The sequence below is a fragment of the Eptesicus fuscus genome, chromosome 1 (genome assembly GCF_027574615.1).
Source record: "Eptesicus fuscus isolate TK198812 chromosome 1, DD_ASM_mEF_20220401, whole genome shotgun sequence".
Lineage (NCBI taxonomy): Eukaryota > Metazoa > Chordata > Mammalia > Chiroptera > Vespertilionidae > Eptesicus > Eptesicus fuscus.
This window is the reverse complement of record NC_072473.1, coordinates 129853294-129991052: the sequence shown is the minus strand read 5'-3', so window position 1 is coordinate 129991052 and position 137759 is coordinate 129853294. Positions and strand designations below refer to the sequence as shown.

The window sequence follows — 137759 nt, the reverse complement described above, 5'->3', positions numbered from 1 at the left end:
TGGGGAGGGGCTGCCCTTGGAACCTTTGGGGCCATGGGAGGGCTTAGGACCCTGAGCCTGGTAGGGTTGGGGGCTCAAAAACCGGGGAAGGGCAGGTCCCCTGGAGAGTCGAGAGGCAGTTGGGTCCTGGACTTGAGGACGCTTTGAAGGCACCTTGGTGGGAGGGGACACCAGCCAATGAGAGGGGAGAAATGAAGCTCTTTCCGGATTTGAAAAGGTGTGGGATGTCTGGGGACAGAGGCCCGAGAGGGGGAGCAATTGGGCGCAGAGCTACTGTAGTGGAAGGAGAAATGGGGACAGTGAGAGACAGCCTGTGACTACCACTTCATGGAGGAAGAAGCAGGGCTGCAGGGGCTTGGGCACCTGCCCAGGGCCCAGCAGCCAGGTGACAACAGCACCAGCTTCAGGCAACTCATCCCCAGCATTCACTTGGTCCCTGACTGTTTCACTATAGGCTGTGGATGCACGGTGTCCTGATGTCCATTCTGGCTGGCTGGGCAACCTCTCTCATCCACCTTTCTTGGTCCCAGTGCTGTCATAGGTGACCGGGGCTGCATGGTCTCTGCTTTCATTCCTCCTGTGGTCCCCTGCCTCCCCCACCTCTGACCTGACCAGATACCCTAGCCCAGTGGTCGGCAAACTCATTAGTCAACACAGCCAAATATCAACAGGACAACGATTGACATTTCTTTTGAGAGCCAAATTTTTTAAACTTAAACTTCTTCTAACACCACTTCTTCAAAATAGACTCGCCCAGGCCGTGGTGTTTTGTGGAAGAGCCACACTCAAGGGGCCAAAGAGCCGCATGTGGCTCGAGAGCCGCGGTTTCCCAACCACGGCTCTAGGGCCTAGGCAATCCTCAAGACCCAAGCCATGGCCCCAGATTGCTCAAGGGGCCTCAAGCTCAGCCCCCGAGTGGAGTGGGGACACACTGAACCTCCTTCACTGCTCTACCCCACTCTCAATATTCCCAGCTCTAAAGGTGCAGAGGGCAGCTTCCATTCCTGTGCTGGGGGTTTCCTGAACTGGTGGATAGGGTAGGGAGGTCCTTACAGGTTGGGGAACGGGAGATTGAGGCTCTGTAGATCCCTCAGTGGGATAGACTTGCAAACTGGGGCATTATTGAAAGGCCAGAATGCATGGATGATGAGGGCAGGCTGCCAAGCACGGGAAGCCTCAATGCTTCAGAAATGGGACGGGGAGCCCTGACCGGTGTGGCTCAGTGGATAGAGCGTCGGCCTGCAGACTTAAGGGTCCCAGGTTCGATTCCAGTCAAGGGCATGTACCTTGGTTGTGGGCACATCCCCGGTAGGGAGTGTGGGCAGCTGATGGATGTTTCTAACTCTCTAACCCACTCCCTTCCTCTCTGTAAAAAATCAATAAAATATATTTTTAAAAAAAGAAGAAAAAAAAAAGAGATGGGACGGGGAGCTTGCCAATTGGGTGGGTGCTCAAGGGTCTGCAGGTGGGGAATTTCTTCAACGAAGATGGTTAGTCCTGGGGATTTTGTGAAGGAATGGGGTGTACAAGGACAGTCTCAGGGATGAATTGTAGGGGCAGGGGCCCTGGAGATGGGCAAGGGTTCTCAGAGAGGCATGCCACCAGGGCTGCAAACCTGGGGAAAGGAACAAGGATTAGGGCTGAGCGAGCGGTGCTCGGGTCCCAGAGAATGCTGGCAAGGTTGGGTTCAGACAGAAGGCAGAGCGAGGCCAAGCGCTGGCGCCCACAGCCAGGCCTCCTTGCCTGCCGCCAGGTAGGTCACCCCGCCGGCTGGGGCGCTAGGCACGGAACAGGCCGGCCTCACCTCGGCCAGGCCGGGCGGGCAGCCAGGTGAGTGCGCGCGGGCGCTCCGAACGCGTCGCGGGAGGCTGTGTGGCCACCGGGGCGACTCTGGGTCATGGAGGCGCGCACGAGGGGCGCCACGGACCCTAGGGGGAGCAGAGGAGGTACGGCGGTGGCAGGGGGGGGAGGGGGGAGGGTAGGCGCGTCTCCCGCACACCCCGCCCCGCCTGTGCGCTCCTTGCCGTGCCTTCTGACAGGTGGTAAACAGCAGCCTGGTACCCGGGCGGCGGCGGCAGGCAGGGGCCCAGCGACCCGGGCTGAGCTCGAGGCCCCCTACCCCCTGCCTGCCACGGGGCTGCGCGCCAGCTTAGGAGTTGGGGGGCTCTCAGGAGCCTCTGGGGGGGGGGATTGCGGGAGGGGCCTGCCCAGGGTCACTGGGTCTTTGATGAATTTCGGGGGCGTAGATGCGGGCCCGTGGGGATAAGCTGAGGGGCAATCCGGGGCCAGGACGTGGGCCTGGGGCATTGCCCAGGGCATCTGGAGGGGGAGTCGGGAGTCCCGGGCCCCGGGGGGGTGGGGAACGGGAGAGACCGTGTTCTCGTGGGACATCTGGGGAAGTCGGGGTCCCTCTCGTATTGGGGGGTAAGAGTTTGGAATGAGGGTGAGGAAGGGGCATTCGGAGAGTTGCAGAGACAGCCACGGGGCCTTCGGAGGGTGCAGGAACACTGGGCCAAACAGCTGTCCCCAGGGATGTCGTGGAGGCCGGGGGGGGGGGGGGAGAGGAGGGTGTCCACACGCGTACCCGCGAAGGCTGGGATTCACAGAGGATGAGAGGGACAGTCAGCGACCTCCGGAACTCCCGCGGGAGTGGGAGGGGCTCCGGAGATCCTGAGGGGCCTTCTAGGTCTTTGGACGTCGGGGAGTGTGGGGGTTCGCCGAGGTCGGGGTTTCGCTGAACCATTCTCCCCCATCCGTCCGGAACAGGCCGCCGCGCTCCCCAGCCAGTGGGCCCCAGCGCTAGGCAGCTTCTGGCGCGGCTGGACGCGCGCCCCCTGGCGGCCAGAGCCGCGGCCGATGTGGCGGCGCTGGTACGCAGGGCGGGGGCCACATTGGGTCTACGCCCCAAAGATGGTGAGTGCGGGGGCGTGGGGGGTGAGCGGGAGCGGGGGCGGACTGGAGCTGGGCTCCCAGGGTGTGAGTTAGGAGGACAGGGCTTGGAGGGAGATTCGAGGGCGGGGGGCCTTGGGTTATCCTAGAATATTCCTAGGAGGTGACACCTGGAGGGTTATGGCAGTAGGTGAGTGTTGGAAGATTGGTTGAGGGTGCGAGGATCCCCAGCAGGGAGGCTTTGAATGTCACTCCTGAGGAAGCCGGGCCTGGAAAATGTGCAGAGCGAGCACTGAGTTAAGGGCGGGCCTGGAGGGTGGAGCCTATAAATGCATTGTGGCTGGGATCTCAAAATGTCAGGAATTGGTTGAGATTTATAGGCTATTAGAGGGTGGGGCCTGGAATGTTCCGGAGTCAAATCCTGGAGTTGCACTCTCCAAGGTGGGCCTGTGGTTTATTTGAGGTGCAAGGTCCCAGTGTAATTAGAAGGAGGTAGGAAGGTGTGGGGAATGATTCAAAGAGCCAGGGCTGGGATTATTAAATCGGGATCAGGACCGTCATTTGAGTGTGTGGAGACTAGTTCAACGGGCAGGCAATTCTGTCTGTGCAGTCTAGAGGCAAGTCCATGAGATGAGGCTAGAATGGCAACTCACGGGGCAGGACCTAGGCAGTTTACATGGAGGTCAACCCTGGATTCCCTCCACTCATCCCCCAGCCATTAGCGAGCTGCATTCTGCGGACATAGAGGTCACGGACAGTCGCCTGCCTAATCCCACTTTCGTGGAACACCGGCCCCAGGTACCACCTAGTCCTCCTAATCCAGGGCACCTGCCTCGAGACTGGCAATGTATGTACACTCCTGTCCTTACTCTAGCATCGTCGGTCAGAGACCTTGGGGACACGCACTGTGCCGCCCCAAGTGACTCAGATGAAGCCACGTTATGCTTCAAAGCCACCTCAGGCCTCTGGTCCGTTCTGTGTGGAGCTGGTGCGAGGGTCTGCAGGCTTTGGCCTCACACTGAGTGGAGGCCGAGATGAGGCCAGGGACACCCCCCTGGCGGTGCGGGGGCTGCTGAAGGACGGGCCAGCACAGCGCAGCGGTTGCTTGCAGGTGAGCCTGCCCTCTTCCTCGGTCAGGGTGCTCTCCACCTGCCCTTCCTACAACACCCCTCGCCTTGTACTCCCACAGGCTGGTGACCTGGTGCTTCAAGTCAATGGAGAGTCAACTCAGGGTCTCACCCACGCCCAGGTCGTGGAGCGGATTCGCAGGGGTGGCCCCCGGCTGCACCTGGTGCTGAGCAGGCCTCTTGAGACCCACCCCAGCAAGCCTGAGAGGGGGGGCGGACCCCAGAAAGGAGATGGTGGGTTTCCCCGGGGGAGAAGGATCTGGGATCTGTAAAGGGAAGGAGAGGGTCACAGAATAGAGAGGCTGGGGTACTGGGTGAGAAGGGTTTGGTGGTCTCAGTGGGGAAGGTTGGGAGTTTGGTATCTGTGAGGGGGTCATGGCATCCTCAAAAGTGGGGGTGAGGTGGGGAGGGTCTCAGCATGAGAAGGTACTGAGAGGGGGGAAGAAGGAAGGGGTCTGGGTGAAAACGGGTGTTGGGAAGGAAGCGTGGCCCTTGGAGGGGAAGGCTGAGTGGGGTGAGTGGGAAGGGGGTGGGAAGGCGATGCAGAGGGTAGGGGACCTAGTTCCTAAAGACAAGGGCTCATAAGGGGAAGGGTTGGGAGTAGAGGGAGGTGGCTTGTGCAATGGGAGACTTTAGGGACTTAGATGGGAGGGGTTTGATTTCCTTTGGGGGTTGTGGGAAATGATTTCTGAGGGTTGAGCGGTTCTGGATCCAGGAGGGGCAGGGTCTCTGGAAAGGAGGTGCTGGGTGTTCTGAGGGGTAGTGTCTGTTCCTGAAGGACCTGTCCAGGCCTTGATGGAAGGTTTCTACAAAGGGCGGAGTCTCTGTCTCAGCACTTGGCGTCTTCTGGCCACCTTTGGACAAGGGGCCAGCTCTCTATACAACTCCCCCAATCTAACCTGCGTTCCTACCATTCCCAGATCGCAGCCCAGATCCTGGGGGACCAGAGGCAACGAGGTCTCCTAGCGCCAGCGCTTCCCCACTTCATCCCCCTCAATCCCGTACGACGCCCAAGACCCGGCCCAGCCTGGAGCCCACCCCAGAGGGGGCAGCAGACGGCCTTGGGGTTCCTCCGGAGCGCCGCACGCAGGACCCAGACGACCGATCCCCGGGTTCCCCGGGGCCCTGGCTGGTGCCCAGCGAGGAACGGCTCTCGCGGGCCCTAGGTGTCCCGGCGACCACGCAGCTGGCCCTGGAGATGGCAGCTGGAAGGCGGAGGCACTGAGCATATCTGACGGCTGGGTGCTCACTTGTACTGCCCCACCTGGACCCCGCGGGCTCCGTGCGCCTCGCATTAGCCTCGCCAGCAGAACTGCCACTTGGCCTGGTCCCCCCTCCCGCTGCTGTTCAGTCGGCCAGCCTGAGTTCCCCTCGCGGTGTCAGTGGTATGGCCCTCTCTCCCGCCCGCCTGCGCTTCTTGTTTCGGGCGGGGGAGGTAATAAATCGGTCCGCTCCGTCTTGACTTGCCAGGTGCTCTAGGCGGGGTGGGGCTCCCCAGTCCACCCGGTAAAGGAGGGGGAGGGACAATCCGGATGTGAGAAGGGCCTCTTCTTGCAACCACTGACAAGTACTGTTCCTTTCATGCTTCTAGAGAAGTCTCTGCCCAGCCCGGCTGGGTTCTCCCCACTCCATTTCCCTTCGCCAACTCCTGCTTCTTAAGCCACTCATTGATGTCACCTTCTTGGAGGTGTTCAGGGCTCCGATAATTATTGCGCGTGGCGTGGGGAATGCAGAGGTGGGCCTGTTGCGGCGAGAGTACACCAGTCTAGCCACAGCCCTGGCTCTGAATCCTCTCCAAGGCGGGCTGGATAGCAGGGCTAGGAGCCGGGTGGCTCCCTTCACTGGGACCTGCGGTCTCTCACTTCCGGCCTGACACTTTCAGAGCAAGGGCTGGGCCCTGGGCCCCTTTGGGGCGGGGCGGGGCAGGGAAGGTGTGAGTCAGCGGGCCCAGCTAAAAAAAGCTGTTAGAACCCTTGCGCCGCGCCCCCCTCTTCCCTAGATGGCGACGAGCTGCAGCCGGGCTTGTGTGCACATGCCACACATTGGGCGTTCCCGGGCCTGGGAGAGGCCAGTTGCTCCATCCTGGGAACAGAGCCCTCAAGCCCAGGCTTACATGGCCAGCGGGACTCGTGGCTGGGTAGCCCGGAAGCCGGCGCTCGTTGAGGCCAGAAATGGCCAGTCACCTTCGCTGTTACCACATCCTGAACACGTGGCCCCATCTCCCCAACAAAGAGGGAAGCTGGGGAGGAGGGAAGGACCCGCAAAGCCAGGCTGGGAGTTGGGGTATAAAGCGGTGAAGATGCAAACCCTTGAATGGTGAGCACTGTAGACATTGTGGGGGCGTGGGCCGCCCCTGACTCAGAGCTTGGGTAGGTATGGCTCTACAGAAGTAAGGAAAGGCTTCCTGAGACTAATAATAGTAACCCTGCTACTGGCTTCACCTGCGCTGTATCCATCAGGTTACACATCTATATGATACGCCCATTTCATAGAGGAGGGAAGTGAGGCCCAAAGACTATATACCTAGTCTAGCTGGGGGAGGGGTTGTCGAAACTAGATCTAATCCAGGCCTGATTCCCAAGCCTTAATTTCACCTGTATTTGACAACTGCTAATTGACGCCAACTGTTTACCTTGTCCTGTGTGTGATAGGCGCTGGTGAGATGCTGGGGGAAAAACAAAAACTTCTATCCCTGTGTAGTTGTTGTGCTGGGGGTAGACATGTCAGAACAGACAGGAAAATGAATAATATCAGAAGTGAGACTGTGGTACATCTACACAATGGAATACTACGCTGCAGGAAAAAGGGAGTTCTTACCATTTGCAACAACATGGATGGAGATGGAGAACATTATGCTAAGTGAAATAAGCCAGGCAGAGAAAGATAAATATCACATGATCTCACTCATTTGTGGGATATAATGAACAACATAAACTGATGAACAAAAATAGATCCAGAAACAGAGAAACATCAATCAGAATGTCAAACCTCAGAGGGAAGGTAGGGGAGGATGGGCGTAAGGGAGAGAGATCAACCAAAGGACTTATATGCATGCATATGAGCCTAATCAATGGACACAGACAACAGGGGGGTGGGGGCATGAATGGGAGGTGGGCGGTAATGGGGGAATAAGGACACATGTAATACCTTAATCAATAAATAAATTTAAAAAAGTGAGAGTTATAAAGACAGCAAAAGGAGGTTATATTGGGGAAGGTAATTATGGTGGGTTGCTGGCCTCTTTGAAGACATAACACTTGAGCTGAGACCTGAATGACCAGAAGCGAGATGTATAAAGAACTGGGAGAAGTACATTGACAGCAGCAGGAAAATCAGGTGCAAAGGCCCCGATGAAGAGCAGAGTATGTTATGCTCTAGAAACGCAAGCACGTTTTCAGTCTTCACACAGTTGGAAAGCACACACTGAGCCCTAGGAAAGTAGGCTTCATCCCTTCCACTATCCAATCACTCTTTCACTGGGCTGAAAGAGGGGAGTCCCCTCTTTGGTTTTGAGGGGCCAGAGCCTAAGGGATGGAGAGCGTGAAAGCCCTTCGGTTGAACTATCCTGGCCTTCCAGCCACAACTCTCTCCTCAAATGAGCTGAGAATAAAACCAATGTCCAATCTAGAGAGTGTGCTCCCAGCACACCTAACCAGGTGCCTGTCTCACATGCAGAAATCCAGCCCGAGTCAGGAGAAATTACTTGCTCAGGGCAACACACTCTCCAAATGCTGTCAGCCTTGTCACCCAGCCTGGCACCCCAAGAAGCTTCCCCCCATCTTGCCAAGCTCCCAGCAATAAAACTCCTGTTCCTTTTCCATTCCTCATGGAGGGCCGGGCTGACAGCCCCTTGCCTCAGAACCAGAAAAGCGGACTTCCCTAGGATTGCAGAACAGAGTATCAGATACACCCTGAGCTCGAACACTATTCATAGTGTTTGCCCCCGTTTACTGAGCAGATGCTCACCAGGCCCTGTTCTCTCTCGGCCTGTGCGCCACTGCAGTCCGATTCCCATCACTGCCAAGAGGTTTTTTCCACGTCCGAGATCCTTTATCCGAAATTCCCAAGTCCCCACAGCTCTGGAAACTGAGAGTTTCCCCACAATTTGGAACCATTTGTTGCAAAACCTGATCTGGCTCAATGAGGCACAATTTTCTGTCCTACTTTATTCCACTTATAGTGAACATCCACGCCTTTGCTTGAGGAAATATTTTAACATGCTTAACACACACACACACACACACACACACACACACACACACACAAAATGGGCAGTCTCACCCACCACTGAATGTTAAGTAATACACCATCTATGCACTGGGAAAATTTTAAAAAATATATTGATTTCAGAGAGGAAGGGAGAGGGAGAGAGAAAGAGAGAGAGGGAGAGAGAGAGAGAGAGAGAGAGAGAGAGAGAGAGAGAGAGAAATATCAATGATGAGAGAGAATCACTGATTGGCTGCTTCCTGCATGCCCCTACTAGGGATCAAGCCCGCAATAGGGTCACCTGCCCTTGATGGGAATTGAACCTGGGACCCTTCAGTCCACAGGCTGACACTCTATCCACTGAGCCAATCCAGCTAGGGCTGCACTGGGAAAATTTTCCAAAATTTGAAATATTCCGAATTCTGGCAATATACCTAGGTTTCACCAGGGCCTCCACCGTTTGTTTGTTTGTTTGTTTGTTTGTTTACAGCTCAGGAAACCCAGTCAGTCCTTCCCAAAGGCAAGCTCTCCTGGGCTCTGAGTTGAGGCAGCCCTGGCAATATTTGCATTCTAAAAGGGCAAAGGGTTTGGCCATTACCGTTCCAGGTACCCCGAAGTGCCAAGTCTCAAAGGCTGGCACCTCTGGAGATGGGGCGCCCCGGGTGGCTGCGTTCCGGGTGGGGACGATCCTGGGCGGGCGGGGCCAGGGGGCTTCCGGGGCGGCAGCCACCTGGCCCGGCCCCCTCAGGCCCCGCCCGCTGCTGCTGGGCTTGGTGATTCACTCCCTCCTTCGCCCCAGGGCCCCCTTCCCGGCCACACGGAGGGCAAGACGGCTGGGTGTGCAGTGTCCACGAGCCCACGAGAAACCGAGCAGATCGTCCGCGCCCCCGGGGACTCCGGCCCACGCCATGGCGGACTCCGATCGCTTCTCGGCCCCCGGCTGCTGGGCCGCCTGCACCAACTTCGCGCGCACCCTCAAGGGGATTCTGCTGTTTGCTGAGATTGTGAGCGTCCCGGGGCTGGCGGGTGGGCAAGGGCGGGGTGGAGTGGCTGGATCGCACGCACACACACACACACACACACACACACGCACGCCGAGGAAGGCGCGTGGCCGCGGGTGCTGGGCAGAGGGACGGGGGAAGTGGGTTCGTGGCCGAGGCCCGAAACCAGGGGCGCAGGGCGAGTCGACGGGGTTTGGAGAGGGTGGTCGGGAGTTGCTGGGCCAAGGGGTGAGGCCAGGGGTCCATGGGGCATCTGGGGAACGCACTGGACGGAGACCGCGTGGACTCATCCGTGGGCTCAAGGATGGGGTTCCAGGGGGCTGGGAGGTGGGGGACCTCCCGTGGCAGGGCGTGGCGCGGCCTGAGCGCTGTCGGGCGGGCTGGCGGGGCGCCCAGGGGCGGGGCCTGTTGGGGTGGAGCCCCGTGCTAGTCCTCCGGGTTGGGCGCCCAGCCGTTCCCTGGTTCTTTCTGGCCCTTCGGTGGTGGGGCGGGAGGTCCTTCGCTGTTTTGGAGCCTCCGTTTCCCGCCCCCTCCCCTCAAAGTGGACGCCGCCTTTGAGTCACTTGTAAAAGGGGTGCGGTGCCTTTAACCAGAGCCCTGCCCCTCTGGTGACACTCTCACTGCTTCCCAAAGGGGTTGCCTGGGGAACTGCACGTCCCGCCCGCCCCAAGCTGGCTCCAGCACTGCTCACAAAACACCTGGCAGGGCCACTCCCAGCAGGCCGCCCCTATCTTAGAAGGGAAAGAGGGAAACTGAGGCACCCAACTCTACCCTTCCTAGCTGGGTGACCCTGGGCAAGTCACTTAATGTCTCTGTGTCTCACGTTTCTTATCTATAAAATAAAGATACTAATAACAGTACCCAGTTTATTGGGTTGCAGGGATGATTAAGTGAGTTAATACTTGTACAGCTCGTAGAACAATGTTGGGAACACAATGAGAGCACAATAAGTGTTTAGCTATGATTATTTGTCATCTTCCCAGTCCTGGTAGGCACCTGAGTTTGAGACCCCTGATTTAAAATATATATATATTTGTACTGATTTCAGAGTAGAAAGGAGAGGGAGAAAGAGAGAAACATCAATGATGAGAGAGAATCATTGATCGGCTGCCTCCAGCACGCCCCACACTGGGCATTGAGCCTGCAACTGGGGCATGTGCCCTGAATGGGAATCAAACTGTGACCTCCTCCTGGTTCATAGGTCGATGCTCAATCACTGAGCCATGCCAGTTGGGCCAAGAGACCCCTGATTTTAACCCATCCCCTCAGCCCAGGGAGTTGATGGAGGTCCCCTTCCTCATGTCATCCTTCCAGATACTGTGCCTGGTGATTCTGATCTGCTTCATCGCTTCCACATCAGCATACTTCTCTCTGTCAGTGGTTGAGATGATCCTTGCTGCTGTCTTCTTTGTCATCTACATGTGTGACCTGAACACCAGGATAAGGATCATCAACTGGCCTTGGAGTGTGAGAAAGGGGACAGAAGTGGCTAGACTAGGGAGGGGCCTCAGCAGTTGGGATTGTCCTGGGAACTCTGGATGCTGACTTCCCTCCTCTCTCTACTCCTTACAGGATTTCTTCCGAACCCTCATAGCATCCATCCTCTACCTGATCATCTCCATCATTGTGCTCGTGGAGAAAGGAAACAGCTCCAAAATCATCGCCGGGGTAAAGACTTCAGAGGCAGCTCCAAAGCAGAGAGAGATAGAGATAGATAGATAGATAGATAGATAGATAGAGAGAGAGAGAGAGGAAGAGTTGAGGATCTAGGGGCCATTTCTGTCTCTGCTTCTGGCAGAAAGTGTATAATCCACAACAGGCCACCCTTGTCCTCAGGGTCTGCAGGCAAGTCTGGCCAGAGCCTTGATTCCTCCCAAGATCATCATTTGCTGTAAAGGGCCATCCCTGGCCTGACCCAGGATCTTTGTCAACACACTAGACTGCCATCTGCTAGAACTTGGTTTCACATGTACACTGGGAATGGTGCCACTTAGACGGGGGGCCACCACGTGGCTCTCCTGAGTCGAGCAGTACTAGGAGAAGGGAGAGTTCGGGTGGAGTCCAGTTTCCTGACCTTTTCCTGGAGCTCTCTGGCTTCCCAACCTGGGGCTTTAGTCGCCATCCCTTCATGGGGCAGTCACTGGAGGTAGTAGATACAAGAAGGTAAGAGGCTGAGTAGGCTGACCAGCCTAATCCAAAGCCCCTCACTCTCATCCCCACTTCCAGGTGATGGGCCTAATCGCCGCATGCCTCTTTGGCTTTGATGCCTATTTCACTTTCCCCTTGAGGCAGCAAAGACACACAGCAGCCCCTACGGGTAAGTAAGTGTGTGTGTGTGTGTGTGTGTGTGTGTAGGGGGGTGTTGTTGAGGAGGTTGAGGAGAGAAGGAAAGGGCATGAATGCCAGCTCTGTCCTTTATTGCTACTTACGGCTTTAGTATCAACAAGTACCATAAGCTTCAGTATTCTTGTTTGTAAAGTGGGCATATGGATCCAAACTGCTTTCTCTCTTTTCCTCACTTGCAGACCCTACAGATGGCCCGGTGTAGGTGAACTACCTTGATTTCTCTCTGCAACCTGCAAATAACTTCCATCGAAATCACTGCTCCCCACCCCTACAAACACTCCTAGCCAACTCCCAGCCTCCTATTGAGGTAAAAGTGCCTTTATCTGAAGAATGTGTCTTCCAGCCTGCCAATCAACCCTCCTGGGTGTGGCCACCTCTATGGGTGTGCCTCGGTTCCCCTTCTGAAGCATCTAGAAGCAGACACCAGTTCTGCCCGAGCTATGCCCCCACCTAAGCCGCAAAATGAGGGAGAGGGTGCCTCAGTTTCAGACTCCCCAGGTTGTGACACACTGCAAATCACCTCAGTGTGGGAGGTGGTTCTGTGGAGGGATACATATGAATAAATAATAAACAGATGGTTAGAATATATGGTAATGAATAAGTTAATCCTTTGATCAAATGGGGATATCTCAAGCATCAGGAGGGGCAAAATAGGGAAGGGAGGCAGCTGAGCAAAGAGGCGAAGAAGCCAGGCCTGTTTTACACCAACTATTAAGACACTTCAATGGTACAAACAGAGGTAGAAAGGGAGGGGATTTATTCTCAAGTCTTGAGTGTGGAGAAATGGAGCCCTCCAGGACAGCCTCGCCTTCAAGCCACTATGCAGTTCTTGTCTCTGGCCTGGCGAGGCGTCCCTGGGCCCGAGTTCTCGGGGGCCACTGGAGATGGAGAGTTGGGGGTCTTTGTTGCAGTGTCCTGAGCAGACAGGGGCCTGGTCAGGTGCGGGGGCAGGGGGATGCGTTCTCCCAGGAAGAAGCCATCATCCTCCGAGGACTCTGAACTGGAGCTGGAGGGGGAGCTGGAGCAAGATTCGGAGTCCGATCCCAAGTTACATTGGTGGTGAAGTCTGCCAGACCGGCGTCTGCGGTGTTGGTGATGGTGGCGGCGACGTGTGGGGGCCCTGGGAGGGGGACTGCGAGGCCTGCGGCGCTGGGCTGGAGGCGCACTCAGGGTCCGCCGAGGGCCTCCGTCAGACACCAGAGGGTCCCGGAAGCTGACTCGAGGGGCACTTTGGCGATTGAAAGAATCATCTTCAGGGTCCAAATGGCCGGGGGTCCCTGGGGGTGGCTCGGGGGCGCTGCGGAGCCCCAGCTCAGGCATGGAGTGGCGGTGAGGGGCCCCTCTCCGAAAGCGGGTGGGCTCCTCGGGGCCTGCAGCTGGAAGGAGAGATGGAGGGAGTCCCTGTATGCATCTTCCTTCTCCCAGAGGAGCCCTGAGGAAGGCCCTTCTCCTTTCCTCTTTCCATCAGGACTGGGAAAGGCGGAGGGGGGGCGGGACGGGGACAGGGGACAGGGGTCGGAGAGGGCAGCGAAGTGGGGAGTCCGGGAAATAGGAGGCCTGGGACCGGCTCTGGGTGGAGCGGAGGGAGGTTGGAATGCAGAAGGAGCAGGACTGGATAGGTGAGAGGGGGCGTGGCTTCTGGTGGAAGGGGCGTGGCACAGGCTGGAGGTGATTAGGTTTTCCGTAGGGTGGAGGGTCCAGGGTTCGGAGAAAAGGAGGAGGAACTTGGGCTGAGGCAGGTACCAGTTGAGGTAGGGGAGGGCCTTGTCTAGAAGGGAGCGGACAGGGTTCACGAGGAGGTGTAGTTTGGGTGCAGCCCAGGCCTGGGATGATTTGGGGGTGGGGCCAGGTGTACAGCAGGTGAAGGGACGGGGCGAGTCACCCCAGGGACCAGGGGTTGGCGGGGGAGGGCCTCGGAGGGGCTGGGCAGGACTCCAGGGTTGACTCACCAGGCTCTGCCGCAGTGCTGGTGCCTTTGGTGGCGGTCTCGGATGGCCCCTCCACAGGAGAGAAAGGGGCTGTGGGGGCTGTGAGCGGTGTGGAGACGGTGCTCGCGCTCCAGCTGCGGCGGCCAGGCCCCGAGGCCGTGGGCTCGGACCCCAGGCTGCAGGCTCGAGAGCAGAAGATTAGGCCCCGGCGTGGCAGAAAGGGGCGACCCAGCAGGGCTCGCCCGCAGCGACTACAGCAGAAGCAGCGGTCTGAGGCGTGCCAATGCTGGCCCTCATAAGCCATCTGGCCCTGGTCCAGGCCTGGGGGGACATCGGGAGGGGAGGAAACTAAGGCAGAGGCCCCCGCCCCCCCCGGCATGTCCCACCCTGCTCAAATGGGGCCCTTCTGAAGAGAGCAGTAATCTGAAGCAGGGTACCCCAAGACTCCTACCCCCTCCACCTCTCCAAAATGGCGCCCTTCTTTGGAGAAAGCAGGAAATCCGAGGTTTGGTCCTCACCACAGGGTACCTCAAACTGGCTGATTAACATCTTCTTCCCTACTCTTTCTTTCCCAGGATCCTCCCTCCCAGAGTGGGGGCTGGGCACTGGACTCTAAGATGTGGGTCAGGCTTAGACAGTAAGGTGGCTTCAGATGGAAGGACAGTGGATTTAAAGAGGCCTGGGTGGTGTGGACAGGGCGTGGTAGGGCGTGGCCTTGGTGGGAAAGAAGTGAATCTTAGAGAGCAGGGTGTGGTAGAAAGTATGATGTACCTAGGCCAGCGATTTTCAACCTTTTTCATCTCATGGCACTCATAAACTAATGACTAAACTTCCGCAGCACACCACAAATATATGCTTTGCTGATCTGACAACAAAATAGGTATAATTTTGATTCATTCACACCAGACGGCTATTGCTGTGTTGGCTGTTGTCCTTTTTTACTTGACAATCTAAGGGAAAAGAGGTCAGTGCCCCTGACTAATTAGTCAGGCATTGCATGTTTTAAAAATTCTTGCAGCACACGAGTTGAAAATCACTCAGCTAGGTTTATGGAGAGTCTTCGAGAATAGGGTACAGCTTAGGAGCATAGGAGCTAGGCTGACAGGGTAGCCATGGGGTACTGGGAATTAGAGGGCACTCTGGAAGTGGGCCCAGATGTGTAGTGGTGCCTCGTATTGTGTAGGAAGATTTAGAAAGTATGGCTGGATGAGGGATATCGGTGATGGGACCTGCAGTGAAAGGTATAGGGCAGTGGTTGGCAAACTCATTAGTCAACAGAGCCAAATATCGACAGTACAATGATTGAAATTTCTTTTGAGAGCCAAATTTTTTAAACTTAAACTTCTTCTTATGCCACTTCTTCAAAATAGACTCGCCCAGGCCATGGTATTTTGTGGAAGAGCCACACTCAAGGGGCCAAAGAGCTGCATGTGGATCGCGAGCCGCGGTTTGCCGACCACTGGTATAGGGTTATGGTGCTTGGACTAGATTGAAAGTACGGGGATAATGGTGGGCGGGGCCTGGAGGACAGAAAGAATGGAGGGGGCAGGGGGTTGTGGCCTAGATGTTCATCCATCCCCCTTTCCAATGCCATGTTCACCCACCGATGTGCTCCCCACAGCCGTCACAGTACTCCGCATGGCGGGCCTCGTAGCAGGCGCAGCAGTGGGGACGGCTCTGACGCATGACGTAGCGCTGCCCTCCTAGGGATGCTTCACACTCGAAGCAGCAGAAGTGACCCATATGCCAGTGCCGGCCCTCGGCCTCCGTGCACTCAGGGGAGAAGATGATCTGGGGGGGGGGGGACGCAGGCCATCTGTGGCCGTCAGCAGGGCCTTCCCTGGCCCTGCCCGCCCTCCACTCCCTCCCCTGGGCAGTAAGGCATCACCTCGTCGCAGGCTTGGCAGCGCGGACGCAGGCGTTCCGCATGGTGGCGACCACAGTAGACCTTGCCAGCATGGTAGAAGTAGATGAGGTCCACCAGCAGCTCCCGGCACGTGGAGCACACAAAGCACTGAGGGTGCCAGCAGGCACCCAGGCCTGCTCGGCTGGCAAACACTGCGATGTCTCCACCTCCGATCTGCTTCCCGCACTGCCAGGTGACAGATAGGCACTGTCACCCTCACCAACATGGTTAGATGGGGGATCAGCCAAGGTGTGTATCATACTTGGGCCTTCCCCATGCTCGACCTTTGTGACTCGCTTTACCTATGGGGTAACTTTGAGAAAGGCCCTGCCTACATGGGAGGAGGAAAGTGCCTTAGAAACTGACCCTGTGTCTGTGGGAAACCTTAGAGACAGACCCTACTCATTGTGGGTGGCCTTAAAGGAGGTCTTGATTTTGCAGGGCTGGTGAAACCATAGAGCCAGGCCAGACCCAGGGGGAGCCTTAGCAACAGACCTCACCTAACAGTAGGATGTGAGGTCAGGCTCCAACCACTGAGGGGAGGGTGCTTTAGAGAGAAATTCCACCCACCACCTGGCTCTAGAGACAGGCCCTACCACTGTGGGTGGGTTCTTAAGGACAAGTCTCCACCACAAGAGGACCAGAGAGGTGTGTGGAGGGCAGCAAACGAATAGAGAAGGTCCATTGGGGTCTCCTTAGAGACAGACCCAACCCAACAGAGGGATCTGAGGAACAAGTCCCATCCACCAGGGAGCCCTACACACAGACATCGCTGGCCAGGAAGGCCTTAGAGGCGGCCCCTGCCTAACAGTGGGATAGGGATATGGGTCCTGCAAGCCAGGGCTTGGAGCAAAGGCACCACTCACTCCCTGAGGCCTTCCATGGCTCACCTCCTCACAGATGGCCCCAGTGATGGTCACTGGGAAGATGCGCACAGTGCCACGCCCCAGGTTCTCCCGTTTCCGCTGCTGGCTGAAGGCTCTGAGCTCTTTCTTCTCTTCCTCTACCAGTGCCGTGCAGTACTGTGCCTGAGGTAGTGAGGGTCAAACAGGCTCCTCCCCTGTTATCTGCCCCCACCCACCCTCTTTCAAATTTCTGCCATGCTCAAAAAGTTGACTTCAATGCCTCTGTATAGATGGTGCTTCCTGATGAAAGAACCATCCCTGACCTCCTCTCCCAAGTCCCACGTGTGGTTTTGCCAAGGAATGTCCCCTGCCCTTCAGACCTTTCACCTCAGATCAGCTCACCTCTGATCCTGCCCATTTCTTTCCAGCTGTGAGGCATTTGCCCAGGCTGTGCCCCCTACCTGACATGCCCTTCCTGTCTTCTCTCTCCTCACCTCACTGTCGTGTGGGGGAAGCTGGTGCAGCAGCTGCTTGATCCTGTATTTTTCCCCGGGGCTGTTGACGTAGGGGACCTTGTCCTCTGGGAGGCAGCTGAAAAATTGGTATACCTGGGAGGACATGGGGGATGGAAGAAAACAACTGCGGTGAGGGGTGATTGGAATGCAGTGGGATGGTGATCCCTACTTCTCTGAGAAAATTAAAATCATCAGAAGGAAATGTTTACTGACTCCCTCCATCTCTTCTTCCTATGGGCTGGATCATTTCTGTCACCTCCCAAACATGCCAAGAATTCACTCTTGTCTTGACCCCACTTTTCCTTCCTGCTACTGAGTCTACTTTTCTCCTTCCCTTACAGCAAAATTCCTCAAAAGAGCTGTGTGCACTCATTGTTTCCACTTCCCCTCCTCCCAGTCTCTCTAGACCCCACTCCAGTCAGCCTTCCCTGCCCTTCCTCTAAAGCTGCTCCTGTCAGGGTCATTGATGACGTTCACACTGTTAAAGTAATTGTTCAGGTCTCAGTTCTCATCCAACTTGACCCATCAGTAACACTTGACATAGTTAATGACTTCCTGGAAACACTGTGTTCCCTTGGCTTCCAGGACATCACACCGTCCTGGGTTTCCTCTTACCAAAAGGAAACCTATTGGCCACTCCTCTGTTCTTCTTTTGGTTCTTCAACTAACTGACCCTTAAATGTGGGAGGGTCCTCAGTCTCAATCCTTGGTCCTCTTGCCTCTGTCTCCCTTCACTCCCTTGGGACCTCATGACTACCATAAGTCCACCTCATGGCTAAGGCCTCACGAATGCATGCCTCCGGCTCTATATCTCTCCCTTGAGTTCCAAACAAAGTGGCCATTCAGATGTCTAATGGGTACCTCAAATTCCAGATGCCCAAACTTAACGTATGCTCTTAGACCTCCAACATGCTCCTGCCTTGGTCTGATCCACCCACCTTTAAGGTCATCTTTGACTCCTTTCTCTCTCACACCCACAAACAAATCTCTCAGCTTTACTTTCAAATTATAACTGGAATCTGACCAACACTTACTCCTTCTACTGCCAGCACCATCATCAGCCACCTATGCTATTGAAGTGCTCTCACTTTCATTGGTACCCTGCTTCCACCCTCACTCCTACAGTCTGTTCTACACCCAGTAGCCAGAGGGATCCCGTTAAATCCTAAGACAAATCATATCCCTTCTCTGTTCACAAATCTCTTGTGGCTTCTCCCTCATTCAGAGTAGAAGTCCAAGTCCTCTCCATGTCCCCGCCACCTCTCTGACCCCACCTCCACCTCATCACTCGCCTTGTTGCTCACTTTGCTCCAGTGTACTGATATTCTCACTGTTCCTCACACATGCCAAGAACACTCCTGCCTCAGGACCTTTGCATTAGCTATTCCATTTTCCTAGATCTCTCTAACCTAGTATTTCTGCATGGTTCACTCTCATGTCCTTCAGGAAGCTCAAACATCATATTCTCACAAAGGCTTACCTGGACACCCTATTTACAATCCTAACATCTCTCTCCACCCCCCAACTTACTTCCCTGCTTTTCTTTAACCCACAGACCTTACACCATATGACATTATTGGCTCCCTTCAGGAGCCAATAACCTCTATATGGATATATATATATATATATATATATATATATATATATATATATTGAGTGGCCAGATTATTATGATCTCTGAACGCATAATAATCTGGCCACTCAGTGTATATCCTATATAATAAAAGGCTAATGTGCAAATTGTCCCTTCGACCAGGAATTCGACTAGTAGGCAGGCTGGCCAACCACCCATGTCCCCTCCCCCTGGCCAGGCTGGCTGGACCCCACCCATGCAAAAATTCATGCACCGGGCCTCTAATCATATCTAATAAAATAGTAATATGCAAATTGACCATCACACCAACACACAAGATGGCTGCCCCCATGTGGTCAAAGATGGATGCCCCCATGTGGACACAAGATGACCACCACAAGATGGCCAGCAGGGGAGGGCAGTTGGGAGGGACCAGGCCTGCAGAGGAGGGAAGTTGGGGAGGACTAGGCCTGCAGGGGAGGGCAGTTAGGGGTGACCAGGCCTGCAGGGGAGGGCAGTTAGGGGTGACCAGGCCTGCAGGGGAGGGCAGTTAGGGGTGACAAGGTCTTTAGGGGAGGGCAGTTAGGGGTGAAAAGGTCTTTAGGGGAGGGCAGTTAGGGGTGACCAGGCCTGCAGGGGAGGGCAGTTAGAGGCAAACAGGCTGGCAGGGGAGCAGTTAGGCATCAATCAGGCTGGCAGGGGAGTGGTTAGGTGGTGATCAGGCTGGCAGGCAGAAGTGGTTAGGGGCAATCAAGAAGGCAGGCAGGCAAGCAGTTCGGAGCCAGGATCGAGCCTAAACGGGCAGTCGGACATCCCTCGAAGGGTCCCAGATTGGAGAGGGTGCAGGCTGGGCTGAGGGACACACACTCCTGTGCATGAATTTCGTGCACCGAGCCTCTAGTATATACATATACACTGAGTGGCCAGATTATTATGCGTTCAGAGATCATAATAATCTGGCCACTCAGTGTATATGGTGTATTTTGTTCACTGCTGTGTCCTCACAGCACCTAGAATAGTGTCTGACATGCAGTCGGTGCTCAATAACTGTTGAATGGGTTAATCAATGGAATGTGAATGAAGTGCTAGGATAAGCCCTGAGGTAAGGGGTAGAACAGGAATGGGTGAACAGGCCCAAGGAACTGGCCCAGTGATCGCTCAGAGTTCCCTTCAAGTTTTAGGGGGCTGATCACCTCTAGATCTCAGAGGGGTCAGAAAGACAGGCACAGTCTGACCACACACCCTAGTGTTGCCCCAGAAATAGGTTTCTACTTGAGTGTGTGTGCACCCACTGGAGAGCAACAGTGGATGGTGCCTTCTGGTCACCTGCTCCGGCTTGAGACCAGGGGGCACCCAGGCATACTCCTCTGAGGCACATCCCGAGTCATCATCGGAGATGGAGTGGCGCTGGAAGTCTGAGATTAGCCGACACATGATGCGTTCCAGGTCCACAGGCACTGCGTGCACGGCATGCTCCTCCCGAGGGCATTTGCAGTGCTGGCAGATCTTTCTGAGGAGGCCAGGATGGGGGTCAATTACTAAGGGTAGCCCACTTGGATCCCTTGACAGCCCAAGAAAGTCCAACTGAGGGGCAGGGACATGCAGATGATCACCACCAAAGGACTCTGGACCTGGGGGTGGGGCTGTGAGCCTGGGTGGAGGAGGTGAAGAGATGGAGCTGTGGGGTCTCAAGGCCAGCCCTGACTTTCAGCTCTGGGACTTGGGCCTGAGTAGGGCTGGGGTTCTGAGTCTGAGATTGGAGTTATACATCTAGGGGCTTCCCATCAGGAGAGGCTCTGGACATTTTGGGGGAACTTTCCCTGGAGGTGGGCTCTAGCCTGTATTGAGCCGCAGAACTTTCGGATAGGGCTCTCTGTCTGTAGTACGTTATGGATTGTTTTAGGTATCGAGCTCCAGGAGATAGGGCACAGGGGTCTGGGAGAGGAGTTCCTGACTCAAGAAAGAGGTGTGGAGGACCAAAGATCTCCTTAGGGATAGAGTCAGGCTTGAGGAAGGACACTTCTGGGGCGGGGTCTGTCTCGTGGGTGGAGCTCTCCTGGGAACTAGACAATAGGGAATGAGTCAGGGGGCGGGGCTGTGAATCAGAGCGTGAGGCTTTTTCCGTGATTGAGCTTCCTCTGTGGACAGTGGTCAAGCCAAGGGCGTGGCTTAAGTCTCTGAGGATTTCCCTCCTGAGGGTGGAGCCCTGACAAAGGCAAGGCCCTGGGATGGTCACCTACCTCCAGCCATGCAGCAGAAAGCCAGGGCACTGCTCCCTGCAGGAGTTGCAGGGCTGGCCACGGTCTGGGTCCTCTGCCTCGGGAGGCTGTAGTGGGCGGGGGCAGACGCGGGACCCCGCCGGGCGCGGGGGCGGGGAGGGAGAAGTTAGGGCCCGCCTTTCCACTCCAAGGCTGGAGACCGCACGCTGGGGCCTGTCCTACCTGGGTAGCGCTGGGCAGGCTGGGACAGCACCCGGAGCTCGGGGGAGGAGGACACAACAGAGACAGAGGCGGGACAGCTGAGGCCACCTCCCTCTATGCCTCCTTTTCAGGGAATTCCCCTCCCCAGGCCAGCCTCCAACTCCTCACACCCAGCCGGGACACCTCCCCCGCAGCCTCTGACTCCTCCAGGCCTTAAACACCTCCTCCAGAACTCAGCGTACTCGCCCCACTCAGGGCAGAGTCCCTAACCTGGGTGTCTACCCCAGGCTTCATCTAGGCCCTTTCTCCACCCACGAGGCCAGCAGCACTCCAGTTCCATAGGGTAGAAGTCTGAGACATCATCCTTACCTGGGATCTACACAGGAACCCCCCCCCTCCCCAAACCCTGGTTTCACCCAAGGACCTGGAGACCCTCCTGCAATGGAACAGGAGGCACCCCCCCGATCCATTCAGAAACCCTCAAGAAGCCTTGGCTCTTACCCCTCATATCCTAGGGCTATTCTCTCCTCTGGACCACCAAATCCAGGCCCCACCTAGAGACACCCCCCCTCCCCCCGCCAAAGGAAGAGAGGGACCCTCCTATCTAGGAAGTCAAAGGCTCTCTGCTCAAGTGGAAGCCTGTAAGCCTTCTTACCCCAAATCCCAATCCCTGGACTCTCAGTATCCGGCACCCCTGGAGTGCAGGACCTCCCTCTTCAGTTCACCTTCCGCCAAGGTACAGGGCGAGGTTCCTTTCCTCAGAAGCTCAAAAGGTCCCTGCTCGATCCAGGAACGCAAGACCCAGTCTTTTGGCCCTCAGAGACCCCTCCCATAATTCACGCGACAGGGAAACACACCAGGTCTTAAAGGTGTGCGGGGAGGTGATTGGGGAGCGTGGGCCACCAGATTTCCATCTTCCTTCAGCCCCTCCGGTCTGGGAATTCTGGGGATGGGGATTCCCAAACCCTCCATGGAGCGCCTCCTCGCTACCCCTATCCCCTGCCCCCTCTCCTGGGCCTCAGTTTACCCCTGACCCCCCCCCCCCCCCGCCGCTGCCCTGAGTCTCGCTCACCGCGCGCCCAGAGCGGCGCCTCCGGGACCCACGCGCGAACATGGCGCGCCCGGGCAGGGTCAGGACGGGCCGGGTCAGGCGAAAGGAATTCTCGCGTCCGTCAGGCCACCGCGCGTCCTGCCTGGAAGCTCTGTTCCGTAAACCTGACACCGGCCAGGGGAGGAGCGCGCCCCGCAGCGCCCGCCCCTGGGCCTGCTGTCTCTCCCGGGCCCAGGCGCCCCCTGCCTAGAGGTGAAGGGCACGCATCCCAGGAACGCTGTGCGGGAGAGCTCCCCTGCCCTGTTGCCACGCGCCCCAGAAACCCGAGGTGCCACGTGGCCTCTCACAGGATATTTTAGGGCTTGAAAGCTCTGTAGTGGAGGAGGGAGACTTGGTAGTGGCGATCTGACTGTAAGGAGTGGGGCAATAGGGTTTGTATTGGCCCTTCGTGTCCATTTGTCTTCGATCCTTATTTGGAGGAGGGGTTAAAGCCACCTCTTGGCCTCTTCCCCACTAGTGATGTTCCGAAGGACTCTTTCCCTTGTATGAATGCTGCAAGAATGGTCCCCAGCTCCATCGCAGCCCTAGCTAGATCTTATACACCCCCCACACATCCCTGCTCTCATCCCTTCAGAACCAGGATTATTTGAGATTTATGAGGAGGAGGTTAAAGTTACTGGCCAGGTTCCCATGCCCTGCCCCCCCCCCCATTCTTACAGGCCCAGCTGTCATGCCCCCTAAATCCTGGGAAGGTCTAATAGCCTTTCCTCCCCTGCTCCCATTTTTCTCTCTCCAGTTAGATATCCTTTTCCTTGAGCTCAGTCGCAGAGCTGGGAGTCTCTTCTTCATGTTCTACAGCTTTGCGGTGCCTCGGGGCTGGGAGGAGGGGGTCCGCAGCCAGCAATCAGAACTTGGGCGCCCGGCTGGGCTGGGGTCTCTAATTAGGCCTGGCGGAGGCGGCGGTCAGCTGGGCCTTTCATCTTCATCGCAGGCTCCAGGGATTTCCAGGCCCCATCCCGCCCCATTCCGCACATCTCTGTCACTTCCCGCCTCTTCTGGCTCCAGGGAGGGGTTAAAGGGGATGAATGAATGGCTCCCCGCCCCCCCTGTCTTGCAGCCTACCTGGTCTCCCGGTTTTCCAGCTGCGGGGTAGGGGAGGCAAGGAAATGAAGGGACAGCAGGTTCTGAAAAATTCGAGGATATGAGTAGAGGGAAGTCTCCCTGTGAAGTATGGGGTTCTATTGGAGCCTCTTGAGGATTTGAGAACAAGGTGGGGAAGGCACGTGGCTAAGGGACCAGAGATATAACTGAGCCCTTGAAAGACAACTTTCTGTGGCCAGTAGTGGGGCATTGCACAGGGCCACTCCGAGCATGACCTAGAATGATCTGCAGGCGAGGCATCCCTTGGCCAAATGCTGTTAGGGGGGCCTAAAATGGTGAGGTGACTTGAACCTCATCCAGCAGGTCAGTAGTGGTGAAGCTTCCTCTCACCTCCTTTCCATCTCTTCCTTTGTGTCCTCCTAAAAAGACACACTGAGGCCCGGTGGGCGTGGTTGAGCATTGTCCCATGTACCAGGAGGTGGCATGTTTGATTCCTAATCAGCATATGCCTGGGTTGTGAGCTCAATCCCCAGTGGGGAGCGTGCAGGGGGCAGCTGATCAAGCTTCCTCTCTTATCAATGTTTCTATCTGTCTCCCCCTCTCCCTTTCTCTCTCTAAACTCAAAACATATTTTTAAAAAAGACACACACTGAGAAGTCTGAGCCAGGAGTACTAGGTGGTTGAGGAGTTTATTTCGGAAGGATGATGAATCATATGTGTTCTTCCTCTGGGAGGGAGTCTTCAAACAATACCGAAGGGCAAGGGAAAGGGTGGAGGTTCGAAGGGGAGGGAGAAGGGCCACAGCCAGACAAAATGGCAACACACGGTCACAGGCACTACCGACATCACAGACACAGCAGAAGGTGTAGGATAGGGGCTCCAGACCGGATCTCCAACCATCCCAGGACGGGTGGGGTGTGGAGGGAGGGAGGAGGTAGGAGAAAGGGGGAGAGGGGTAGGCTGGCCCCACAAGCCCATTAGCTCTGTCCTCTGATTACCTAACTGTGCTGTCGTGGAGGTGGGCAAGGAAGGGTATGTGTGGGTGCCTCTCTCTGGATCCCACCCCTTACCCTTCAAGCCATACCTCTCAGCTCTCCCTAGGCCCCCTCAGGCCTAGCCTTAGCGAGGGATATTGCCCCCCACCCCTAACAAAACACATCCCTTAGGCCCTAGCCACTACCAAACCTGCCCAACTTTAAAACATATATTCTTTACTGTTCCATTGTGGGGTGATGGGGCAGGCTGTCCCCTCTGAAACCACCATGCGTGCCCCATTCTAAGCCCCACCCTATCTAGAACCCTGGCCACGCCCCTCACCCCAAGGGTGGCCCATTACTAAATCACCCTTTCAGCCTTCCTGCTTTAGAGTCGAACTCAGTCTCCTGAATGCTCCAAGCCACACTCCTTCCGTAGACTCTGGTCCCAATCCAAGACCCACCCACTCTGGAGCTTCACCCACTGCCTGGTTCAAGCCACACCCCCTCTAGAACTCTCAGCATTCTTCCAAACCCTGTCCCCAGGCCCCCAAGTCACACCCCTTCCATAGAACCAAGTCCTACTACAAGCCCTGACCACACAGGGGCCCACCCACTGCTTCACTCAATGCTGCGATCTTTGTAGAAACTCACCCTCAGCCTCCTTCCAAGCTCCTTACCAGAATGCTCTAGGGCACCCCTCTCCTATGGACTCCACTTCTAGTATGTCTGGAACCCAACCTCCCTGCTTACTAGTCCCCTCCATCCCAGAGCTCCTCTCCAAGACTACCTTGAGTCCCAAGCCCTCCAATATCTTCCTTCTCCCCCAAATCAGGGTTGAATTTTCTGTAATGGCCGTTGTTCAAACATTGCTGGAGAAATCAAGGCCAGAGTTGGGAGGAGGGGAGGGAGAGAAGGGAGACACTCTGAAGTCAAGCCCACCCTACCCATACAGCCAAGGTCTGTCTCTTCCCTGTCCCTCTTTCAGAATCCTCCTCAACCTCAGGGCACAGGGCCAGGGCACAGAGAGGGGTCAAGAGATGCAAGGAAAGGGCTAAGGATAAGAGAGGGGCCCACTAAAGATTGGGGCCCTAATGTATAAGGGGAGCAGAGTGGGGGCAGAGCTCAGACAGACAAATAGATATCTATATGTTTCATATATATATATATATATATATATATATATATATAGACAATTAAGGGTCTCCTGGCTTGAGGGGCAGAGACCTGGGATATAGGGGTGAGCAGGGAGGGCAGGCCTTCTCCTGAGCTCTTGCCCACCCATGGGGTCCTCCTGGGCTGCACTGACCTGTAGAGACAAAAGACACAGAAAGGAGAAGGGGTCCAGACACAGGTGGTGCCCTTCAGGAGGGGCTGGGCTGGTATGCCTTCGCCCTGGCTTTACCATCTGTCTGACATGCCTTTTCTTCCTTTTTCTCTCACTCAGAGTCCTGTAGTCAGTTTCATCCCAGCTGCTCCTACTGGGAAGGTATATTTTTCCCTACTAGGTAAGGCACCAAAGAAATTATGGTCCTCATTCCCCTAACCCAAAGATGTTCATTAACGGGAACTGTTATCATCTATATTGGTTATAATCTATATTGAGCCAAACCAAGATTCTCATCTTTGTGGAGCTTACATTGTAGCAGGGGAGACAGACTTTAAGCAATAAACATCCTATATAATAAAAGGCTAGTATGCAAATAGACCAAAATGCAGAACTACCGGTCACTATGATGCTCACTGCCCACCCAGGGGGCAGACACTCAATGTAGGAGCTGCCCCCTGGTGGTCAGTGTGCTCCCACAGGGGGAGCGCCACTCAGCCAGAAGCTGGGTTCATGGCTGGTGAATGCAGCGGCGGTGGTGGAAGCCTCTCCTGCCTCAGTGGCAGCACTAAGGATGTCCGACTGCCAGCTTAGGCCCGCTCCCGTGGGGCCTAGGCCATCAGTTGGACATCCCCCGAGGGCTCTGGGGCTGCGAGAGGGCGCAGGCTGGGCTGAGGGAGCCCCCCCCCCCCCAGTGCACGAATTTCGTGCACTAGGCCTCTAGTAATGTATCAAGTTATCTAGTATAGCCCTAGCTGGTTTGGCTCAGTGGATAGGGTGTTGGCCTGCGGACTGAAGGGTCCTGGGTTTGATTCCAGTCAAGGGCACATGCTTGGGTTTCGGGTTTGATCCCCAGTAGAGGGCTTACAGGAAGCACCTGATCAATGATTCTCTTTCATCATTGATGTTTCTAGCTCTCCCTCCCTCTCCCTTCCCCTCTGAAATCAATAAAAATATATTTAAAATAAAATAGTTATCTAGTATAACATAAGGTGATAAGTGAAATGGAAAAACAAAATGTAGACCAGGCTGAGGGGTTTAGGAGTGCCAGTAAGGGAAGGAAGGTTGCTGTAGTAAGTAGGGTAGTCAGAGAAGACCACAGAAGTAACATTGGAATAAGAAGTTAAGGAGGTGAAGGAATGAGCCATGCAGATAACTAGGGGGTGGGAGAGCATTCCCAAGCAGCGGGTACTGGGAGTGGAAAGGTCCTGGGGTGGGGCTACATTTAGTGTTTTTGAGGTACAGCAAGGAAGTCAATGGGGCCTGACTGAAATGAGCAAGGGAGAGTGGTGGGAGGTGATGTCAGAGAGGTAGGTAATGGGGTCTCATAGGACTAGGTTGTGAGGACATCAGCTTTAACTCTGGATGAGGTGTAAGTCATGGGAAGATTCTGAACAGAGAAGAATAAAAAGACATTCTATGTTGTTGCTATTATTTTCTCAATAAATGTGTCTTAACATTAGTAGTGCTGTAAGTGGTATGTGCACAGCATGAATATGTCTTGGTTACATTCCCTAGTCCAGTGGAAGAGACAGCCAAAAAAGGTATAAACTAAGCCCTGGTTGGGGAGCTCAGTTGGTTAGAATGTCATCCTGATATGCCAAGGTTTCAGGTTTGATCCCAGATCAGGGCATATACAAGAGTCAACCAATGAATGCATAAATGAGTGGAACAACAAATGGATGTCTCTCTCTCTTTTTCTCCCTCCCTCCCTCCCTCTCTCTCTCTTTCAAATTAATAAAATATATACAAACTAATAATTACAAACTGTGGTAAAGAAAAGCACAGGGTCCTATGAGAGAGGTAAGAAATGGGACTTGTAAGGACCTGGCCAGGTGAGGTTATCAGTGTGTGTGGTTGTGAAACTCCAATAGGAAAGCAAGTACCAAGGTAAGGCCCTGAAGTTGGGTTGTGCCTGGAACATGGAGGTGACCAGTGTGGCTGGAACAGTGTGTGTGTGTGTGTGTGGGGGGGGGGGGGGGGATGGGGGGTAAGAGGTGAGAGGTCAGAGAAATGAGGGGAGGGGCTAGATTGTGTAGGTCCCTGTGAAGCCTTTGGCTTTCAATCTGAGTGATATTGGAGCCCGGGTAGAGCTCTGAGCACAGGAGGAAGGTGGCCTGACTTTTTAAAAAATATTTTTATTGATTTCAGAGAGGAAGGGAGAGGGAGAGAGAGATGGAAATATCTCTATGAGGAGAGAGAATCATTGATTGGCTGCCTCCTACATGCGCTCCACCAGGGATCGAGCCCGTAACCAGGGCATGTGCCCTTGACCAGAATTGAACCTGGGACCCTTCCGTCTACAGGGTGATGCTCTATCCACTGAGCCAAATCAGCTAGGGCTTGACTTAAGATTTAATGGGATCTCTCCCAATGCTGTGAATAGAACAGAACGGGAATGGGGGTGGAAACGTAAGATGTCTGGGGGCGATGACAGTGAGTAGTGGGAAGATTATAGATTATATTTTGAAGGTAGAGCCAACAGGATTTTTTTGATGAAATTAAATGTGGGATGCGTAAGAAACTGCTTCCTGCCCTTTCCATTCTGGACAAGTGCCAGAAGCTACCTCCTCCACGTGTTGCCACCTCCTTGCCTTTCCCCTCTCATGACATCCACCCTGCCTCTTCTCCCCTTCTTCCCCTCCTCATGTATGAGGGAAATCTCACTTTTCTTTTCAGGTTGGGCAAGAAGGCCAGCAAACCTTTCCAATGACCCCACTCCATCCCCTTTTTCCTTTTTTGGAATTCCTCACCACCTCCCCCACCTGAAGAGTTGGGGAGAGGTGGCAGATGAATCACCTCCTCCCGTCATGATTCAAGCCAGTTTACTCTCACCATCTATTGGCCTTATCAATAATTTCTAAGACAATTTCCTTTTCTCTGATCGGCTCCTATGCTCCGCTAATTCTCCACTATGCTAATCCCTCTGCTATTCCCTACTTTCTTTGGTTGCTATGCCTGTTTCTCTGTCCCCTCCCTTCCCTCGGAGCTGCACTTCTACCTCTCCCATTGGCTCTTCATTCTTCCCATCTTCAAACATCACTCTCCTCCTTTCCATTCATTGGATAGGTTTTCCGCTCTTCGCTTGTAACTCCCACCCTCACTGGTCTGGCCTGCGTCTCACGTACCATTTACTACGGACTCTTATTGGTTCCCTGACCCGCCCATCTCCTTTCAGGTACCCTCCTTGGTCGCACCGCCCGCCCGTCACTCACCAGACTACATTTGATTGGAGAAGGAGGTGGGCGCACCCTGAGGGCCATAGCCTTGCTGCCCGTAGTCGCCCTGAGGCCCATAGCCACCAACGGTGCCCCCGGCGGGCTGCCCGTAGTCGGGCTGGTAGCCGCCCTGAGGCCCGTAGGAATCCTGGGGCCCGTACCCGCCAGGGCCCTGCCCATAGCCGGCCTCGCCATAGGCGTCCCCGGGCGCCGGTTGCTTCTCGGGGGCACCAGGAGGTGCGCGTAGGAATGGGGCGGACCAGCCTGTCTCCTTGAACACAAACCATAGGTTGCCGAACCAGAGCACCAGGTTCAGGAAGCCGAACACCTGCGGGGAGATAAAGCCAGGTTGTCGTCACACTCCCGTTGCCTTGGCGGCCCCAGGTAACTTCGAGGCAGCGTGCTTCAGGCATGGATCCTCGGGCTTCTGAAGGGTGGTGGTTTCAGAAACCCAGACCACCGAGTCCCAGTGCATGGACGTCAATGTGCAGAAAAACCACCTTGGGGGTCGGGGAGAGTAGGGCGTGTTAGAATTCAGATTCCTGGGCCCACCAGCATGGCTCAGTGGTTGGGCATCGACCTAGGAACCAGAAGATCACGGTTCAATTCCCAGTCAGGGCACATGCCCGGTTACGGGCTGGATCCCCAGTGGGGGGTGTGCAGGAGGAAGCCAATCAATGAATCTCTCTCATTGATGTTTCTCTCTCTTTCTCCCTCTCCCTTCCTATCTGCAATCAATAAAAACATATTTAAAAAAGAATTCAGATTCCTGGGATTTTGAGATCTAGTAATATTGCATACATTTGTTTATATATTTGCATATTTACCTGTTACACATGCACGTTTATCTATAATTATAATAATAAAAGCGTAATATGCTAATTAGGCTGGACAACCTTCTGGACGAAGCCGGGGCTGTGACGGAAGCCCTGTCCAGGTGCCAGCAGCTGGGGGAAGGAAGGCCTACTCTTGCACGAATTTTGTGCATCAGGCCTCTAGTATATGTATAAAATATAGTAAAATCTAAATTTGTGATATAGTAAAATATTAAGCATAAACTTCAATTAAATATGTAAATGTACCACTAATAAATGGGTAAGTGCGCATATATATGTATACACAAATATATGTATAACTGCACATTTATAAAGTATGTAAACATACTTTTATGTTAAAACAAATACATGTTGCCCAGCCAGCATGACTCAGTGGTTAAGCGTGGACCTATGAACCAGGAGGTCATGGTTGGATTCCTTGTCAGGGCACATGCTCAGGTTGCGGGCTCAACCTCTAGTGTGGGACGTGTAGGTGTAGGAGGCAGCCAATCAATGATTCTCATCATTGATGTTTCTATCTCTCTCTCCCTCTGCCTTCCTCTCTGAAATCAATAAAAAAATTTTTCTTAAAAAAGAAAAAAGGTTCCAGAAGGTACTGAGTTGCTGGAGATTTTACATGATGAGGCTGGGGCTGAGATCCAGGTCTCCCAAACTTAATTGTACAGAAGATCTCATGTTCCCCTCTTGAGGACAGTTTGTGGTGTCACAGTAGTTACAGTTGCTATCTAATCCTTCAAGGCTCTGTTGTTGGTATGCCTTCTCTGGGTATCTGAATTCTCTTATTCTCTCTCTCCACCACATCCCATGCCAGACTATAAGTGACCTAGCCTCCCTCCCCAGCCAACTTAGCCAGCTTCCCAGGGCTCACCACGGAGGTGTTGAGGCCAGAGGTCACAGGGTCTCTTATCTCCTTGCATATATTCTCCTTCTGGCGGCAGCTAGGTATCTCCTTGATAATGGTCTCTGGGTCCGTGGCCATCTTCACATCCGACAGCCCCTTGGCCCATGCCGATGAGCAAACCAGCCACATGAAGGCAAACACTGCCGTGGCCAGGAAGTCCTAGGATGGGCAGGGGAGAGGAAGATGGCACATGTGAGTGGGCTGCTTCATGCTGGGTTGTGGGGCCTCCTCAGATCACAGACTTTCTTGGGGGGGGGTCCCCCAGAAGAGGTCTGTCTCTCCTCTGCCTTTTCCCCAGCACAAACTTGAAGGTGGCCCTCCTAGCTTGGGCTTGTGGGTGACACAGAGGATGTGGGAGTGTGATTGCTGATATGTGGGTATGGGTGTGGGGGAATTCTGGAGGATGGTTGTCGAATCTGTGAAAAGTACTGTGTCCACTTTCGTCTGAATGTGGGAATATGTGTCATTTTGTGTCTGGGATGAGGGTATATGAGTACGGCTGTGTAGGAATCAGTGTGTCTGTGTGGCATGACAAGCACGACTGTCACAGTGAGCCTCTGTGTGCTCCTTCCTTTGATCTAGACTGTGTGGTTGTGTGAGAGGTAGCAGGTTTCAGGTGTAGGCCTGTCTGGGATGCTGTGTGGGCTGTGAGTGTGTCTCTGTCACTCTGTGATTTAGTGTTCAGCACCAGCAGCAGTCGCATGTGTGGCTGTTATGGTGGCTGCTTGCATGTGGGCCTGTCTGGGATTTGGTGTGACCCATGAACACGACTGGCTCCCCGAGGCTCTGTGTCCCCTGGCTCCTGCATACAAGTGGGTGTGGGGGCTCACCAGCACGGGCCCTTTGTTGTTCTCTCGGTACTTGTTCTGCAGAAAGATGTAGGTGGCCAGAGCCCCCATGGAGTAGAGGAAGGCAAACACGGCCACGGTGACAAAGAATTCCGCTGATGAAGAGTAGTCCCCTAGTAGGAAGACTTTGGAGGTGCCCCCTCTGCAGTCGGGTGCATCAAAGTACACTTGGTGCAGCCTGCAGAGAAAGGTAGCAGGTGTGGCCCAGACTTTAAGAATTCTCTCCCCACTGCCTAGTCATGAGTCCCCACTATTGACAAGGTCCCCGGAAGAGGAGGATATAAGCATTCACAGAGCACCTACTGTGTACCAGTCACATTTCATTGGTTGCTCATAGCATCCCGTGAAATAAGCTTTATGCATCTCTCATTTTAACAGAGACACCTTGGCCACTTGGTTACTCAGAGAACATTCAAGGCACCCTCCCGTTCCAGGATCTTTGCACTGGAATGCTCTTCTAGATAGCTTTATGTCTTACTCCCTTCATCTCCTTCAAGCTTTGCTCAGTTGTTCCCTTTCAGTGAATCCTTCCCTCATCTTACAATTTAAAATTAAATTCAACTCTTCCCTCCCAGCACTCCTTAGCCCCCTTCTTTGCTCCATTTTTTTTCACTGTAGCAGTGATACCCCAACTGACATACCATTTTTCTCTTTTTTTTTTTCTGTAATTACAAGAAGGCTGGGATTTTCCCTTTGTTTTGTTCACTGCTGTGTCTCCAGGGCCTGAAACTGTCACATACTAGGTGTTCAATCAGTGGCTATTTAATGAAATGTACAGAGGCTCAGTGTAGTACATTAACTTAACTAAAGGCACACAGCTGGCGAGGGAATAGCAGAGTTGTGATCTGAACCATTTATTTTCCCCCTACATCATATTGATTCTTCTCTCCATCCTACTTCAGGTCCCCAAGAGAAAGAAATGTATGCATTACATTTCTTCAGAGACTGCAAAATAGGAAGAGACAGACTGACAGGAGGGTAGAAGGGATCCTGGAACATGATGTGTGTATTTGAGGGAGGGAGGGGCTGATTGGGAGGGTATGAGGCTAAGGCCTTTCTTGTGGTGTGATGGAGGAGGGGGTCATAGGGAGACATGTGTGTGGTGGTGAGGTCACAGAGCTCTCACTTCAGCTGGGATGCAGGATCCTGAGACTGAGCCAATTGTGCCAGTGTCCTTGTGTAGCACAGGTCCCAAGGCTTACACTTATTGATCCCCTACTATTTTGCATAAATGCCTCATCTGATGGTCCTCCTCCTGCAGTTCGCTAAAGCAGGCATTATTATACCCATTTTACAGATGAACAAACAGAGGTTCAGCAAGGTTAAGTCACTTGCTCAAGATTGTGCAGCTGCTAGATGTTGGGAACTAGGAGTTAAATCTGGGTTTGGGTTGCTGGGTTTCTAGTATGCTGGGTTGGGAGTGGGCATGTCCAAGGGGGAATGAAAGGCCCTTGGGGGGGTATTGGGATGGTGGTGAGCTGGTCAGGGGGACCCATGGCACAGAATTTTTCCTGGGAGACTTGTGGGTAAAGGGCAGATCCTCAGGACCTGAGGTCCTAGGCATGGGAGGTGTTGGGGGAGTGACTGCAGATTTTTGTGGTCTTCTGACTTCTCAAAGGGCCTGCGCTCAGCACTATCCATGCTGCCAAGTCCCCCTCCTTTCCCAAAATTTCTTCCTTGGCTTCTGTGGACTGTTGGATCCTTGGTTGCTCCCCAGACTCTCAGGCCACACCTCCCTGGCACCTCCTTTTCTTTCCACCATTGCGCAGGGCCTTTGCTAGGCTTTCCTGTCCTCTCACCCTGGGTGATCTCCTGAGCCTCCGTTTGAGTGCTCACCCCCCTCCAATTTCCAACTCAATGAATGACCTCTTTCCTGAGTCCCTTGAACGTATTTATTTTCCTTCTGTTAGCAAATACATATGGAGTGCTGATTGTGTGCCTGGCACTGTGCTAATCACTCTATAAGTATTAATTCATTTAATGTTCATCATAATCCTGTGATTATTATCCCATTTTAGAGATGAGGACATTGAGATCCAGAGCAGTTATGTGATTTGTCCAAGTAGTGGAGGAAAGCCTCTGAAGCCTCTATTGAAATTGTGTCTCTGGGTCTCTGTCTCCCTGCCAGTCAGGAGGTAAACATTTCCTTGAGCTCAATAAATATCAGAATTGTTTAATGGAGTTGAATCATTCCCTGGAGCTAAACAGCACCCCCTCATTATTCTCTATCCTAAAACCCTGCATGCGGATCCTTTGCTTGAATTTCTCGCAATCTGCAATTATTCTCTTTATTAATTAATTTGTTCTACTCTTGGCTCCATGAGGGTAGGGAGCTTTGTCTGTTTTGTTCACTGTTATGTCCCCAGCACTTTGATCAGTACCTGGCATAGATCAGATTCTCGGAAACATGTGTATGAGATGAAGGGATGGGAATGAATGGCAGCTAACATTAGTTGAGTACGTACTGTGTTAAGGCTATGGATACTTTTGCTTTTGAACCTTTTTTATTGCCCGTCTCCTGCTCCCTTTCACTAGAGCAGAGTCAGAGGGCAACAGCCTATGCCTGTCTTTTGTTTTTTAAGTGACAGTGGGACGGAGAGGAGGCTACTCTACAGGCAGAGAAGCCTATGTCTGCCTTGCTCACCACATGTCATAGAGGCCTAGAGCAGTGCCTGGCACAAGGTAGGTGCTCAGTGCATGTGTAGTGACCTGACCGGGTACAGTGTCCTGAGGTAGGGTCTGGGTAGGAGCCACTGGGGAGGAGATGTTGGCAGGTCCCACCCCACCCCCACCCTCTCCCAGGTCTGTTGGGGTCCCAGGGAGGGGCTAGGGTGGGGGCACACCTGAAGGGGTACTCGAATTCAACCTCGATGTTGAGGAGACTGTGGGTCTTGTTGGCACAATCCACGCTCAGCTGGAGCTCCCCACTGTAACTGCCGCATGTGGCAAAGGCGAAGATGGCAAAGACCTTGGGCAGCAGGGATGGGGATAGCCATGGTGAGCCTGTGTGCACCTGGGATGGGGGTGCCCTCGTCTGGACAGATCAGGGCCCAGCACAGGCAACAGCAGATGGACCGGTCCCCGCCCCCACCCCCTAATCAGGGCTCATCAGACCCAAGGACAAGCTGATTAGAGGGGTGTGGTTGTCTCTTCCTGTCTTTCCCCTGATGTCTCTGTCTGTCTGTACCTCTCAATGCTATGACCCCCTCCTTCTTTCTCTCTTCTGTCTCAGTCTCTCTATTTCTATGTCTCTCTCTGTATTTCTATCTGTCTCTGTTCTCTTCGTCTCTATTTCTCTCCGTCTCTATTTCTCTCGGTATCTCTCTCTCTCTTTATGTGTTTTTGTCTTTCTCAGATGTCTTTTTGTATCTCTGTTTCTCTGCCGCTCCAGTATCTCTGTCTCTGTCTTCCCCCTTCTCTGTGCGTGAATGCATGTCTCTCTATACGTCTTTCTGTTTCTCAGTCTGTCTATATCTCCCTGCTGTCTCTCTCTCAGTCTCTGTATAGTGTTCTCTCTGTCTCCCTTGTGCCTCTCTTTCTCTATGTATTAACCTCTCTTTTTCTCCTTTCTCTATCTCTTTTTCTGTCTCTTTCTCTCCCCCACCCCATTTTCAGTCTCCGCCTCTCTTCTTGTGTCTATTTCTCTTTGCATCTCTGTTCTCTGTGCATCTTTCTGTCTCTCTTTTCTGTCTCTTTCTGTTTGTCTCCTCTCTCTGTATCTCTTTTTTCTCAGAATTTCAGTCTCTATCTCCATCACTCCCTATCTCTCATTCTCTAGCTTTTTCACTGTCTCGGGTTTTCTCCTGGCTTTGCATCTTTCCCACAGCAACCGGCTTCAAGCTCCACCTCCCCCTGCCTCTCTCTCACCTCAGGAGAGGAGATAGGACGTCACAGTCTTCCACTTCACAACGGGGGTACCCTTGGCCTTGTGTGACATCACTTCACAGCCCATCCATTCTCTGGCCTCAAGCCCCAGGGACTTTACCCTGGAGTCCAATACCACTATCCCCTTCTACCCCCAATCCAACCATCCATTTGTTGCTCCCCACCCCAACTGCACCCCTGCTCTTCCATATCCCACTACCTGCCTCCCTCTCTCTCCCCATGGCCCAGACCACACTCACCCATTGCAGCACTTTCACAAAGCCAAGGGGCTCCTTGACCACCTGGAACTGGCCCCCAGCCACCAGCTGAGGAGAGAAACGGTGGGGAGGGGATGGGGTTGTTGGGGATGGAGAGGGAGGTGAGGGGTGCCACCAGGTGGTGACCCCTGGGGATAGGGCATGTGACCTCCAAGAGGGATTGAGGACATTTGTTTGGAGAGGGGGTGAGAAGGAGAAAGTGACACTTCAGGGAAAGTGTGGGCACACCTTCTCTGAGAGAAGACCCTGGGGAGATGGGGAGATAGATGGCAGAGGGGGTTGGGTAAGGAAGATGGGGTAAAGTCAGGATGAGTTAGTGAAGGGGAGAAGGTCTGAAATGGTAAAGGTGAGTCAGATGGAGAAAGGGATAGGGTGGAGTGAGTGAGGAAAGAGTCGGGGTTCGTTAGAGTGGGGGAGGGGGTCCTGAGTGGTGAAGGTGAGTCATAACAGAGAGAGAGAGTCAGGTTGGCTAGGGTGGGGGAGGGGTCTGCTGCGGTAAACATGAGTCAGATGGTGGTAATGGGGGGTCTGAGGTGATGAGGATGGGGAGGGGTTGGTACTGGTTAGAGAGGGGCGAGGTTCTAATGTGTTGAAGAAGAGTGAGATGGCAAAGGGTCTAGGCTGGTTAAGATGGGGGGGCTGGGACATGGCTTCACTGGATATATTCGGGGGGCGCGGGGGCGGGAGACTAGGGTTTTTGGACAGGCAAAACGAGATTGACCTCCTTGGTCTGGTCTGGGGGAAGGAGTGGTTCTCTACCGGGGTAACGTCTCTGTTTGGGAGGGGCAGCTGTCAGCCCTCCCCCCAACCCCCCGCCCTCACGCCTTCTGTCGCTCTATTCCCTGGCTCATCCGCAGCACCCCCATCTTCCTTCTATTCTCCCCTCCCCTCCCCCTTGTTGTACCCTAGCCCCAAGACGCCGTTTTCCTCCTGCAAGGAACCTAGTGGAGGCCCCCCGCTGCGGCAGTGAGGACAGCCCTCACTGCGGCAAAGGGCGCACTCTTTTTCTCCACCTCCCTCTTCCTCCCCTCGTCTGCTGCAGACCCCAGTCCCAGCATCGGGGGCTGGGTGTCTGCTGCCAGGACCCTGGTCACCACCTCTCAAAGTCGGTGGATCCTCTGCAACCCAGGCGGGGGAGGCCCGGCTGCAGCGGGCTCTGTCCGCGGTGCTGGAACGCGTACCTGATTCACCACGTCCATGTCGGCCAGCAGCAGCTTCAGCAATGCAGGGGGCGGGAGGAGCCTGCTAGCAAGGGCGGGTGCAGCGGGGGAGGGGGTACGCGCAATCGTCAGAACAGCCCAGACAGCCACAGCTCCTCCCCTCATGCCCCCACGTCATTGGCCACCTGCGCATGTGCATATCAGCCAAGCTGAAGTAGTTGGCGACCATTCCAGCCCCGAGGCTGGAACCTTGTGAATGCTTAAGGAAGATCTATCTATGTCTGAAAACACAGGTAGAGGTCTGGGGAGAGGAGGACCGTTAGGTCCTGCAGTATCACATTTTACCAGGCCTTTTATTGAGTTTGTTAAATGTGTTCACTCATTTAATCCTTACAACAGCCCTATGTATGTGGTAGGGACTATTAGCTCCATTTTTACAGATGAGAACGAGCCCCCAGAGAGGTTCAGTGACTTGCACAAGGTTGTCCAGCTAGTAATTGGCAGTGCCCAAAGTCCCTGAAATTTAAACATAGTTCAAGGTCTTGAGGGTTTCTTCTCATCTGCATTTTAAGCACATCTTAAAACCCTTCCCCCTTCCAACCATCTTCCCTATTTCTCTCTTCCTCTTAAAATTCTTGCCTACTCTAATTCTACACTTCACATCCTGTTTATTCCCCAGCCCACTCTTAATTGGAATACCCCTCCTTTGTGCTACTAACACTAGGCCCACCAAAGGCAATGGTGATTGCCATGTAACAACATCCAATGGACAAATACAGTTGGAATTTAAGATGCTCAACCTCACTCATACAAAAGAAATACCTATAAAAACTCCTAAGATACTGTTTTTCATCTTTGAGGGTGGTGAATATAAACAAGTTCAATAATGCTCAATATTGGCAGGTTGCCCAGAAACAGACATTCTCATCAGTTGATAGTGGAAGTTAAGTTGGCATAACCTCTGAAGGGGGAGGGTAATTTGGCAAAATCTATCAAACTGACAAATCCTTATACTGCTTGGCTCAGCATTTATACTTATAGGAATTTACACAGATAGATTCATATATGTGCTAAAAGATGTATGTATAAGATGATATATTGCAGCATGTTTATAATAAGAGTGGACACTCCCAAAGTGCTCATTACTGGTGGCCCATTCAAATAAACCCTGATACAACGACAAAATGGAGTACTATACAACTATCATTAACAGTATAGAGATATGGGCCCTGGCTGGGTAGCTCAGTTGGTTAGAGCATCATCCCTATGCCAAGATTGCTAGTTCCATCCCTGGTCAGGGCACATACAAGAATTAACCAATGAAGGCATAAGTGAGTGGAACAACAAATCAGTGTTTCTCTCACTCCCCCCCGCTTCTCTCTCTCTCTCTCTCTCTCTCATCAATAAAAAACAACAATATGGAGCCCTCTCTGGTTTGGCTCAGTGGATAGAGTGTTGGCCTGTGGAATGAGAGTCCTAGGTTCGATTCTGGTCAAGTCTCCTCCCCAACCCGGCCCTGGTTGGGGCACGTGTAGGAGGCAACCAATCGATGTGTTTCTCTCACATCAATATTTCTCTCTATCTTTCCCTATCTCTTCCACTCTCTCTAAAAATCAGTGGAAAATATCCTTGGTAAGGATTAAATAATAATAATAACAACAATAATAATAATACAAAACAAAACAAAAAACCCTCAATGTGGTGATATAGGATGGTCGCCGAGATAATTAGTTGAGGCATGCAACATGCCAAACTGTGTGGAGATTGTGTACAAAGAGAAGGGAAGGATTATATCATAATTATAAAGAGAACAACTGCCTGGCCGGCGTTGCTCAGTGGTTGAACATCGACCTATGAACCAGGAGGTCATGGTTTGGTTCCTGGTCAGGGCACATGCCAAGGTTGCAGGCTTGATCCCCAGTGTAGGAAGTGCAGGAGGCAGCTGATCAATGATTCTCTCTCATTATTGATGTTTCTATTGCTCTCCTCCTCTCTCTCCCTCTCTGAAATAAATATTTGTTTTAAAAAAGAGAATAACTAACATTTTAAATTGTGTCTATTCTGTGTCAAGCACTGTTCTGAGAGCTTTAGTTATATCACTCATTTAAATCCTCACAGCAACCCTATGAGGCAGGTGCTACTACTATATTCATTTTACAGGTGAATAAACTAAAGTGCAGAGAGGTGAAAGAATTTTCCTAAGGTCACACAGCTGGTAAATGGTAAAACTAGGATTTGAACCCAGGAAGTCTGGCCCTAGTATCTGTTTCTCTTAGCCACTAACTTATAGATACAGAATCCTACACATGTATAAAAGATACCTGATAATCAATAAAGTAATTACAAAAATAAATAAAAGAATGCTGGTTGCCTCCAGAGGGAAGAGGGATTTTTCATTGTATATTCTTTTGTACCTTTTGAATTTTGAATCGTCTGAATGTATACCTATTTTTTAAACACACACACACACACACACACACACACACAAATTCACACAAATATGTAATGGATACTTCTCAATTATTGTCTTACAGGGGTGGCGGGGAGAAGAGCATGGGTCTTGACATTCAGTTGCTTGAATTTAAATCCAAGCTCTAATATTCTGTATGACTTTGGACATGTAAGATGTTTAAAATTATACTTATAAGGTCGTTGCACTGGTTAAACAAGATAATCATTGTAATGCGTTTTGCACAGGGCCAAATAAATGCTTCATTTTACCTCCTACACATCTCTGGAATCCACTTACTTCTCACCATCTCCTCTGCCACCTTCCCTGGCTAAGACAACCATTGTTCCTGCCAATTTAGCATCTTTGGTCTTATTTCCTTCCCTTCTGTTTTCAGCACAGTCATCCGAGCATCTATTTAAAATGCAAAGTTAACTATGTCACTATCCAGCTCAAATCCCTTCCATGGCTCCCCACTGCTTTTAGGAAAAGTCCCAGGGTTTGGGGCCTGGCATTGAAAGGCTCTGCCTCATCTGGCCTCAGGTGGCCTTCCCTACCTCATCCTTTAACAGCTTTTCACTCTCTACTTCCTGCCTATGACTTACTGTTCCCACAATACACCAGCCCAACCACTCTACACTGAGTGGCCAGATTATTATGATCTCTGAACGCATAATAATCTGGCCACTCAGTATATACATATACATATATATTAGAGGCCTGGTGCATGAATTCGTGCATGGGTGGGGTCCGGCCAGCCTGGCCAGGGGGAGGGGACATGGGCAGTTGGGCAGCCTGCCTGCTGGTCGAACTCCTGGTCGAGGGGACAATTTGCATATTAGCCTTTTATTATATAGGATATACACTGAGTGGCCAGATTATTATGCGTTCAGAGATCATAATAATCTGGCCACTAAGTGTATATTCTGAGTCCCAGTCTCCAATTTTGGCTTTCATCAAATTTCAGTACTGGCTCAATTGACACAAATTTTACAAATGAGAAACCCCTGCTCTGAGAGCTGGGAGGAGATCCTAGGGGCCTAGTGGTGACCCCATCCCATGCCACTCCCAGCACTGCCTTCAGTTCCTTTGGAGTGGGGCTGACTACCACTTTGGACAAGTCATGTGACATGTCTAAGCCAGCTCAGTTTCCTCTGAGGGAAACCCAGAACAGTGCCTGATACAAAATAAATGCTTGGTAAACTTTCACTGAATGAATGAGATCCCAGAGGTTGGGCAATGACTAAAGGTAGGGCAAAAAGCAGAAAGGGGAGCTCTGGGATCTGTGTGAGAGGAGAGTGGGTTACTCTTAGCTGGTCTCAGAAAAGCTTGTTGGGCCCTGAGTGGGACTTCCTGGGAATGGAGTCCCATCCTTTGCTGTCGCCCATCTCTTCTGGCAATGGAATTAGGTTTTCTTTTTTCTCAGGCAGAAGGTGGAATGTGGGAGACAGGGTGATAACAATTTAGCCCCCCTGAAATCCCTGAAGCCGTCAGAGGACCTCTCTGCCTGACATAACACATACCGGGCTAATTCTTTTTTAAATATATTTTTAATTTATTTTTATTGATTTCAGAGAGGAAGGGAGAGGGAGAGATAGAAACATGAATGATGAGAGAATCATTGATCGGCTGCCTCCTGCACACCCCCTACTATGGGTTGAGCCCACAACCCATGTATGTGCCCTGACTGGGAATTGAACCGTGACCTCCTGGTTCATAGGTTGATGCTCAACCACTGAGCCATGCCAACTAGGCCATACTAGGCTAATTCTAACCTCTAGGCCTTTCTACAGGCAGGACTCTCCTCTGGTTTTCTTATCCTTTTCTTCTCATCTATGTGTCCTTCCTCAGTCTGACCTGATTGACCCTGGGGGGGTCTCTGACTTTACCACACGCTTCACCTAGTGGCCTCTCCTTTCCTCCATTTCTGTCCAATTCTGACCCCTCCCCCACCACCTCCACTCTGCCTCCAGCTTTTTTTGGCTGCTGTCTCTTCCTCCTCCTCCTCCTCCCTCCTTCACTGACGCTGAGTAATCAGACCTGGCTGTCCTGGTTTCCGGAAATACCCATGTGTGGGCAGTGGCTCAGCACTGAACCAGGATGGATGGATGGGTGGATGGATGGATGGGGGCTTCCAGGCAGCCCTAGTCTCCAAGTGCAGAGACATTAAACTCCAAGAGTGTGGTCTATGCCTGTCTCCCTCTGGGGAAGGGAGGGCAGGAGGTTTATTGAGCAGTGGGGTAGGGGTGGGAATTTAGAGGGCATGGACACAGGCCATCTCATCTCCCAGGTCCTCTTCATCGAAGCGAGAGAGGATGGACTCCTCGTCACTATAAAGTGAGCTGGTTCTCTGTGCCAGCAGGTCACTGGCAGCACTGTCCATCTCATCCAGTGTCAGGCGACATGCATCTGCGATCTCCTGCTTGGCCAGGGCCACAAAGCGCGGGTCTCGGGCAAAGAGGTCCAGGCCCTCAGAGATGAGCACCTGGGGCCACAGATAGGATCAGAGTTGACAGAAGGCACAGCATGGAGTTGAAGCAGCATGCACAGAGAGGTCAGCGTGGATAAGTGATGCACCCTTGAGGATATGCAGGGAAGTCAACGGGGGACAGCGGTACACACATCATGCTGAGTAGAAGTCGCAGAGCAAAGGGAAAGCTACATGCACAGCACAGAGACTGGGGACCCTTCTTCCCAAGCTCCCTCCTCCTCTTGTTCTCCCCCATCCCTCTTGCCCATGCCCCTTATGAACTCACAGCCTCCACCAGGCTGTCAGCACTGCCCCTCTTGCCATGACTGGGGACTGAGTGGGTTCCAGGCACTTGCAGACAAGTGAAGGTGCAAAGCGGACCGCTGGATTTGCCGAGGTATCTCTCGCCTGCTGCACCCTCCTCCACCAAGAACAGTGGGGCATACAGGAGCCGACCCCTCTGAGGAGGGGTTGCCCAGGAACCCTGGACCAGAATAAACATCAGAGGGACAGTGATTGATGGGTAGAGTGTGAGGGTATAGGACTCATTTCTGTGCCTACCTCTTACCCCTAAGCACAACTGTAGTCAAACTGAATGTGTGTAAATTACACGTGAGTTTATTTAAGAGCACAGAAGACCTTAGTTTAAATCTCAGCTCTGACACTTACTAGCTGTGTGATCTTGGGTAAGCCTCTCTGGGCCTCAGTTTCCTCATCTGTAAACTGGGGCTAATAACAGTACCCACCTTACAGGTACAGTGAGAATATTTGAGTTCATACAGTATGTGCCCTGTTCTTCAGAAGGTCTTGACATGTAATGTGTCTGATAAATTCAACCTAGGCTGCCCAGCTGGTGTGGCTCAGTGGTTGAGTGTTGACCCATGAACCAGGAGGTCAGGGCACGTGCCCAGGTTGCAGGCTCAGTCCCCAGTAGAGGGTGTGGAGGAGACAGCTGATCAATGTTTCTCATCGATGTTTCTCTTTCTCTCTCCCTTCCTCTCTATCTAAACTAAATAAAAACACATTAACAAATTTTAACCTAGGCTGCCCCCACCTCACCTCACCTGTGCCCTGCTGGGCCCTGAGTTTCGCCCACGATGATAGGTGCCTGGGATGGGTAAATCTTCACAACTTCCCTGGCGCCGCAGACACTGGATGGTGAAGGAGGGCTTCCGACCTGGGGGTGAGGATGGTAGGTGGTACTAGGGGGGGAATGTCAGTGCTTCCCCACCCTTCTGCCCTGCTGGCCCTCGGGGGCCCTATGACCCACGCACACTCTCACACTCTCACCTGCAGGTGTTGGGGGCAGCAGACGGCGGCGTGGTGCGTAGTGGCCATCCACGTATCTCTGGGGTCTGTGAGGTGGCAAAAGGATGGGGCACGAGGGAGTCCTGGCCTGCTCATCTAAGTAGGAGCCCCTGAATGGGAAGGAGGGCAGGCTGGGGGTGAGCTCAGGCCTGGGCATGGGTGATGGGGTGCTATCAGTCCTTCCCCCCCTAACATGGGCTCATCCTACTTGTTGTGGCCAGAATACTGGCCCGGGACTTCCTCTTCCTCATACTGTTTCTCCTGCCCTTCAGTTCCCTTGGGCTGAAAACTTCCTTCTTCCGGAATGGTGAAAATGAGAGCCCCAGAGCTTCTCCTGGGGAAAGTGAGACAAGTTCGGCAGATCAGATCCCCAAATACCGGTATGTGGTCCTGGGCCCCTGGTTCCCTCTCCCTTACAGAAACACTGTGCTTCTAAATTTCTTTTTTAATGGGGGGAAAATAAAATTAACATAACATAAAATTAACCTGTTATTTAAAAGTAAACATGGGCTTTCTTTTAAGAGACATTTTTCTCATTGGAAAGACTCAACATTTAAAAAAAAAATTAAAGTTGGCCTGTTAAAGAGACAACTTCAAATAAGAATTGGGGGTGTGCTGGGGTGTAAAAGCTAGGAGTGACCTTATTTCATCCTTCCACTATCTTTTTTTTAATATATTTTATTGATTTTTTACAGAGAGGAAGGGAGAGGGATAGAGAGTTAGAAACATTGTTGAGAGAGAAACATCGATCAGCTGCCTCCTGCACAACCCCCTACTGGGGATGTGCCCGCAACCAAAGTACATGCCCTTGACCGGAATCGAACCTGGGACCCTTCAGTCCGCAGACTGACGCTCCATCCACTGAGCCAAACCGGCTAGGGCTATTTCATCCTTCCACTGTCTTTATGAAGTAAGGTGCTATTATTATCCCCCTTTTACAGGTGAGGAAATTGAGGACCATGAAAACTAAGTGAGTAGCCCAAGGTCACTTAGCAAATGGCAGATACAGGATTTGAACTTAAACCCATTTAGTCCCACATCATGTGCTTTTTGCATTAAACCTTTGCATTGCCTTTCTCACATGAATCTTATTATCCTTTATTCCCACCTGAGCCCTTGAATCCCTCTCATCTTTCCAAAATTTCCATTAGAAGGCCTTACTCCTATGCCCCCTGAGTTATCCCCATACAGTGGCTAGTCCCTGCCTTCCCTCACAATCTTCCCCCCAGACTCCTGACCATACCTGTGAGCATGGGATCCAGCCTGGGGCACAATGGACTGTCTGGAGTTGGGAGCCCCCATATCATCATCACTGGGCCCAAGGGAGAGTGAATCTGGCAGTTTGTCCCCAGTCGGCAGAGACACAGAAATCAGGGAGCTCTTACGGGATGGGGGCAGGGAGCCCATTGGAGCCTGTGGGAGTCACAAGACAGTGTTGCATCCATGTTATGTCTAAGTCACTTGGTCATATGGTGTGTCTCTAGTGAGCACCCCAGGGACTGGCTGTATCTGGGTCTTGGCCTCCAACAGTGGATGGTAGGTACCAAATAAACACTTGTCTATTGCCACGGTGGGTGGGTGGGCTTCTCCTTAGAGGCAGTGTGGAAGTTACTCAGGGGATTGAGGGATACTTTACAATCCTGGGGGAGTGGAACTTGTGGTCCTCACTTGGTATGTTTCTGGGTCCTTTTCATCTTCCTCCTCCTCTCTACCCTGCCCCTCTTCCTCTTCCTCTTCATCTATGTCACAGGTGAGGGCCTGTCGGATCTCAGGAACCAAGTCCTGTAGGCTCCTCAGACCAGCCTGTGAGGGTGGAAAAATGGGGAAGTGGGATAGCTCAGGGTCTAAACTCCCCTTTCATTAAGCCTGCTTCCCATGCAGGAGTGTGGGGTGGGGGAAGGAGTCCCCTCAACCACCTCTGACCCTCTGTGGGTCCTAGGACCTCAGTTTCCAAATCTGTGACATGGGCTCCATGAAATCAAGAGGGCAGTTAACCTCTGCCACAGTGCTCCCACATGACCCCACCCACCCAGGCTCCACTCTGAAGACCTGAAGGACATAGAAGGTGCTTGGGGGGGCCTCAGTCCCTAGTAGCCCCTTTTCTTTCCTTCGCCGGAATTTGCGGAAATAGTCCTGGATCAGAAATGTAGCATAGAATTTGCCCACGGTGACCTCTTCCTCTGGGGGCAAGGGAGAGGAGGCAAGGTCACATAGGGGTCCTCTGTGCCTCCCACCCTGCCCACAGCATAAATTCCCCCTCCCCCAGCCAGTACTGGTGAGCAATCATCTGACATTCAGAGGCTGGATCAAGAATTGGGGTGAGGATAGCTCACCGTCAGCAGGGGGGATGACTTCATCTAGCAGCTTCTGCTTCATCCGCTTCCAGATCTTTTTGATGACAATCCGAAGCTCCTGATTGGCTTGCTCCAGGTTCCCTGCTCCAGGAGAGGATGGGGGAGGGGGGCGGGCATGAGCCAATAGGAAGAATCCTTCACAGCCACTCCCTCACTGTTGGAGGGGCTTCACAAGCTTCCACTGCAGTCATGCATCACCGCCCCTATTGGACAGGTGGGGAAATGGGCCTGGAGAAAACAGTCACCTATTTTGAGGTTCAGAACTAAGAGTGGGACCCAGCACTCAGTTTGCTCCCTGCAACCTCCCCAGGGATCTTCCACTCCTGTCCCCCACCCCCCACACACCTTCTGTCTTGATCTTCAGGGATGTCCGAACCAGGGCAAACAGCGTGGCATTGAATGTCACTGTCCCATCTGAGTTGAGGGGCATGTTCATCGCCACAAGTCTCTGCACACCAGGGACACAAAACCCACTTTGGGCAAATGCCTGAGATGCAGGCCTGAATGTCCAGGGACAGAAACCTTTGAAGATGCAACCAAACACCCCCTCCTCACCCAAGGCAAAGTTTCTGCCCACCCCTGCCAAATGGTGGACAGCTCTCTCAGAGGCAAGGCGGGGGTGGGCAGGTGCACAGACCTTGCAGGCCACTCGGTGTGGGCACAGCTTCCCAAATCCCAGTGGTGGCTGGATTCGTCTCAGCAGGGCAACCACATCCAGGTGCTTGATGCGGCCCCTTGGGCAGGTGGGGGTGGGTGGGAGGCACCACTGGATTGGAGATACCCCCTCTAATCCTTTCTCAAGGACCCACCAGCTCATCACTACCTCTCCCCAACAACACCCCAGGGTCTGCCAGGGCAGAATTGAAGGGCAGTCATTGTGGGGGGGCGGGTGAGGGTGGGGGGCAGAAGACAGGGTCAGGGGACCCTGGGGCATCTACTGACCGGGTAACGGGAGGAGTAGGTTAGAGGTTCTGGGGCTGGGAGAGTGTGGGGCAGTGCACTGTCCCCTGGGATACCAGGTATGGGGTTAGAGGTTAGAGGGCATACTTGGCCCCAGGATCATATTCAGACCAGATCCTCTTGAATTCATCCAGGTGATGGGGGCCCAGGATGGACCAATCTCTGGTTAAGTAATCAAAGTTGTCCATTATCACAGCCACAAAGAGATTTATAATCTGTGGACCAGTGAGCGGGGCGGTTAGGTTAAGGGCAGAGTAGGAAGTAGGGGGTTGGTGGGAGGCTGAGGTAAGATTATATGGTCGCTGGGTTACAAATTCCTGAACCAGGCCAGCCCTTTCACCTACTCTGAAGATCTGGGCTCCCCACCTCATTTGACATCCCCAGACCCTTCAGGGCCAGCCCCTATGGCAGTGATGGTGGTTATGAGGAAAAGGTACTCACCAGGAAGGCACAGAGCATGAAGAAGCTAATAAAATAGGCGATGGCAAAATTGCTACCACAGGTAAACTCCTCGCCAGGGCCGAAGTCAGACTCAGGGTCACATCGATTCCCGGGAAGGGTGGCAAGCATTATCTCCTGCCATGCCTCACCAGTGGCACACCTGGGGATCACATGGGGGTGTCATCCTAGAGGGAAGGCTATGAAGTCATGGCAAATGGTATTATGGGGACTGGAAAGGTTAGGGGATGACCCACTTCCTGCCAGGGGCTACATCTGGCACAAATAGCATTTCTGCATTTAAAAAGCTGACATGCCATGTTTATGATGGTCATATTCACATTTTACAGATAGGACACTGAGGCCAAAGAAGGGGATACATCTTACAGCCAGAAAAAGGATGGCTGAGGCTAGAATATTCTCAAATACTCAGGTCACAGCCAGGAAAGGTCCCAGGCAACATGGAACCCCATGCTGCCCTGTTATTTCCACAGCTCAGACAGTCTGGGACCCAAAAGGGTATGCTGGGGACTGATGTGGCAGAGAGAGGAGTAGATGTCACCTGAACAGAAGCAGTACAGCCTGTGGAAAAGTCTGAAAGTTGTTGTTTCGGTTGATCTGTGTGCCATCCTGAAGGGCCACCTTGCCGAACATCTGTGAGCACACAGGGGCTGTGTCAGAGGGGTGAACCCATGCCCCCATAGGCTGCCACCCATTTCACAACTCCTAATACCCAAAGGGTCCTTACAACCCTGACAAGCAGGCACCGCTGATTCCATTTCACAGACATGTGGACTGTCTCAGGGTCATCCAGTGTGTCTGTCTTTCCACCCACAAATCCCAATTTCAGGCTCTTCCTAACCAACCTCCCTCAGCAGAGAAGTGCCTGAGGGATGTTCCCTAGGATCCCCACTCACCTGCATTCCAATGACTGCATAAATGAAGAATATCATTGCGATGAGAAGAGCAACATAGGGCAAGGCCTATGGGGTGGAGAGGAAGATAGATACTCAGGTCCAGGCAGAGAACTATAATCCGTAGAATGCACTGCTCCCTCAAGCCTGGACCTGATGAGAGATGTGGTCCATCCCCCAAGTGCCCATGTGATGACTACCAGTATATCCCAAATGTGGACACAGTATTAAATACAATAGACTAAAGTCAGTGAAGCCAAGACATGCTGGGAATTGAGAGCCTAGAAAAGAGAGAAAACTGAAAATGGTAAGTTGCAGGTGGGTGTGGCACCCTAGGAGATATAGTTCTGAGGGTGGTAAAACAGCAGGCTGAGAGGTAAGGTGGGGGTAAGGGGTGATCAAAGGGATGGGGGGTTACCTGGAAGGACTTGATGAATGTCCAGAGCAGTGTGCGGATCCCTTCACCCTTACTGAGAAGCTTGACCAGTCGCATGACTCGGAAGAGGCGAAAGAAGGTGATGGAAATGCGGGAACTGTCCTCAGAGCTCTGGGGTTGGGGGTATGGTGGGTATGCTCAGCCCACATTTCCCCCAGCCACCTCCCTGCTTCAATCTTTGGCCCTCCCAGCCCCTAAATCTGTCAGAATTCAGGTCCCAGGGTGGTCAGGGAGCATTTATAAGGTCTCTTAAGGTAAAAAGGAAGAGAGGGTGGGTGGGGGGAAAAACAGAGAGTCCCTGTTGATGATAGGGGGCTACCTCGCCAAGATGGCCACCATTCTGGAGGGAGATATGGTCAAGACAGAGGAGATAAAGGAGATGATGTGATCACAGGTCCAAGTGAACAAGGGGAGAAATGATTGAACAGTTATAGGGGATAATGGATGGTACAATCATTATGCAAGGTCCAATGGGGAAGGTTATATGGTAGTGGATCAAGATGGTTGTGGGAAAAGTTGGTAATGGGGGTGAAGGAGAGGAGAGGGTACAGGAGATTATGGAGGAGAGATATTGGAGCCAATGGAGGAAATGATGGAGCCAGTTGTTTTATGGAGATGATGGATATGAGAGAACCCATGGGGAGACCCATTGGAGAAGCCAAGCCAGTGATGGAGGTATGGAAGCAGCAGCATTGTCAATAGATGTCACAGTACCATACAATACCGAATGGAGGAGATTATGGAGCCAACCATGCAGTCAGCGGTAATGACAGAGACGTGAAAGACCCAGCGTTGGAGAGTCAGTGGAGGGAATGGAGTCAATGAAGAAACCAGAAGAGATGATGGAGCCAATGGAGGTGGATGTAGAAACAATGAAGGAAATAATAGAAATAACAAAGTCATGTTAGGTGATGGTGGGTCCAGACTCCAGAGGATGGGCTGCAAATGGAATGAGGGAGATGGTGGAGGGGGATTTTGGCTGAATCCAACAGGGACTCAGAAGGGATAGAGCTAGAATGAGGAGCACTGAGTCTCCATGAGTGGGGTGGATGGGAGTGTATCATCTCCTCTACCCATTTGAAAGAAAGCCCTGGGGTTGAGGTGAGGAAAGATTAGCAGGGGGAGAGTGGGTTAGTGGAGAGGCCAGTACTCACGTTGACTTCAGTGACAGCAATGTCCACTACGCTGCCCACCACAATAAGAGCATCAAATGTGTTCCAGGCGTCGGCAAAGTAATGCTGGAGGCAGGAGGAAAGCAGAACCCTGTCTTCTCATATCTAGGAAGCTAGGGTAGGGGGCCAGTACGGTGGGGAAATTGGGGAGACAGAGCCCAGCTTAGACCACACGATGGCCCTGCATCTGGATCCCTCTCATTCCCTAGTCTCATGACTCCCTGGTTGCTGACCTCCTGAGAGCACTGCAATGAGCTCCACCCCAAGGAATTCACCCACTGCAGGTGGGGCACACCTTAGGTTTGAAGGCGATGATTTTGAGCACCATCTCAACAGTAAAGAGGCCAGTGAAGACCATGTTGAGGATGTCCATGGCATAGTTGAAGGGAGCAGTCTGCTCATAGTGCTGGAGGAGAAAATCAGGTGTGAGGACAGCACCTGAAGCAGAGAATCCCCCACCCCTAGGAGTTCTCTGGCTAGGAGTGAGGGGAGTCTGAGGATGTGGTATAGCACAATGGGTTGGCCTAACCCCTCACATTATCTCCCTCCATTATGGATATTGGGGGAGACCAACTCTTTCTTTTACTTGTCAACTACAGTTGACATTCAATATTTTTAAATTAGTTTCAGGTGTATAATATAGTGGTTAGACATTTATATAATTTACAAAGTGATCACCTCAGTAAGTCTAGTACCCACCTGGAACCATGCATAGTTATTACAATATTATTGACTGTATTCTCTATGGTGTACTTTATAGCCCTGTGACTATTTTATAACTATCAATTTGTACTTCTTAATCCTTTCACCTATCCCCCTGACTCCCCTCCCATCTGGCAACTGTCAGTTTGTTCTCAGTATTTATGAGTCTGTTTCTGTTTTGTTTGTTCATTAGATCCTACATATAAGTGAAATCATATGGAATTTGTATTTCTTTGTCTTATTTCACTTAGCATAATACCCTGTAGGTTCATCTGTGTTGCAGCAAATGGTAAGATTTCATTTCTTTGCAGCTAGTTCTGACTGACATAGAAACATAAGTCTGCTTCTGGTTGGGTAGCTTCTGTGAAAAATATTTTTGCCTTTTTTTTTTGAGAGAGAGAATGGAAGAGAGAGGGAAAGACAGAGAAATATTTATGTGAGAGAAACACATTGGTTGCCTCCTGCATGGACCCTGGTCAGGGCCCGGGCCCGGGAGGAGCCTACAACTGAGGTACATGCCCTTGACTGGAATCACACCTGGGCCCCTTCTGTCCACAGACTGACGCTCTATCCACTGAGCAAAACCAGCTAGGGTTATTTTTGCTTTCTAATAAAAGGCTCAAATAAGGAGCGTCCCCTGGTGCAACCTTCTCTCCCTTTTTCTGCCCTGAATGTAGTGTTGATGCCTGGAGCTGTGGCAGACATTTTGTGACTATGAAGCAACAATCATGAGAATGAAAACCAATTCACTAAAAAGAGCAGAGCAGCACGGCTCAGTGGTTGAGCATCGACCTATGAACCAGGAGGTTGCGGTTAGATTCCCAGTCAGGGCACATGCCTGAGTTGCAGGCTGGATCCCCAGTGTGGGGCTTGTGGGAGGCAGCCGATCAATTATTCTCTTTCGTGATTGATGTTCCTATCTCTCTCTCCCTCTCCCTTCCTCTCTGAAGTCAATAAAAACATATTAAGAAAAATAGTGGAGTAAGAAGACAGAGCCTGGGTCTTTTATGAGCAATGAGCAAACAGCCTACCTCTACATTTCTTGTTATGTACATTTTTTCACATTTTAGAATCTCTGAAATTGGGGTGTGTTTTATAATCAATGGCAACTTACAATTGCTATCTGCCATTTCTTTTTCACATTCTTCGATTTCTGAAATCAGGATGCAACTTATAATTATTAGCCTTAGATGTGAAGAGATGTGGCAAATATCTTTATAGCTTAAATCTCTGTCAGTTGGGGGTTTTGTTACTTGCAGCCTAAAGCATGCCTAATGGTTCCCAAGGGATTGTGTAGACAGGATAGGGTATCTGGCAGGGGTCAGGGTGGGGAGCTCAGACCTGCATGGCTAGAGCAACCGTGTTGAGCAGGATGAGCAGAAACATGAGGTACTCAAAGGCAGCAGAGTTCACAGTGGCCCACACACGATACTGATGCGGGTTCTTGGGGATGTAGCGGCGGAGTGGCTGGGCCTTGAGGGCGTACTCCACACACTGGCGCTGCATATGGGTGCAGGGCATGAGTGAGCAGTGAGGTCCCAAGGCAAAGAGATGTATATGGGGGGTTGATGGTCATGTATCAGGGGTCAGAGGTCACCTGGTTCTTGTCCAGCTCACAGTTTTGGTATTCCTGCTCCCCTTGGGCACGGAAGGTGATGATGACGAAGCCCACAAAGATGTTCATCATGAAGAATGCGATGATGATGATATAGACAATAAAGAACACTGAAATCTCCACATGGTAATTATAGATGGGTCCCTGGTCCTCTGCATGTGCATCAATGGCCTTATATAGCAGCCTGTGGAGCCAGTGGAGGCAGGTGAGGTGATATCCCAGTCCCCTCAGACCTTCCCCCAGACCACTTATCATAGACACCTCGGAATCTCCTGCTTGGTACCCCAAAGACCCCTAGATCCCTTGACCTAATCACCTGGGACCTCCATACATACTCCAAGAGACATCCACTAGGCCCTGAAAGACTCCCAAATCCCTTAAGCTCCCACAGACACCCCAAATCCCCTTCTCCATCCACCTGTAATCCCCATGCAGTTACCCAGAACTCCCCCACCAATCCCCAAATATTGCTAAATACCATCAACTTGAATTCCCTTCTCCACTCCCTAGTGATCTCCAACTACTACCCTGAAGACTTGCACAACTCTCTGGAAACCCTTGAATCCCCCATTCCATCTCCTCTGAGACCCCCAACCAGTCTCTCCAGGCATCTACCTGGTCCCCCCTAAATCCTACCCAGTCCTCTCTAGACTTCTACCTTATCCCTCAGAGATCTCTACCCAATTCCTGGATACCCCAACCACCTGGGTCCCCAAAGCACCCCAGCCAGCTACTGGGAGACACCCCCACCCAGTCTTATTATATGCCCACCAGTCCCCAGAAAACCCTATCCAGTTTCGAGACTTTGATCACACTTCAAGATACCCTCCCACCCATCCTTCAGTAGATTCCAAGCCAGTCCCCTAGATGCTCCTTCCCTGTCCCTTGCTCATCCCCGGGGCCCTTCTCCTCACGCAGGCCAGCCTTCGAAGGTGGAGACAGTGAACAGAGCCATCATGGCTGAAAGGACATTGTCAAAGTTGAAATCGCTGTTGACCCAGAGCCTCTCCCGGACCAGGGGCCGTGACACATCTCCATCAGGATAGACCAGGAAGGAGCCCCTGTAGATGTTGTAGACAGTCTGAGTGGGTGAGGAGGGGTGGAGAGCTGTGGAAAGGGGACTGAGGTTTCCAGCATGGAGGCAGCAGGGCGTCATGGTGGAGCTGGATAGCCTGGGTTCAAATCCTGCCCCTCCATTTACTGGCTGGGTGACCTTGGGCATTTAACCTCTCTGTGCTTCAGTTTTCCCTATCCATGAAATAAAAATAAGAATAATGTATTTACTTTCTTGTCACATGTATAATTAAGTCAATAATGAGAATAGTGTGTGGCACATAGTTGGCACCACATACAGGGTGGAGCAAAAGTAGGTTTAGAGTTGTGAGTGCATGAGATACAGAGTTTATTCTTGTAGTATTATTTGTATTACAACTGTAAACCTACTTTTACCAATCCCTGTATGTTAGCTCTCATCACCGTTATCATCATTATCATTACCACCCAGAAAAAGGTAATACAAATAATAGTCAACCTGTTCAGCACTAAGTTTATGCCAGGCATGGTGCTAGGCTTTATACCTAGTAACTTTACATTGTAGTACACTCCATGTAATAACTCATTTACTCCTCACAAAAAATCGGTGAGAGTCACATTTTTAAAAAATCCCCATTCTTCAGTTAAAGAAAATGGGATTCAGCAAGGTTAAGAAATGTAAGAAATTACAAGGTTAAGGAAAGTCTCATGGGATGATTTGAACCAGGAATTTTTGATTTCAAAGTCCATGCTTCTAACCTCTACCCTCTACAGGATGGAAGTTGAGTATTGAGTGGTGCATGGGTGTCATGGTGTTTGGGGATGGCTGGGAAGTCCATAATAAAATATAGGTAATTCTGGGAGGTGGAGAGGGGTTTGGGGAGGTACTGAGGAGCCTCTTAGAGTTTGGTGAGATCTGAGGGCCTTTGCAGTTCTTGGGAGAATTCTGGTGGTGTATCTTGGAGGCTTGGGGAGTTCTGGGAGCCTTGATAAAATCTGCAGGGTCTCTGAAATTCTTGGGAGGAAACTCTAAGGGTTTCAGGGGCCTTGGTGAGCTCTAGGGGCCTCTGTGGCTTTTGGGAAGGGTCCTGGGCCCAGTGAGGGCAGGGTCTTGGCTACTTACTTGCATTCTTTGGGGGTGTGTTTGGCCTCATCAGTGCAACTGTAGAATTTCCCCTGTAGGGAAGATATTTGTCAAGCAGGTGCACCCTTCAACCCCACCTTGACTCATGCCTGGGCCTCCCTCTAGTGTTTCTTCTCACCTTGAAGAGCTGCACACCGATGCAAGCAAACATGAATTGCAGAAGTGTGGTTACGATCATGATATTCCCGATGGTCCGGATGGCCACGAAGACACACTGCACCACGTGCTGCAGGTACCCACAAATATGACTAATGGACAGTGCAGGCCAGAGCAGCCATGGGGCGGGGATTCTGGGCATGGATGGAGCTCAGGGACTTGGGTCAGGGACATGTTATTGTGAGTCAAGGATGTGTGGTCAGGAACACGTGGTTAAGGGACAGTGATGTGGGCCAGGGATGTGTGGGCACCAACCAGGAATAAGTGTTTACCAGACAGGATATGTGGCCACATGCCAGGGACTCAGATCAGAAAAATGTGGTCATTGGTTAAGGAATATGGGTCTGGCCACATGGCCAATGGTCAGGCATGAGTAGTTACATGTGGTCATGCATCATGCAAACGGTCAATCTGATAAGTGACTTTGGCCCCTGGGGCAAGGCTTGGTTCCTGTGGACTTGGGTGGGGTGGGGTTACCTTGAGTCCCTTGGCCCGGTTGATGGCTCTAAGGGGCCGAAGTACTCGGAGTACTCGCAGAATCTTTACTACCGAGATTGCGCTGGAGCTGCGGAGGGGGCAGTCCTCAGGCCCTGGCTCAGGCCTTGCCTCAGCTCTGGAGGAATGGGGTGGGTGAAGGGTCACTTACTGGATGCCAAAAGAGATGAGGGACACACTGACCACCAGCAGATCCAACAAATTGAACCAACTGCGGCAGAAGGAGCCTTGGTGCAAGAAGGCCCCAAACACCGTCATCTGGGGTGGGGGATAGAGGTCATCAGGTTAGACCCCAGATTTGGGAATAGAAGGGGTAGAAGGGGATGGAAACAGGAGAGGTGGGTTGTGGGGGTGGGTTGGGGCAACTGGGTGTATGATTGGGGACCCATTAGTTACCTTTAGTAGAATCTCCACAGTGAAAATGGAGGTGAAGGCATAATCAAAGTACCCCAGAATCTGGGGGATGAGAAAGAGGGAAAGTCACTGAATCATGGCTGTGGGATATCCTAGGTGTGTGTGTGTGTGTGTGTGTGTGTGTGTGTGTGCGCGCGCGTGCGCACACGCACTTGTACCTCTCTATGTAAGCATTGCTATCTCTCCCTCCTCCCCTCTCTTTCTTATGATCATTAAGAACTTCTCTACAAGGCAAAAGGCTTGGCCATCAGAAAGACTAGGGTTCAAATTTGGGCTTCTCTACCTCTACCCAGCTACATGGGTGTCCTTGGCCTGTTCAACCTCTTTGAGCACAGCTTCTTCTTCAGCTGTATACTGATCTCCTCCCTGGAGCTTCCATAGTGCGCTACACACATAGTAAGGCTGCCATTCTTGCCCTTCTCTTTCTGCCCTTATAGGGGTCTTCTCCCTGTCTGCACACTGGCCTGGATAGTGCCCAGTAGGACATTCCTGGGAGTGCCCCCCAAAGGCTCACGTGGTTGCGGAAGGAGTGGACTCGGATGGGGTCTTCAGCGGCCAAGGACACACTGCTGAGGATGATGAATACCAGAATAAGATTGGTGAAGACATGATGGTGGATGAGGGTGTGGCAAGCCTTCCTCATTCTGGTGAATGGGGAATGGGCTGTGGTCAGAACCCAGAGTTGATTGGGAGAGCCCAAGGGATGCAGCTCAGGCCTGTTGTATCAGGCTGTGTACACTGCCCCACTGAGCCTTGGCTGCCCCCTGGCCCTCCGACTGCCCCAGTCCCTCCTGCCACACTATCGCTCTCTACCCCAGCACTCACGGGTTGGTTTGGCTGAGGCAGAAGAAGGCGCTGCCCTCAGGGATGGGCATCACCTTCTCCTTGGGAACAACTTCCTGTAGGAGTTCCACACGTCCTGCACCCTCTTCTTCCTCCTCCTCTTCTTCCTCCTCCTCCTCTTCCTCCATGCCTGGCATCACAAGATCAGAAGAGAGGAAATTAATTGAGAAAATGTATGTAAAGCACCTAGAACAGTGCTTGTCACATGGTAAATTCTCATTTTTTTTTTGCTAGAATGTCAGCTCCTCAGAGAAGGGATTTTAGTTTGTTTTGTTTACTGTTGTGTCCCCAGCACTTAGAACAGTGTCTGGGACACAGTAAGAGCTCAGTAAATGTGTGTTGAATGAACACTGCCATCCTTGCAGTCATATACATGCTATCCTATATAACAAAGCCTAATATGCAAATTGTCCCCTGAACCGGGACCTTGACCGCTCGCTATGACATGTGCTGACCACCAGGGGGTGGCTTGGAACATGGTGGGTGCCAGTGATGTGGCGCTGGCAGCAGGTGGCAGTGGAGGCACTGCTGGCCCCGATGGGCCCCGATAAAAGCGGTACCGAAGCAGGATGGTGGAGTAGGTGAGTGGGCAGTGCTAGGCCAAGGTGGGTGTTAACAGGGCCTGATCACCCTGCTGATTACCCTGTAGATGGCAACCAGCAGTGGTGGCAGGGGGTGGGGCCGCTGCCCAGCTCCCAGGCACTGAGGGAGCTGGGCAAGGCCTGATGCCTCAGGCAGAAGGGGGCATGTGGGAGCCCAGGGGCCCAGGTGCTGCCCAGGGCCTAGAGGTCAGCTGGGACCTGCCCTTCCAGGCAGACACTCATGCTTTAATCTCTGGCCACATCCATGCACGAATTTTGTGCACCAGGCCTCTAGTTATAAAATAAAGGCTCTGAGAAGTTCATCAGTAAAACAAAACATCTGTTAATCTTCTTTAATCTCAATGTCCCAAATGTTGATGGCCAAAAACCATGCCCATTATTTTCAAGATGATCTTGGAAAAGGCTGCTCCCTAAACAGGAGGGTCTCAGGGGTCAAGAGCTCTGCCTGGGTGCTGTCCCTAGGTTCCCACACCTCCTCCACCTGGCTCTGGTCACTTGCCTGCTCCTTCATTCTTTGCACCCTCCTCTTTCTCATTCTCCCCACCAGGCACCTGGAGATAGTAAGATAGGGGTCATCAGTGGTGGGGGAGACATCAGGAAATGGACATAGGGAGGCACAGAAGGGATGCAGTAATGAAGGATTGAAGAGGCAGAGGTTGGTGGTTAAAAACACAAACACATAGATAGGCGTTGATGGTAGTATGAGGTGTAGACAGTGCCCAGGTTTCTAACTCACTAACGCTCCATTCTCCTGTGGGTGTTTCCCTTCAGTGCTCTTCTCCCTGTGTGAGAAAATGGGGGTGTGTGTGATTGCTAAGGATTGCAGCAGACGGGTGAGGATGCGGGGGGAACATTGCAGTCAGAACAGACCTTTCTTAGACCCCACAGAACTTGCCTCCTTCCGCCCTCATCCCCACAGTCTGTTCTTCCCACAGTAGCCAGAAGGATCCTGTTAAATCCTAAGTCTGGCACATCGCTCCTCTGCTCACACCCCTCCCATGGTTCCCACTCAGAGCAAAAACCAAAGTCTTCACTGTGGCCCAGAACACCCTAAATCTGGCCTTGCTATTTCCCCATTTGAGCTCACCTCCTACCACTCTCTCCTTTGCTCACTGGTCTCCTTGGTGTTTTTTTGTTGTTTTTTTTTGAATGTGCTAAGACTATCATCACCTCAGGACCTTTGATTTGCTGTCCCTTGCCTTGAACATTCTTCCCCCAGATATTTGAATGGCTCACTCCCTCGGTTTTTTCAATTCTCTGTTCAACTGTCACCTCCATATAGAGACCTTCCTTGACTACTCTAACCAAAATAGCAATCTTTATTTCTATCTATTCTTTTATTTCACTTTCTTTTTCTTTGTTACATATTAACATATATTTAAAGTATATTATATATTCATTTTTAATGTATTTTTCTTGCTTCCCCAACTCAAATGTCAGCTCCTTGAAGAAGAGGATTCTGTTTACCTTGACCCTGGTATTTCCTCAGTATCTAGAACAGGACCTGGCACAAAGTAGGTGCTCAATAAATGCGTGTTGAATGAATGAGAACTGGCAGGTTGGATGTGGGGATGGGGATTGCCAGAGTGACTGAGGCATTTGTGAGTTGTGGGATGTGTGTGTGGATTCCCAGGCAGGGATCCAGGGGGAGAATGTGGTAGGGCTGGAGCCAGACATCACCTGCCCTTGTTCTTGGCAGTGCCTGTATCTCCGCTGGCTAGGTTGTCCACAGCAATGGCAAGAAACACATTCAACAGGATGTCTGGGGTGAGCTCAGGCTACAAAGGATGGAGAAGCAGCCTGCTTGTGGACCACCCAGACCCCTCTATCCACCCCACCTGCCACCATCCAGCCCCCCCAAGGTTTTGAGGATACAGTTGCCGCAGATGAAGAGAATGATGAAATAGATGCACACCAGCATCCCTGGGAAGAAGGGGCCACCGTAAGCCATGATACCATCATACATGACCACGTTCCAGTCCTCACCTGTCAGGATCTGGGGGGGGGGGGTGCGGGAATTCACCATGAATCTCTTGGGACCTTCCCTGCACCCTAGGGTGCCCCTGACCCACCCATCCCATCATCTCCGGGCCCCACCTGAAAGACAGTGAGGAGGGCCTGGGGGAAGGTGTCGAAGGTGCTTCGCTTGGTGTGTGTCTGGTCAAAGTTGAACTTGCCCCCAAACAGCTGCATGCCAAGTAGGGAGAAGATGATGATAAAGAGGAAGAGGAGAAGCAGCAAGGATGCAATGGATTTCATTGAATTGAGCAGGGATGCCACCAAATTGCTTAGAGATGCCCAGTGCCTGCAGCAGAGATGGAGGGGGCAGGGTTGACATGTCCAGTTGTGAGTCAGGAATTCCAGCTTGAGGTTCATTGGGGCGGGCTGGGTTAAAATGGCCTTTGGTATCAGGGTCAGAAGTGATTTTGGAGCTGGGGTGAGGCAAGGATAAGAAGTGAGGGGAAGGTTGAGATTGGGGTTAAGCGTTAGGGGAATAATGGGAGATGAGGTTAGGATGGAGGGTAAATGGAAAATGATGGAACTAGAATTGGGTTTCAGGTTGGGACCAGGACTAGGGTTGGAGTTTGAAATTGCATACTGGGGTCAATGTTGAGGTTAGGGATTGGGGAGTATTTGGAGTTGTAGATGACTGAGTTGGGGATAAGATTGGGGCTGGGAATAGGGTTGTGGTTGGAGATTAACTGATGGTTAGGAGCTAGGAATGGGGGTGTTGTGGTTAGTGATGGGGATGAGGCTGTGAGTTAGGAACGATGTTGGAGATGGGGTTGGATTGGATGTTGGGGTTGTAAATGGGCTTATGGATGATGAGTGGTTGGGGGTTGTGCTAGAGATGGTGTTGTAGTTGAGGGTTGGGATGGGGTTTGGGTTGGACATGAGTGTGTAGTTGAGCTCAGAGGCAGGGTTGAGGTTGAGGAAGAAGATGGAAATGGAGTAGACACTCTTCCCACAGAATTTGAATCTCCACGAAGGCAGGAACTTGTGTCTGCTTTGATTCCTGGTATTTCCCTAAGGCCTGGAATGGTGCCTGGTACACAGCAGGCACTCAATGGATATTTGCAAATTAGATGGTGAAATATATATATATTATCATTGGGACTGGGGTGGGGGCTGTTGGGGCTGTGTTTATGGCTTCAGTCCCCTCTTCCCCCGCCCCACACACATACCTGGTGACTTTAAAGATCCTGAGGAGGCGCACACATCGGAGCACTGAGATGCCCAGGGACTGCATGGCGCCCACTTCCACCAGTGTGGTCTCCAGGATGCCCCCACAGACCACAAAGCAGTCAAAACGGTTGAAGAAGGAGGAAACGTAGGCAGAGGGGCCCAGACCATACAACTTGAGAAGCATCTCCACCGTGAACAGACAGAGCAACACTTTGTTGGCATACTCTGTGGGGAAAGGGGGAGGGCTGGCCAGTTTCCATGGTGACATGTGAGGAGGTAGGGCCATGGGATGATCCTGGGTAGCTGCTATCAGGCCAGGCACAGGCTGGGGGTGGGATTAAGGTTAGGAATTGGGATGAATTTGTAGGTCAGAGTGGATGAGGGGCTTAGAGTTGGGGTGAAGGGCAGAGTTGGGGTGGGGCATCAATCAGCCTCTATGAGTCCAGAAAAGCTCCAATTCAAGGGTAGAGTTAGAGTCTGGGTTTTAGTTAGGACTGGGGCTGGTTTGAAGTTTGGGGTTAGAAGAGTGCTCAGTATTAAGGTTGGGGTTGAGATGAAAATGAATTCTTGTAAAAGCTATCACTTATAACGTGTTAGCTTTATGTGGGCCAGGCAATGTGCTAAGCACTTTTCACTTTAATTTAATCCTCCTACCCACCCCATAAAGTGAATACTATAACTATCTCATTTTGTAGATGGGGAAATTGAAGCACAGAGGGGTTAACTTGTCCAGTGTGGTGTTAAGAGCCTGGACTCTGCCCTAGCCGGTTGCTCAGTGGTTAGAGCGTTGGCCTGAAGACTGAAGGGTCCCAGGTTCAATTCCGGCCAAGGGCACATGCCTGTTGCAGGCTCAATCCCCAGTAGGGGGTGTGCAGTGTGCAGGAGGCAGCCAATCAATGATTCTCATCATTGATGTTTCTATCTCTCTCTCCCTCTCCCTTCCTCTCTGAAATCAATAATAATAATAAAAAAGATGATGAACAAGAATAGATCCAGAGACAAATGGTAGGGGACGGGGCGGGGGGGGGGGTTAGAGAGCAACCAAAGGACTTGTATGCATGGATATTAGCATAACCAATGGACACAGATGCTGGGGTGGTGGGGGGGGGGTGGGAATGGCTTGTGGGGGAGTGTCAATTGGGATAAAAGAAGACATATGTAAGACTTTAGACAATAATAATAATAATAATAATAATAATAATAATAATAATGAGCTACAGAAGTGTAGGCTACAAGTGGGATGGAACAGGCTAAGATTTCTGCATTTACTTGTGGGGAAGGCAGTGTTTGGGGGTCTGAGACACCTGAGGGATCCTGAATTGGAGCTTCTGGGATGAAGGGAATTGGAGGCTGGGGGAGAGGGCCGGCAGGCTGGGAGGCACACCCTGGGTCTGAGTGAGCCACACGGGCTGCCCGTGGTGCTCTGAAGCGATGGTGAGCGTGTTGAGGAAGACAAGCAGCAGCACAGCCCAGTAGCAGGCGTTGGACTTCACAGCTCGCCGGCAGCATGCCCGGAGACCCTGGTTGGCTCGACGGAGGCGGCGGCTGGGCAGAAAGGAGAACCCATTGGCTGAGATCACCTACCTCAGCCTGCCCTGTGGGACTCAGGTGAGGATCACAGAGTCATGGGGTCCAGGAGTCACATAACTTCCTCAACTTACCAGACCCTGGTTGTCATGATCTTGTTTCTGCAAAAGAGGTTGATGGGAGGTGAGTGTCATAAAGGGCTGAGGGGCAGTCAGTGGCTAGGATCAGAAGGCAGGGGCTGAGGTCAAGGTTGGAAACTAAAGTAAGCACTGGGGTCAGGGTCTGGACTGAGTTCTGGGCTGGGTCAGGGGTCAAGGGGTTGGGGCCCTCACAGGCAGCGTGTACAACTGGCCAGAGCCCCCTCCTCCTCTTCCTCATCGCCTGGAGTCTCTGCCATGGAACCAGTGTCACTGGCTGGCAGGCTGGCTATGGGCAGGGTGGGAACAGAGGTCAGCACATAAAGACCCCAAGTTTCCATCCTTGGCTTTCTCCTCCATCTACCCATCCTGCCCCCTCCCCAACCAGGATGGACGCCCACCATGGCTGCTGGTGGAGTGTGTGGAGCGGGTGGAGTGACTGAACCAGCGCAGATGTCCACGTCTCCTATTGGTCAGCTCTGCCAGTTGTGGTCCTGCAGGGGTAGGGAGGACAGTTGAGGACCATGGCCTGAGGCAGGGTAAGGGCTGTGTGTGGGGGAGGTGGGTTATTTGGAATTTGTTCTGGGTGCAGTTGGGAGGTGGATCTGAATCTGGATCTAGGTTCTGTTTCCTAGGTCACATATGAGGGCTGGGCCTAGAGTTGTTGCAGGTGAGATCTGGGCCTCAGGAGGGCAGCCCACATGGAGCAGGGAATGGGCCAGATTGGGGTTGCCTACGGTGGCCAGCCCTGCCCTCTTCGGCCACAGAACCAAAGTTGCCATCAGCTGAGGGGTCTTCCATGTCCAGCTCCTCTGCCTGCATGATCCAGTCCAGGTAGCCCCGCAGGTCCTCCTCCAACTGCTGCTTCTCCCGCAGCTTCTGGAAGTCCCCTCGTGCTTTTGCCTTCTCCCTCTCCTTGGAGAATTCCCTGAGGGTGGAGGATAGAGGGTGAGGTGGAGGAACCACCTTGGCCCCCTCGCCTTCCCCATTCCAGCCACACTGGCATCCTTGCTGTTCTTTGAATATGCCAAGCACATTCGTGCTTTGCAGCCTTTGCACAGAGTGTTCCCTTTGCTTGGGACACTTTCCTCAGAGCCACATGAGTCATTCCCTCATCGCTTTCACATTTTTACTCAGTAATACCTTCTCAAGGAGGCCTGTCCTGACTGTCCCTATTTATAACTGCAAGATAGCCCATTCCTATTTTTTTTTTTGGCCTTGCAAACATGTCTTCATTATCCACAATAATACATACTTTAAAAAAGGCATGAGACCAATTAATGTACCTTCAAGTGCAATTTTTGCAAATGTGACAAATCCAAACTGTACTGTAGATTTGATCAAAATTGATAGGCAAGTGTTTTTCCCTATTCTTCCAAATTGGCCAGAAGCCTTCCTATTCCTATTTTTAGTCTTCTTTTCTTTTCATAGGACATATTCCATATAAAACACTACATATATGTTATTTATTGTATGTGTTGCTATAGTCTATCTTCCCCCTAACTCCCAAATGAATTATTTGGAAAGGCAGGGATTTTCGTCTCTTGTTCCATTCCTCAAATGGTGCTTTGCATTTTAGATGCTCAGTATTGACTGAATGAATGGTGGGGTATTTCAGATGGGTTTTGAAGGTTGCCTAGGAGTTTACCAGGAAGAAAAAAAGAGACAGAGTCTGAGGGGCAGGATGAGGGGAGTGTCTAGGCTCCTCACCCACTCAGGACGCCAAGTACAAGGTTGAGGACGAAGAAGGACCCAAAGATGACGAGACTCACGAAATACACCCAGGGCAGCTCATACCCCATGGCATCCTGCATCTGGGGAGAGAGAGGACATGCATCCCTCAGGGCATGCAGACATTCCTGCCTCTGAGCTCACGGAGAAAAGGCAGGCACAGCCTCTGAACTGTGTGCCCTCCTTCCACCTCACCCAGTAGAGCACATCCGTCCATCCTTCCATGGTGACACACTGGAAGACCGTCAGCATGGCGAAGAAGAAGTTGTCGAAGTTAGTGATGCCTCCGTTGGGCCCTGCCCAGCGCCCGCGGCACTCGGTCTGGTTCAGCGTGCACACACGCCCAGAGCCTCCGGAGCCTGAAGACGCACAGGGCGACGGGTCCTCCTCCGCTTCCATCTCTGCTGGGACACAGGGTCTGGGCTCTGGGCTCTGAACCACACCCACCCGCACTCTCTGCCACCCTGTATCTCCGCCCACCTAGGAAGTTCAACTCAGGGTCCTAGATTTTTCTAAATCAAGGACAACCCTTAGATCCTGACACTGCCAGGTCAGGATTCTGAACCGCTGGGAAGCTGAGTCCCAACCACAGGGATCTGGGGAGTGGGACTGTAAATCTTGGGGTAGAATTTTATAAATAAAAGTGAGGTAATCAATCTGGGGGCGGAGTCTTGTGAATTTTGGAGGGTTTCTTAAAAGAAGGGTGGAGGCAAGGCTTGGGTTGGGGTCCGGATGAAGGGCCTGAATATCTGAGACTAGTTGTGCAGGATGGAGTCTTGAGTGGCTAGAGGATGGAGTCTTGTGATAGGGCAGAGCTATTAGCAAGTGGGCGATTGTAGTCTGAGATTGAGGGCGGAGTCTCGCATGTATGGGTAAGGCTTGTCTATCGCGGTTGGAGCCTGAGTCTGGGGGCGGAGTCTTGTGAATTAGGGTTTCCTTGAGAACGGGGTCTGGCCTAGGAGGCAGTGGAGGGACGCGTCCTGTCCCTGGAGGGGCAGGCTGGCTGACCAGATCCCAGGAAGTAGCACGTTTTGTGCATGCGTCCGAGGAACAGCTCGAGTCCGATGATGGCATAAATAATGATGACGAAGAGCACGAGCAGAGCGATGTGCAGCAGCGGCACCAGCGCCTTCATGATGGAATTGAGCACTATGTGCAGGCCTGCGGGAAGCGAGGGCTGGGTGAAGTAGGGGCGGGGTCCGTTCAGTCCTCCTCCCGCTCCCCTTCCCTACCTTCAACCCCGGGAGGCGTTACACTCACTCGGGACCCCAGACACGAGCCTCAGTGGCCTCAACACCCGAAATGCCCGCAACGCCTTCACATCGAAGCCCCCCGGCTTCCCTCCAGTATGCGGAGCATCTCCAGGCCGTCCGGGGCCCTGCTCCAGCAGCACGCTGAACAACCTGATGGGTGAGCAAGGTATGAGGCGAGGGCGGGTGTCAGGCTTTGGCACCCCTTCCCATCCCTCTCCTCTCCGGAGAAAAGCACAAGTCTCTGTAATCGGAAATGCAAATGGGCTTAAATTATTCCTGATTCTGGCTGCCAAATGGGAGCAACTTAAAGTAGTTGCTTCCCTGAGCCCTGAATTCGGGGAGGGGGGGGCGGGGTTTGGGATGGAAAGTTGAACTAGGGTGGGGGTGTGCCCCGCAGACGCGCACCCAACCACAACGATGATGAAGTCCAGTAGGTTCCAGCCATTGCGGATGTAGGCGCTGGGATGGAGCACCAGCCCATAGGCCACGATCTTGAGCACCGTCTCCACAGTGAAAATCACCAGAAATACGTACTCCACCTGCTCCTGAGGATGGAGCCGGAGATCCGGGAGTTATTTGGGTTGGGGGTTGATGGGGGCAGGGGAAAAGGGCGTAGCCAGGACGGAGGGCTGGGCAGAGGTGAGTGATATGGATCAGAGAGGGGAGGGCCTGGCTGGAAGGCTTGAGGTGTAGTTCTACTGGGGCTGTATCTGACAGGGCGGGCATGGTGAAGCAAAACTCACTAGGTTGTGGTTGGCAGTGTTGGAGTCGTCTTCTGGGAAGGGAATGTAGACCCCCAGGGCCACGCAGTTGGCAAAGATGGTCAGCAGGATGAGGATGTCAAATGGCCTCAGGTGGACACAGTCAAGGACCCAGGCAAAGCAGCCTTAGAACCCCAACATTCCCTTGGGATCCTCCCCACCCAATGCTCACCCTTGACCCCAAGGTGACCAGCCCTCACATTCCCAGCCCCTACCCTGACCAAGGCCTTGACTCTGATTCCCCTGGATAGCCATCTGAAACTCTTGCTGTGGTTTAGTCCTTGACTCTTGACTCCCTGGTAAATGACCTTCACTTTTCTCAAATTCCCCCTGAAGCCAGTGCTTGACCCTTGAGCCGTGCTAATCCTGACCCAAATCCTTCACTCTTGGAACTCTAGTGACCTCACCCCCTGAAGCCTGCCCCTGGACTTCCAGGATGCTTCCATTCCACGATGCTGATGCAGGACTGCCGCAGAGGGTTGGCCAGGGTGAGGCAGAAGAGCGCCCGGGGTGACCGCTGAATGCTGGCCACTGCCACCGTCTTGTGCTTACTGTGCTGAGTCCTTCGCTTAGGGGTCCCCAGGCCTGATGCCCCACTGATTTCACCTCCTGATTCTGGGGGCCCAGGGCACAGCCCCCATTCAGGACCAGGGCCTGCCCCATTGGCTGGACTGGGCTCTGGGGTGATGTCTGTGTGGAGAAATCAAGTCAGGAGTGACAGGATATTGGGGGCAATCATAGCTGCCACCTACCTGATTCCATCCCTCTGTCTGAGGGAAGGAAAAAAAAATGTAAAATTAGGAAAAGTTAGGGGTACCTGAGTTAAGGATTGGGGTGGTAAGAGTTGGTTTTGGAATTGATTGGGGATAGAGGGGGAGTTTATAGAGGAGTGAAGGTGAGGTTACGTTTCCAAGTGAAGTAGGGTTTGGTGTTAGACTTGGGGTAGAGTTTAAATTGCCATGGGGTACCATTAAGTTTATAGCTGGAGGCAGATTTAGGGTAAATTCAAGTGGTGGATGTTTGAGTTGGGTTTAAATACAGGTGGGAGCGGAGTGTGCTTGAGTTATGATTTAGGGTTAGGACTGGGTATTTGAGTGAGCTGGGATTAGAATTAGGATCAAGGTTGGAGCTGAAGTTAAGGATGGGATCTGAGTTTTGCATTGGGGTTTTCAGCTAAGGTCATTCCCAATCCCCATGGCCTTGTTTCAGCCTCTGAGGGGCAGTAGATTGACCTGGTTAAGAGCCCCAGCTTTGGAGGAAAGAAGCTGAGTTTCAATCCTGACTTTGCCACCTGATAGCAGCATGTGGCCTTGAGCAACTTACATAACCCCTCTGAGACTCAATTTCCTTATCTGTATAATGGGATGATAGTAAGAGAACCTACATTATAGGGTTGTTGTGAGGATTAAATTAGTTCAACATTTAGAAGATTGTCTGGCACATAATATTGTTCCCATTTTTCAGGTGAGGAAATTGATGCAAAAAGAGGGGTTAAGTGATTTGATGAAGTGGTTGAATTGGGAGTCAAATCCAGGTAGACTCTGACAGCAAGCTCTCACAACTTACTACCATCATTGTGTGTATTCTCTATTTCTATTTTTCCCCTTAAAAATGGATCTGCGCTCTTTCTGGAAAGCCAGAGAACCACTTGCTAACAGTATTGACATCCAGGGGCTGGGGTTGAGGTTAGGTGACTTTAGAGCTTGTGGTAAGGTCTGTATCTGTGTTGGGGTTTGGACTCGAACAGGGATTTGATCTCTGGTTGGTATGGTTTGTGTTAGGGTTAACCCTGGGGCTGGCCGTGGAGTTGAAGATGGGTGGGCACTAGGATAGGGGTCAAAGCCAGGATTGGGGTTGGGTTTCAGCTGGTAACTATGGCTGTGGATGGGGAAGGGAGGTCGTAGAGAGCAGTGTCTGGGTCACGCTGAGCTTCATGGCTTAGTTGGAGGTAAGGCTGTGTTTAGGGTTGGCTGGGATGGGAACGGGATGATTCTGGTCACCTGGTGATTCACCAGGGGTGGGGTCCTGGTGGGCAGTGGGTGAGTCAGAGGGGCCAGGGGTAGAGCAGAGCCTAGGGTTGCTCAAAGGGTCTGCAGGGGTGGAAGGCTGCTCTCACCTTTCCCGCCTTCAGATGCCGACATCCTCCTTTCAAGGTTGAAGAGCCATCTGCAAACAGCCCCCCTCTCTTCCCCCAGCTTTGGAGAGATTAAGGTCACTGGGCGGGGCCATAACAGGGTTGGATTGGAGGGTGAGCAGGGTCGAAGATGGGACATTTGTGGGCCAGAGCCTGGTAACAGAAAAGGCACTGACTAAAAAAATATTTAAAAAACATTTTTATTGATTTCAGAGAAGAAGGGAGAGGGAGAGAGAGATAGAAACATCAGTGATGAGAGAGAATCATTGATTGGCTGCCTCCTGCGGGCCCCACACGGGGGATGGAGCTGGCAACCCAGGCATGTGCCCTGACCAAGAATTGAACCTTGACCTCCAGGTTCATAGGTCGATGCTCAACCACTGAGCCATGCTAGTCGGGCTAAAAAAATATTTTTACAAAATATAGACCAGCACCAGTCAGAAATTAAAATAAGAAAAATGATATTTTTTCCAGCAGTATCTGAAATTTCAAGTGCATAGGAATAGATCTAACATAATATATGTGTGAGATCTCCATGCAAAAAAAATTATCAAATATTATCAAGTGATTAAAGGGGACCAAAATAAATGGACATACTAGTATATATTAAATTAACTAATTGAAATAGTAAAAACTGGGAAGATGTCAATTCTTTTCAAAATGATCTAGAGATTTAATGCAGTCCCAAACAAAGTCTCAAAAGTTTTTCCATGGAATTTGACAAGATGGCTCTAAAATGTATATCGGTATAGAAAGGACCTGGAAAAGCCAAAATCCTTTGAAAAAGTACAAGATGCCATATAATATATCAAGGCTTGTTATAGAGCTGCAGTAATTAAAAATAGAATAAAGTTCCAAACCTGAGTCCTACATATATGTACTCATGCTTTATGACATACATGGCACTACTGAGCAATGAAGACAGAGTTGTTGCTTTTTTTTTTTTTTTTTGCAAAGCAAACATCTTTTATTGAAGTACAGATCAGATGTGCCAGGACTGCATTAGGGTGATCTTTTTAATGAATGGTGGTTATATAGATGTTTACTGCATAATCAGTCGTTGGATTGTATACACATAACATATTAAAGCATTTATTAAATGCATGGTTACTTCATAACTACAATGTACATACTCTTTTCTTATTTTATTATGTGTCAAGTACATAGTACAACGTGCTTTACATGAATTAATTTTGTTTTAATCATAGGAAGCAGGTACAATAGTCTCCCGCTTATCTATCAAGTCCCCCAGTGGATGCCTGAAAGAGCCATAGTACTGAACCCTGGATATACTATGTTTCCCCTCTCTGCTATGTATACATAACTTTTCTCTTAAAGGAAGCACTTTATGGTTCTCTTTGGCATATCTGGATTGCCAGCATCACCACTCTTGCACTTTGGGGCCATTCTTAAGTAAAATAAGGGTTCCTTGAACAGAAGCACTGCAATATTGTCACAGTGTTTCTGATCATGAGAAGGCTACTGAGTGACTAATTGGCAGGTAGCATATACAGCGACAAAGGGATGATTCACGTTGGGGGACGGGGTGGGGGGTGGGGTGGGGGGGAACGGAGCCGGGTGGCCCGAGATTTCATCACGCTCCTCAGAATGGCGTGCAATTTAGAAACTTACGAGTGATTTATTTCTGGAAATTTCCGCTTAATATTTTCAGATGGCGATTAATCTCGGGAAACAGCAGAAAGCGGAACCGGGCCCGGGGGTAGGGAGAATACTGTAGTCCATTTTACAGATGAGGACACTAAGATAGGGAAGTTATGTAACCTACCCACGATTGCACATTTAGCAAGTTGAGCTGAAGATCTGAGCTAAAGAGCTGAGACTCGACCCTAGACCCTTTGTGCTCAAGCCCCTGCCCTCGTACACTAGACTCTCCATTCCAATAATTACAGGCTGTTGTTGTTCCTTGTGATTAAGCCCCTAGAAGATGAATGCCACCCTAAACGAAGGAGTCAAGAAGTCACTCTCCGCCCCGCCCTCCCAACACGCGCGCGCACGCACGCACACGCACCGCGCGCGCGCACACCAAGACGCTCTCGAGCGCGCTCAGACACAAAACGCGCGCGCACATACACAAGATTCACTCTTTTTTGCACACTTGGGAGAGCCCACTGGAGTGTAGGCGGAAGAACTACAACTCCCGGCAGCCACTGTTCGTTCAACCCCGCGCTCACATCCGCCCCAGGGCGCTCACTTGAGCTGCAGGCGCTGTTGAAACTACACTACCCAGCTCGCCTGGGGCAGCCCGTGACACTCCTTGGACCGCGGGCGCGGGGCTGGGTTTCAACAGCTCGCCTCTCTTGTTCGTTTCTTGGACCCGGCCCTGGACCCAGCCCCAGACTCGGACACAGCTTCACCATGGAGGAGGCAGACCGAATCCTCATCCATTCCCTGCGCCAGGCCGGCACGTAAGGACACAGCCCCCGCCCACCCCGGCATGCATATATCCGGGACTCCAAAACTCCGGACCCAGTCACCCGGGAACCTTAAAACCCTGGTCCTTGGTATCCAGGGCTCTAACTTCCAGGATCCTAAAACCCTTTCCCCTTACACACACACACACACGCACGCTCAGGAGCCTCTCAAGCCCGACACTTGTTAAACCCCCAAATCAAGGACCCAGACACCTTAAAACATTAAAACGTTGGAACCTCAAGACCTGGGACCCTGAAATCTGTGATCTTAAGATCACTATCCTGGGATCCTGATACCTGGAGATTCTAAGGCACCTGTCTCCTGAGAACCAGGGAACTTTAAAACCCCAGCACCCTCCCACTCAGGGATTCCCAAAACTCTGGGAATGGATACGTGGGAACCTTAAAACCCTGTTTCCCAGCACCTGGGGCTTTTAAAATTCCAGGAGCCTAAATTCTGGCGGCCTCAAGGCCTGGTGACCCGGACACACAGGACTCCTACATTCGGGGGCCGTAAAAACCCAGGATGCCATCATGTAAGGAGCCTGATTTCTGGATTGCTTGAATTCAGGGATCCTGACATTTGGAACTTCTGGAAACTCCAGCCTCCCCACATATAGTCTCAAAACTCAAGCAGCTCAATATCCAGGAGCCTCTGACATTTAGAGAACATGATATCTGGGGACCAGAAACCCGGAGATCATACCACATAGGCCCCTTGCCCTTCCCAGACCCCAGTAATTTGGGGCTTTTAAGCATAGGGAAATTGGAGATTTTCTCAACTCAGATCCCTTCCATCCACGCTTCTCCTGCAGCAAGTTCTTAGGAGCTGAGGACATCCTCTGTTTTGTTGTTGTTAATCCTCACCCAAGGATGTTTTTCCATTGATTTTTTAGAGGGAGGGGAAGGAGGGGGAGAGGCACAGAGAGAGGAATGTTGATGTGAGAGAGACACATTGATTGGTTGCCTCCTGCATGTACCCTGACCTGGGGATGGAGCCTGCAACTGAGGTACATGTCCTTGACTGGAATCGAACCTGGGACCCTTCAGTTCCAGGGCCCACGCTCTATCCACTGAGCCAAACTGGCTAGGGCCATCCTCAGTTCTTAGTTTTCCAAATGGAAATCACCTTCATCATCACCCAGGACCTGTCTGAACCATGGCCATCCTCTTCACCCCCGCTCCAATACTAGGGCTTCCAGAAGGCAGCACCGCCCAGCCTGATTTGTTTTCTGACTGCTCCCCACATCGAGCCTGCCCCCATTTTTCTTCAGGGCTGTTCCTCCGGAAGTGCAGACCCTGCGAGCCTTTACCACTGAGCTGGTTGTGGAAGCTGTTGTCCGTTGCCTGCGTGTGATCAACCCTGCTGTGGGCTCCAGCCTCAGCCCCCTGCTGCCTCTCGCCATGTCTGCCCGTTTCCGCCTGGCCATGAGCCTGGCTCAGGCCTGCATGGTGAGTTCCCTCCTCCCAATACACACAGACTCTTCCTTCCTCCTTCACAAAGTCACCAAGCTCCTTGAAACTCTTGCCTTTCCTCTTTGTCAGCTCCCTCTGTGGCTTAGCATTAAGGCTGCTGGCTCTCTGGTGAAACTGCCTGAGTAGTTCTGACCCTCACTGCACCACTTGCTGTGTGACCCTAAGCCTTCTGAGTCTTAGTTTCCTTAAGTGTGAAATCAAGATGATAAAATGTGGGTCGTTATGAGCATTAAAAGAGTTGATCTAGTTTGGGCCTGGGCTGCCCCTGGCCCCTGCATTTTCAGCTTAGCACCAAGAATTGCCCCCCTGTAGTATCCATTTACCAGTTTCCGAAAAGGCCCTGCTTGATTCCCATGCTCATTCCTGAATGAACCACTGTGTATTGAGATTGGCCCAGGTGGCTGACGTGGTCATTCATAAGGCGCTGTGATTGGCTGCTTCAGGATCACATGGAGTTGGGATGGTACCCAAAGGCAGATATATGTTAACTGAAAACAGTGTTTCTGCACTAACACTGCACTCTTCCCTGTGGCAGCCGCACACAACCTGCCTGTCATGAGAATAACTCCAAATCTGTCTCTACCTGGGTGATGTGCCTTCTGATCAAGCATCCATGCCTTTGCAGTACAGACCTGTGCCCAGTTAGTATTCCAAGGGCTCCCAGTAATGTCATATCCCTGGTTCACTAGCTGTGACTTTGGGCCAGTCTCTTAATTTCTTTGTTTGTTAATCCTCACCCAAGGATATTTTTCCCCCCATTGATTTATATATATATAAATGTTCCATTTTTATTGATTTCAGAGAGAAAGGCAGAGGGAGAGAGAGTAAAGAACATCAATGATGAGAGAGAATCATTGATTGGCTGCCTCCTGCACACCCCCTAGTGGGGATCAAGGCTGTAACCTGGGCATGTGCCCTGAATGGGAATTGAACCTTGACTCTCAACCACTGAGCCACGCTGGCTGGGCTTCCATTGACTTTTAGAGAGAGTGGAAGGGAGGGGGAAAGACACAGAGAGAGAAATATCGATGTGAGAGAGACACATTGGTTGGTTGCCTCCCACACGTGCCCCAACCAGGGCCGGGGATCGAGCCTGCAACTGAGGTACATGCCTTTGACTGGAATTGAACCTGGGTCCCTTCAGTCCACGGGCCAATGCTCTATCCACTGAGCCAAACCGGCTAGGGCTCTTAATTTCTTTGGGCCTAAGTTTTCTCATGTGTAAAGTGGCTGTGAGAATTGTACCTACCACACAGAGCTGCTGTTAGGATTAAAAATGAGTTGATCTATGAAGAGCTGGATTATAATAAGCTTTGTATAAGTGGTATTAGTATTATTGGGTAGGCCTGGCTTGGCTGCTTGCATTCCAGCAACCTGTGGCTACATAATGAATGTAAATACATCTAGCATGCCCAGTGTGTGGTGGTAGAGGGTCAATAGAGTAACTACAGTGAACACTTCCATTTAGATCCGGGAGACAAGGTGGTCAGGTTTCTTGAATTTGGACCTTGCCTGTGCAGTGTCTGTCTCTTAGCAACAGGCCTCAGAGCTCTGCCCATCCCTTATCTCTCAGGTTCACGTAGCTCTCAGGGGTTCTTAGGTTCTGGCTGGGGGTCTTGGTGGCAGTACAAGGCAGGCACTCTGTCCCCTGGCCTGGGGCTGTATTCTCAAGGATGGCACTTGGTAAGGGGGAAGTTATGTTCTCTGTTTGGCAAGGAGAATGCATAGCGGGAGATATTGAGGCATGTGTGAGTGTGTATGGGGGGAGGGAGGGAGCGGTAAGTCTTCCCCAGGTCTCTGTTCCTCTCTTCTCTCAGTGCTGCCTCCCACTGGATTTGATGTTGACCTACTTTTGCTCACACTATATTTAGAGTGGGGCCGAGAGTATGGCTTTTTCAGTGATCGAGAGTTTCATGTGACTGTCTGGCCCCTGAACCTCAGTGCTTCCGCAGCAGACAGAGGTGTCTCTTAATCCAGCTGTGCTGCCCCGGGGGCCCACCTTGGCTCAGCACTGCCGCCTTCTGGTGTCTGCCTCTTCACATGCCCTACTCCTGCCACCACTTTCTACGACTCAGCCACCTCCATATTTTGGTGTCTGTCACTTCACACACCCCACTCCTGGAATGAGTTTCTCTATTAGTCACAACTCTTTGATTGCAGGTGTCGGAAAAAACCCAAAGTCAAGTAGCTTAAAAGCCAGTGGTTTTCACACGTTTTTTGACCGTGACCCTCCAAAATAAATATATCTCACGGTGTGACCCAGTACACTGTACATGTGCTTATGATAATGATTTTTTTTTTCTGAATGTGTGCTCTGTGCCAGGCACTGTGGTAACATGGTGTTAACTCATTTAATTCTCATGACAACTTTCTGAGGTGGGCACTGTTGGTATCCCTTTTTTTTTTTCAGATGAGGAAAGTGAAGCACAGAGAGGTTAAGTGATTTGCCTGAGGTCACACAGTTGGTAAGAGGCAGAACTTAGACATGAATTCAGGAAAGTCTGATTTCAGAGTCTAGGCAGCTCCAGACCAACAGCAACTCTGGAAGAAAAAGGCTTTCTTTCAGTCCCTACCCAGAACCCTGGTGGGCCTTTTATCTCTCAAAGCAGCCACCTAGGGAAAGCACTATCAGCTCTATTTTACAGCTAGAAATCTGAGCTTCTAGGTGTTCATAACCAGTTCAAGGCCTTACAGCCAGTAAGTAGCACAGGCTGGGTTTCAACCCCAATCTTTTTTTTTACACCAAAGCTTGTAGTGTCTTTTTAAAAAAATTATTTATTGTTTTGAGTAGGTTATTTTGTTAATAAAGATCCAGTCCGGAGACAGAAACCCCAGCAATTTGAACAGAAATATCATAATATAAAAAAACTGTGAAATAGGTCAGAGGTGGTTAAGTACTGAAACTGTAGAAGAGATCGCCAAGGTGTGACCGAGGTAGTGTGATACCTTGAGGCATCTTACATCCCAAGCATTCACCCCATTACCCCTACCTGTTTGCTTAGTTTCTCGTGTATCTTTCCAGTTTTTTAAAATGCAGATATAAGCAAATATAAATATATATTCTATTTCCCCCTTTCTTACACAAAAGGAAACATATATTTAGTTTCTTAGCTTTTTTTAATCTAACGGTATATCCTGGAAATCATTTCATATCAAATAGTAGAGATCTTAATATTTTCCCACTTTCTGTAGCTGAAAAGTAGTCCATCGTAACTATGAACCATGATTGATTCAACCACTCTCTATGCTTGGACATTTAGGGAGTTTCCAATATTCTGCAAAGAATATTGCACTGAACAATCTTGTGCATATATATTCTTGAATTGTTGGAGGCATATCTACTTCTTGGGTAGGATTGCTAGGTGGAATGGTAAATGCATGTGTAGTTTGGTTAGATTTGGCCAGTTGCCCTCACTGGGATTTTCATTTTGCATTCCCACCAGCCTGTTTCCCCATAGCCTCTCCCTCTAGGTGTATTGTCGGATTTTTAGATCCCCCCTTTCAATAGGTAAGACATGGTATCTCAGTGTAGTTCCTCCAGCCCAGCTTTGTACCTTAAATTTTTTTTTCAAATTTAAAGAAAAATGAAAATAGAACAATGAGTACCTGTATACCCTTCTCCTAGCTTCCTACATTGGAACATTTTGCTCCATTCTTTTTTATAAAAATATATTTTATTGATTTTTTTACAGAGAGGAAGGGAGAGGGATATAGAGTCAGAAACATCAATGAGAGAGAAACATCGATCAGCTGCCTCCTGCTGGGGATGTGCCCGCAACCAAGGTACATGCCCTTGACCGGAATCGAACCTGGGACCCTTCAGTCCGCAGGCCAACGATCTATCCACTGAGCCAAACCGGTTAGGGCTTGCTCCATTCTTTTACACACCTAAATGCACACTTCTTCGCTGAACCATTTGAAAGTGGCTCTCATCATGACATTTCATACCTAAAAGAGAATGTGTTTCTCCTAAGCAAAAAGACTTTCTCCAGCATAACCACAATACCATGATCACAGCCATGAAATGTAATAGTATCTAAGTTCTAGATTAGATTTCCCCAGTTGTTACAAAAGTATCCTTTATAGTTTTTTAAACTTCAAAGAGTCTAGTCAAGAATTACATTTTGATTCATTGTTACATCTCTAATCTTAAGTGTTGAACTGCCTTCTTTTGCTTTTGGATCTTTTTTTTTTTAATTTTTTTTTAATGACAAATGTATTTGAAGCGTCCAGGCTGGTTGTTTGGGATGCCCCACAGTCTGAATTGCTCTGAGTGTTTTCTAATGAGTAGATTCAAGTTTGGGGTAGGAACACTGCCCTGGTGATAGTGTATCCCTCTCAGTGCGCACCACAGGAGAATGGAGCGTCAGGTTGTCCCGATCGGTGATGCTCGTGTGAAGTCTCTCAGTGTGCCTTCTATTCATATCTCTTATAAGCAAGGTTGAACATATTATCCTGTGTTTAAGGGATTTGTTTTTGGCTTAAAAAACAGAAATGTATTGTCTCACAGTTCTAGAAGCTAGGAGTCCAAAAGCAAGGTTTCAGCAGGGTTGACTACCTCTGAGGCCATGAGGAAACATTTGTTCCAGGCCTCTCTCCTTGGTCCACGGGAGACTCAGTTAACCCCAGGGTGCCAGAGATCCTGAACCCCAAAGTCAATTTTGTGTCCCATAGATGCTGTGCTCCTCACATGGATGGAACTCAGAGTTCTTGAAAGCTATGGCTTACCTAGGCACAAAACCCAGCGCTGGCTCATCCTTGAGATGGAAGCATCATGCATACCATGTACAATGGTGCCAAGATCCATCCTCCCTCATTTCACCAGCTTCCTAAGGGATATTTTCCTTTCTTTTCTGGTAAACTGTTTGTTCTTGCCTGTTGTGCATTTTTCTGTTGCATTGCTGGTCTTTTTGCTTTAGTTTTAGGTGCTTTTTATTTCCTCTGATATGAGTTCCAAATACTTTTTTCCAGCATGTCATTACTCTTTTGACTTGGATTATTGTATTTTTCCTTTAAAATTTTTTTTACTTCTTTTCATGTATACAGAAATACCCATCTTCTCTTTTATGGTCTCTGGATTTTGAGCCATAGTTAGAAAAGCTAGAGCTTTAATTTTATTTCTTGCTCTCTGGAACATTGACAAGAATCACTCAATGGCTCCTCCCACAGAAACCTAGAGACCTCGGGGAGCCAAAGAGAGGGTCAGAGGCTGATGGTTGGTGAGAGAGTGGGAGCATTTAGGGTCAAGGCTCAGCGCTCCCAGGGCAGGAGGAGCCTGCCTGCCTGGTTGATAGGGACCCTCTCCTCAACCCTTAGGACCTGGGCTATCCTTTGGAGCTTGGCTATCAGAACTTCCTTTACCCCAGTGAACCTGACCTCCGGGACCTGCTTCTCTTCTTGGCTGAGCGTCTACCTACGGATGCCTCTGAGGATGCAGACCAGCCTGCAGGTATGGGGTACCTGGGGCATAATGCGGGTGAGGGGAGAGGGTGGCATTCTTGGGTGTTATAGGGGCTGAGAAAGGTGGAGATAGTAAAGAGGTTGCCAAAGAGGGGGTGGGGATATGTGTCTTTGGGAGAACTAGGATTAGGGCTGGGAGAAGGGATACAGGGCAGGCGGAAGGGGCTAGGACTTGGGCTGAACCAGGTGAGTTGGTGCTGGGAGGGGCTTCCCTGCCTCACCTCCTGCCTTGCTTCCCCTCATTCTAACCCCATTGGCCTCCTTGATGCCTTTCACATATGCCAGGTGCACTGCAGCCTCAGGGCCTTTGAATCAGTTGGATTATTGTCCCCCCAGATAGCCTTTAAAATTATATATATGTCTTTTTATTGATTTCAGAGAGAAAGGGAGAGGGTGAGAGAGATAGAAACATCAATGATGAGAGAGAATCATTCACCAGCTGCCTCCTGCATGTCCCTCTACTGGGGATCGAGCCCACAACCCAGGCATGTGCCCTGACCAGGAATTGAACCGTGACCTCCCGGTTCATATGTTGACGTTCAACCACTGAGCCACGCCGGCTGGGCCAGATAGCCTCTTGATTTCTGATCATGTCACATCAGGGAGGCCAGTCGCAGACTGCCTCGTTTAAAATGACATCGTCCTCTCAATAGTACTATCTTCCTTTCCTGATCACCATCTGACAGTTTTCTGTACCCTCCTTATGACCTTAGTTATGATCTCCTCGTGTTCACTGAGAGCCTGAGAGTCTCAAGGTTAGTGGCTGGTACATAGTAGGTACTCAGTAAGTATTTGTTGAATGACTGAGTGTGAGTTTGAGAGCTAGATAGGAATGCATCTCTTGGGGGGGGGGGGGTGTCAGGGATCGATGGCTATTTTCCCATGGTCTGTATTTTTGCAGTTGTGGCATTGTCACCTGATTGACATTCCCTCCCTACCCCCTTAGGAGACTCAGCTATCCTCCCCCGGGCCATTGGAAGCCAAATTCGGGACCAGCTGGCCCTGCCCTGGGTTCCACCCCTCCTTCGCACTCCTAAGCTGCAGCGCCTCCAGGTGGGACCCCCCAACTCAGGTCGATCTTTGCTTGTCCCTGCCTGGCTTTCCTTGTCCCCATCTGGGTGCTCGAATTGTTGGCCCCCTCTCACCAGTGCGCTCCATCACGGTTCATCTTAGAGGCTCTGATTCTGCTCTCCCACCAGGGCTCGGCCCCCCAGAATCCTTTCCATGCCAGTAGGCTCGTCATGCCTGAAATGAGTTCCAAAGGAGGTGAGCATGAGACTCTGGGGAGGTTCTGGGGAGAACGGTAGAGGTGGGCCTGGCTGACTCTGTTCCTGCTTCCAGAGTCCCGGGAGTTCCAGGCAAGTTCCCTGTTACTACCGGCCCCCACCCAGGTGCCTCAGCCTGCGGGGAGGGTAGCCTCGCTCCTCGAATGCCATGCCATCCAGCTCTGCCAGCACACAGGCCAGGACCACCCCGGGGACAAGGATTGGGTCCACCGGGCATCCCGCCACCCCACCCAGGTACTGCCCAATGCTTAACTTCCTGCTGCAGAAGGTCCTGCTCATCATTGCTCCTATTTTATCTCCCATTGGTTTTCTGCCCCTCTTCTTTCCCACTTTGCCCCTCTCTTTCATCGTCTCCCCTCTGTGTGCATCTGCCTGGCTCCCCCCACTGCAAGAACCCTGAAGTCAGAAAGGCTGTGGATTGGGGAGAAGTCAGTATCCTTGCTCAGAGTCTCGATTTGCTGTTTTAAGACACGGGTGGTGATAGTGCTCTGCGTTTCACTGAAAAACGAGCATGAGTTTCTAGCAACCAGAACAGTCAGGATCTTCTCTGTCCTCCCTGCTTCTACCACCTTCGTCCTACGCCGGAGGCTCTCACTCTGTCTCTGTCTCTGCCATTGTCAGCGATGCTCATTTCCTCTGTCTCAAGGTCTCTGCGTTACCTCTTCTGGTCACTTTCTCATTCTGTAGTTTTGCTGCCCTTCTTTCTCCTCATTTCTGTGCCGTCTCTCCCACTCTGTCCACCTGGATCTGTCCCCGCTCCTCTCTGCCCACCTCTACAACAGCCTCTTCTTCTTCTTTTTTCTTGAGAGAGAGAGAGAGAGAGGAGAGAGAGAGAGAGAGAGAGATACATCGATGAGAGAGAAACATGAATTGGCTGCCTCCTGCATGCCGCCCCCCCCCCCCCCCCCCCCCCACCACTGGGGATGGAGCTCACAACCTGGGAATGTGCCCTGACCAGGAATTTAACAGGCTACCTCTCAGTGAATGTATTGATGCTCAACCATTGAGCCACACTGGCTGGGCGGTAATGGTCTCTTTCTTTTTAAAGATTTTTATTGTTGAGAGTATTACAGATGTTCCCCCCTTCCCCCCCCCATTGCCCCCCTCCACCCGGTTCCCGCCCCCCCAGATGCAACATTCTCTTTCTGTCTCCCCGCATTGCCATGTGTCCCATCTTTATCTGTCTTTTTGAAACTTACAGAAAATTTCAAACACAGAAGTAGAGAGAATGTTCTAATGAATCCTATGTACCTGTCATTCACCTTCAACTGCAAGCATTTTGCCAATCTTTCTTCATCTAGTTTCTCCAACATTTCTTCTATATTAATTTCCAGTAAATCCCAGACATATCATTTTAACTCTAAATACTTAAGTATATGCCTTAACTCATAAGGGCATTCACTTTTTAATGTAACCCCTGTGCCATTTCACACCTAACAAAAATTAACAATGATCTCTCTCTCTTTTCTAAATATATATTTTTATTGATTTCAGTGAAGAAGGGAGAGGGAGAGAGAGATAGAAACATCAATGATGAGAGAAAATCATTGATTGGCTGCCTCCTTCATGCCCCTTACTGGGGATTGAGCCCACAACCCGGGCATGTGCCCTTGACTGGAATTGAACCCAGGACCCTTCAGTCCACAGGCAGACACTCTCTCCACTGAGCCACACCAGCTAGGGCACAATGATCTTTTTTTTTTAAATATATTTTATTGATTTCTTACAGAGAGGAAGGGAGAGGGATAGAGAGTTAGAAACATCAATGAGAGAGAAACATTGATCAGCTGCCTCCTGCACACCCCCTACTGGGGATGTGCCCGCAACCAATGTACATGCCCTTGACCGGAATCGAACCCGGGAGCCTTCAGTCCGCAGGCCGACGCTCTATCCACTGAGCCAAACCGGCCAGGGCCACAATGATCTTTTAATACCGTTCACAATCAGATTTCCTCAGTTGTCTCAAAACTGTCCCTGTTCTTTTTTTAAAAAAAATATTTTTTATTGATTTCAGAGAGGAAGGGAGAGGGAGAGAGAGATAGAAACATCAATGATGAGAGGGAATCATTGATTGGCTGCCTCTTGCACGCCCCCCACTGGGGATTGAGCCCACGACCTGGGCATGTGTCCTGACCAGGAATCGAACAGTGACCTCCTGGTTCATAGATTGATGCTCAACCACTGAGCCATGCTGGCTGGGCAAAACTACCCCTATTCTTTTGTTGTTGTTAAGCCTCACTCGAGGATATTTTTCCATTGATTTTTAGAGAGAGTGGAAGGGAGAGGGAGAGACAAAGAGAAACATTGATGTGAGAGAGACATATTGCGATCGGTTGCCTCCTGCATGTACCCTGACCAGGCCCAGGGAACTTGTAACCAAGGTACGTGCCCTTGACCAGAATCGAACCCGGGACTCTACACTGTCTCATTTGCCCCACCCTCTGTTTCTACAGGCTGACACTATCCACTGAGCCAAACTGGCCAGGGCAAAACTACCCCTGTTCTTATCTTTCTCTCTCTGCCTCCACCCCCTTCTTTGCCCAGCACCTCTGACTCTGTCTCTGCTCTGTCCCCACATATCCTTTCCGTGTCTCTCTCTGATTTGGGGCCTGCAGGCTTTCTTCACCACCTTCCCACATTTTCCTCCAGTGTGAAGAGTGAGTAGGTGGAGAGAAGTGTGGCTGTGAGGAAGAGGAGACCTCCCAGACCCGTGGGCCAGGAAAGCAGGCTGGGAGCCCCCTCAGTGGGAGTGGCTGGAGGGAGTGATTTGTCAGTTGCACCCTGTCAGGTGGCTCCTGGAAGAGGCAGGGCCTCGGGTGAACAGGAGGCCTCTACACTGTCCCGTTTGCCCCACGCTCTCCCTTTTGCCTCCTTGCTTTCAGGACGATACTCGGGCTCAGCGGCAGCGGCTGCAGAAGCACCTGGCTGAACATCTGCGTCAGATCTGGGGCCAGCTGGGGCCATCCCCGCAAGCCCGAGACTTGGGAGAGCTGCTGCAGGCCTGGGGTGCTGGGACCAAGACTGGTGCTCCCAAGGGCTCCCGCTTCACACATTCAGAGAAGTTCACCTTCCATCTGGTGGGTGGGCCCGAGTGGACAGTGGGCATGCGGATGGGGCCAAGACTGGCGTGGATGGTTGCTTTGTGTACAAACACCATACCTTATCCACACAGGTGCCTGTGTTCCCCACCAGGTGTGGCCTCTCCAAACTAGGGGCTAGTACTGAGGAGTCCCCTGGCTTCTCGAGGACTTCAGTGGAGAAAGGGTGGAGGGGTGGGAACCATATAAGGATGGAAGGGTGTTCTTTTTAAAAAATATATATTTTATTGATTTTTTACAGAGAGGAAGGGAGAGGAAGAGAGAGTTAGAAACATCGATGAGAGAGACACATCGATCAGCTGCCTCCTGAACGCCCCCCACTGGGGATGTGCCTGCAACCAAGGTACATGCCCTTGACCGGAATCGAACCCGGGACCCTTCAGTCCACAGTCCGACGCTCTATCCACTGAGCCAAACTGGTCAGGGCTGTTCTTTTTGATTTTTTAAATACATTTTTATGGATTATTTTTTACAGAGAGGAAGGGAGAGGGATAGAGAGTTAGAAACATCGACGAGAGAGAAATCGATCAGGTGCCTCCTGCACACCCCCCACTGGGGATGTGCCCGCAACCAAGGTACATGCCCTTGTCCGGAATCGAACCTGGGACCTTTCAGTCCACAGGCCGACGCTCTATCCACTGAGCCAGACCGGTTAGGGCTGGAAGGGTGTTCTTTGTGCAAACTCCAGGCTTCCCCAGGAAGTTTCCTCTGGGCACTCATCCTTCTCGTGTGCAGTTGGGGCTTCAGAGATAGGGCAGGTGAGCAGGAGCTGTCAGGATCAGGGAGGTTTCTTTGTGAGCAAACACCCTGGTCTGAGGCCGCAGAGAATGCCTTGATCCTCATATGGTCACAGTCTGATAGTCATCAGCTGCTAAGTGGGCATGGGTATGACTATTGGTCATCAGCTGTTCAATGGGAAGGTGATTGTGGGGGTTGTTGAAGCTGGGCTGTGAGGGGCAAGGCCTTCCTTGACAGTGAGATGCTCCTTCTCCCTCCCCCAGGAGCCCGAGGCCCAGGCAGCCCAGGTGTCAGAGGTGCTATCCACCTCCCGGTGGCCTGAACAGGTGAGCAGAGCAGTGCGGCGTGTCCTGGCCCCTTGCCTGTCTACTGGGCCTGACACCCCCACCCTGACTGGCCTGTTCCTCCCAGGACACGTGGGCAGCTCAAGAGCAGGAGCTGGAAGCCCTTCAAGAGCAGCTAGAGGGAGTGAACCGCAACATTGAAGAGATTGGAGCCAGCATGAAGACGCTGGGAATCGGCCTTGTGCAGGTGCGGATGGGGCTGCTGTCTAGGGTCCAGTCACAAGTCTGGGCTAGAGAGCTTGGGTGGGGGAGGGGCTTGAGCGGGATGAGAGGTACTCCGTAGAGGTCTGCAAGTATCAGAAGGATTTATAGGGGCCTTTAGGGATGTGTGGGCTCTTGAGGGTTCAGGAGAATCGTCGGGGGTGAGAGGGGGATGCATGGTTCAGGGCTTGGTGGACCTGTAGGGGTGAGAGTGCCTGTGAGCATTAGTCAGGCCTTGCGAGTGTCTGTGAGAATCAGGAGATGTGTGGGCATCACTGGGCATCTGTGGGGCATGGTTGGTCTACACGGGCAGGAGGTTTAGGGGCTTGTCAGGGCTTCTGGGGGTCAGCGTGGAGGTGGAGGAGTCACAGGGGCCTGTGGGTACCCATTTCTGCATATAGGTCTCTGTTGCTCTCAGGAGGGGGCCAAGGGGTCCATAGGGGCTGGAGGGGTGTGGCGTTATCTGTGGGGGCTCAGGCTGGGTCAGGGCCTCCCAGGCTCAGTGTGGGCTGGGAGCCTGTGGTGTGTGTTCGAACTCCCCCACTGACTGGGATTGGGAGTCCTGGGGTACCAGGTGGAGACCGAGTGTCGGCAGACTGAGCTCAGCATGGCCGAGAGGGAGCAGGCCCTGCGCCTGAAGAGCCGGGCGGTGGAGCTGCTGCCAGACGGGGCTGCCAACCTCGCCAAGCTGCAGGTAGGGCTGGGGCTGGGGTTGGGGCTGAGGCTGGACCAGGAGGGTCAGAGGTGGAAGTGCCCAGACTGTGTAACATCTACCCTCCTACCGCCCTTCCCAGCTTGTGGTAGAGAGCAGTGCCCAGCGGGTCATCCATTTGGCGGGCCAGTGGGAAAAGCACCGGGTCCCGCTCCTTGCTGAGTACCGCCACCTCCGAAAGCTCCAGGATTGCAGAGAGGTAGGTGGTGGGGTCCTGGGCTGTAGGTGGGACAGGTTTGGTATTTGCCTAGGAGGCCATCCCCATGCTCTGCTTACTGCCCTCTACCTGTGGGCTCTTGACAGCTGGAATCTTCTCGACGGCTGGCAGAGATCCAGGAGCTGCACCAGAGTGTTCGGGCAGCTGCTGAGGAGGCTCGCAGGAAGGAAGAGGTCTATAAGCAGCTGGTAAGGCCCATGCCGGAGCCCTGGGGGGCTCAGAGTGGGTGGGGGTGGGTCCTGGGGGGTGGGATGCCTGCTGGATCTCTGCTTAGGTGTCCGAGCTGGAGACCCTGCCCAGAGACGTGTCCCGGCTGGCCTATACCCAGCGCATCCTGGAGATTGTGGGCAACATCCGGAAGCAAAAGGAAGAGATCACTAAGGTGCGCTGCCACGGCCATGGAGGGTGGGTCCTATGGGCAGACCTGCCCAAAGGGCAAATGCGTGTTGTGTGGCCGCACAGGGATTCCACACTCTCTGATGGGCAGAGCCACCCCATGACCCAAAGCAGTCCCACACGGTACACTCCAGTTCCCACTGGCACAGTGACACAGGCCCTGTCTGGATGTGAGCTCATGCGCAGGAAAGCCTTTAGCTGGTCAGCTGCCCACCCCAGACATAGGCTCACGGCCCCGGTCTCTGCCAGATCTTGTCTGATACAAAGGAGCTTCAGAAGGAAATCAACTCCCTGTCTGGGAAGCTGGACCGGACGTTTGCGGTGACTGATGAGCTTGTGTTCAAGGTGTGGGGCAGGCGGGGGCGGCTGGAGGGGGGGCGTGGGGCTGAGCTGCTGCCTGCCCATGTGCTCAGGGGCTGCCTTGGGCCTAGGCCCTGTGTGAGCCTTGCAGGTACACTGATGCTCAGGCCTGGCTTTGCTCCATGGAGGATGAAGTCATGGGGGTGGGCGAGGGTGGGGTCCTGGAGGTGGTGTGTGGTGGGGCAGCCCACTGATACCTTTGAGGTGCTTTCTGTCTGCTCAGGATGCCAAGAAGGATGATGCTGTTCGGAAGGCCTACAAGTATCTAGCTGCCCTGCATGAGGTGAGGGGAGAAGCACGCCTCGGGCTGGCTGGGGAGGGGCCGGGTTGGGGCGTAAGCCTTGTCTTCCTGCTGTCCCCAGAACTGCAGCCAGCTCATCCAGACCATTGAGGACACAGGCACCATCATGCGTGAGGTTCGAGACCTGGAGGAGCAGGTGAGGCCTGGGGGTGAGAGGGGAAACCAAGGCAGGCCAGGGGACAGCTCCTCAGTTTGTCCCAAGACAGGCTATGGAGGCAGACACAGCTTACGGCTGGAGTCTCTGCCCTGCCCCTTAGCCATGCACTTGACCTGGAACAGGCCAGTGACCTGCTCTGAGCTCCAGCTTCCCCCCCAAAGGCCCCCATGCCTGCCTCCCAGGGGCGTTGGCAGAGGCTTCAGCTTGAGTATGTGCTGGGTAATCCTGCCACGTAGGGCTGACACACAAAGAGGCCTGGCAGTGGGACAGAGAAGACTTTGTTGGGGGTGGGAGGAGCCCAGGAAGGGCCCCGAGTGGCTGTGATGGAGGGGTGGCAAGCAGGAGCTGGGAAAGAAGGCCTGCTTGCTGAAGGGACGTCATTCATGTTGCCTAGATCGAGACGGAGATGGGCAAGAAGACCCTCAGCAACCTGGAGAAGATCCAAGAGGACTACCGGGCCCTTCGCCAGGAGAACGCTGGCCTCCTGGGGCGGGTCCGTGAGACCTGAGGGGCCGCAGGCAGAGATCTCCCTCACCCCAGGCTTCAGCAGGGATTTGGGGTGTTGGAAGTGATGGCCAAGCGCTTGCCCTAGCTGTCCCCGGTGTTTGCTGTCCAGTCCCTCCTGCTGTGGTGACACCTGCCAACCGGACCCCAACCCTTATTTGGGGTGAACATCCAGACACTGGGAGCTTGGCTGCACTTTATTGGGGACAGTACTGGGGGTTAGGGTCTTCGATACCAAATAAATGAGGGGCTCTGTCTGCAGTCTAAGCTGAGGCATGGATGGGGGCACAGGGCTCAGGGCGGGGCAGGGCGTGGGTGGCAGGTGAGACCCAGGGCATGTTTTGGCGAGTCGGTGTATGTGACCATGTGTGTCGTGTGGGACTCAAGAGACCCACTGGGGCGCTGTGTGGGTGTGCGTGTGGGTGCGTGGTATGCAGGTGAGTTCTAATGGACTGTGTGACCAAGCGTAAGTGGTAGGAGCTGCGTGAGACTGTGTGTGACTGGTATGTGTCCATGTGGCTTTCTAGGACCTGAGACCCTGAAGGCACTAAGGCTGCTTCTGTGTGGGTGTGTAGGCATCCCCCCTGTGACAGTGCACCTAGCCCCGTGGTCGGCAAACTGCGGCTCGTGAGCCCCATGCGGCTCTTTGGCCCCTTGAGTGTGGCTCTTCCACAAAATACCACGGCCTGGGCGAGTCTATGTTGAAGAAGTGGCGTTAGAAGAAGTTTAAGTTTAAAAAATTTGGCTCTCAAAAGAAATTTCAGTTGTTGTACTGTTGATATCTGGCTCTGTTGACTAATGAGTTTGCTGACCACTGGGATAGGGGCCTGGAGGCTGGCTGTGGGGTGTGCTTTGGGGTATGTGGGTTGACAGGCGTACTCAGGTGCGATTGTCTGTGTGACTGCAGATTTGAGGTTGTGTGAGTGTACTGAGACAGGCTCTTTGTTTGGGGGTTTGTATGAAGTCCAAGGGACAGGATTGTGACTCTGTTTTTTCCACCCTAGGTTGCCTGTGAGTGCCCAAGGCAGGCTGTGTGTGTGGTCAATTGTGAAGACTGTTTGCCTGGAGAGCCTGTTGTGGGAGGCTCTGATGGGGGTGCGGGGTTGAGGTCCCTCTGAGCAGCCTTGGTGCAGAGCATATGATCCAGGGGGGTAGTCAGCTTGGTAGTAGGGTCCCTGGCAGGCAAGACAGTGCACACACTTCTTGGTCGCTGCGCGTATGTCCGGGCCTGTCACCCCTGCCCCCAAGCTACTTTTGCCCCACATTTTGGCCCCTGTCCTTCCTTTCCTTGGCTGTGCAGTCAGGGGCTGGCTAGGGGGTTGAAGCGCCTGCTGGGCTTCTGGCTCCTCTTCTTGCGGAATTCAAACTCATCCACGGTCCACACGGCCCCCTTTTCGCTCTCCACCCGCACAAAGCACTTGTGCAGGCTCAGGTTGTGGCGGATGGCATTCTGTGGAAGGAGGAGCAGCCAGTGAGGCCGGGGTGGAGGCAGCGGGTAGGCAGTCATCCCCTGACATCAGCAGTCTCTACCACAAACCAGCCTCCTGCCCCTGCCCATCATGTTTGCAAGCCCAGCCCCAGGCTTGGCCCAGCACTGGTGGCATTTGAGATCATCCTGGCCCTGCCACCTCCAGAGGTGCTCACCTTCCAGGTGGCAGGGTGGTTTCGGAAGAAGGCGAACATGCGTATGAACCAGTGATAGATCTCACTGAGCGTCCGCTGCTTCTCAGGAGCCTCCAGGATGGCCTGGAATTCAGGGGTGGGGGTGGGGGTAAGGGCATGTGCTCCCCCAAAGTTGGGCTGAGGGGCATCTGACATGGGGCAGGAGAAGGGAGGGAGGGCAATGGTGTGGAGGTGATGGATCAGAGACAGGGTTAGACGTGGGGTGAGAATGGACCAGGATAAGGATCACAAGCTGAATTTAGAGTAGAGTCCAGCTCAGGGTTAGGGCTGGAGTTAGGTTAAAGGTCTGGGATGGGGTTGGAGTGGGGTGAGGTTTCAAGGTTTGGGAAGATTAAGGGCCAGGGGTGGGGTCAAGTTAAGGGCTTGGAAGATATAAAGGGCCAGGCAGAGCTAAAGGTCAGGGAAGGGGTTGGTTAGACTCAGGCTGGGGATAGATATGGACAGCAGGAAAGGAGTGGGTTTAAGGCCAGCATTTGGCCTGCCCTGGCATGGGCGATGGTTTAGGATTGGGTGTGGGGGCAGGTCTGAGGTGAAGCTCGCATGGGGAATCACATCTGAGGTGTAGTTGTTTTTTTTTCCATGCAGGAGCCCTCCCTGGGGGTGTTCAGAGGGAGGCTGGAGTTTGGGAGGCAGGTCCCCATCCCGTCTTTCTCTTCCTCCTTGGCCTGCGCTGTCCTGCTTACCCAGCGGATGAGAGTGGCATAGGTGAACGGGGGCCGCATGTTATGGAACTTGAAGTAGTCCATGTTGTGGAAGAACTCTGTCCAAGGGGGGAGAGGAGTCAGGCCCCCCCTAAACCTCCTCACTCCCTCTCCTATCCTCCACTCTTCCCATGATCAGTTACTATTGGCTGAGCACTGGATGTAACTTGTGTCACTTACTCGGTACCACTCCCACCAAAATGGGGTGTAACCTCTCTGAGGTTTAAAAGAAGGACGTAACTGGTTAAGTGGTAGAACCAGGATGACACTCAAGAGCCCTGATCCCTGTTAAACCCACAGCCCAGGCCTTTTGGGTAGTAGGGGATTGGTGAACTTGGGCAAATCACCCTAATTTCCCTTGAGGGGGAGAGGGAGAGCCCCTGGAAATGACATAGGTAGTTCCCTCCCTTCTCCTTTCTGACGACCAAATGGAATAGCTGAAGCCCCAATGCCCAGGGGAGATAGGGCTAGACATCTGAGATCCTAATGGGAGCTTACAGGCCACGGACACCCGGAGAGGAAGCTTTGCAAGCAGATGTGCTTGTCCAAAGGTGGTGGTGGTGGGAAAGAGCAGTATGGAGCCCCACTCCATCGCATGCCAGTCTGGGGGTCAGGGTTTCAGGGACACCATGCAGGGCACAGACTATTCTTACCTGGGAATGTACTATGTCCATGGCTGCCCCAGAGGTGCCTCCGCACAGCAAACAGGCCATTGGGGCCCTCCTGGGGGCCAGGCCAGGCCGGAACGGTGGTGCCTGGGGTGCCAGCAGCTACAATGCAGCAGGAGCCCTTGTCAGATGACACCTGGGTGTGGCGAGGGAGAGGCTGGTGACCCAGAGGCTGAAACTTTCCACTTGAATTTTAAATAAGTGAGTGTTTTTAAAACTAAGGGCGCCCTGCCCTGGCCAGTGTGGCTCAGTTGGTTGAGCATTGTCCTAAAAGGTCACCGGTTCGATTCCTGGTCAGGGCACATGCCCAGGTTGCAGGTTCTGTCCATTGTAGAGGTATGTACAGGAGACAACTGATCGTTTCTCTCTCACGTCTCTCTTTCCCTCTCTCTCATCAATAAAAAAAACACACTTAAAAGCAAGGGTGCTCTCTTTTTAACACCAGTCTGGTATGTTTTCCCACAAAGCAGCATGAGCTGTGTTTATCAGACTGTGGTGTGGGCACTCGTGTGTGTAGCTCATCAATGCTGGGGCCGTGAGCTGGGGTTGAATTGGGCTCCTCTATTACCCAAGTCACTTATGTCTGCCTGGCCTCAATTTCCCTCATCTGGGGGTTAGGGATGATAGCAGTGCCTACATTACAGTGGCATCATGAGGACTGAGTAAGTTCACACTAGCAAAGGGATCAGAAGCAGTGCCTGTGACGCATCACCCAGGGCCCACCTCATGGGCATGTGACCTGTATAGCCATACAGGTCCCTCCCTTTGTTTAATGCTCTGTGGCTGCCATCTTGAAATCCAAGGCCTGCATTTTAATTTTGCTCTGGGCCCTGAGAGTTATACAGCCAGTCCTGCCAGTGACACACAGTCTGCATTCATTAACCCTTTGCACTCGCTTGCTTTTTTCTCGATTCCTTTATTCTACTCGGGATTTAATTTTTTAAATACCCCAGACTTTACAAAGCGCGGCAGTAGAATAGAAAACTGGAGTTTCTTTTCATACAAACGTATTTATTTGGATTTTTTTTATATTTCAGATTATTGATACATTCAAAGAGTAATTTTAATCTCGACATCCGAGTGCAAAAGGTTAAGTGTCTAGCCTCTTGATGTGGCTTTGAAAACAAGGTTATGATATTTCAAGAGCTTAGGGTCAGAGGGGTTGTAAGTGGAGGGGCGTAGATTCTCAGATCTGGGCATGTTTGGAGTTGGGAACAGGGGCCCACAGATCCCAGGGCCCGGATGTAAGGATAGGTCCCCTGCACACTGCAGGGCCCTTCCCTGCCCCCTTCCACCAGCAGTCTGTGCTGCCATGAGGCCTGGGGTGACTTACCACGGATGGAGGCTTGGTCAGGGCCATCTTCCCAGCCAAGTGGGCCTGCATAGCACCCAGCTTCTCCTTCTCCAGCACCAGCTGTGAGGACAGGCACACAGTGAAGCCTCAACCTGGTCTCTTTCCACCATGTTTTTGCCCAGGCTATGTTCTTCCCTGGGAGTGCCCTTCCCCGTTTCTTCCTTTATGTTAGTCTCCATCCTGGGTGAGCTCAGCCTCTGGCACAGGGTGGATGGACATAAGGTGTGCCCACCATCCCCCCACCATCACCCCCAGCCCCACGTCACCTGCTGCTCCAGAGATTGCACCACCTCCCTCTGGAGGAGACACTGCGCCCTGCCCTTCTCATCCAGGAGATGGTCTGCCTGGCAGTGCCTGGGGAGGGGGAAGAGTCCATGCAGGTGACCATGGCAGACCTGGCCTCGTGGCTCAATGTTTTCAATGGGGAGGGCTCAGCCTCTAATCCCTCTACCTCAGTCTCCCTCTCACACCCTTCATTCCTTCAACACATGCTACTTGGTATCTCCTTTGTGCTAGGCCTGAGCTGGCCACTTGAGCCTGGCCAGGGTGTTGGAGATGACTTAGAAGGAGGTAAGCTGGGAGCAGCCAGGTAGGTGAGAGCAGGAAAGGCGTTCCAGGTGGAGGGAAAGCCTGGTGGTGAAGAGGACGGGATACATTGAGATGTCAGTGATAGTTGGGTAGGGTTGGAGAAAGTGTGTGTGTGTGTGTGTGTGTGTGTGTGTGTGTGTGTGTGTGTGTGTTTGGTATCTGGGGGTATCTGGTTGTGATGAAGCTAAGAAGAGGCAGCAAAAACCATTTTGAGGAGCTGGGACTTGGGGATCAATAAAATCAGCCTGGTGTGTTGGCATGACAGGTAGAAGGGCAAAGCAGGTAGGAGTGTGGATTCTGGAACCTGGCTGCCTGGGTTCAAATCCCAGCTCTGTCACTCAGGAACTGGGTAATCTCAATCAACACACTGAACCTCTTTGGCCTGTTTCTTTGTCTCTAAAATAATAGTACAGGTAAATAATAGTACACATTACTAGTATTGTGCCCCATATATAGATGAGAAAACCAAGGCCCAGGGAAGCTAAGCAACTTGCCCAAGATCTTATAGCCAGTGATGGACGGAGCCTGGATTTTAATTCTCAGTCTCAGCTTTTGCCTCTTTTTTTTTTTTTTAATCCTTACCCGAGGATATATTTTCCATAGATTTTTAGAGAGAGTGGAAGGGGGGGAGTGTGAGAGTGAGAGTGAGAGTGAGAGAGAGAGAGAGAGAGAGAGAGAGAGAGAGAGATGTGAAAGAGACACATGGATTGGTTGCCTCCTGCACGAGCCTGGACTGTGGCCAGGGATTGTAGGTATGCACCCTTGACCAGGAATTAAACCCACAACCCTTTGGTATGCAGGCTGATGCTCCAACCACTGAGCCACAGCAGCCAGGGCTGAGCTTTTGCCTCTTTTATCAAATTACTACCTACCAGGGTGAGGCCTGAGCTCCAGACCTGCACTCCAGACCTCCTCCCACAAACGGGACCGCCCTGGACTGGATTAGGCCTGGGCCACTCACTTGAGGAAGTCCTCTGGCTCCTCAAAGACCTTCTCACATCCGGGCCACTTGCAGACACCATTTGCCAGCAGTGAGTACGAGCCCTGGGGCACGGTCGAGAGGGTGCTGGGGGGACAGATGGTGTCAGGGGAGGGAATACCAAGGCAAGGGTCCTTCCCAGCTTTGCCCACTGACCTGTCTTTCTTGGGTGCACCAGGGCTTGGGAAGGTGCAGAGCAATGTTGGTTCCCTGGACACCCACTCCAGGCTGGTCATGTTGATCCCTGCGGGTGGGGACAGGGCACCTCTGGAGATGGAGGCTATGAGCTGGGCTCTGGAGCTTGGCCCACAAGGCCTCTCCTTTTGAGCTTCCCACCTCCTGAACCTCTGGTGTCCCTAATGCCCAAGGCTTTTGGCGGAGCAGCTCAAAGACTGCCATTCGCAAGTGCTGACATTTCGATGAACTCTGCAAAGATCTGGTTCCGTGATTTTGATGTTCTGCACCTTTCAGGTTCTGAGCCTGACATTTTTCGGAGGTTGGGGTTTCCGAGATGATAAAACCTGACACCTAACACTTGAGGGCCACAATTCAGCAGCCTACACTGCTCACAGTCAAGGACTTGGGGGCTCTGGGATTCTGTGGGGGCTGTGGGGTGTGGTATTACCAGGTGGCAGGCCAGGCCGGGCCTTGAGAGAGAAGACCCCAGTGGCAGCAGTGGGTGGCGGGAGGCTGATCATAGCTGGTCTGTCCAGTGGGTGCACCTGCAGCACGGGGGTCCGGGCATGGGCATCCACTGTTGAGAGCTGGGGGCACATATGGACTATGGTTCCACCTGGCCTCCTCCCAATTCCCCCACCTCCTCCCTCCTCCCTGCCAAGTCACGGTCCATACCTGGTGCATGAAGTGTGGCCTGTCTTGGAGGAGTGCCTGCAAGTGGGGCGAAGGACCCAGCCGTGTTCCAGAAGGTGCCACCATGACTAGGGGCACTGTGGGCACCTGGGGGGAGAAGGCAGGCAGGATAGATGCCATCCTCATCCTCACTGTTCTAAATGTCGAATTCATATGCTCCTCACCACAACCCCACGTGGTAGGTACTAGGCCCATCCCCTTTATACATATGTAAAAACTCAGGCTCAGGGAGATTGAGTGACTTTCTAAAGATCAACCAACTAATAAGTGGCAGAATGGGCCTCAACTCTGTCATCTCATGTCCTAGGGCCCCATCCTCTCTTCTGTCACATGGGGATGGGGACACATGGCCATACCTGTGGGACCATGATAGTTTCCTCTCCTGAGAGGGATTGGGAGTTTGGGGAGAGCCTCGGGTCTCTGAGACCTGCTAAGTGGGGATTTTCTTGGCCCCGTGACATCTGCATAAGTCACAGACTTGCCTGGGACCCAGAAAACCACTTCCTGTGCCTCAGCCGGGCCCCCCGCCCGGTGCCACAGTAAAGGTCGGCACCTGTAGGCCCAGGTACTCCACCCTGATCGCTCCATCCTGGGCCCCGGGCCTCACCTGCAGTTGTGATGGTGGCATGGGATTCAAGAAGGAGGAGGAGGCATGGGCCCCACCTCGGAGGTCCCGTCCCTGGAAGGTTGCCCCCGGGCCCTTGGCCCCCAGCAGGTCTGAGGTCTTGGGTGCAGCCCTCCAGCTGGACGAGACTCCTGGGGATGGGCTGAGCACCAAGGAAGGGGCCAAGGGCTTGGTTGGCCTGGGGTTGGGCATTGGGTCCTTGTCCAAGGTCAGGCTGTGGACACATAGGGGAAAGAGTTATACATGTGCTGGCAGTGTGCAAAATACTCAACCACCTGAACCATGTGAACACCCCCTCTGGTCAGAGCAGTCATTGGCGGGGACATGTCCCAAAGGACCCCAAAACTAGACCCCAGCTCTGATCATGGGTGCATGCACACATACACACACATTGGTGTCAGGAACATGGGTGTGTGTGTGTTTGTTTGCACACATGTCCCATGTGCAGACTTGCACCATTCAGCATGTGGCTTGCCTGCACATGCTGGCACAGCCCTGGTGGGGATGTGTTCTCCAGAGGGCAGTTGGGGTTTGTGGTGGTTTGTGGGGCCTCAGTCAGGGTAGGTCTCAGCTCCTTCCCTCATCACTTGAGGCCTTGAATTCAGGCCTCAGCCCTCTGGTCCTCCCTGAACCTGGCATCGGTCACACAACCTTTGCTGATCCCACTGGGACTGGTCTCTGATTTTCTTCTGGGAGCATAACTTTACCCCAGTGACGGGCATATCTGGGAGTGGCAGGGGACGTGGACTCAAAAGATCCTGCTGGTTGCTGTGAAGGGACAGACTCTAGGAAGGTGAAGGCAGAAACAGAGGACTAGTGAGGAAGGTACTGCAACAGTCCCAGTAAGTGACGATGGTAGCACAGACCAGGATGGTGACCGTAGAGATGGTGAGAAGTGGGTGGATTCCGAGCATGTTTGTGGAGTCAGAGACCTTTCTGGTAGCTTGGATCTGGGGTTGAGAGAGAGGGAGAGTCAAGGTGACCAAGCAGCTGTAGGGACAGAGCTGATGTGACCTGGGATGAGGGAGATGGGGGAAGCAAAGTAGGGGGGTGATGATCCAGGTGTGGATGAACATGAAGGGTCTGGCATTAGACATACTAGTGGAAATGCTGAATGGGCAGCTGAGTACAGGAGTCTGGTCATCTCTGGGCTCTGCCCTGCACAGAACTGATATGGTAGGTGGCAGACAGGAGGAGAGACAGGCTCTCTTGAGCAAGGAGAGCCTGTGGGAGCGCCTCAATTCAGTCCCCATCAGAATCTACCCCAGCCTGCCCCAAAGCCTTTGTGCTCATGCCGTTTGGCTTGCCTGGAATGCCCACTCTTCCTCCTCTTCCCCTGTCCAAGGCCAATCCAGAAAGCCCTTCATAGTGGCTCTAGAACCCTACACTTCCCAACAGGCAGGCCTTTGGTTTCCCAGAATCCTGTAATCCCAATCCGAGAGGAAGTCAGAGCTAGAAGGGACTGCCCAGTCCAACCTCCATGTTACTAAAGAGGACACCCAGGTGCAGCATTCCACGGTCCCGTGGTGACTTGGGAGCTCCACTTCTTTCTCCAGAAAGGTTGTGTGTGTGTGTGTGTGTGTGTGTGTGTGTGTGTGTGTGTGTGTGTCCACATTTCACAGGCCCCCTGCTGTGGGGCTGTGTGTGTCTCCGGCATCACCCAACAGTATAGGGTGGGGCACACAGCTGCCGAGAACAGCCTGAGGGAGTATAAGGAGGGTTCTGGGGGAGTGCTTGCTCCTTCCTTTCTTTGCTGTCAGCCATGGGGGTTGTCAGAGCTGTGGTGCTGAGGGAGGTCTCCCCTGGAGGTTAGAACATTGCTGTGTGAGAAACAGGAGCCTGGGCCTCTGGAGGCTCAGGATAAGAGCCTGAGCGAACCTCAGCGACAACAAGGAGGTGCATGAAGGAATGAGCGGATGAATGAAGGTGGAGATCAGGGTGATGCTTCCACAAGCCAGGGAATGCCAAAAATTACCAGGAAACCATGGGAAGCTAGGAGGGAGGCCTGGACACTTTCTCTCTCACTACTCTAGAAGGAGCGAATCCTGCCATCACCTTGATCTAGGACTTCAGGCCTCCAGAACCAAGACAATACATTTCTGCTAAGTCACCCGGTTTGTGGTACTTTGTTACAGAAGTGGAGCAGACTAGTGAGTGGATGTTTTCCATTACCCTGGCGTGGTCCACACAGCTTCCTGCGGTCACTTCTGAAGCTGCCTGGACACTTGGCCAGAGCTTATAAGAAATCTCCTCCCCAAACACATGTGGAATGGCCTGACTCAGGGAAGCAGAGATACATTCCGAGAAAGGGGACATGGGTATGGTCTGTCTGGTGGTGGGGTATGGGAGGGCTGGGCTGGGCAGCCAGCTTCCTGCGCTGTCTGATGGGGCGTCCCTTTCTGACTATTTCTCAGAAGACGCATGGAGGATGTTTCTGGGACATAGATTGTGTTTTCATATCGGGGTCTGCATCTGGGCCCTGTTGTCAGAGCCTCCAACTTCCCCAGATTTTTCCGCCATTGACGTCACAGCGGCCGGATGCGCTGGGCTTCATCGGCACCAAGGAGGAAGACAAAGGGGCAGACACCCCACCCCACAGGTTTCGTTCCGAGAATTGGCTGGCCCATCCTGCAGCTGGTGTGGCCCAGGTGGGGTGATGAGGGTGCTGGCGGATGTGGTGAGTGACATCCATCTGGCCACCATGACAAGCCCCGGGCCCTGTAGACCTGGCCCTTCTCAGGCAAGAATAGGCCCAAGATTTGAAGCTTGAGGAGTGCCATGCAGATCCCACAGATACTGGGACCCTCAGGGTCTTCAAATGGTATTACACCAGAGCCCCAGAGTCACGGAACATCATTTCTTAGATTAAAAGGATCCCAGAATCTCAAACCCACAGACTCTATGGGGTCCATGGGTCCAACTTCTTAGTATGTGAAAACCAATGTTCCTGGTATCCAAACATACTGAAACTCCCCGAAGGACAGAAAGCTCACTACTTCATTGGGTCTTTCACCTACCAGGCCTGGAATTGCAATACCCCTCTCCCCCAGTCTCCCTCCCAAGTTCTGTGAAAGCAGGAGAGTCAGTATTATCCCCTCTCCTTTCCCCAGCCTGGGGCCAGGCTCTGCTACTAACTAGCTACAATTCTCCTCAGGCTCCTCTGTGAATCGGGACAATAACAATCCCCATCTTCCATGAAATGCTTAGCAAAATGTCAGTGATCGATGAATGGACACTGCAGGACCTCGGTCTCCCTGTCCATTCTGGGACAATGTTCCAGACTCACAGACACTCTGCCGGAGATGGGGAAGGAAGACAGGGGAGGTTGAGGCTGGCGCACCTTTGGTGAGGGCCTTGTGGCGGGAAGCAGGAAAAGCCCTGGCCTTTGCTAGTAGAGATTCCACCACCAGCCTCTCTGAAAAGGCGCTGGGAACCAGTGCCAACTCGGGACATGGCTGAGCTCTGTCCATAGCCAGACACACTGACTGATGTCCTCCTAGTAACACCACCCTCTGCCCACGAGGCCTCCTTTCCCATGGGGCCCCGGGACCCACCTAGCTAGCTCTTGGGAGGTTAAGCCCCACACTGTGACCATGGATCCTCCTGCCTTAGTGAGGGCCTCACCTGTGAGAAGACAGGATGAGGAACAGCAGCAGATGGGGGGCAACCCATGTCCCCTTGCCCCCTCATGGGTGCTGAGAGGTAAACTGAGGCTCACAGTGGGGGAGAGAGACAGAGCAATGGTTCCACTGAGAGTCTTAAGAGCTGAGCTAGGGTCTCAACTCTGCCAATGTATTTGTGTGAGGACTTGGGAGAGGCCCTCTCACCCATTTCTGGGCTTCAATCTGCTCCTCTTAGACACTGGGGAGGGGATAGGTGTGGAGTAGGTGAGGGCCAGGGCTCTCAGGGTGAGTTGTTAGGTGTAGAGCTTCAAGTTGACAACTGCTCCTCTATCCAGGGGACTGAGAGACAGGGATACATAGAGACTCATAGAAACAAAGAGAGTCGGAAACAAAGAGACAGACATAGGGGAAGAGAGAGACACAGAGAACAAGAGATACAGAGAGAGATGGAGAGACCTGAGGTGGGACAGAGATAGAGTGAGAGATTCTGAGAGCAGAAACATAGTATTTGTGTGTGTGTGTGTGTGTGTGTGTGTGTGTATATATATATATATATATATATATATATATATATAGAGAGAGAGAGAGAGAGAGAGAGAGAGAGAGAGAGAGAATGCCCCAAATAAGAACAGTTGCTGGCCTCTGGATGGTGCCTGAAATGATGAGGAATAACAGGGCAACATGGGGGCTACACCTAGGGCTGGGTATTGCATTGTGTTGCAAAGGAATAATCAGCAAAGTGGTGCAGTTCTGGTATAAGATCAGACACTGAAGAACAGAACAGAATAGAAAGCCCAAACAGAGACCCATGACTACAGGGAATGGAGTTTGTAATGACTGCCCAAACTGGGAGATGGTGTAGGACACATGGTTTAACAAATGTTCCTGGGATAATTAAGGGAAAAATAAAATGATTGAATGAATAATTAGTCCATTTTCCCACTAACCCCTCCCTGCCCTGTTTGAAATATCAGCATCATCATATAACCTAAAATAAATTCCAGATCCATTAAAAAGATAAATAATAATATCTAATATGGATCTTGGGATTATTGTATTCCAGGCCCTATGTTAAGAACCTAACATGGGACCAGAGCTTATAAGAATTCTCCTCCCCAAACACATGTGGAATGGCCTGACTCAGGGAAGCAGAGATACAGTCTGAGAAAGGGGCCATGGGTATGGTCTGTCTGGTGGTGGGGTACGGGCGGGCTGGGCTGGGCAGCCAGCTTATTGATATGTAGATGGGTAGGATTTAATTCTCACAACCACCTTTGGGGTAGGTACTATTATTACTATCACAGTATGTATGAGGAAATGGAGGTACAGAGAGTTTAAATGCCTGGCTAAAAATCACACAGATGGCTTGGGGTGAGGCTGGGTTTGTCACAGACAGTCTGACTCCAACACATGTGAACACATCTCATTTTCAACTGGGAAAGGACTTTCTAAGCACAAAACCAAAGACAGTAGCCACAGAAGAAAAGGCTAATCTATTGGACTATATAAAAACATCACAAGTTCACAAAACACTGTGAACAAATAGAAAAAGAGAATATTTCCTATATATGTAGGGCTGATGGAAGGTTAATATCCTTTTAAATAAAGAGCTATGGTAAATCAATAAGAAAAAAAGATGAACGCCTTATTAGGATGAAGGACACCAGACCCCCCCAAAACACAAATAGTCAATAAAGAGTTAAGTAATCAAAGAATGTAAATTTCAACAATGTGGTAATTTTTTTTCTTACCTGTTGAGAAAGGATTTAAAAATGACAATATCCACCCAGGGTTAGATTGAGTAGAGAGAGCATAAAACAGCACAACCTTTGGAAGAACAGTTTGCAGAGAGGGTCAGAAACCTTAAAAATGCACACACCCTTTGCCATAAGAACTCTATTTTCAGGAATCCAAGGAACTAATCAGGGATGATTATGGGGGGAAATGAGAAACAACCCAAATGTCCAGTGATGGGCATTTGGTTGAATCAATCATGGTTCATGCCAATGTGAGGTCAGTTTTGACAGCTGTGAAAGATCATACGTTGAAACAATGTTTAGTGATCGACAAAAATGCTCCTATTAATTGAATAAAGCAGGAACAAAGCCAATAAATAGTGTGATTCTAATCTAGTTAAAAAATACTAACAGCTAAAACTTTAGTGAGCGCTTGCTAAGCCTGCAGAGATGAACTCATCCCAGCCTTGAACAGCCTGTTCTGTTCCTGGACATGGACTCTGGACACACACACACACAAGGTCATGGGATTAGGACCACACAGTTAAACCACGGTTGACAATGGCATAAAGGGCCTTCCAGAAGGGTCTCCTTTTACACAAGAACAAGTTCAGTTAAGTCCACAACCTGACCCGACAGCTCATGGTCCTCCTTTGATTGGAGTACACCGAATTGATGATCATTCTTATAAAATGTAAATGTCCTCATCAGCATTACTCAACACACTGTTATTGAGTGCCAACTGTGTATACAGTTCTATGCTGTATGCTGGGTGGGAAGGCAAGACAAGAGAGCAGGTGAGATGGTGGGAGAAAGACTGAGGAAAGGAATCAGACGGAGTGTGGTCAAGACGGAGGACACAGACAGGAAAAATGGTCAGAGCAGATAAAGACAGAAGGATGGAGATTCTGAGTGCCAGGGCAACAGACAGAGAAAGTGTGGGTCAGATAAACACGGAATAAGTGAGACAGGGTGAACAGAAACAGAAGGATGGGTGATATTGAGAAAGAAGAGACGAAGAGAGGTGAGAGATGTAATTGAAATTTCCAGTTATACCTGAACAGCATTTCAAGTTGTTTAAAGATGTGAAATTCATAAAGATTGGTAGTTGACATATTTAAAAAGTCCTACCCATCTACATATCAATTTAATTATCTTTGCCTCCACCCAAGCATAGATTAAGTACTTTACCTATCAGCCTTCTGGCATTTATTATTTTTATTATTATTGTAAAAAATACCTTACCTGACCAGGACCACAGTAGCCGCATGCGTTTGGACTATATGGAGGACTCCTGACCCTCCAGTGCCTACCTCATTGCCATCTCTTCCACTGGACCCGCATCTGGTGGGGAAGAGCGGGGACACTCACCTTGGTGCAGTGGACTGACAGAAAAAGATCAGCCCGCCTTGTGGGAAACTGTCATATATCAAAAACAACTTTGCTTTTATACCGAGAAGAAAACCCACAGTGTGGAAGCCACCTCTCTCTTCTAATAATCCAATTTTTTTTCGATGACTGTGTGCACTTATTATCACTGGGTGGGGGGGAGGCTCTCATAGTTCTATAGTTCTCTCTCTCTCTCTCTCTCTCTCTCTCTCTGTTTCTCCTCTTCTTGATTATGAGACTTAAACGGAAATTTTGAAATTTTGGTTTTTCTCTTTGCCCTTTACAAGTCATCTGAAAATATGATTTCTTCCCCTCACCACAGAGGTGAGAGGTATCAATGAGATAACAGGACTCATGAGAAACCACAGGTTTTTTTTTTTTAAACAAAAGTGTGTAGAGTTAGGAAAAACAACAAAGGAAAAGAACTCAAATAAATCACAGGGCGCCCTCGGCGTTCATAGACGCTACTCTGTGAGTGAGAGGCTATTTGAGGGTCTCCGGGAAAAGAAATAGAGGCACTAAACCCTTATGTGTGGATGGGAAACACCAGGGAAAGAAATGGAATAGGGCTGGGTTTCCAGAGGCTTTGCCCTGCTTCCGGCCTCAGTTCCCCCTTAGGTGGCATTGCTATGGTCATCACTGTTCTTACTGGCCAGGGAGGGGGAGCTCTGGACATCCTTGCAACCCATCTTCCCACAGAGGGTGAGGGAAATTACTAGAAGGAGAAAAAAATCAGGGAGTCCTCCCCACGCCCCACAATTCCCAGAATGGAAGAATCTGAGAATCACTGGCTCCCAGAATCCACTGAGCATCACTGAGTAAGGACAAGGAGAAAAGTCTCATTTCATCATGGCCGGAGAGCTCTGACCTGGAGGCCACCTTGTGGGGAAGGCCCTGACCAGGACCCCAGTATTAATGCATCCATCCTCACGAAGCCCAGCCCACTCGTAGTCAGGGATATCATGGCCTCATGCTTCTGCCTCAGCCTTTGCAACTTTCTATTTAGAAAAATCCCCATTTCCAAGGCTTTAGGATTCCAAATCTCTGCCAACATCCCCCGACATTTATCTCAAATTCTCCATGTGCCAGACATAGTGCTGAACATTTCTTCACAAATGGTCACATTCACGCCCTAGCCTGCTTGACTCAGTGGATAGAGCACTGGCCCTCGGACTGAAGGGTCCCGGGTTCGATTCTGGTCAAGGGCACGTACCTTGGTTGCAGGCTCGATCCCCAGCCCCGGTTGGGGCGCATGGGGGAGACAACCAATTGATGTGTCTCTCTCACATCGATGTTTCTCTCTCTCTGTCTCTCCTCCTCCATTCCACTCTCTCTAAAAATCAGTGCAAAAATATCCTCTGGTGAGAGTTAACAACAACAACAACAAAAATGGTCACATTCAATCCTCACCAAAGCCCGTTGAGGTCCATCTTGACATCATGGCCATTACACAGGTGGACAAAATGGAGACGCGAAGTAGTCAAGAAACTTGTCCCGGATCACAGAGCTGGCAAGTGGGAGCCATGCCTTTTGGTGCTAGACTTTGAAACCCCCAAGTTTCCTTGAGACCAACAGTCTCAGGTTTTAAATACTAGGATGCAATGACAGGGAGGTTCTCAGGTTCTTCTGGGGTGCTTGAAGGTTGTGCGGTGTTAAGGTTGTCCAAGAATTGGTGGCTGCATTTCCTCGCCTCAGCGAGCACCTCCTCCAATCAATGCTCAACAGGGGAGACCAGCATCCAGGGGCTTCTCCTGACAGACCATGGTTGAGACTTCCAGTCTCCGGCTCCCCAGCGCCATGCATGGCCCAGGATTATGTCATCCAATGTTCACTCCAAACTGTCCGCAAGACTGGTTTCAGGCCTGGGGAAGAGAAATTGGAAACAGCGTTTTATTCACATGGTACAAACCTTGTGCCCAAGACCCACCCCTTTACCCCTTTGCCTCTTTTCCTCCCCTCTCAAAAAGAGGAGAGCCTCTTTCCTCACCTTTCTGGAAAAGCCCAGAGGGGGCCTGATGGCCTGGCTTTGTGAAGATAAGAAAAAAAGGTGAATAGGAAAAAAAAAAAAAAAGACCTAGAAAAACCAGCCAACAACGACAATTGAAAAAAAACAACAAAACCCAACCCTCCCTACCATTAGGTCAAAACAAAACTTTCACTGGTTGAAGCTGCTGAGTTGGTGGGACATGTCTGGGACCCAAATATGGCCTGTGTGCCAGGCATCCAGGGGATGCACCAAGGTGGGGTAAGGTTCTCAGGTTGGGACCTGTAGGAACCCTGTGTACAGCAGGGGCTTAACAGTCGTGGCATATGGCTGGGAGCAAGGGGGCGGGGGAGGATTAGTGTACTTGTCAAGAAGGAGTCCTGGGAAGCTGACTTTAGGGATCTCCCCAAGGTTAATGACCCCTTGCTCCCCATGGACTTGGGCCTGAACATTTCTTATACTTGCTGAGTAACTATTAACCAGGCCAGTTCTAGAAGCTGAGGCCTCATCCCCTGTCCCAGGTCTTGTTCTTCCTGAAAGAAGGGGCTGGTTTTCTCTTTCAGGGTTTAGAGGTATGGGCTGAACCTCCCTTATGTCTTCCCAGACCATCTCTCCCTTACTGTCAGAGGAGTGGCCAGAGAAAGAGGAGGAAAACTGAGAGTGGTGGCCCGAAGATTCCCAGGAGGCTACATTAGTGGGGCTCAGAGTATGTGTGTGGGAGGGGGAGGCTGCTGCTGCTGAGAGCCAGGACCCTTGCAGAGTGAGAACTGGGGGTCAGGTAGGCAGAGAGGGACAGAGTTCATCACCTCTTCTCTGTACTGGACTATATACTCTCCAATGAAGGCTTCTGGGGGACAGTGGGCAGAATTAAACAAAGAGGTGGTGCCGGCTGGCATGGCTCAGTTGGTTGAACGTTGACCTATGAACCAGGAGGTCACGGTTTAATTCCCTGTCAGGGCACATGCCCGGGTTGTGGGCTCCATCCTCAGTAGGGGGTGTGCAGCAGGCAGCTGATCAATGATTCTCTCTCACCATTGATGTTTCCATCTCTCTTTCTCTTCCTTTCTGAAATCAATAAAAAAAATATAAAAACAAACAAAAACAACCCCCCCACAAAAAAACAAAGAGGTGGGTGAAAATCCCCAGAGAAGGGGGCCTTTGACAAAGACTTGAAGGGAAGTGAGGGAGGGAGCCATGTAGACATCTGAGTAATTCCAGAGGAAACAGCCAGTGCAAAGGCCCTGATGTGGGCGTGTGTCTGATTTGCTCAAGGTCTGCTAAGGAGGTCATAAGGTTATAATAGTGTGAGAAAGAGGGGGAGGGGTTGGAGGTGAGGTCAGAGAATGGACAAGAGGGTTGGTTAGCCAATGCAGGACATGGTAGGAGGAGGTTACAGGAGAATTGTGAGCAGATGAGAGACGTGAACTGTCTTGAGATTTAACAGTATCCCTCTGATTATTGAGTGTAGAACTGACTGTAGGAATAAGGGTAGAAGCAGGGGGGGGGCAATGAGAGAGAGGCTACTGCAATAGTTCAGGAGACTGGTGATGGTGTTGGCAGTGGAGGGGCTGAGAAAAGGGTTTATTTGGGAAATATTGTAAAAAGAGAGCTGATAGGATCTGTTAAAGGATGAGAGTCTGGGGTCTAGACTTGGACACAGACAATGCCCTAACTGGGAAGGTAGGAAGGAGTCCCTGGACTACTCACCAGCTTGGACTTTTAGGTGCTACAAAAACAAAGTTCTTTCTTATTTAAGTTTCCATTATTTCATGATTTTTCTGTTACTTGCAGCTGAACATATTCCTTTCTGACCCATGACCCCTGGGCATTGAGACATGAGAGGGAGAGGAGGTAGCTGCTGGGGGGACCACCTTCCTCATAGGGATGCTTTGAGCAAAACCTTGCACACAGTAGATGTTCAGTAAATCTTCCTAGGATGGAGGAGAAATGTATGAATGGACATGCTCAGTGGACAAGAGCTTCAATTTGGTTCCCATAGGTGAGACCTCAAAGGGAGAGTGAAAGGAGTTGACTAGATGGAGGAAGCAGAAAGAGCAGCTCTCTTGGGAGAGGGAACAGTAGAAGAGATGGAGGCAGATAGAAAGGAGGTGAGGCCATTGTGGGATGTGGAGGGCTGAGCGGGGCAAGAAGAACAGGGTTTGGATTTGTGATTATGTTAGCCAGTGTCTGCCAACATGCCTAATCAACTCTTGGAGGCATAGTTAAGCTTAGTGTTTTGCTGAGCTGGTTAGAAAAAGCTAACCTTCCAAAAAAGTAAAATTTTTCATTTGGCCATTCATTCAGTAATGGTGCCACGTCTTGGAGAATGCTGAGGATGACAATCAGAGGCATCCTTGCCTAGTCGCACTCGAGCAAAGGCTCGGAGGTGGGCAGAGGAGATCCAGTAACTGCGACAGGAGAGTTCATTTTGCTTTCTTAGGTTTCGCACGAGGGTGCAGTCTAGGTCTTGAGGGGCTCTGGGGATTCACAGCTCGGGGGCAATGGGGAGTCACGGAGGGTTAGGGAGCAGGTAAATCCATTCAACAGAGGCATTTTATGGTACTGTTACTTGACCACCCCATAGCCCAGACTGCCTACGCACTGTCCTCTCCTCCTGCTTCCTTATTGGCTCTTTATTCCCTCCTACACACCACCTATAACGTCCCGTAGGCTCCGCTCTTTCATTTGTCGCTTCTAAGTCCCATTGCACTACCCTTTGAGGGCTCCATTTAGCTCTGGCTCCCCCATTGGCTATCTGCCATCTCTCTTCCTTGCTCCCGCCTTCATCCCCATCCCCATTGGCTCTGTCCCTGCAGTCCCGCCTCCGAGGCACTCACACACCGCCTCTCGGGCTCCTCCTGGCCTCCGTAAGGACTAGTTCCGCCCTGGCACCGCCCCTTGAAGGCTTCAAGCAGGCTCACAGACTCCCCGTTGGCTCGCTGCAGTCATTATCGTCACCCCTCCTCTACGACACCCGGCGCGTGGCTCCCCATTGGCTGTTCACTGTCTCTAGCTTCCAACCACCTACCTACGCAACCCTGGGATCTCCTACTTTTCAGGCCTCTCGGTCCGCTGCCTGCTGCCCCCATCGCCTGTAGCCATTCCATTTCCCCCGCCGCCCATATGCCAATCCCGCTCATGCTTCCCCATTAGCTGTCCTGCTTCTCTCTCCATCCCAGACCCTCCACCACCCCCATTCAGGTCTCCCCATTGATTCACCGATCACCCTGCCTCTTCCACCGCCCACTCTCGGACGTCCCCATTGGCTGCGTGCGTCTCCTGCGCTCGATTCGCCGTCTACGTCACCCGTGCGTGGCTCCCCATTGGCTGGCTGATACACCTGTCTGCGTCTCACGCCTACGGCCTCCGTGAGCTGGACCCCCTCCCCGCCCCCCGCGCGGGCCTTCCCATTGGCTGCTCGCCCCTTCAGGCCCGGCCCCCGCCGGTCCCGCCGCCGGTGCCGTCGGTGCCGCCGCCGATATGGCGCGCACGGCCCCTGTGGAGCCCCCGCTGCGGCCTCCTGCGCCCCCCTCGCCGGCCGCGGGTGAGCCCCGCACCTCTGTCGAGGCAGCGGCGGCCCCGCGGAGGGTGCTCTTTGCCGACGAGGCCCTGGGGCTGCCGCTGGCGCAGCTGCGCTGCTACCGGCCGTGGGGCGGGCCCGGGGCGGGCAAGATGGCGGAGGTGGCCGGGCAAGATGGCGACGGCGGCGGGGCCGACGAGGACGACGATGGCGAGGATGGGGATGAAGGGGAGGAGGAGGAGGAAGAGGAGGCTTGCCCGGAGCCCTCGCCACTGTGCCCCGTCCCCGCCGGCGGGGGGTTTTACGTGGTGCCCACATTTTCGCTGCCGCCTGCGCCGGGCCGTCTGGAGCGCTTGGGGCGCGTCATGGTGGAGCTGGAGGCGCTGCTGCCGCCTCCCGGAGCGGTCCCCGGGGTTTCCGGGGTGTGGGTGCCTGGGGGGCGCCCGCCGGTGCTGCGCGGGTTGGTGCGCGTGCTGAACCGCTCCTTCGAGAAGGCGGTGCACGTGCGGGCCTCACACGACGGCTGGGCTTCCTTCTGCGACCACCCAGCGCGCTACGTCCCGCGCAGCCCGCCGGTGGCAGGAACGGGAGGACCAGGAGCCGGAGACCCCCTCCTGGATCCAGGCCTTGGCCTGGTGTCCGGCCAGGTGTACGCCTCCTCGCCCGACGACGGTGGCCGCACTGACCGCTTTGCCTTCCAGCTGCCCTTTGCGGAGGGCGCGGGCGATGGGGCGCGCCTGGACTTCGTGGTGCGCTATGAGACCCCCGAGGGCATTTTCTGGGCCAACAACCACGGCCGCAACTACACGGTTCTGCTCCGGATCTCACCCGCTCCCTCACCCACTGACGCTGAAGGGCTGCCCCAGCAGCAGCAGCTGCCGCAGCTGGAGCCACAGCCCGAGTGCCAGGGTACCGTGGAGGCTGAGGCCAGGCAGCTGAAGAGCTGCATGAAGCCGGTGAGGCGCAGGTAATGTCTGCCAGCGCCGCCTCCGCCAACCAACGCAGGGCTGTGTCTAGGATGGAGGACAAGCATCCTGATCCAGGAAGCCCCCAGGCCTGCTCTCCAGGACAGGGAGGAGGGCACATTCAGTCAGTTAGCCAAAGAGTAATGGAGGCCAAACATGTGCTAGGCTCTGCGTTACTGGGGTTTTAGTCATTCATTCATTGAATTCTACTGTAAAGCCCTCAACAAGACAGACATCTTTCCTGCCCTCAAGGGTCATACAGGCTCCTAGGGGAGACAGTTGGAAAACAACAACAAATGAGCAGATGAGAAACAGGGAGCTGTTGAGGGGAAAGTAAAATTGAGTAAGGGGAGAAAGTTTGGGAGGGAATACCTGGTTTAGCCAGGGTGTTCAGGGAAGAAGGCCTTTGAGGAGCTGAGTCCTGGATGATGTTAAGTAGAATTATGCGGAGATATGGAGGAAGAGAGTTTGTAGAAAAGGAAACAGGGAGGACTTGAACGAGGAGGTGCCATTTAAACTGAGTCCTGGATGATCAAGAGGGGCGGTTACGCCCACATATGGGAACAGCGGTGTTCTAGGCAGAGAGAACAGCAAGTGCAAAAGTCCTGAGGTGGGAATGAGCTTGGTGGGAAGGATAGGCAGTGTTAGAGTGGAGAGAACTGCAGTGACATGGTAGTGTGGGGGCTGGGGGGGTGGGGGGGTGGGGAAGCTGATCCCTATTTGACAGAGCAGGAAACCAGAGTTCCAGAGCGAGCAATTGGTTAAGGAAGTGATAGCGCCTGGCTTCTCCACTTTGGCCATGACTAACCTTGAAGCCTGTGCAACTCTCTTTACTGTTATGCTCTACTAGTCTGAGGTCTGCAGGGGTGAGTGGCCGACCCCATGCTCTCACAGGGAAGCATTGGCTCTGGCAGAGGCAGAATCAGACGGGCCTGTACCGGAAGCTCTTGTCCTGTGTTTTTGCCATAACACCTGTGACTGTTCAGGGCCTGGGAGAAAGAACCAGTGAACCCCTCGAGGCCCCGAGACAAGATTCTCCTAGGTTTTTTTTCTGTCAGCTTAGTTTTTCAAGGGTAGCAGATGGGCCTGATTCTTTTTGGGCTCACCTCAGTCTAGTATGGGATAGGCAGATTCTCCATGCATGGGAAATACATTTCCCTGGTCGCGAGGGGACTGGAAATGGGAATGGGAAAGGGCTTTTTGGACCTTGTATATGTTGGATCAGAAGCCTCTGGCTGCGGCAAGATGTTTGTGATCCTGGCAAGGCCTTAGGCCGCGAGTGGTTCAGAATAGCCTAACTCAGTTGGTGGGCAGATGTGCCTTGGGGACTTGAACCAGCAGGCAGGCACCCACTTACTGACCTGTGAGCCCCATAGTAACCTGAGGCTTAGTCTAAGGGGGCAGGCAACATGACTTTCTTTACAGTGTGCAGAGCATGGATTCTGGCATCAAGTGCCTAGGTTCAGATCCCAGATCTGCCACCTATATTGGCCTTGTAACCTTGGCCAACTGCATTATGCCTCAGTACCCTCATCTGTTAAACAGGTAATCATAATACCTACTTCACAGGAGACAAGCAAAAGCCCTCAGCCCCTAGCCTGGCTCATAGCAGTGCCATATAGGTGTTAGCCAGTGTTAGTACTTAGGGAGTCACCCATACAGTTCTGTGGATTCTCTTCCCAAACGCTGCTCTGCCTGTCGCCAGCTGTCTGACCTTGCCTCAGTTTTCTCATCTGCTTAAGGGGAATGACAGTCACTTTGTGTGGTTGGATTGGACGCAGCAAACATGGGTAAGGTAACCGAAGCATGGTGGTAGCTGCAAAAGATAACAGTGGCTGGCATGTTCTGATATCTGTGCTAAGAGCTTCGAGTCTGTTCTCTCCTGAGTCCTGCTGTGCATGCATGCTGTGTGCTAGAGGTGCTCTGATTATTCCCATTTAATAGAGGGGCAAAGAGGAAGCTCAGGGAGTAAGCCCGCTTGCTCAAGTTCGCTCAGTGAGTGACAGGACCAAGGAGGAGATGCTAGGGGGAATTTTATTATTTTTTAAAAGAATCGTTTATTGATTTTTACAGTGAGAGAAAGGGAGAAGAGAGAAACATTGATGTAACATTGATTGGCTGCCTCCTGCATGTCCCCCCCGCCCCCCCGGGGATTGAGCCTGCAACCCAGGCATGTGCCCAGACCAGGAATCAAACGAACAACCTTTCGGTGCATGGATGATGCTCAACCAACTGAGCCAGCCACACTGGCCAGGGCATAGGAGCAATTTTTTTAAATAGCTCCTTCTTGAAGGCCTGATAAGATTCAGGACAAATTCTGAATTTTGCTCCAGTATGTTATTTATGCTTTGCTCTTTTTTTTTTTCTTTATTGGGTGATAGCTACATAAAGTGGACTGATCTTAAGTACAGGGCTCAATGGATTTTTACCTATCTATGCCCTTATGTAGCCATCATCCAGATCCAAGATAGTGAGCTATTTGTGTCCCAGAATCACCTTTTCCTAAGACGTCATTCCAGCCGGCTGTCATGGGAGCCGGTCTGGAAGACGCAACAGTGTGGATAAATGGACTTTGCTCATTTTAGAGTGTGAAAGAAGGGAACAGAGAAATCAGAAGCTTGCAGGGCCAATGTGGGTGGAGAAGGTGTTTTTCTTTTAAAATACAGGGGTGGTTTTAAGGAGAAATTGTAGCAGCCCGTTCAGACAATTGTTTTGATATCTGGCCCCAGGTCTGTGGTTCCTAACATGACTTGTGATATTATTTTAAGTGGGCAGATGGCTTTTTGATAGCTTCTTTATCTTGTGATCTTAGCTCTTGCAAAGGGGAGGTTGGTGCTCATTGCAAGATCAGCGATAAGATTTTCTTTTTAGGTTGGTGGTTTTCTTGGCGAGTACATTTCAACTTATTATTGTTTTAAAACCTGTGTGCTGCCGGTGACTTGGAGCGCTGTTGAAGAACAGCTGCCCCCTGAGACCCAGCCCTCTTGGAAATGATGGAGGATCTCAGGAGGTAGCCTTAACCTGCTGGGTCCCTGTTGTATAGGTCTTTCCATTCAGGCAGTGTTGGCTGTAGGCCCACTGTGCACCGGGTGCAGCCACATCTGGTGCAAGCATGGGAAAAATCGATGGTAGCCAAAGGGATACCACTTAGAAACTGAAGAGGCTGCATTCCCTGAGTTGCTAGATCAGGCTTTTGATAAACCGTAGGCTTAGAGATGATCCAGCAGCAAGCATTTATTGAAGGCCTACTATGTGCTGGGCACAGTGCTAGTTTCAAACAGGGAAAAAGACACAGACTGGCACCGAGATGTCAGAGGGCTGGCGGTGGAACTGGGTGGAAAGGGACAGGTACAGAGGGCTTGTCATTTGAAACCTGGCCGAGGTCTATGCACTTGGCTATTTGCATGCAGTGTCATCTAATCCTTTCAACGTTCCTGGTGAGATAGACTGTTTTATCCCCTTTTCCCAGATGAGCAAACTGAGGTTCCCAGAGTCCAACGTCCCAGGGCTGGTGTGGAGAGGAGCCCTCCTGGTCCACCTTGATTTAACACCCTTAGGAGCTATCCTATTCCTCTTAAAAACAAAGACCGAGGAAGCCTAAGCGTGGCCTTCAGGCATCCCCTGCCCTCTCCCCCAGTCTGGCCTCCGTGGCCACTAGTCTCACCTCATACCGTCCTTTGCCTTCTGAGCAATCACCATGGTTTCCCCAAGGTGCCTTGCCCCTTCCTGCCTCAGGGCCTCTGCCCATCCTGTTTCCATCACCAGGAATGTTGGTGCTGTGCCCCTTGCAGTCTCCTCGTTTTGATACTTCAGTCCTAGGAGTGCTTCCTCCGGAAAGCCTGTTCGTTCCAACTTCTTCAGGCCCTGGTTTTCCCATAGCACCCATCAGCCAAGCAGGCAAGCCCTGTTAGGGAATGTTGTGTAGTGGAGCAGATGAGCATCGTCACAAATTCAGGATCATTTCCCACCCTGCCTGGCAGTGCTATTTTTCGGATCCATTTTTGTCTCCTCCCTGATGTGATTCTTTCAAATTCTTTACCTTGAGACTTTACTTCCTGCTTCAAAAAACCAAATAGAAGCCATAAGACTGGAACTCCCCATGCCTGCGCTCTGACTTCTCTCTTTTGTGTTACGGGGGAAGAGGGGGCCCTATCTTCCCTCAGGCCAGTTCTTGCACTCATGCTCTGGGTTCCGTTTTCTTCCATTTGCTCCAGAACCTGACATAATCAGTTTCTCTTTCTCTCCCAGCAGCTTTTCACTGCTCTCCTCACCTGGTCCTCTATCAGCTGTTACACATGCCAGTATCTCTACTGTCTTAATCTGTCCTTTGATCCCACCTCTGTCCACACTGCTGCTGGCCAGTACCTAAATCACGCTCCCCTTCATTGCCGACCCCCCTCTAAAGAGTTGCTTGCACTTGTTTTTCCACATTCTTTGCCCCCCTGCATCTGTCAGATTCCGAAGGGGGGTTTTTGGTTTTCTTGAAGTGGTTGAGCACTCCTACTTAAAACACTTTCTTCCTTTGCCTTGGATGCTTTTCCTCTTAACTCCCTGGTGCTTCTCTTTGTCCTTGCCCTTTCTTTTAGCCTCATATATTCACACTTGGTGTCTCCACTTACCTGATGTCCCAAAGATGCCGCAAACTCCCCTTGTTCGAGATTGAATCCATTACTTCCCGCACAGTGCTCTGAGCAGTTTCTCACTCTTCTCCCCGCCCTTGCTTGTTTTCCTTCTAAACATCCTAAGCTCTCCCTGACCTGTAGTCTGGGCCAGGGTCCCCTTGTTCTAGCACATTCTTTCCTTTTCTGAAGGAAATGACCTCAGTTTGTGGTTAGACCTTCATTCGGGGATTATTGGATGACCCTCTCTGCCCTGCTAGACTGTAAGCTCCATGAGGGGTAGGGACATGGTCTGCTTTTATTTACTTCTGTATTCCTGCAGGGCCTGCCATGGTGCCTGGCACTTAACAGGTGCTCAATAAATGTTTGTTGAAAGAATGAGTGTGAGTATTTTTTTTATGTCTTCACAGTAAATTGTAAGCTTCCTAGTGGGGTTTGCTCACCATCGTGTCTCCAGGATCTGTCACTGGGCGGGTGCACAGTAGGGCCTCAGTTAATTTTCAGGCGCACCTGTAGCTGAAAGGATGGGAGCCCAATCTACTTATCGAGTTGGCAGCCTTAGGGGAAACCAGATCAGCCATAGTTGAAACAAAATGGGTCAGGGGTCATCTTAGTTGTTGGGAGGGTGAGAACTTAGTGTGAAAGTGGACCTCTTTTCATCCACAGAAAACTGGTAGGAAGTCCTAGCTAAGGCTACATGCTATGAAAGTGGCAGAATGGGGCAGTCCTGCTCTAGTGGGCCCAGTTTTGAACTGCTGTATCAGGTGAGGTGACATGTTTTACCAGCTGGGAAATGGTGGGCAAGTTACTCTCCTTTTCAAAGCCTCAGTTTCCCTCAGTGGGAAAGTGGAGAGGATTACTATTAAGCACTTTAGAGACAATTTCCTCATCGTTCTTCAATCCAGCTCTCTGAGGTAGGTATTACTATTATTCCCTCTTCACAGATGAAGAAACTGAGGCATAGAGAGGTTCAGTAACAGCTGGTTGGTGGCAGAGTGGGTTCATTCCAAATGACATGTCATGACCCTTTGTTGAGTTGTGATATCAATTTACTGGATTCCAACCAACACTTAAAAAATAGTATAGGAAATAATCAGTGCATCACAACATACTAAAGGTAAGTTGTTTCTCAGTTATATGTATGTATATATATTTACATATGCATACGGTGTGCTGGACTATGATGTACAATGTGTTTCTTTGGGTCACGGCCAGATGAATGATTACTGCTGTAAAAGAAGCTCATAGCACAAAAAAAAAACACACAAAAAACTGCTGTCCTCTCTCCACCCCATGGATTGTCCCCAAGTCCCAGGTTGACACTGACACAGACTAGCTGGGAAAGAGAGCAGTGCCCCACATAACTTGGTGGCTTTCACAGCCGTGTTCAAACCCTGTGCTTTTCAGAAAGCAGATGGCTCAGGGTGACAGATTCCAAGTATAACAGGGCAGGTTTCTAAATTCTGAAGCCACCTGTGCCCCACCTCCCCCGCACCTCCTCCCTGATAGTCAGCCTTCATCTTCAGGTTGAGCTGGGGTCTGCTGAGTTTCCCGTTTGGGTTTCAGTGCGTGACCCACTTTGGGCTGACCAAGTTCTTTGAAAACATGAGCGTTGGGGGTGCTCACGAAGGACTTGGGCGGTGGTGATGCCAGCGATGTGACTGCTCTGAAAGTCTGCTTTGCTCTTTCCCATGGTGGCTGTCAGCCCTCAATCGCTCGCTCACTCACTCTGCCTGGAGATTCACTTTTTCTGTCTTGGCTGGCCTAGACTGGGGCTGATGGCACCTCTTTCGGAAATCTCACCCCCTGGTTTCTCTGGATGCCATCTGAGGCCAGCAGCCATTGAATTTCCTGATGGTGGGAAGAATTTTCACACCTAGGAGACTGGCGTGCAGGCCCCTTCTAGGCTATTCTGTCTTGACTAGTTCTCAAGAGCAGCCAAGGGATGCGTGTCCAAGATGTCCCTAGGCCTGTGTGTTCCAGCCCACTATTGCCGGTTGCCCTTGAGGAGACCACCAAGTGGCATTTGTGGGGCTGGTGCCAACAGAGTGGGTTTCCTTCTCAAAAAGTAGTAAGCACACTGGAAGTACAGTTTTGTTCTTATTCTCTTCCCTCTCCATTTTTCTAGGAACCCTCTGTTACTGATTAGTGAGGCTCTGTTACTTCATTTCTCTCACCAGCCGCCTTTTGATTAAAGTCATAGCTGCCCTCAAATGTTTACTGTGAAAGACAGTTCTGGATATTTAGATTTTCCTTTTTTCTTTTTAAGTTCACAGTCTCAAACACTGTTAAAAACGGAGCCCTCTTTGGATGTTATCAGTGTGGTGTGTAGTTCGTGAATGTAGAGACACAGTTCCTTGAGCCTCAGTTTCCATGTTTGTAAAAAGGGAAGGGTGTTGCCTTGAGGGACAGATGTGAAGGTTTTCAAATGACTTGGTGTTATCAGTGAAAAGGGTCTGAGGTGGAGGAGGTGAACAATAGAGGTGACTTTTGCTTTCATCTCTGATTTTGGAGGTAGGGAGTGTCCTGTGTACTTTTGCTGACTTCATGGATCGTGGGGCTGGCTGAATTGTTTGACCTGAATTCTGTATGTTGCCCCTCTTCTCACCCTCCTCAGTTATGGAAGAGATGCTCTAGGGGCTGAAGGATTTGTTTTGTATTTGCTTTTGCTCTCCGTTCTTCAACTGAACTGTGGATTTATTTTCCTGTTGGTTGTCTGTGTCCTGAATTCCCCTTTGCTCCCCTTCTTCCCCCCCGCCCCCTGCCCGCTTCTCTCACATGCATCTAAGGACTCTGGAGTGCTTTTACAAGCCTGGTTTTGTGTATGTTAGCTCTGGGCCAGATGATAGGGGACAACTTGCCTAGTTCCTGTCCCTTCCTGTCTGTCTGTGGGTCTTCTTGAAGAAGCTTGCTTTGTAAGATCCTAGGAAGATGACATTTTCTTTAATGAAGGACTGACTACACCAGCAAAAGAAGTTCTCAGAAGTCGTGTCAGGCCACAAATCCAAAGACCTGGATTTTAGAGCCACTGGCAGGACTAGTGCAGGACCAAGTCTGTTTGCTCCCAAGCCCCTTTCTTATTCGGGATGGGCAGGAGTTGATGGCTGGGCTTTTGGCACCCACTCCAGGCCCTGTAGTACAGTGGAACCTCAGTTCTCAAACTTAATTCATTCCAGAAAGCTGTTCAAAAACTGAATCATTTTTCCCCATTAGAAATAATGTAAATGGAATTAATCCATTCCAGACCCCCAAATGATTACCTGTTTTAATCTTTCTTGTATACAGTACATGTTTAATATACTGCTTGTTCTATAAACACTTTATTTATTTTTTAAAATATATTTTATTGATTTTCACAGAGAGGAAGGGAGAGGGATAGTTAGAAACATCGATGAGAGAGAAACATCGATCAGCCGCCTCCTGCACACCTCCTACTGGGGATGTGCCCGCAACCAAGGTACATGCCCTTGACCAGGAATCGAACCTGAGACCTTTCAGTCCGCAGGCCGACACTCTATCCACTGAGCCAAACCGGTTAGGGCCTATAAACACTTGAAAAACAAAAAGGACATGAAATGTAAATGAAAATTTAACAAAAAGGAAATGAAAAAAAAAACAGTAAAAAATGACAATTTAATAATGATAAGCAGCAACAAAAGCAAAAAAACAAAAAAAACAACAAAAAACCCACAAAATTATTCACAGCACAATTTCCTGAGATGTTAATAATGTGAGGTTTAGCGGTAAACTGACTCATACTTATGCATTCTCTCCTTTGTTTGTCGCCTGAGAGATGCATGGCTGATCATACAGGTATCAGCATGAAAGGGTTGTGGGGTTGAGAAACGAATTGCTTGAGATGGGAGACATTTGAGAACCGAGGTTTGACTGTATTCTCATCCAAAGACCTCTGGCGGGACACGTGAGCTCTAGTTCCTGGAGAAAGACACACATTCCTTCAGGAGCTTCCAGACTCTAGATCCATATATATGGTTCACGTTTTCCCCTAGGGTGCTAATAAAAAGTTTTTTGCAGCCACTTCTCTGTCTGGTAGTTTCCTAGCCACATGTCCCATGAAGGCAGGGAAGCTGGGAATGAATAGGTGGGTGAAAGGCAGGTTTTTTAAAAAAGACCGAATGAAGGAGGAGGTAGGGATTTTGTCTATTGTTGCCGTCTCCCTTGATCTACTCCTGGAAAGGATTGAAGATGGGGTTGGGGTAAGACCCTGGTCTACCTCACCCAAGTAGCAACAGTTTGCTGGTTGAGAGGTTTTGATCCTCACTGCTGACCTTGAGCCATGTACTCAGCTTCCATTTCATCATCTGTAAGATGATGATAATACTGCCTATTTCGGAGGATTAAACGTACCTATCTCATGGGTTGCTGTGAGGATTTAATTTATACTATATGTGCCTAACACCATAGTAACTACTGTATTTGGGTCAGCTAGTGATATTCTGTTTCTGTAAAGGTAATTGATTACGTGTTTTAAAAAAATTGCAGTCATTTTCAGAAATGTCAACATCATCAAATTACCTCTAGGAAGCGAAAGGTCTGAGCAATTGCCTCAGCTCCTGTCAGATTTCTGTACATGTTTTAGCTAATGCTTCCCTCGCTGCCTTAATCTGTAAGCACTTGATACTCATATGAGAACAGTGATTTCCCCATGAGCCCTGTGACCTCACACCTGGCAGGGACTGGCTGAAATACAGCTGGCTTATGCCACTCAGACCTTGGGGTCCGATTTGCCTGGTGAAGGAAGATCAAGACCAACAAACATCTACGGTTGATTCAGCCCCCATTCTGTACCAGGCCTGGCGTCTGGCTTGATGTCCTCATTTCTCTTGACTGCCCTGTGCTTGGTGTGCACATCCTGGATACCCTGTGCTGTATTTTAAGGTGAGGGGGTGAGGCTCAGGGAGGTTAGGTGCCTTGCTAGGCTGTTAGGGCAATGGGAGGAGGGTTGGCAGTGGGACCCAGGCCTCTACGACCCCAGGTTACTTCCTTTTTTTGCTGACCTCTTTCCTGGTCACCAGTCACTTTCTCTCTTTTGCTGCTTCCGGTGCCCCTTAGTCCTCACCTGCTCTTTCTTGGAAAAGATGGGTTTCTGCATAGCTAGGAAGATATCCTAAAGAAATGGTCCAAGTTGCTCATAAAGCTATAGGCAACCGTTTCTGCTGAAGCCTGCTTTGTGAGTGTAAAATGGAAGAAGCAACTAGCTGCTCAGTAGGACGGGAATGGGTACATGCCTTATGGCAAGCCCATATGAGAGTAGTAAGCAGCTATTTCAAATGTTTACAGAAGTATTGAATGGTGCTTCTTACTGTTAAATGGACAAAGCCAGTGCAAAAGTATATCTGCAAAATCTAAACACTTTCATAGAATGTCTGGAATTAAATTTTCCAAAATGGTAATGGTGGTTGCCTCTGGCTAATGTGGCACTTTTTATTGCTTTATGCTTCCCTGTATTTTGTAAATTTTTTACATTGAGTGTGTAGGGCTTTTATAATCAGGGGATGGAAGGAGGCAGCAGAAGAGAGAACAGCAGCTGTCAGGTGAGGGTGGCCACCACAGAGGCTCAGAAGTGGCTGGTGGATGGCAGAACTGGCTTCTCAGGCCTCAGATCCATGTGTTCTCTCCTCTGCCCCACAGGCCTAACGAGGAAGAGCTGAGGATGAAGAGCTCGGATGATAATACCCCTGCTGTGGGTAAGCAATTGGCAGGTGGTAGGAGTTTTAGCTTATATTTGTCATTTTTTTTTCTTCCTCCCCCTTTCCTTTCTATACAAATTAAGAGGCACCTCTACCTTAGACTGTCACAGAAAACTTCAGAGGCAAAACTGCCTATTAGCTAGGACAGATTTTCTTAACCAAACCAGGCCTGCTTGTAAGCCTGCCTCACCCCAATGCTGCCCTTTTCTTCTCTCCAGCAGATCATCTTGATGTCCAGGAGTCAGTGGGTCCCCTGGTGGCTCCCACTCCTCTCCGTCCATGGCCACAGATGACACATCAGGTAAGCAGGCCCTGGAAGCCGCTGGGAAGACAGCCCAATGGGAGGCTGGGTGGTGGAGCTGAATTGCTCTGGGTCCACCCTAGGTTGGAGGGAGATCCCCCAAATCGTAACCTGATGGTGGAGGGGTAGAATGCAGTTTTTTACCTCGGCTTATCTTAATGTCAATCGGTAACTTAGCAAATGTTTATTGAATGCTTGGTCTGTGCAAAGCACTGTTAGGGACTATGGTAGTGACCAGCAATGATGTCTTCCTGGGGCTTACTTACATTTTAGTGGTGTGAGACATAACAGAATAATAGATAAATATGTAGTGTTTTGGATGATGAGATAGGATGAGTGCTAAGGGGGGAAAAAAGGGATAAGGAGAGAGAGGGAGGAAAGGAGGAAGGAAGGGAGGGGGGAGAGAGAGAGAACGGGATGGGGAGGGGACAAGTTTGCAACTTTAGATTTTAGAGTGGCTAGGGAAGTGAGATTTGAGCAAAGATGTGAAGAAGGTGAGAGTGAGCCACGTGGATAGCTAGGGAAGGACATCCCAGGCAAGTGCAAAGTCCTAGAGCAGGGCAATGACTAATGTGTGTGAGGAACAGCAAGGAACAGTGAATGAGGAGGAGCAGGGGGAGGTGAGGTTGGAGAGCTGACAGGGACAGATTGTATAGGGCCTCATGAGCCATGGAGGGTCACCAGCTGAGAAGGGCCGTGACCTGACCTAGGATTTAACAGGCTCCCTCTGGCTGCTGTGAGGGAAATAGACTGTAGGGGTGAGGCAGAAGCAGGGGGACTGTGAAGAGGAGGCGACTGCAGTGGTCCAGGTGAGCAATGGCGGTGCTGACAGCGGGATGGAGAAACTCAGGAGATGTATGTTAATGGGTGTGTTAACTTTTTATTATAACTTTTTTCAAGTATAAGTAGAGTCTAGTATAATGAACCCACATATACCCATTACCCAGCTTCAAAAAACTTCAACACATGTCCATTCCTACCTTTTTACACCCCACCCTTTCCCTCCCCTCCTATTCTCTGTGGAATTATTTTGGGGGAAAATCTAGACATTATCCCATCCATAAATACTTCAGTTTATATCTCATAAAATTAATAACTCTTAAAAATACACAGTGCCATCATCACACTTCAGAAAATGAACAACAATTCCTTATTGTCATTGAATATTTGGTTAATGTTCAAATTTCCTTAGCTCATAAGTTTTTAGGATCCAAAAAGGTCAACACATTGCATTTGGTTGATGGATCCTTTTAGATTTTTTAAATCTCCCTCACTTTTGTTGCAATTTGTTCAAGAAACCTTGTTTGTCCTGCAGAATTTCTCACAGCATGGATTTGGCTGATTGCATCCATGTGGAAATACAGTTCTTACTCAATTTTTAGGTAGATGCTCAACCACTGAGCGACACCAGTTGGGCTTTTACTCAATTGTTATTAATTTATTAATTCTATGTAATTATTTGGATCTATTAAATTTAATCTATTTATTAAAGTATTACTTTTAAAAATATATATTTTTATTGATTTCAGAGAGGAAGGGAGAGGGGAGAGAGAGAGAGAAACATCAATGATAAGAGAGAATCATTGATCGGGTGCCTCCTGCACAACCCCCACTGGGGATTGAGCCTACAACCCGGGCATGTGCCCTTGACTGGAATCAAAACCAGGACCCTTCAGTCCACAGGCTGACACTCTATCTACTGAGCCAAATTGGCTAGGGCTAAACTATTACTTTTATTAAATACAAATATATTATTATTAAAGTAATTGAAATAGAATTGATTCTGTTTAATTCTCTTATTTCCCCTTTGTTTATTGGCCAGAATTTTTTTCTAAGGAAAAACTTTCTCACATCAACTGTCTGGCTACCTTGACAGTGTATAATCTTGAAGGTATATAGTTTGTATAAAAAAAGCTATATAAATACTTGATTTTTCCCTTCTTATTTACCAATTTTCAGAAGAAATCAACTTCTTCAAAGGTGACCAAATAAAGGATTTTTGGTTTTAGTATATCATTATTAACTCATGAATTTTAAACATATTTGATGAGTTTCAATCCATTGCCCTTATTTTTTTGTTTTTGATGCTTACATTGAACTGCCGCTGGCCAGTGGAAGCTTATTTAGATTGGTGCCACAGTCCTTTTGACACATACCCATCATTCTTTGAGCACTTCTTCACATTATGGGACTTTACCTGCCCCAAACCTGGAAATAGCCATTTATTTAAGGAGCCCTAATTCCTTTTAGTGGAGAATGCTATTTAGATCTGGGGACTAGCCGAAACCGGTTTGGCTCAGTGGATGGAGTGTCAGCCTGCGAACTGAAAGGTCCCAGGTTTGATTCCGGTCAAGGGCATGTACCTTGGTTGCGGGCACATCCCCAGTAGGGGGTGTGCAGGAGGCAGCTGATCAATGTTTCTCTCTCATTGATGTTTCTAACTCTCTATCCCTCTCCCTTCCTCTCTGTAAAAAAATCAATAGCCAAAACCGGTTTGGCTCAGTGGATAGAGCGTCGGCCTGTGGACTCAAGGGTCCCAGGTTCGATTCCGGTCAGGGGCATGTAACTTGGTTGCGGGCACATCCCCAGTGGAGGGTGTGCAGGAGGCAGCTGATCGATGTTTCTCTCCCATCGATGTTTCTAACTCTCTATCCCTCTCCCTTTCTCTCTGTGAAAAATCAATAAAATATATTTTTAAAATAATAATAAAATATATTTTTAAAAAATAGATTTGGGGACTAGGTATGCCCGTTGCTACTAGATTGGTCATTGTTTCTAGGCCTTGTCAAAAGATAAGAGCTAGCCCTGACCGGTTTGGTTCAGTGGATAGAGCGTCGGCCTGCAGACTGAAGGGTCCCAGGTTTGATTCCAGTCAAGGGCATGTACCTTGGTTGCGGGCACATCCCCAGTATGGAGTGTGCAGGAGGCAGTTGATTGATGTTTCTAACTCTCTATTCCTCTCCCTTCCTCTCTGTAAAAAAATCAATAAAAATATATTAAAAAAAAGAGATAAGAGCTAGGAAATAATTTTTTTAAATAAAAATTACAGACATTCATGTGAATGTTCTGGATATGTTTTGGAGGCCAACCAGCAGTATTCACTTCAGCTATATGATCTGGAGGAAGCCTCCTTTACTTCATCTGATTTTGTTATTTTAATATAGATGACATAGTCTGGAATTTAGAGAATTATAGAAGGCCCTTTAAGGCGTTTTTATCTAGAAGTACCTGTGGGTCTGGGTGTGGGCTGTTACCAGTTTTCACTGCTTGTTCCATCCCCTCCTCTACTTAATTTCCTTCCATTTCTCCCCCACCCCAGGTTTCTGAAGTTACAGTGACTGGCAGACTCACAGAGGAAGGTGACATCCCCAGCAACAGTGCATCTGTGGCTTTCACAGAGGTCCACCAGACACCAGCCATCAGGATCCCCCCCTCCTCCTTTCTCTGTGGCCTGGGTGGCTCGCCCAGGGACCAGGCCTCAGGGCCTGATGCAAGTGATGGGGCAGCTGGGCCTCTCCTGGAACAGGCGGCGTGGGAAGTATCCAGCGAGAATGGAGGGGGCCGAAAGGAGCCCGTGGTAGGGGCTATTATGGACGAGCCCCCCAGGGGTTTGGAGGCCATGAGTGGGTTGGAGGAGCTGCTCAGCGAGGACTCCATTGACCAGGAGCTGGAGCAGCTCTACCTGTCCCACCTGAGCCGCCTTCGGGCTGCTGTGGCTGCAGGTGGGGCGGGAAATGGCGGGGAGGGCTCCACAGATGGGGGGGTGTCTCCTAGCCATCCCCTGGGCATATTCACGGACCGCGACCTGATCTTGAAGTGGCCTGGCCCTGAGCGGGCCCTGAACAGTGCCCTGGCGGAAGAGATCACACTGCACTATGCCCGGCTGGGGCGTGGTGTGGAGCTTATCAAGGACACTGAGGACCCTGATGAGGAGGGGGAGGGCGAAGATGGGCTCTCCACGATACCTTCCAGTCCAGAAGGGGGCACCCCCAAGGAATCGCCTCCAGAAATCCTCTCTGGGGCCCGTTCTATGGTAGCCACTATGGGAGATGTGTGGCTCCCATGGGCAGGGGGCTTGGCATGTGACAGCCCTGTGGTTCTGGGTCCAGAGGGGCAGTTCAATGGGGCGCCAGAGAAGGGGGTGCGCAAGGACACTGACTCTTTGCACATGAATAGGGTGATATCTGGGGTGCCTGGGTTCCCAGGAGGGACAGAAGCCCGGATGGAGTCCACTGAATGGGCAGACAGCTTGGTTTCTGTGTCTGGCAAGGAGCCAGCTGTTTCAGGCCCACAGGGTCAAAATCTCACCCTCCTTGGCATTTCAGGGGCTGAAATCTGTCCTTCCAGCCTGGCCAGGTGCCATGTGAGTTTCCAGGATGAAGAGGGTTCAGGCCTAAACCTTGAGTCCCCAAAGAGGTCTCCCACCTTAGCAGCCCCTGCAGAATGTGTGTGTGTTTTGTCTCCCCAGCTCTGGGGGCCCTTGACCCAGACTCTGGGGGTCCTGGCTGGCCTGGTAGTGGTCCCTGTGGCTCTGAACAGTGGTATGTCCCTCCTGGTGCTTGCGCTGTGCCTCTCTCTGGTCTGGTTCTCGTAGGAGCTGCTTGTGGGACCAGCAATAACAAGTGTCCCCTTCTCTGGGGTCTGGGGAGGGGCAGCCCCTACACCATCCCCAGAGGGTTCAGATGGGATGTGTGGCCTGTACAGTGAGTGGATCCTTTACTTCTGAGAATGCTTGACTGCAGAGAGGCCTCCCGTCCCTGAGCTCTCCAGTCAGCACAGGGCTCCTGTGGTGATACCAGTGGAGAGGAACGGGACGGGTGGATAGCGGAAATGAGAACTTGCAGAATGGCAGTGGGCATGTCCTCCTTTCCCCCTCCCACCCCCCTGAGCCTGTATTTATTTTTGTATAATTCTCTGGATGAGGGAGAGTGGTCGTGAGCTGGTCTTGGGGCACAATTACCCAGAGATATATTTATTAACAGCCAACCTGTGCAACCTGCTGGAGCTTTATTTTTAATTTAATTTATATAGAGTACCTATTATTATATGCCACAATAGAGCTCTATGAGAAATGATGTGTCTTGCTGTGCAGTGTTCTCCTGTTCGGGAATGAGTGTGCAGGGTGATCATATGGGAGTGACATAGCGGGGAGTGGCATGTGGAATGTGAGGCGTGGTCATGCCTGCTGCTGCTGCTTCTGCTTCAACATGCCGTTGAGGACCTGTGTTGTCTCACCCTATTGTCCTAATACATGTGGTCTGGTGGTCTTTGGGGGACAGGTCCTTTGGTCATTTCCACATTCTGTCAGGGAGGGAGGAAGAGTGGCAGCCACATGAGGGTTTGATGTCACACATGTGGTTGCAGTAGTGGATGTGGTCAGCTGTGGATGTGGGAATATCGGTTGTGAATCAGCCACAAGATTTTGAAGTTACTTAAAAAAAAAAACAACAGCCTTTGACACCAGCAGGGAGCCCCTATGGTCCCCAAAGATTGGGAAGGCCTCAGAAAGGACAAAGGAGTTAATGTACTGTGAAAAATTCATTCCAGAGTTGCTGTCCACAGACATTGTATTTCTAACTCAAAACAGGAAACGCAGAAGCTTTGAAACAATGGCTAGATAGATATATTTACAACATGCAATTTAAAAACTCTGCAGAGCAAAATAAAACACCATATATTTATTTACTTTCCTTCACAGCAAAACTTTATACTAGCTTTTCTTTAGTTATTCTCCTCCGGGGCTCCAGGGCTTTTCTGAGACTGCCCCAATCAGACTTTTTGCCCAAGTACTTCAGCAAAAGTGCCGTTCACTGGTTGTTATATCAATGGTCCAGTTTCAGACCTCATCTTACTTGACCTACTGGCAGCATTTGACACAGTTGATCATCTCAACCTTGAAATCCTTTCTTCATTTGGTTTCCAGGACACCACACTCGCCAACTTTTCCTCTTTGCTCACCAGCCATTCTTCTAGAACAGTTCTTGGCACATAGTAGATGCTCAATGAAATAAATGAACAAGCTAATGCATGTGGGGAAATATAGACAGGTGGCTAGAGAACTTATTTGGTCATTCATCGGTTATAAGCTGAGTTCAGTTCCATAGGTGTTGACTGGCCACCACTGCTCTGCACTGAAGACAGATGAAGGAGCTCACAGTGTACAGGGAAGACAGGCACAGAGAAAGAGTTTCAGTGGAGTGTGGTTAGTCCATTAACAATGGTGGGTAAAGTGGGCTGTGGAGGCTACAGGATAGATGTTTAGCCTAGTGTGGGGACTCTGGGAGTCTTAGAGAACACGGTGCCTGAATTGAATTTTAAAAATTGAGAAAGAATCCACCAGGTAATAAAGGGTAAGAGAGGACAGTCCAGTCAGAAGGAATGGCATTGAAGAAGTCTGGAAGTGGAACACAGCTAGTGAAAACAAATCAGCACACCCATATATCAATGAGGATATTCTGACTTTGTCAAATATCAAAATCCAGACATGTGTTAGTGTCCTTCCATTAATGTGGTAATTTGATCAATGTTCAAAAAGGCAACTTTATGCCAATTACATTGAACAATTAGATAAAATGGACAAATTACTACAGACATATATCTTGCAAAAACTGTCTCAAAAAAGGAAACTCTTGGTAGCCCTATTAAGTAACAGAACCTGTAGACAAAGGTCTTTCTAACAGAAACTCTGGGCTCAGATGGGTTCACTGGTGAAACACTCAAGGAATAAGTAATTCCAATTTTACAAAGCAATTGCAGCCCACCTGGTATGGCTCAGTGGTTTATTATTGACCTAGGAACCAGGAAGTCACGGTTTGATTCCCAGTCAGGGCATATGCCTGGGTTGCCAGCTCGGTCCCCAGTGTGGGGCATGTAGGAGGCAGCCAGTCAATGGTTCTCTGTCTTCATTAATGTTTCTATCTCTCTCCCTTCCTCTCTGAAATCAATAAAAATATATTTTAAAAAGCCCACAAAGAACAAAAGCAATTCCAGAGTGTAGAAAAAGAGGGAGCATTCCTAATTATTTTATAACCTTGATACTAAAACCTGATGAGTGAAAAACAAATATTACAGAACAATCTCAAGAAAATAGATGCAGATATTTTAAACAAAGTGATAATTCCGTCTTAGTCTGTTCAGGCTGGCTAGGTGGCTAATAAACAACATTTATTTCTCACACTTCCTAAGGCTGGGAAGTCAAGATCATGGTGCCAGCAGTTTTGGTGTATTGTGAGGGCCAACTTGTTGGTTCACAGACAGCTGTCTTCTCACTGTGTCCTTACAGAATGAGAGGATGAAATCAATCTCTGGAGTCTCTTTTATAAAGGCACTAATCCCATTCATGAGGGCTCCACCCTCATGACCTAATCACCTCCCAAAGACTTCACCTCCTAATACCATCACATTGGGGATTAGGTTTTAATATGAATTTTGAAGGGACAGAAATATTCAGTCTATAGCACTACCAAAGTCCAATACAGATGCTCTTTTACTTATAATAGGGTTCCTTCCCAATATACCCATCATAAGTTGAAAGTGTTGTAAGTTGAAAATGTGTTTAATATACCTACCCTACCAAACATCACAGCTTAATCTACCCTACATTAAATGTGCCTGGAACACATAATAATCTGGCCACTCAGTTTTATATATATATATATATATATTATATAAAAAATATATAATAAAGACAGAATATACAAATTGTAACTCCGCGACAGAGATGGCAGCACCCACAGCCAATAAAGAGGGAATATGCAAATTGACACATCTGGTCAGAGTGAAGGCGGTGCTGGCAGCCAGGGGAAGGAAGGCCTATTCTTGCACGAATCTTCGTGCATTAGGCCTCTAGTATAAATATATATATATTTGAGAGAGGCCCGGTGCATGAATTTGTGCATGGGTAGGGTCCAGCCAGTCTGGCCAGGGGGAGGGGACATGGGTGGTTGGCCAGCCTGCCTGCTGGTCAAACTCCTGGTCGAGGGGACAATTTGCATATTAGCCTTTTATTATATAGGATATACACTGAGTGGCCAGATTATTATGCGTTCAGAGATCATCATCATCTGGTCACTCAGTGTATATTAGCCTATACAGTTGGGAAATTATCTTGAGTAATTGCCTTCCTCTTCTCACCAGAAGCAGAAGACACAGATGGTTGTTTTGTGGACATGAGGGGATGTTAAAACACAAAACACAATATTCAAAAAATGATGGTAATACAAACAACGTATAGTATTGGTAGTTTATTCTTGTCATTTTGTAGCTGACTGGGAGCTTTGGCTCACTGCTGCCCAGCATCACAAGAGAGTATCATACTGCATATTGCTAGCCTGGGGAAAGATCAAAATTCAAAATCTGAACACGGTTTCTACTGAATGTGTATTGCTTTCGCATCATCATAAAATCAAAAAAGTTTTAAGTTGAACCATCATAAGTCGGGGACCATTTGTATATTAAAAAAGTATAATATGACCAAGTTGGATTTATTCCAAAACTGCACTGTGATTTAACATTTGAATTTAATCAGCATAATTTGCTCCATTAGCAAATTAAACAAGAAAAAACACAATTATCTTAATAGATGTAGAGCAAGCATGTCAAACTCAAAGGCTAACGGGCCAAATAAACAAGGTTGAAGTGTATGTGGGCCGCAAAAAACCAAAAGCTTCAATTTTCACAGAAACATAGGTTTATTTCGATAGAGACATGCTGAATACAAAGGGCTGAAATAAATGAGCCATCGTTAACATAAAATAGAACATTTTAATAAAAATATTTTTTCTTGAATATTAACTTACCAAACACTGAATAACTGCACAAATTAATAAGCATAACACAAATAAACCTATTTTTCTTGTTCTCTGAAAGCAAAATATTTCCTGTTGCGCACACCACACAAGTCAGTACAAGACTAATGACATGGCAGTTGGCTGCTAATATATTCACTGCTAGTATTAGTGGAGAGAAATGGTGCGCCTGCGCATAAGGCAGGTAAAGGAAATGAATGCAACACGATTATAGTAATCAGTCCTTAGCAAACGTTGTAGTTCATTATTAATAATTATGTATAACAGGATATTGTAAAAATTAAGGTATGAAATTTTTATTAAAACGTTTCTTACATACCGTTATATTGGCTGGGCCGCAAAAATATTCATTGTGGGCCACATGTGGCCCGCGGGCCGCGAGTTTGACATGTTTGATGTAGAGAGTTAGATAAAATCTGACTTAGCAAGTTCATTGAATAAACTTATTTAACATAAAGGGTAACTACAAAGATTTACAATAAACTACATACTTAGAAGTGAAATGTTAAGAGCTTTGACCTTTGGAATGTAGCAAGCATGCCTGCTGTCACCATTTATACTCAGCATTGTACTGGAGGTCCTAGCAAGAACATTAAGTCAAAAAGAAAATGTTTGCCCTAGCTAGTTTGGCTCAGTGGATAGAGCATCAACCTGCAGACTGAAGGTTCCTGGATTTGATTCCGGTCAAGAGCACATGCCTGGGTTGCAGGTTCGATCCTCAGTAGGGGGTGTGCAGGAGGCAGCCAACCAATGATTTTCTCTCATCATTGATGTTTCTCTCCCGTTCTCTCTGAAATCAATAAAAAAATATTAAAAATATTTAATGGCCCAGCTGTGGTGGCTCAGTGATTGAGTGCTGACCTAGGAACCAGGAGGTCACAGTTCGATTCCTGGTCAGGGCATATGCCCAAGTTTTGGGCTCAATCCCCAATCAGGGAGAAGGAACTGATCAATGATTCTCTCTCATCATCTCTCTCTCCCTCTCCCTTCCTCTCTGAAATCAATAAAGATATAAAAAATATTTAATGATTGGAAATGAACAGAATTGTCATTATTTTTAGATGATACCACTGTGTTATAGGAAATCCAAAATAATCCATGGATAAATTATTAGCGTTATTAAGAATTTTAAAAGATTAAAAAATTTTTTTTATTGCTCGGCCTGCGTGGCTCAGTGGTTGAGCATCGACCTATGAATCAGGAGGTCACGATTCACTTCCTGGTCAAAGAGGAAGGGGGAGAGAGAGAAAGATAGAAACATCAGTGATGAGAATCATTGCCTCCTGCATGCCCCACACTGGGGATCGAGCCTGCAACTCGGGCAAGAATTTTGAGAGATTTTTTATACAAAATCCATATTTAAAAATTCATTGCTGCCCTAGCCAGCTTGTTTCAGTGGATAGAGCGTCAGCCTGCAGACTGAAGGGTCCCAGGTTCCATTCCAGCCAAGGGCACATGCCTGGGTGGTGGGCTCGATCCCCAGTAGGGGGCGTGCAGAAGGCAGCCGATCAATGATTCTCTCTCATCATTGATGTTTCTATCGCTCTCTCCTTCTCCCTTCCTCTCTGAAATCAATAAAGAAATATATATTTTTAAAAATAAGAAAAATCCATTGCTTTTGTATGCTAATAACAAAGAAGTTTTAATACAAATACCATTTATGAACTGAAATTAACAAAAGGGAGTAAGATCTCTGTGTTTTTCTTGGTTAATCCTAGAAATATTTTTCCATTGATTTTTTAGAGAGAGGGGAAGGAAGGGTGAGAGACAGAAACATCAATGTGAGAGAGGCATATTGGTTTGTTGCCTCCCGTTGGTTGCCTCTGGCACCCGCCCGGACCAGGACTGGGGATTGAGCCTTCAATCAGAATTGAACACGTGACCCTTTAGTCCATAGGCCCACACTCTATCCACTGAGCCAAACCGGTTAGGGTGCAAGATCTCTGGAAAAAAGAAAACCTAAAAAAAAAAAAAGCCTTGAAAGACATTAAAAAGGACTCAATAAATAAATGTGTTCATCAAATGGAAGAGTCAATGTTGTTCAACTGTTAGTTCCCTTTAAACTGTTTTGTAGTTCAGTGCAAATCCAGTCGTGATTCAAATAGATTTTTGTGTATGTATTATAACAAGTTAATTCTTATATTTATGTCTAATTGCCCACTAGCCAGGATGCTCATACTTATTATAAAAGTATAGCAATTAAGATGGTGTAATATTGCTGCAAGGGTTGACAAATAGACCAGTGAAAGACCAGTGGTCTCAGAAACAGACCCATTCTTATGGAGACACAGAATAGGTAGCCGAGGAGGTACTGTGAGACCAGAGGGGCATAGTTGGACTTTAAGTAAATGGAGCATTGGTTATCCATATTGAAATCATATGAAATTGTATCCCTACCTCACAACATCACAAAAATAATTCTAGGTGGATTCAAAACCTAGAGAACTTTAAGAATTTAGTAGGGAAGAATACCTTCATATACTCATGGTAGAAAGTTTTCTTAAGACACAAAAACACTAAATCATAAATGAAAATTGTAAAACATTTAATTAAATTAAAAATGACTATTGATGAAAGAACACCATAAAGAGTGAAGACCGCAATTGGGACACAAGTTGGGAGAAGATAATTGAAACATGAGTGATGAAAGGCTCAAACCTATATTAAACTATATTAAAAACTACAAATAGAAAACCCAGATGTGCCAATGTCAGCTGTCATCAGTTCCCAGAACTCTTATAATAACTATCAGCCATAATACCCTGTCACCTCACTCAAGTGTATGTATTATAGTGTTGGATAATGTGCAAGGGGGGACTTCCTTGTACCCCAGGTCCCTTCCCAGCCTGCCCCCTTGAGAGTGCTAGGCCCCACACACCCTCACCAGTCTCCCCCTGTCTCTGAGGCTGATGGAGGGGACAGGGACACCATGTCATAGGGGTCATAGCACTAGACATTTCTGAGAGGGAGAAAGGAAGTGAGTTGGAAGGATATGTGTTCCCTCCTCTAGTAGTTTCATATTGATAATATAACAAATTTATAATAAACTTAGTAGCTTAAAACCAGCTGTCACCAGGGCTGTGTTTCTTCTAGAGCAGTGGTTCTCAACCTTCCTAATGCCGCGACCCTTTAATACAGTTCCTCATGTTGTGGTGACCCCCAACCATAAAATTATTTTCGTTGCTACTTCATAACTGTAATTTTGCTACTGTTAATGAATCGTAATGTAAATATCTGTGTTTTCCGATGGTCTTAGGCGACCCTGCTAGCGGTTCTCAACCTATGGGTTGTGACCCACAGGTTGAGAACCGCTGCTGTTGAGAACCACTGTTCTAGAGGCTCTGGGGGAGAAATCATGCATTTGCATTTTCTAGCTTCTAGAGGCTTCCCACAGTCCTGGCTGGTGCCCCTTTCCTCCATCTTCAAAGCCAGCAATAGCTAGTTGAGTCTTTCTCTCATCAAATCACTCTCTTTCTTGCCTCCTTTCACTTATAAAGAACCTTGTGATTACACTGGGTCTACCTACATAATCCAGGATAATATTCCCACCTCATAATGCTTAAATTTAGCCCTGGCCAGTGTTGTTCAGTTGGTTGGGTGTTGCCCTGTGCACCAAAAGGTTGCCGGTTCGATTCTCAGGGCATATATATATATATATATATATATATATATATATATATGGATTGTGGGCTCCATCCCCATTAGAGGTTGTGCAGGAGGTAGCCCAATATTGTGCTCTCACATCAATGTTTCTCTATTTCCCTCTCCCTGCCTCTCTAAAAATAAAAAAATAAAAACCAAATTTAATCATATCTGCAAAGTCCCTTTTGCCATGTTAGGTGACATATTCTAGGTTCTGTGGCTTAGGATGTGGACATGTTTTGGGGGCTATTATTCTGTCTATCAAACACCCTCTTCCTTACCAGACCACTGTGGTGACTGCCTTTGTCTCCACACTGGGGCCACAGGAGTGGATAGATGGGGCTTAACCTTGAAGGGAACAAGGTATCTACCCTGTGGGGGAGAACAGTATGTCAACAGTTAATTCAGATAGAATCATCCTACCTAATAATAGACAAATATGCAAATTGACCGTACCTTCGCTATGCCCGTGATTGGCCAGGAGGCGCGGGGGGGCGGGACTTGGGGTGGCCAGGGTGGCTGATTGGGCCGGCGGGGCACTGAGCTCCTCGAGCTCAGCGTCTGCGCCATGGCTGTGCTGCGGGACAGGTCTTTCAGAAGCCTCCTCCGAGCCGGAGGCTTCTGAAAGGCCTGGCGCACCAGCGGACAGGCACCCAGCTCCCCCGTGATCGAAAGCGAAAGCGTGTAGGGGACCCTACATGTGCATGATTCAATCATGCACTGGGCCTCTAGTTCTTGTAATAATAGCAATAGCACACTATCAGCATTTACGTTAGAGTTACTCTGTGCTAGACACTGGCTGATCACTTTACACGAATCAGGTTTTTCTCACACCAATTCCACCAACTGCACTTAAAAAATTATTTTATTTTATTGATTTTTTTTACAGAGAGGAAGGGAGAGAGAGAGTTAGAAACATCGAGAGAGAAACATCCATCAGCTGCCTCCTGCACGCCCCCTACTGGAGATGTGCCCGCAACCAAGGTACATGCCCTCGACCGGAATAGAACCTGGGACCCTTCAGTCCGCAGGCCAACACTCTATCCACCGAGCCAAACCGGTTAGGCCACCAACTTTTATTAACAGTATACAGATGAGGCCCTGGGTGAATTTTATGTTTTCCACAGCTCATGCACCAAGTCCTTTGCAGGGCCTTCCTGATCTTCCTCTCCTTTGTTCTCCTGGTTGTAGGCCCAGTATTTTGACCTCACCATGGTCTCTGCTCTCTGTACTCAACTATTACCCCCTCAGCCTGGCTGTCACCTGACCACATCCTACAACACCCCCAATTCCAGTTCTGAGTGTCTGTGGTCCAGGGTGAGTCCAGGTCCAGACCCAAGCTTTCTGATAAGCCAAACTGCCTTTCCCTTTCATTCAGAGAAGCCTGACTGAAGTCTTGATCCCATGATGAGGTCTTGGTGTCCCCAGGAACACCTCAGCTATGGACTGTCCACGATACAGCAATACTTTGTCAGCAGGGGCGTCACATCTCCAGGACTGGGATGGCCTCAAAGAAGACAGAGGAGGGACAGAGCCTTAAACATTTACACCTGAGGGGGTCGCAAGAATCTGGGTGCCTTAGCCCCATCCCTGGTGTTCATCAGAGCCATCCCCTCTGTGTGTGGACTGCTGGGGACAACCAGGGCCAGCTCTGCCCTTCGTCCCGGAGGACCCTGGTCCTAGTCAGTGGTGTTCAGAGTGTTCTGCAAATGGCCTTCCTCCCTTTCCTGCGCTTGTTCCTTTTACCAGAAGCTCATTTCCATGGTTAAAAGGAAGGGCTCATTTTAATCTTGTCATTGAAAGGTTGCATTATAGGCTCTTTTACATAATATGGACTGGCTCTGAGGAAAGAAACCTAAGGCAAGACAGGCTATAGCTCAGACTGTCCTGAGAGAAGGCACTGGCAGCTGTCTGAACCGAGTGTGAAGTTTTAAAAAGGCCACCAAAACCCCATTCAGACCCAGATGGCTGCCAGCTCTGCCTCCAGCCAGTCCCCTCCCAGGGCCTGAATGCTGCATCTAGAACCCCTTCCTAGGATGAGTAGATGCATCAGGGATGGTGTTCTGGGGAAGACACTGGGCCAAGAAAAGGAAGCAGAAGAAAAGCTCCCTGTGGTGTGAGGGTGTATATGACTATAGGGCAAAAAAAGCCAACCCACAATCTGCCCACTCACCTGCTGTGGAGCTGCAGGCCCAGCTCCTGCCCTCCCTGGCCCTGTCTGCTCACCTGCACAATGGACACAATTACACTCTTACAAGGACAAAGGCCTCAAGAGGACCAGAGACCACCAGATGCATCTGCTGGGCATTATGAGGCAGGTGGATGGACTCCTTGACCTTGGCTTTCTGCAAGATCTCAGGGTCAAGGCCTGGGATGGTCCATTTGGGACTGGGTGTGGACTGGGAAGAGACGCGGATGGAAGGGTCCAGGGAGTGGGAGGAGCCTGAGAAGGAAAAGTGCACGGGGCATTTGCATCAAAGCTTCCTTAATCACACCACTAGGGGGCCTATGGGAGTTAGGGAACGAAGGATATAGGATGGACCCACCTTCCCAGGTTATACCACGGCAGGAGGCAGAGAGGGAGCAGCCCTCTCTGGGAGGTACCACTGGGTTGGGGGCGTCTATTTTGGAACAAATCATTGTGTGGGTTTGGGGGGCACACTAAGGGGTATTATCGCCCCTGGGAAGAGAGTTTCCACACAAACCCCTGATGGGGCAGGAATGGCATTACCTTGACCGTGTGCAGCCCCCACCCATCCTCCCGGTTTCAATTAGAGTCCCAAGCAGGCACTCACTATTGGACTGTGGCCTCCACCTCTCCTAGGCTTCAGTTGCAGCTTCGCAAGTTCTGCCCTTCAAGGTTCTATGATTTTAAATCAGTGGCTTGCGCGTGCAGGGGCAAGCGATTGGATCCAAGGAGAGGGGGGCGGGCTTTAAGGCTTGTTTTAGAATCTGACTGGATAATGTGAGCTTTCGCCTCTCCCAAGCTTTTCCTCCGCGCAGAAGAGGCTTACCCCAAAACGCGCGCCCAACTCCTATTGGCTGCTGGTTTAACGCTGGCACATGGTTGCTTGGCCAGAGTTCTGTGCCGTGGAGGCAGGTCTTTAGTGATGGAGACAGGCTTCGAATCCAGACTCCGTGCCACGGTGATGGGGGCCTGATCTCGTGTGAGCAGTCTCATGTCCCCCATTCAACCCAAAACTCAGTCACAAGCCCAGCAGGTGCCTCTGCCTCCTTTTGAGTGCATGTATGTCCTATATTGCTAAGAAAAGACAGCATTTCTTGTAGAGGCTCTCAGATTAGACTCTTGGCACTTCAAATTGGAGTTTCCTTTAAGCCCTCACCTAACTACTGACCTGGACTGCCCTCTGTCATTTGTTCCCATAGCTGCTGGGCATTATATTCATCCTGCTTCCACCCCTGCCCCCACCTCTGGCTTTCACTACACTACATGAGAAAATATTTAATTGCAAAAGCACCAACTATTGGAAAACTGTTTGCCTAAGCAGCTCTGCTCTGTGATCCTGCTGAATAAAGTGACTTCTGTGAAATTTCACTAAACGTCAGTTTTAACATTCTGGGGCTCAATGTTAGGACTACTTGCTTCTAAATTGTTTCTGGGTCTTTATAGCTCTTGAGCCTTGGTATCTGTCATAACAATACCGTCCCCTCCCCGATGCTCTCATATGAGAACTCTGTGCTTGTATCTTTCCAGTATATCCTAACACCTTTCCCCAACCTGACTACCAATGGACTCAAGTTTTGGCTTTGAAAGCTAGTCCAGTATCTTTAGTCTTGCTGCCTATTACAAGATGCCCCTGGGGCTGACTGCCAACCTACTTAGACTTCCAAGAATTACAATTGATGTGTAGCCTTCCCCTTGATACCGTGCCACCATACCCCAAGAGCTAGCTGGAATTCTTGGCACTTCAAATTAGAGTTTCCTCTGACTCCTCACCCAACTCACCTAACTACTGACCTGGACTGTCCTCTGCCATTTGTTCCTATAGGACATTATATTCACCCTACCTCCACCTCTGATGTTGAGCCAGCTCCCTTGTGAGAAGGGCTAGGTGAGTCTACTTCTAGACTCTAGCTTGTCTTAATTGAACTCATACTGCCATGTCCTGTAAGATGGCAAACAAGGGCCCATTAACCTGGAGCTCCTGATACCAGATCCTAGAGAAACAGTCTTTCCTACCAGGTTATAAAGAAAGCCACATGACTAACATCTTCCTGTGGGAGAGTCACTTGGGTAAGTGAAGGCTGCCTTATTGTCAAAAGTCAATCACCTTCCGTATGAGTATTCTTCTCCAGTTAGACACCTTTTACTAGATTCAGCTCTGGGTTGCATTTGTCTAAAAATCTCTTCCTTGGCACATAGGAAAATTTCAGAGAGGAAGGGAGAGAGAGAAAGAGATAGAAACATAATGATGAGAGAATCATGGACTGGCTGCCTACTGGGGATTGAGCCTGCAACCTGGGCATGTGCCCTTGACCAGAATTGAACCTGGGACCCTTCAGTCTGCAGGCCGACACTCTATCCATTGAGCCAAACTGGCTAGGGCAAGCTCTTACCATTTTAAAGTCAATCAGCTTATTGAAGATTGGTAGATCAGACACTTATTTTATAAAATATACTTTTTTCTATTTTTTAAATATATTTTTATTGATTTCAGAGAGGAAGGGAGGGAGAGAGAGATAGAAACATTAATGATGAGAGAGAATAATTGATTGGCTGACTCCTGCATGCCCCACACCGGGGCTTGAGCCCACAACCTGGGCATGTGCCCTGACTGGGAATTGAACTGAGACCTCCTGGTTCATAGGCCTACGCTCAACCACTGAGCCACTCAGGCCAGGCCAGACACTTTTAGAAGGCCCTGCTTGAAAGAAATAAAACACAAGCTAACCATTTGTAGATGGTGAAGCAGAGAGAGCTAAAGGGCATTAGAGCTGCAATTTACGGCCTTCCGGGTTTACCTCATGTGATTAAAACTAACCAGAGTCTATAGCAATTATATTTTCTAAATCTGTAGAGAGAATAAAAGTGGAAGGGAAGGGAAGAAGGAAAATATAAATCCTAAATTTAATGTATTTTGTAGTTCTTACAATATCATTTGAAATAGTTTATTATACAAAGTGGCCTGTGATATTTTCTCAAGTGTTTTATTGGGGCCTCCATCAGCATTTGGCAGTCATAACTAATGGATTCAGACACCAGGATAGAAGATATTGAAGCTGTGTCTGCAGAACAACATGGGACAATGACAAGAGACCGAAAGAAGGTCCATTTTGCACAGGTGTCCAGAAGGATGTACATTCAGGAAGGTTGTAAAAGTTAGAAGACATATCTCAATCATCACAATAAGTGACTAGAAAATGTTCTCCTAAAGAGAATCATAGCATATTTTACAAGTGTACAATTCAGTGGTTTAGTATATTCACAAATTTATGCAACCATCACTATTATCTAATTCTAGAACATTTTTACTATCCTCCAAAGTAAACCTGTACCCATTAGCAGTCATTCCACATTCTCCTCTCCTCCCAGGCTCTGGCAACCACCAATCTATTTTCTGCCTCTATGGATTTGCTTATTCTGGCCATTTCTTATAATTGGAATTGTACAATATGTAGTCTTTTGTGTTTGGCTTTTTTCACTTTACATAATGTTTTCAAGGTTCAACCATGTTGTACCATGTATTAGTACCTCATTCTTTATTATGCCTAAATAGCATTTCATTGTATAGCTAGACCACATTTTTGTTTATACATTCATTTAGGCTACTTCCATTTTTTGCTCTGTGAATAGCTGGGAGCATTTGTGTACAAGTTTTTTTTTTTTTTGACATGTGTTTTCAGTTGGTTTGGGTGTATAGCTAGGAGTGGAATGCTGGGTCATATGGTAACTATGTTTAACTTTTGGAGGAACTGCCAAACCATTTTCCACAGCAGCTGCACCATTTTACATTCCCACCAGCAATGTAGGAGGGTTTCCATTTATCTGCCTCTTCATCAACACTTGTTATTTTCTGTCTTTTTAATTATAGCCATCCTAGTGGGTGTGAAGTAATAGCTCATTGTGGTTTTGATTTCCATTTTCTCTGATAACTAAGAATGTTGAACATTGCCCGGCCGATGTGGCTCAGTTGTTAAGCATGAACCCATGAACTGAGAGGTCCCGGGTTCGATTCCTGGTCAGGGCACATGTCCAGGTTGCAGGCTCAATCCCTGGTTGGGGGGCATGCAGGAGGCAGCTGATTGATGTGTCTCTTTCATCAATATTACTATATCTTTATCCCTCTCCCTTCTTCTCTCTCTCAAAATAATACAAACATTTTAAAAAAGAATGTTGAATATCTTTCTCATGTGCTTTTGGGCCACTTTTATATCTTTGGACAAATGTCTATTCAGGTCCTTTGCCAAATCACCATTTCTGTTGCAACCTTCTGGGCAAGCCAAACCATAACATCTGCATCAGTTGGCCCCAAACCATAACATCTGCATCAGTTGGCCCCAAACCATCCGGACTTCATTGATGACTATCAGCTTCCCTATTTTTTGACCCCAGCTTCCAACCTGATTGTCCATAGGAAGACAAATCTACTTCCCAAACCAGTCACCATTTTTAATTTGCTCACCTCTAGATTCCCCTGCCAATAGCCTTTAAGCAGGCCTGAGAGATTGAATATAGATGTGGACAATGGCCAGACCACATATAAAAGTAGAACGTTGACCCAACGCCTGCAGCAACTTACCCAGGAAACCAACCACTTATCCACAATAAACATCCCAGGAAGGTATACTGCTGCAAGTCAAACTTGCAGAAAGCCAAATTGAACTCTAGTGACAATCCAGGAAGTTAAACATAACTTCTGTGACAACCAGCCCCAAATGGCAAGAACTTGATTAATAACTGACAGCTTCCCTAATTTTTGTCCCTGCTTCCTTCCACCTTGGACCAAAAGGAGAAAGCCAAATCAACTCCCTTAATCAGTCACATAGGATGCTCCGCTTGTAATTAGCTCACCTGCAGCTTCCCCAGGTCAACAGCCTCCATCAGGGAACACCTGAAGCCTTCCCTTTTTTTCCCCACTATAAAGCTTTCCCTCTCCCATGCCTGCCTTTGAGTCTCTGTCAAACACAAGTGATGGTAGCTGACTCTCTTGCTATATAGCAAGCTCAGAATGAATAGCCTTTGTTTTTCTCATTTGTTTGGTCTTTGTATATTTCCATAGGGCACACCTGCAGCCTTCTGTTTTTCCCCCCCACTATAAAGCTTTCCCACTCCCCTGCCTGCCTTTGGATGGCTGCCAAACACAGTGATGGCTGCTGATGACTCCCTTGTTATAACAAGCTCTGAATAAATAGCCTCTTTTTGTTCTCATTTGGGTGGTCTTTGTTTCCAGAGGAGGGTTGCCAGATAAAATATAGGCTGCCCAGCTAAATTTGCATTTCAGATAAACAACAAACAATTTTTAGTATAACTGTATTCCAAATATGGCATAATTGTGATTTGCTAAGTCTGGAACCCTAAGCACATGTCAAAATGTAAGTTCACACAGAGTTCTCAGAGTGGGGTATCAGACACTGGCTTTCTTAACATAACACAACCAAATAATTCTGCTTAGCTGAAGCCTCTGGTTTGTTAAGTGCCCGTTAAATGACATTTTTATTTTGTTTTGTTGTGTTTTTGTACCGGACCAGAGCTTACCCTTCAATCAATACATGCTTTGATTTGTCTTTATCAAGCTGGAGAACTTTCAAATTATTGTGTGGGTTTTAGTGCTGGATAATACAAGGCATTTCATTCTAAAAGCCCCTTTCTCCACGTGTGTTAATTAGAGTTGTTTCAATGGTCTCTGCTCCCAGTTTCCTCTGCTCTTCAATCTGAGTGATGTTAATTCAGTCGTGCAAATCCTTGGAGATTCATGCAGGCTTCATTGCTGATTTATTTTTGTCCTAACCAGATGGCTCCAGGTTCCTTGACTGCACAGGAGTCTTTGGATTATCCTGTTTTTCTTGCCCAGTTGCCCAAGGTAAGGGGTGATTTTTCACAAAGCACGTTTGTCAGCAAGATAAGCCATTTACCATGACTACTGCTTGGATGTCATAACTGAAGTTATTAGATTTAATATATGTTTTCTAAACTCCATCACAAAAGCTGGGAATTTGTGTGTGTGTGTGTGCAGTTGGTGGAAGGGTAGCAGCTGGCAGGACTCAGCAGAGAGGAAGGAAACTCTACAGGGGGCTCTGAAGGCCCCTGGGTGAGCCTTTCTTTGCCTTGAAGGAGGTGACCATGAAAAAGATGAGCAGAATATCTTTAATGAAACTAATAAACATGCAAAGGAAGATGTGATGTTCAAAGAATCAATAAATCAAAACTGACAAATGTAATTATTTCACTGTGAGACTGAGGAATTCAATTCATCCAAAGGGAACACTTGGCTTTTGTTAAAAAGTAATCCCTATACATTCCCATACAATGAAAGCTCTTACATCAGCCTAGGACAGTGGTCGGCAAACTCATTAGTCCACAGAGCCAAACATCAACAGTACAACGATTGAAATTTCTTTTGAGAGCCAAATTTTTTAAACTTAAATTTCTTCTAACGCCACTTCTTCAAAATAGACTCGCCCAGGCCGTGGTATTTTGTGGAAGAGCCACACTCAAGGGGCCAAAGAACTGCATGTGGCTCGCAAGCCGCAGTTTGCCGACCATGGGCCTAGGCTAAAGCGGAATATGTTCTAGTTAGTGTAGATTGTGAAACCTTGAAAAACATGCAGGAAGTCACCAATACAGAGATTTGTGGCGTTTGGACGTATACACATGTGCACCTGCACACACAGCAGAACACTTACAATCCAGGTATTATGCATTACCATTGTCAGGAGTTTCAGTCACCAAAAATGTTTAGTGTTCAAAATGCTGTAAAGACTTATAATTAACACAAATTGTCAGATTGTTGGTTCTCATTCCTAGATCGGTTCCTCTTATAGCCTATTCATGCAGTGCAGAATCCAAGCAGACTCTAAAAGCAGGGGAACTACTTGGCCTCTATCTTTGGAGAGCTTACATCAAGAATTTCTGACTTTTGTGATCTAACTAGCCTACTATGTACCTTGTTTTGGCTGGCCCAAGGGAACTCAAAGGTTAAAAAAGCAGTGTGCTTGCCTCATAAACCAATTTGATGCTTTTGATTACAAAAGCAATTACAACACAATGCTGTCCATGAAGAGTGTTTTATAAAGGTAAGAACATGTAATTGAGTAATGGGAGAATGAATCTGGAATACTTTCCTGATTTAATCTAGACCTTGAAAGCTGAGAACAACTGTGACAGGTGGATGAGTTCTGCATATGCTTGGGAGGGGTATGAATTAGGGAAGGGAGCTATGGTACATTCAGTGTAAACAAAGGTATAAGTCAGAAAGAGCAAAGAATGTTTATGAAACTGTGAACAAAGTGGTATTTTGCAACATGGCTGCAAGAGGGGCTGAGAGAGAATGAAGAATAGAAAGGCAATGTCAATGATAGAGAACCAAAATCACAATTGATAACTACCACATATTGCCTGCTTTGTATTGGCACTTTGTTAAGCACTTTTCACCCATTATTACATTAAAGCACACAAGTCTCTGAATTAGGTATTATTATTATTTCTATTCTACAGGTGAGGAAACTGAGGCACAGAAAGTTTCTATAGCCTAGCCAGCATGGCTCAGTGGTTGTGCGTTGACCAGGCGGTCATGGTTTGATTCC

The 137759-nt window shown here is 50.3% G+C and overlaps 8 protein-coding genes across 13 annotated transcripts; 4 read left to right on the top strand and 4 right to left on the bottom strand.

The window, feature by feature from the left end:
- Positions 1-1840: 1840 nt before the first annotated feature.
- MAGIX (MAGI family member, X-linked) lies at positions 1841-5478 on the top strand. Its single transcript, XM_028134921.2, has 6 exons — positions 1841-1946; positions 2767-2913; positions 3605-3687; positions 3764-4000; positions 4079-4250; positions 4937-5478. Exons 1-6 carry the CDS (start codon positions 1898-1900, stop codon positions 5239-5241), a joined length of 993 nt encoding a protein of 330 aa, XP_027990722.1. The 5' UTR covers positions 1841-1897; the 3' UTR covers positions 5242-5478.
- Positions 5479-8996: 3518 nt separating this feature from the next.
- Positions 8997-12155, top strand: PLP2 (proteolipid protein 2). Its single transcript, XM_008158239.3, has 5 exons — positions 8997-9226; positions 10538-10690; positions 10796-10891; positions 11450-11540; positions 11749-12155. Exons 1-5 carry the CDS (start codon positions 9131-9133, stop codon positions 11769-11771), a joined length of 459 nt encoding a protein of 152 aa, XP_008156461.1. The 5' UTR covers positions 8997-9130; the 3' UTR covers positions 11772-12155.
- A 44-nt stretch (positions 12156-12199) lies between these two features.
- On the bottom strand, positions 12200-21942 carry PRICKLE3 (prickle planar cell polarity protein 3). Of its 3 annotated transcripts, none has more exons than XM_008158240.3 (9): positions 21829-21942; positions 20577-20662; positions 19663-19846; positions 16743-16856; positions 16294-16431; positions 15386-15589; positions 15102-15288; positions 13519-13818; positions 12200-12945 (listed from the first exon to the last, which is right to left on the bottom strand). In XM_008158240.3, exons 1-9 carry the CDS (start codon positions 21868-21870, stop codon positions 12380-12382), a joined length of 1821 nt encoding a protein of 606 aa, XP_008156462.2. In that variant the 5' UTR covers positions 21871-21942; the 3' UTR covers positions 12200-12379. The 3 variants fall into 3 exon arrangements, with proteins under 3 accessions (XP_008156462.2, XP_054570019.1, XP_054570015.1); XM_054714044.1 differs by lacking the exon at positions 21829-21942 and adding an exon at positions 21412-21477 and having other exon boundaries at positions 12201-12945; XM_054714040.1 differs by lacking the exon at positions 21829-21942 and adding an exon at positions 20778-20868 and having other exon boundaries at positions 12201-12945.
- A 1636-nt stretch (positions 21943-23578) lies between these two features.
- SYP (synaptophysin) lies at positions 23579-36362 on the bottom strand. Its single transcript, XM_008158241.3, has 7 exons — positions 36336-36362; positions 35137-35202; positions 33856-33980; positions 30995-31190; positions 30132-30323; positions 28425-28755; positions 23579-25191 (listed from the first exon to the last, which is right to left on the bottom strand). Exons 1-6 carry the CDS (start codon positions 36351-36353, stop codon positions 28429-28431), a joined length of 924 nt encoding a protein of 307 aa, XP_008156463.1. The 5' UTR covers positions 36354-36362; the 3' UTR covers positions 23579-25191; positions 28425-28428.
- Positions 36363-41017: 4655 nt separating this feature from the next.
- CACNA1F (calcium voltage-gated channel subunit alpha1 F) lies at positions 41018-66554 on the bottom strand. 2 transcript variants are annotated; one of them, XM_054718551.1, is made up of 48 exons: positions 66530-66554; positions 64854-65103; positions 64396-64501; positions 64058-64197; positions 63660-63802; positions 63408-63560; positions 62595-62800; positions 62379-62482; positions 61406-61596; positions 61070-61162; positions 60864-60957; positions 60666-60692; positions 60389-60549; positions 59004-59229; positions 57916-58123; positions 57694-57814; positions 57499-57580; positions 56555-56600; positions 56318-56369; positions 55199-55346; positions 54888-55017; positions 54356-54415; positions 54111-54217; positions 53942-54029; positions 53427-53534; positions 53288-53340; positions 52047-52193; positions 51115-51316; positions 50859-51017; positions 49111-49221; positions 48798-48881; positions 47963-47983; positions 47626-47754; positions 47211-47276; positions 46856-46947; positions 46297-46456; positions 45943-46070; positions 45533-45629; positions 45241-45343; positions 44875-44976; positions 44591-44721; positions 44210-44344; positions 43785-43954; positions 42768-42875; positions 42524-42651; positions 42298-42410; positions 41520-41717; positions 41018-41248 (listed from the first exon to the last, which is right to left on the bottom strand). In XM_054718551.1, the coding sequence occupies exons 1-48, from the start codon at positions 66552-66554 to the stop codon at positions 41018-41020; spliced, it is 5937 nt and encodes a 1978-aa protein (XP_054574526.1). The 2 variants fall into 2 exon arrangements, with proteins under 2 accessions (XP_054574526.1, XP_054574531.1); XM_054718556.1 differs by having other exon boundaries at positions 61439-61596.
- A 2221-nt stretch (positions 66555-68775) lies between these two features.
- On the top strand, positions 68776-84484 carry CCDC22 (coiled-coil domain containing 22). 2 transcript variants are annotated; one of them, XM_008158244.3, is made up of 17 exons: positions 68778-68973; positions 70254-70431; positions 75772-75904; positions 76862-76968; positions 77115-77181; positions 77257-77435; positions 80084-80278; positions 81301-81363; positions 81449-81568; positions 82157-82276; positions 82377-82493; positions 82598-82699; positions 82786-82893; positions 83157-83252; positions 83491-83550; positions 83630-83704; positions 84120-84484. In XM_008158244.3, the coding sequence occupies exons 1-17, from the start codon at positions 68924-68926 to the stop codon at positions 84231-84233; spliced, it is 1884 nt and encodes a 627-aa protein (XP_008156466.2). In that variant the 5' UTR covers positions 68778-68923; the 3' UTR covers positions 84234-84484. The 2 variants fall into 2 exon arrangements, with proteins under 2 accessions (XP_054574523.1, XP_008156466.2); XM_054718548.1 differs by lacking the exon at positions 83157-83252 and having other exon boundaries at positions 68776-68973.
- A 1045-nt stretch (positions 84485-85529) lies between these two features.
- FOXP3 (forkhead box P3) lies at positions 85530-91983 on the bottom strand. The gene is made up of 10 exons (XM_054718541.1): positions 91680-91983; positions 91055-91159; positions 90828-90966; positions 90185-90446; positions 88902-88989; positions 88615-88695; positions 87267-87417; positions 86596-86672; positions 85874-85975; positions 85530-85679 (listed from the first exon to the last, which is right to left on the bottom strand). Exons 1-10 carry the CDS (start codon positions 91887-91889, stop codon positions 85530-85532), a joined length of 1365 nt encoding a protein of 454 aa, XP_054574516.1. The 5' UTR covers positions 91890-91983.
- An 11926-nt stretch (positions 91984-103909) lies between these two features.
- On the top strand, positions 103910-120613 carry PPP1R3F (protein phosphatase 1 regulatory subunit 3F). 2 transcript variants are annotated; one of them, XM_028134914.2, is made up of 4 exons: positions 103910-104916; positions 115186-115241; positions 115466-115545; positions 118865-120613. In XM_028134914.2, exons 1-4 carry the CDS (start codon positions 103910-103912, stop codon positions 120137-120139), a joined length of 2418 nt encoding a protein of 805 aa, XP_027990715.2. In that variant the 3' UTR covers positions 120140-120613. The 2 variants fall into 2 exon arrangements, with proteins under 2 accessions (XP_027990715.2, XP_008156489.2); XM_008158267.3 differs by having other exon boundaries at positions 115463-115545.
- Positions 120614-137759: the final 17146 nt, after the last annotated feature.

Coding starts and splice junctions, on each gene's coding strand:
- PRICKLE3 (XM_008158240.3), bottom strand. CDS start 21,870: ATGTTCGCGCGTGGGTCCCGGAGGCGCCGCTCTGGGCGCGCG. Junction 19,847..20,576: donor TTTCTGCTGCATGGCTGGAG/GTAGGTGACCAT, acceptor TGGCCTCCTCAG/AAAGATCTGCCAGCACTGCA. Junction 13,819..15,101: donor CGGCTGTGGGGAGCACATCG/GTGGGTGAACAT, acceptor ATGTCCCCCCAG/GCCTGGACCAGGGCCAGATG.
- CCDC22 (XM_008158244.3), top strand. CDS start 68,924: ATGGAGGAGGCAGACCGAATCCTCATCCATTCCCTGCGCCAGGCCGGC. Junction 75,905..76,861: donor GGATGCAGACCAGCCTGCAG/GTATGGGGTACC, acceptor CTACCCCCTTAG/GAGACTCAGCTATCCTCCCC. Junction 76,969..77,114: donor CTAAGCTGCAGCGCCTCCAG/GTGGGACCCCCC, acceptor CTCTCCCACCAG/GGCTCGGCCCCCCAGAATCC.
- MAGIX (XM_028134921.2), top strand. CDS start 1,898: ATGGAGGCGCGCACGAGGGGCGCCACGGACCCTAGGGGGAGCAGAGGA. Junction 1,947..2,766: donor CCCTAGGGGGAGCAGAGGAG/GTACGGCGGTGG, acceptor CGTCCGGAACAG/GCCGCCGCGCTCCCCAGCCA. Junction 4,251..4,936: donor CGGACCCCAGAAAGGAGATG/GTGGGTTTCCCC, acceptor TACCATTCCCAG/ATCGCAGCCCAGATCCTGGG.
- PLP2 (XM_008158239.3), top strand. CDS start 9,131: ATGGCGGACTCCGATCGCTTCTCGGCCCCCGGCTGCTGGGCCGCCTGC. Junction 10,691..10,795: donor TCATCAACTGGCCTTGGAGT/GTGAGAAAGGGG, acceptor TACTCCTTACAG/GATTTCTTCCGAACCCTCAT. Junction 11,541..11,748: donor ACACACAGCAGCCCCTACGG/GTAAGTAAGTGT, acceptor CCTCACTTGCAG/ACCCTACAGATGGCCCGGTG.
- SYP (XM_008158241.3), bottom strand. Junction 33,981..35,136: donor TTGTGAAAGTGCTGCAATGG/GTGAGTGTGGTC, acceptor CTGCTGCCCAAG/GTCTTTGCCATCTTCGCCTT. Junction 30,324..30,994: donor ACAACAAAGGGCCCGTGCTG/GTGAGCCCCCAC, acceptor TGCCCATCCTAG/GACTTCCTGGCCACGGCAGT.
- PPP1R3F (XM_008158267.3), top strand. CDS start 103,910: ATGGCGCGCACGGCCCCTGTGGAGCCCCCGCTGCGGCCTCCTGCGCCC. Junction 104,917..115,185: donor ATGAAGCCGGTGAGGCGCAG/GTAATGTCTGCC, acceptor TCTGCCCCACAG/GCCTAACGAGGAAGAGCTGA. Junction 115,242..115,462: donor TGATAATACCCCTGCTGTGG/GTAAGCAATTGG, acceptor TCTTCTCTCCAG/CAGATCATCTTGATGTCCAG.
- FOXP3 (XM_054718541.1), bottom strand. CDS start 91,889: ATGCCCAACCCCAGGCCAACCAAGCCCTTGGCCCCTTCCTTGGTGCTC. Junction 90,967..91,054: donor GGCCACACTTCATGCACCAG/GTATGGACCGTG, acceptor ATGTGCCCCCAG/CTCTCAACAGTGGATGCCCA. Junction 90,447..90,827: donor CCGGCCTGGCCTGCCACCTG/GTAATACCACAC, acceptor CCCCACCCGCAG/GGATCAACATGACCAGCCTG.
- CACNA1F (XM_054718551.1), bottom strand. CDS start 66,554: ATGTCGGCATCTGAAGGCGGGAAAG. Junction 46,948..47,210: donor ATGCAGTCATTGGAATGCAG/GTGAGTGGGGAT, acceptor GTGTGCTCACAG/ATGTTCGGCAAGGTGGCCCT. Junction 42,411..42,523: donor GCTGCCCCCAACACCTGCAG/GTGAGAGTGTGA, acceptor CCTCACCCCCAG/GTCGGAAGCCCTCCTTCACC.